Source organism: Natrix helvetica, assembly GCF_964273705.1.
Source record: "Natrix helvetica genome assembly, chromosome: 2".
NCBI lineage: Eukaryota > Metazoa > Chordata > Lepidosauria > Squamata > Natricidae > Natrix > Natrix helvetica.
Window position 1 is genome coordinate 85,154,564 of NC_138552.1, and position 144,179 is coordinate 85,298,742.

The 144,179-nt window shown below is 40.9% G+C and overlaps 2 protein-coding genes and 2 long non-coding RNA genes across 11 annotated transcripts; 2 read left to right on the forward strand and 2 right to left on the reverse strand.

Moving 5' to 3' along the window:
* Positions 1-8,245: 8,245 nt before the first annotated feature.
* Positions 8,246-38,627, reverse strand: LOC309386977 (cyclin-dependent kinase 4 inhibitor B-like). Of its 3 annotated transcripts, none has more exons than XM_081943008.1 (3): positions 37,156-38,627; positions 28,570-28,719; positions 8,246-9,877 (listed from the first exon to the last, which is right to left on the reverse strand). In XM_081943008.1, the coding sequence occupies exons 1-3, from the start codon at positions 37,336-37,338 to the stop codon at positions 9,611-9,613; spliced, it is 600 nt and encodes a 199-aa protein (XP_081799134.1). In that variant the 5' UTR covers positions 37,339-38,627; the 3' UTR covers positions 8,246-9,610. The 3 variants fall into 3 exon arrangements, with proteins under 3 accessions (XP_081799134.1, XP_081799135.1, XP_081799136.1); XM_081943009.1 differs by lacking the exon at positions 37,156-38,627 and adding an exon at positions 31,379-31,598; XM_081943010.1 differs by lacking the exon at positions 37,156-38,627 and adding an exon at positions 31,063-31,232.
* A 2,587-nt stretch (positions 38,628-41,214) lies between these two features.
* LOC309386979 lies at positions 41,215-53,675 on the forward strand. Of its 2 annotated transcripts, XR_014174521.1 has the most exons (8): positions 41,215-41,252; positions 41,834-41,924; positions 42,114-42,197; positions 42,501-42,532; positions 43,474-43,545; positions 44,321-44,427; positions 49,984-50,110; positions 52,629-53,675. It is a non-coding gene; the product is annotated as an uncharacterized lncRNA (long non-coding RNA). The 2 variants fall into 2 exon arrangements; XR_014174522.1 differs by lacking the exon at positions 42,501-42,532.
* A 1,405-nt stretch (positions 53,676-55,080) lies between these two features.
* LOC309386978 (cyclin-dependent kinase 4 inhibitor B-like) lies at positions 55,081-65,348 on the reverse strand. 3 transcript variants are annotated; one of them, XM_081943013.1, is made up of 3 exons: positions 65,209-65,348; positions 62,885-63,636; positions 55,081-55,794 (listed from the first exon to the last, which is right to left on the reverse strand). In XM_081943013.1, exons 2-3 carry the CDS (start codon positions 63,026-63,028, stop codon positions 55,528-55,530), a joined length of 411 nt encoding a protein of 136 aa, XP_081799139.1. In that variant the 5' UTR covers positions 63,029-63,636; positions 65,209-65,348; the 3' UTR covers positions 55,081-55,527. The 3 variants fall into 3 exon arrangements, with proteins under 3 accessions (XP_081799139.1, XP_081799138.1, XP_081799137.1); XM_081943012.1 differs by lacking the exon at positions 65,209-65,348 and adding an exon at positions 63,865-63,924; XM_081943011.1 differs by lacking the exon at positions 65,209-65,348 and having other exon boundaries at positions 62,885-63,759.
* On the forward strand, positions 55,802-101,730 carry LOC309386980. 3 transcript variants are annotated; one of them, XR_014174523.1, is made up of 4 exons: positions 55,802-56,760; positions 73,651-73,769; positions 98,326-98,401; positions 101,577-101,730. It is a non-coding gene; the product is annotated as an uncharacterized lncRNA (long non-coding RNA). The 3 variants fall into 3 exon arrangements; XR_014174524.1 differs by lacking the exons at positions 98,326-98,401; positions 101,577-101,730 and adding an exon at positions 93,176-94,161; XR_014174525.1 differs by lacking the exons at positions 98,326-98,401; positions 101,577-101,730 and adding an exon at positions 79,436-80,245.
* The last annotated feature ends 42,449 nt before the right edge of the window (positions 101,731-144,179 follow it).

Here is a 144,179-nt window from a genome sequence, read left to right on the forward strand (position 1 = left end):
TATGTGAATGAGTAATCTATTTTAAGATGGGGAAGGGGAGGGGGTAAAGTATTTAGTATAATATTTGAATGAGAAATTTTTGGGGGGTTGGGGGAGGGGAGGGGGCATAGCATCTGTATGAGATTTACATTGTATGGTGGGGGTTTAAAAGGGGGAAAATTTGTTTGTATAAAACTTTTTCAATAAAAAAAAAAGAATGTGGTTACAACAAGAAATATTTCTTCCATCTGGGAGCAATTCACTTACAATCCTGGTTTCTTTGCTTTTCTACCCATGCATCACTTTGCTCCAGCCTATCTCTGCTATACTTGGGGGTCTCCCAGTTTTTATAAATTACAGCAATAAAATAGAACACTTCGAAGAAGGGCTCCAATATTTTATTTGAGGCGGCAAAGGGCCCTTTTGCACAATTTTGCTTTAAAACTAATGGGGGGAGGGAGCTTCCCCTTAAGCTTTTACCTGCCCCAGCTTTCTACGTTGCAGAAGATAAGCAGAAATACCCAACTAGATTTGAGTTGATATATGCCATTTTAGAGATATCTGTCAATCATTCTTCATGCCCCCCCCCCCCTATTTTTCCAGCAGCTAATCAGTTTCACTGCTGCTCTGGAGATGTTTGATAGGTGGCAATTCTTCAATCATTTTCTCATGAAAGAATACTATCATCTCCTCCTCCTCCTCTATTTTGCTTCCTCCTCCTATTTTGCTTCCTCCCCCTCCCCCTCCTCTATTTTGCTTCCTCCTCCTCCTCTATTTTGCTTTCTTCCCAAGCCACTGTATAAAACTGTTGCAAAACAGAGAAGCTTTTAAAGTAGAGTTTAAACTGGTATTTTTAAGAATTAAAAGTATTTGAAGTATTTTTCAATCTTGGCAATGGAAAGATGTATGGACTTCAATTCCCAGTCTGGCTGGGGAATTCTGGGAGTTGAAGTCCTCACATCATTAAGCTCCCAAGTTTGAAAAACATAGTTTAAACAATTTCTTGGAGTTGAACTGTCCATGGCAGCACGCATTCCTGTTCCTGTGTACCTCTCAAACCTCTGCATTTGTATGAAGCAAAGTTTCTTCTCCAGACTATAGCAGAGGGTTTGAAATAATTCAAGAAGGCAATTCTACAGGTCTTTTCTATTTCCCTATTGCTCTCCAACAAAACTACAAGATAAAGCCAGGCTCTTACATTTTAGAAAAATACATGAATGCCAAGTTTAGAACATTTTATAATAGTTAGTCTTTGGGACCCAGAAACTATGACTTTTCTTTTTTATGCAGCTTAAACTTGTATAGTAATAGAATATATGGGACCAATGGTAATATTGGTTACAATTAATTAATTCTTCAAAATTTCCTTTTCTGTTATTTATTTGTCAATATTCCTAAACTGCTGGTACTCCAATCACTAAGAGTACAGCAGTATCCACAGGAAGAAGTTTTTAAAAAGCCAGGATTGCAAAAGCAGTTTCACAGTGCAAGCTCCACCCCTTTTGTGTGTCACATTCAAAAGTGCAATACAATCTACATTTCTGCCATTTTGGTTTTTTTGAGCCTCCAGATTTTATTAACACAGTATGTTATTTTTTCCCGTTTCTTTATGGCCCAGCATCTTCAGGGCCCTCTGGAACCCCCACCCCCAATTATAACTTTCTTAAGCCCCTTGACTCTCAACACAACATTTCTTTTGCAAAGTTCCACACTGTAAAGTTTTTCGGTCAATCAAGGGACTCATTTGCTGGTTTAACATTGGGGGCAGAGGTGAAATTCAGCAGGTTCCGACCAGTTCTAGAGAACCAGTAGCAGAAATTTTGAGTAGTTCGGAGAACTGGTAAATACCACCTCTGACTGGCCCTGCCTCCAACTATTCTCTGCCTCCCGAGTCCCAGCTGATCTGAAGAAAATGGGGATTTTGCAGTATCCTTCCCCTGGAGTGGGGAGATAATGGAGATTTTACAGTATCCTTCCCCTGCCACGCCCACTAAGCCACACACCCCAAGCCATACCCACAGAACCAGTAGTAAAAAAAAATTGAATCCCACCACTGATTGGGGGGAGGATTGTTCCCTCTCAAGTCAGGGTCTTTTGCATCAGGAGTGGCTGAATCATCCAATCACACACATTGAAAAGATGAGAAGACTTATCTTCCCTCTGCAGAGACTGAAAGAGTTCTGAAAAGCCAGATTGAACTGTGACCACCAAGAGTTGGAGAGAGGGATAAGCAACCTTAGATTCTCAGACTACACTTGGAAAGATTTAAACAAAATAGCAAATTTAAATCTCTGGAAAGACTTATTTGTCCATATCCCAAACTCTTAACAGAAGAGGCAGAAATAGAAGGGATAAAACAAATGGGGGGGGGGGGACTGCTATCTATTTGTGGTTCTAGCTTTAGTCAATGGCAAAATTGTATCCTCCAATATTATACCTCTAAATAAGAGACTGGCCATATTTCTGGACCTGAAGGGTAGATTGTCAGCGTTTGCAGTAGAAATCACATCCAGAAAGCACACACTGATAACTGATTCAGCAGGATTCATTAACTTTATATGCAGAATAACACATGAAGAAAATTTACAATACCAACAGCAGATTCTTCCAACGTGGTAGAGAGGAGAGATTATAAGCAGGTTCAAACACAGGCAGGCTATGCAGAGAATGAATTTCTTTTAGTTTCAGTTCAGAACTAAGGCACACTAAGACTCCAAATTATTTCAGCTCCCATTGGCTGCCCTTGTTATCTCTGTGTTCATGAATATTCTAACACAGATTGGTAGTCTGCCTGGGTGCTGGGTGACAACGATTAACCTGTTGTGATAGGTGGGGAAATGGGACCAATGACCTTATAAACCATTATTGCCAGCTTCAAATGGCCATGGAAAATGAGATACATTGAGCAATCATGTGCAGATTGCTATTTTTTCTACTGAATAGAATTTGGTGAGGTGGTTAAGACATCAGGCTGGAAACAGCTGGACCGTGAGTTCTATATCTAGAAATTTAATATATTATTATTATTATTATTATTATTATTATTATTATTATTATTATTATTATTATTATTATTATTATTATTATTATTATTATTATTATTATTATATGCTCCCATCTTAGGCACAAAGTCAGTTTGCTGACCTTGGGCCTGTCACTTTCTTTCTGCCCCAGGAAGGAAGCAAATGGCAGTGCACATCTGAAAATCTTTGCCAAGAAAACTGCAGGTAATTTGTGAGAATTAGACACAATTGAAGGGAAAGAAAAAAAGGAGATAGAGAAGAACCAGTCACTGGGAAGAGGGGAAAGTAAAGTATCAGTAAAAGCAGGCAGGTGCACCAACATCTGTACCTAGGCCTACTAAGAAGATTCCCCGGATTGATTTAAGCAACAGAGATTTGAGGACTTCTGCCTCAATGAATGCAGAACAATTTAATTTTTTTAGTAGGCATATCTGAATGCTGCTTATTTCACTGATCTTTGACCTTTTTTGTATACTTTGGGGGGAGGTCTGTATTATCCTTGCTATGCATATTTTTATTGCTATATTTTTTCTATTAATACTTTTCTAAAACCACTTTTTCTAGTACTGATACAATAAGACACTAAAATAGAATATTTCCTGGTATAGTTTCACATCATCTTTGCAAACCACTATGTTTTTGTGTGCCTGGAACTAATTAGCATTCTCGGTAGCCTGGGAAGAGAAAAGGAAGTTGGAGGGAAATGTCGCATTTTACAGAATCTGCTATTTTAATTTCATCTCCAATATTCATCATCAATATTCCAACAAATCTTATCTCCCTTCCCAACATATATTTTTAAACACTGCTTGCACCCTTTCCCTACTTAAGTCAAAATCCAGGCTGCAACTTCAGGAGGGCCGTAACTTTGATTGAGGATTTACTCTCTAGGAAACAGAGAGGTGAAATGTAACCAATTCACTTACCAGGAAGCCTTAGTGGAGGCGGTGCAATTTAATTTTTTAGTAAGCGTTTTTGAGCTGTGCAAGCCCTTTCACAAGACCATGATCCACGAAGGGGTCTAATTTTAACATGGTTTAAGGTTCTCCTATCAGTATGTTTTGGAGATGGAAGTATATTCCATTTGATCTTCTGAAACTTCTGAAACCTTCCTACTTTCCTGTACCGTTTTAATGCTGACCTCCGCCCTCAGCTTAATTACGGTAAACCTCCCCCCTAACCCAAATTCCCCGGTTATTTTCTTTGCAGCGATTATTGTCGGACTCAAAACGATTCTCCTCCTTGACAAGTGAACCAATTCAGGCACGGCGCACTATGCAAGCTGCCCAAACTGTTGGGTCGAGATGCTTATCTAAGTGAATGAATACATTTTGCATTTTTGCCTTGTCGTCGATTACATGAAACTATGAAAAAAGGCGCGGGATAAACCAGCTTTGGTGACTCTGGTTTGAAAGAACTTCCTGCCTGCCACACCTGTGCCGTCGTCGTCCGCCTCCCAATTTTTACTGACCGAAAAAGGTGCACGTATCGCCCATCCCATTCCGGAAATCTTCTCTCTCCTTTTATGGAGAAGACGCACGCCCCGCTCCCCGCCTTTTCTCAAGGGAGTGAATCCTCCAACTATAAATAGAGCGAAAAAGCGCCGGATAGAGAAATGTACGCTAACAAGTACGCCTCCCCACAAGCGATGGACTTACAAACAAGCCGAATCTTAAAGCCTGAAGTTGCTAGTAAATGTACGACGCCTCCTTTTTCCTAATTTTTAGGGAGAGTGTTGCACTTTCCCCTCGCCCCTTGTCTTGCTGTTGAATGGGCTCCTCCCCTCCGTTATCGGGGAAGAAGCGGAGCAATTATGGAAACGAGATCGGTGCTATTGTTTTCTCCCCTTCCCCCCTTTGGTAAATCTTGTTGATTCGGGGAAGCCAAACTAAAAATGCGCTTAAAAATTAAAGCGAGATAAAGAATTGAGGGGAGGAATCCGCACCGAACGATTTCAAGGACTCAGCGGTGCTTAGAAAAAGAGAAAACATGTCAGGAGTGCATCAGATTAAACCGAGATAAATCTTTTCCCCAGAAGCGTGGAGGATTTATGGCACTATTAGTGCAGTATGTATGTATGTATGTATGTATGTATGTATGTATGTATGCATGCATGCATGCATGCATGCATGCATGCATGTACGTATGTGTATACACACACATATGCCATGTCTTAGTTTGAATTACCTTGGTGCGTGAGTGAACCTCAAGTTACTGCAGTTTTTAAGATCCCTTTTAAAAGATGGTGGATTTTTAAAACAGCCCTGGAGAGTGTCACTAATTTAGAAACTTGTTACGGGAAGTGAGAAAACTCGTTTAACTTGGTAAAGTTTCACCTTATTCACAAACTAGCTTTTGTACAAATCAACCCAATACGATTAGTTTAGGATTTACCATAGGGTGGCAACACCTAACAAGGCAAATTACGGTAGGTAAATTGTAGTTAAATGAATGCAGATGAGAACATGGTGTTTCCCCCCCTCCCCTTGGCACTGTCTCTGGTAAGAGACAGTCTAAGCCTAGGTAAGAGACATGTCTTGACAACTAATTTTCTCCCTTGCCTCAGCAAATGCCCTGCTGATTTAAGCACTCTGCTTTTGAGCAGTGGAGAAAGGCATTTAGAATCATAATGTTCATTAAAGAAATTGTTAAAAGAGTAAAAGCAATATAACTCTTGAAAGTGAAAAGTAAGGAAAGTGGAAAAATGTAAGTGAAGAAAAAATGCAAAGAAATAAGATAAAGGGGAAATGAAAGATTATAAAGGAGTAGATTCCCATCTTCTTAACATCAGTTAAAAGTATATTTATTTTTATCCACTCTAAAGGTATATAATTTCTTTCCATAATGTATAAGTTTTAATCATCAGCTCCATAAATCATGAGTTCATTTTTATTTTTTATTTTTTATTTTAGCAATAAGTATATAAGGAGTTGCTATTCACTGTATGTAGTTATTGTCCTTTCTCTAAACTGATTTTTGCTAATTCTGTCATCTTCACCAGCCATTCCTCTGATTTATTTCAGGGACTTTAGAATAGCACTTTGGTGACATGAAGTTCTGACATCTCTATAGCTAATGCCACTAATAACGTTTACACCTTCAGCCCAAAGCTGAGATAGACTTAAAAGCATCCTTTCAGGTACTTGAGTTAAAATGGAATTGTCTGTCCAAAGGCAACCTGAAGATCTTTACAGTTTCTGAGGCTTTATTGACTATTACGTTGGTGTTGTTTTTGCTGACACAAAGATGCTGAGGAAAGGGCTTAAGAGGACTCATCACTTTTAAGAAGAGACCAGCGCAACATCTTGCTGCTACCAGTATATCTGCCTGATATATTGCTAGTAACAAGAATTTACTTTCAAATCTTTTTCACTTCTCAGTGTGTTGTTGTTAGTTGCAAAGTCATGTCTGACACATCGCAACCCCATGGACAATGTTCCTCCAGGCTTTCCTGTCCTTTACCACCTTCTGGAGTCCATTTAAACTCACAGCACCACCTCATTCTCTGTCCTCTCCATCCTCAATCTTTCCCAGCATTAGGCTCTTCTCCAGTGAGTCCTTCCTTCTCATTAGGTGACCAAAGTATTTGAGTTTCATCTTCAGGACTGAACACCTCTCATGCTGCTCATGTATAATTCTCACCATACATAGAGGATGTATTCATCCCCCCCCCCCCATTATATGTAGGTGAGATTGAAACTCAGCTAAATGAAGGTCATGTTGAGAACACATTATATGGTAGTTTTTTTTTACTGTAAAGGAGAAAGAGCACCTGTAGGGAGGTCAAAAAAATCAAGATGGCAACTATGATCATGCAAATGGAGCCCCAGTATTTGTTTTCCTAGATTGCATGCAACACATCTAAACAAGGGATTGTTTAACCCCCACTCCAATCCCCGAGAATGCCTTTGAAAAATTACTTTCAGGGGTTTTTCCCTCTTAAGGGCTGCAGAGAGCCAAATGTAAACAACACACATGCATCCACACAAAACACACATTTTTGCTTTATAGGCAGTTGGTGTCTTGAACAGCTGTTATTGTGGAATCAGACTCAGCAGCCTGATTGTTCTTCATGTGAGGGGTTTGTCCATTGATAGCAATCAGCTGATATCCACATCTGTATGTTGCTGGTTTAATGTGCCAAGGTTCCTTTCAAGAAGGAGACTTTCAAGAAGACATTTCAATGAGATTATATTTTAATCCTGCCTATTTTTATATAAATAAATACTTGGGTCACATCCTATTTGATAGTTGCTTGTAGAGTATAAGGAGGTGAGAGACAGGTACCTTGGTCCATATACCAAATAAATGACCCTTTTGGATCTCCATACCAAAGCAACTTACCTTACCTGCGGCCAGAACCTGAAAATAACATTTAACCCAGCACAGTACTTAAAACAAAATGGTTCTGTTGAGATCTGCATATGTGGGACTGACTGGGGTAGATTGCAGGGGTGACACCAAAATATAATTTTATCATATTTTATCTATATCTTAAATTATTGTATTTTATTCTAATGTCATTTTAAACTGTGTTTTATTCCAATTCTATCTTAAATCATATTTTATTCCAATTCCATTTTAAATTGGATTTTATTCCAATTCCATTTTAAATTGCTTTTATCAAATTTTAGTAATAATTTGTTTCTGGAACTTTGCACTTTGATCTGGCCCAAGGACTAATCAATAAAGATTCAATGTCAATATATAAATAACTCAAGATGGAAAACATACCAAACATTTCCTCCTTTTATTCCCTACAACAACAATCTTGTGAGAGAAAGTGACTGGCTTTCATGCCTAAGACTGGAACCCACAACCTATTCTTACCCAAGTTAAAGAATGGTGCATTATGTTATTTTAGAATATTTAAATTATCTCATCTGTTCTGTATTAATTATCAGTGTACCTGTGCAAGAACTTTTCAAAAGTGTGTATAGTACTTTGTGACATCAGTTTAGCCCCCAGCTTGCTATGCTTTATGTAAAATCCAGCATACCTAGATTAGATAGATGTACTAGTTTGTTACACTCTATGTTGGTTGAAATCTCTTCCCCATCCTTGCTTGATTCAGCTGAAAACTATCCTAACATGAAAGTTACTGTTTCCGTATTCTGCCAGGGCGGCTGGTGGATTCTTAACATTTTCATGGGAATGAATTACAAAGTTTAACACATTTTATACTGTATATCCTGTGGGTGTTCTATGGAATACAAGGAAAATCTTAACATCAATACAAGTAATGCAAATTAAGGCCGGGGCATTTATTTGTTAAGCATGCTTCTATGAAAAGCAGTCAAAAGATCTCAAAGCATAAGAATACATAAGAATACATAAGAAAAAATAGAGTTGAAAACATAAAGGCAATGCCATTGGAATACAACAACAGTAATATATGGTTTGTTAGCACATGCTTTGAGTCCAAATAGTTAAGGTATGCAGTAATATGGGTAGCAATTTTTGTTATTAGATTATCACTTGGGGAAAAACCTAGCATTTCCTAATTTAGTAATATAGAAGTATTACTACTTATCACATGACATTTTCGAATACCTTTTTGTGTGTTAAGTCTCAATGGGTAAATCATCCCACTTCAGCCAAAACAAAACATCATATTAGGGCTTTGCAAGATATATTTTATTGCTACAGTTTTATGAAGATGTGCTGGGATATAATTATTTTTTTGTTATATTAATTGACTGAACTATAAACTTGGCCACCAATTTAGTTTCTGCCTTGTGTTGCACAAACTCATTTTAACTCATTAAGTTAAAGTCTGAGAAAGTCAGACATTGTTTCCAGTGAGGCTTAAGCCTATGTAGGATTGCCCTTCAATGTTATATTTGTAAGAGAATGCGCCAGATTTTGGAATTTCAGCACTGAGATATTGATCAGGTGGGGTTTTTTTTTTGTTAGATTTTAATATCTTTGCACACAAAAATTAATCCTACCCTTAAAGTCCACGCCCTAATAGATTTTAGTGGAGTTTCTTTCAGAGTTACACAGAATAAAAGTGTTACAATCTGTCTGGGAGTTATCTAAAGGGCCAGATAAATAGTTACTGTGCTAGGATACAATCCCCACACTTGTTTTGTGCTCTGAAACTCTCTTTATTCTGCCCAAGAAAATCAAGTTTATAGACTGGGCATGCTTCACTTTTAATCCAAATTTCTTTTAAAATCATGTGCAGTCAACAGAGGAATGTATGGTCAGACGGAAGAAGGAAGAAAACAGTGGAAGTGGAAATGAAAGGCTTGTTGGATAAGAAAGAGGGTTTTTTAAAATCCAAGTCCACTGGCAGCAATCTCGGGATAGAGCCTCTTCTTCAGCTGGGACTATCTTGCGGTTGACTATTTTATAACTAAACTAACCTGCAATTAAGCTTGGTTTAATTATTCCCTCTAGCAAGCGGAACTAATTGAAGTGACCCCACTCGAGTTTTTTTAAGCTGTCTCGCAGAGGCGGCCAACCCCCTCCCTCAAATGTTGCTCCAGCTAAACTAGCGAACGCAAAGGAGCCAGCGCAGTGCAGCGCTGCGGAAAAGCGCATCGGCTGGAATGGTGAGAAGGCCAAAGTCCTCGACCAGCAGCGCCCCGAGCCCTCCGCTTCTAAGCATTGTCCCCCTGTCGCTGGGTGAGGAAATGGACCACGTGGTTCTGCCCATTTTCTGCAGCCTCGCCAAGAGGAAGACGGCCGTAGTAGTTCAGCAGGTCCAGACGAGCTCCGCCGGCGATCAGTACCTGCAAAGTATCCAGAAACCCCTCGCGGGCCGCGTCATGGACCGGCAGGGACCCGGTGGAAAGGTCCGGCACGTTGGGATTTGCTCCTCTCTCCAGCAACAGCTCAGCCACTTGTGGGTTGCTCAGTTTCATGACCTGGAGGGGGAAAGAAAGGAAAGGCATTGTTAGGCGAGCCCTGGGGCAACTCTCCTCTCATGGTTTGGGCTTGTCCTCGGGAGCCGATTTTGGCCTTAAGTAGGCAAAAAAAAAGTATGGATTTAACCGGGACAGCTGCGAATTGACCTCTTTCCTGACTCAGCCCTTCATTTTGAAGTTACGGCATCTCTATTGGGGGAGGGAGGGAAAGAATCCATAGTTTTGGCCGAATGATCTTTGGAATAACAAGAAAATCCAGGAGCTTGACAAGCAGGAGCTTGACAAGAAGATGCTCTCACACACTGACTCACACTCACGTAGCCCTTACCGCAGGGATCACAACACAAAGACATCATCGCACCAATCTTGGCCGACTTCCAAAAGCTAAGTAGGAATGAACTAATTAATACATGGATGGGAGACCACCAGGGAAAAAAGCAAACAAACCCTAGGGCTATGGGCCAAACTAAAGCTGTGGCTGCATGTGACAGTGGGGAAAAAGCCACTAGGCATTACGATTTGCATTACCTATACTGTTACTTGTTCAAGAAGGCAATAAAAATATAAAGACAATTTATACTTCCGCAGTGATCCAAACGAGGAAGTCTTACTTCTCAGCCAACAGATAGAGCATTGGGGCTCTATTACTTTGTTGGCATTTTGGATTACAACTCAATGTTTTTATAGTCATGGATTAAGGGACTGTGGCCCATCCCCCAATAGGCACAGGTTAGCTATTCGAAGCAATAGTTTGTAGTGCTAAACTAAAGTAATCCTGATCGTCCCATCATAAACCTCCAAGGATGTTCAAGAAGGCCTTTGCACCCGTTTGGGACTTGATTGACAGTTTCTCTATTCAAATCCAGGCATTCCCTCTAAATAGCAGTTATGAGGCACACATCATTTTCAAATATTGTATGTACTTTATAAAGGGGGAAATTGCCGTGAAAAAAACACAAAAGAATGCCAGAACAAGTAGTTGACTGGAAAGACCTCCTAGACGTGGGCGCATGACCACACAAGCATACCTACACGTGTTCCTCGCGACGGTAAACTGATATCTATCTACGTATATCTATAAGATATCCACTGGCTTACATTTGAAGGCTTTTACTCCAAAAGTACCAGGAAATTAAATTGGGTTAAACTCCTCGGGTTTCTCCACACCATCCTGACTTTCATGACAAATTCGAAAAAATATATATCCTGAATTTTGGGAAGGACGCTGCTCAAAAGAAAAAATAGAACTTGGGCCAAAGTAGAACTGTCAACAACCGGGGGTGGGGGGATAAATATGGAACGAAGATTAAGATGCAGGTATGCAGCACTGTAAGGAAAATCAGTCATTTTTCACTGTTTTTTTTTTTTTTTCTTTTGAGGACTAAGATTTTTAATTTTTGGAAAACTCTGGTTCCCCACTCATTTTAAATCCCCCAAACGTAACCAAGCTCACGTTTTGTTGAGCTTCCTATCCCATATCCCCATGTAGAAAGTTACTGGAAGTTCAGCAAATAACGAAAAAAACCCTGCAAGGAATCCAGCCACTTTGTTGGAGGTGCAGCGAAGCAGAGTTCGCCACTGTAGGACCCCCGCAACTTCGCAGTTTTAAATCCCAAATCCGCGAGGAAAACGCACGAGGAAAACGCACGCAAAGTGGAAGTACTTGAGAACCATGCTCGCATACAAAAGGAAAGGAAAGGAAAGAAAGAAAAAAAGGAAGAGGAAAAGAAAAAGAAAAAGAAAAAAAAGTTGGGGGCATGGATAGATGGAATTGCTTCAGAGAAATAGTGGCGTTGAAATCTTCTAGGATCGCTTTTCTTCCCTCTGGTCTTCCAAACTTGGAAGCAGGGGCAAAAAGCCCGAGCGTGGAATGAAATAGATCGTTCAAAACCTAACGTCGTTCAGACGATGGTTCCTTACCAGCTTTTAAGTGTAGCTACCTTCCTCCTCATCTATCATCATTTCTCATTGCCAAGAAATCTATCCTCATTTCTCAAGTCCCGTCCAAGTTCCGATCTAGGTGCGCTCAGGGGTTCTAGAGCGAGAGGGTTGCGCAACTGCCCTTGGCAGACATTACTCCCAAACTCCCAGGGGCGGATTAAGGCTCCCTGGTGCCCTAAGCAATGACAAATTTTGGTGACTCACTACCTCCTTTGTACACCTGTATATACTTCATTGGTTTGCTTTTTTTCTTTCTCAACTTTGTGGTGCCCCCTTTGGACCTGGTGCCCTAAGAACGCGCTTAATCTGCTTAATGGTTAATACACCACTGCAAGCCCCGTTAACAGCCTGGTATCCATTTTCTCTCGCCCCACCGACGTTTCCCAAAGCTTTCCCTTCGATGCTCACTCGAGCTCCCCTCCCTTCGGAGATGACACCCTCCGGAGGAAACGGGAAGTGCCCCCTCCCCCCAGCATACCGCCGAGCCCCGTCCACGCTGCGCGCATTTCTACCTGAATCGCGGTCCTGCCATACACGTTTAGCCCGTTCGGGTCGACGCCCTCGTCCAGCAGCTTTCGCAGTTCGGCTACGTTCCCTTCCGCGGCTGCTCGGCTTAGCCGTTCGGACGGAGCATTTCTGCACGTTGGCTCCATCGGGCGATCTACTGCTCACCCCTCCTCTGCGGGCTTGGTATTTTGAACACGGCGGATCTGATTGGCTGAACTCTTACATCCACCCCCCCCCATAGGCACGCCTTTAGAAACAGCAGCAGAGGGACACTAACTGGCTTCCCCCCCCCCCCGGAGGGGTTGTAACGGAGTAAGTTGAAAAGTACCCTCTCTCCCGCTATCCACGCCCACCCCCGGGTTTTATTCTGCACTCAGGAAACCGCAGCAGGGCTGCTCTTTTTCAAATCCATATGCCCTCTTGCACGAAGATCTGTAAAAACTAAGCTCCCCATCACCAGCCGCAGGTGAATTCTGATTCTTATAAGTCCCCCTTCTTCCCAATTCCATAAATATGGAGGTTTTTTTTTTTTTTTTGCTTGCTACCTGTTCAACCAACAAAGAAACAATTTGATTTGTTAAAGCATTTGGACCGGTGGGGGTCCAGGAAGAGAGGAGCACCCAGCCATGGGGCTGATTATTTGAGTAGCTCCTTGAACATCCCCTTTTTAACTTCAAATTTTAACTACTCTTGTTTTAATTACCTTTTAACATATTATTTATACACAGCTTTTATGTTTTGATATTTTACTTAAACGCCACCCAGATTTGCTCTGTGAGGGAGATGGACAAATGTGTAAAGTAGATAAACAAATAGTTACAGTCATATGAAAAAGTAAGTAGATCCTCTTTGGGTTCAGAACATAATAAAAATCATCTGGTCCTTAGCAGTTCTTAAAAGCAGGTTAAATATAATCTCGGATAAACAACAACAGGTGACATATTGCACCATGTATTTTACAAAACAAAATCCAAAATGGAGAAGCTGTGTGTGAAAAAGTACACCTTTACTTCCATAGATATGCTTCCATAGGTATGAAGAGGTGCTGCTAATCAAGTGCCCTTCATCAATTCATCATCATGACCTCCTCTATAAAAGCCAAATTTTAGGAGTTAGCTGGTCTCCAGCATTGAGGTTGTGTTAACAATAGGGTTTCCTGCCTGGGCAGGGAGTTGGATTAGAAGACTCCCAAGGTCCCTTCCAACTCTGTTACTGTGTTGAAATATTGGCAATGATCTTAGAGAAGCAACTGTTGCCGCCCATCAATCTGGGAAGAGTTATAAGGCCATTTCCAAACAATTTAAGTCCATTATTCCACAGTCACTAAGATTATTCAGAAGTGGAAAACATTCAAGACAGTTGCAATCATCCCAGGTGTGGATGTCCCAGAAAATTTACCCCAAGATCAGACTGTGCAATGTTCAGAGAAATTGCAAAAAATCCAAGAGTTACATCTCAGACCCTATAATTGGCATGCTAAATATTCAAATTCATGACAGTACAATTAGAAAAAGGCTGAACAAGTATGGTTTTTGTTTGGAGGGGTTGCCAGGAGAAAGCCTCTTCTCTGGAAAAACAGCAAGGCAGCACGGCTCAGGTTGCATCCGAACAAATCACAAGACTTCTGCAACACTGACCTTTGGACAGATGAGACCAAAGTGGAGATGTTTGGCCATAATGCAGTGCCACGTTTGGTGAAAACCAAGTATAACATTGTCAGCTGCTGTTGTTCATCTGTTACCTCATTTTAAAAACTGCTAAGGACCAGATGATTTTTTTTTACTATGTCCTGATGTGTAAAGCCATAGAACTCAAAGAGGGTGTGCTTTCTTTTTCACATGACCGTAGATGTACTGAGCAACTACATGTGTCTGTTTGCACAACACACTTCCCTGAGAATGAACACACATCCCTGTGTTCACATGACATAGGGGATTAAACTAACTACATTGGCTGGGCTACTGTAAACCTGTGAGCCATCCCTCTGTTAGCGTGGTGCTTGATAGGAATAGGGCTAATCTGATCTTTTCTGAGAGCCAGGGGGATTCCAGGGCTAAAAACTATTGATCCACTTTCATCAAAGTTTCTTGCAAGAGCAATGTGTCTAAACTGAGGCTCAGAAGGAAATTAGTCAAATTCAAGGGTGCTTCTTTTCACAGAAGTCAGGAATTTTTAAAAGTTGGTACTATGACTAACTCCAGAGCCCAAGGGTGGGGGATGTGGGCAAATGACTTCCTCCTATATTTATATTTATCTCCACTGCTGGGGGGGCAGGGAGCTGCTCTAAGGTGAAGATTCCCAGATAATGCAAGTTCCTAACTGCAGAGCAAATCTGATCTATTTCTTTCACCTCCAAAACAGGTCTGGTTATAGTAGTTACAGGCTTCCCAAGACATCTCACTCATGAGATCCCAAAGCCAGCTTCCATCCTTCACATGTCCTCTTCTGAGAAGCTTTTCTCTTCTGCTTCCAGATAGGAAATCTAAGACTTGCTGGGCTGGATCAGACCCAAGGCAAATCCACTAAATCCACCAGTCTGAGTGAGCGAAGAATCAAGTGTCTCTAGAAGGAGCAGCAAATGAGCTCAGTAGCCACTCTTACACTAATATAATTGGCTCAGCAAATAATGTATGTTTCTGTGAAGCAGGAGGACAAACAGTCCTGATCACAATTGCTAATTTAAAAAAAACTGTTTGAGCTCCTGTGTTAGCATTGTAGAAAAAGAGCCATATTAGTCTGTTATGGCTAAAAATCAGGAGTCTGGTAGCATCTTTTCTCACGAGTCAATGCTATTAAAAGCTTTGATGAATGTTCCAAATCTTTTGCTTTTTAATAAAAGTGGTTAGTCTTGATGTATTGTTAGCCGTCAGAAAATCAACTAATGGAAATTAATAGGTGAAATTTTTATGGGAAGAAGAGGGAGAAATAGTTTTTCCTGTGTTTCCACCCTTGTTTCAACAGTATGGTAAGATACTGTTACAATAGAAGAGAAATAAGATACTCTATCTGGTGGTGGAAAATAGTAACAACATGGCTGTTGTGTTTTCTAAATATTCAGCCATTTTGAAATATTAAGAGGAAGTTCATTAAAAGCTGCAAGAGTGATAATCCAAACCAATTGGAGTATGTTGCCTTGAACTCAGTGGCCCTGTTCATGTAATACATCCGAGTGTACTTTGCTTAACCATGATTTATATGCTTTTCACATATGTATATGTCAAAATTCGCTAGGTTTATACATATGAAACTATCAGCCATGGTTCACAAACCATAACAACAGCTTTCAACTTAACCACAAAGTCACAGATTTAGCATGTGGAATGAACCCAACGGTGAGACAGATTTTCAAGTCAATTTTGGTGATTATAACATGACTTTGTCACAACTCCAGCTCTTAAAGTTTTCTTCAGAGCTCTGTCTTAATGATGAAGTACTAAGGCTGACTTAAATTTTTTCTCAGAACACACATACCGTATGATGAAATAGGCTGCAATCCATAGAATTCTATAATCAGAATCATAAATGGGTCAGTCTCTAAGATTCAAGACTCCTGTTTTTGAATGAACTAGTGCAGTTTCTGAGAACATTTTAGTAATACTAGCAACTTTACTAGTAATTAGTGCTCATTTTATTAATTCTGAAATACTTTACTAAGTACTTTTTAATTTTTAATTTTTTTATTATGCAAACGTAAGTACAGATGCAAAACAATATGGGCTTTTGTATGCCTTTGAATTGACCTTTTGATCTAGCTAGTATGCATATGCTAAGCCATAACATGATTCTTTTGTTTGGCTCTAAAGTGGTGTGTTTATTTCATCAGTTGTGTTTATTCAAGAAAGCTGGGTCCTCTGCACCTTGTGTACCTGGTCGGCAGTTTTGGCTCGATGAGATCAAAGCATCCTCACTTTCCAGGCAGGCTCCTAACAACTGATTGAAACAGAATGGAATCAGCCTGAAACGATTAACTGCAGGATATTTGAACATTATGGACTATAATCTACTTCACTGGTTCAGGATAGGTTGGTGAATAAATATTTTCTGACTTCCCAGAATAAGGCTGATAGACAGCTATCCAGCCAGCTTCAATGCTAAAGGACAACTAGAACTTGGATCTCCCTGTTCCTACCCAGCATCTTAATCACACCAGTTTTCATTAATTAAAATAGAGTTACAGAAATGCTGGGACTTTTAATGTCAGAGATCCAGAAATTCTGGTCCTATGAGAAACTGCAACAGTGAGATGGGCAGCATATACATTTAATTTAATAAAAACCATAACTTTCAAATTAAGTTAGGAGTTACACTGATGTGTCATACTGCAACTCTGACATCTCGTATGGGAATGATAGGTTTCGCAGTTCAATATCACTAGAGGTACAAGGGGAATGCCCTTAGGAACTTGGAAAGAAGGGAATGGGTGTGTGTCTTACACACCAATCCAGAGGTGGTATTCAGCAGGTTCTGACCAGTTCTGGAGAGCCGGTAGCAGAAGTTTTGAATAGTTCGGAGAACCAGTAAATACCACCTCTAACTGGCCCCACCTCCATCTATTCTCTGCCTCCCAAGTCCCAGCTGATTGGGAGGAAATGAGGATTTTCTGGTAACCTTCCCCTGGAGTGGTGAGGGAATGGGGATTTTACAGTATCCTTCCCCTGCCACACCCACTAAGCCATGCCCACAGAATCACTAGTAAAAAAAAATTGAATCCCACCAGTGCACCAATCTAATGCTTGTCTCCTTAAAGGAAAAGCCCACTGAATCCATTATGAGCTGTGGTGGCACAGTGGTTAGAATGCAGCATTGTGGGATTTCTGGTTGATGTCACAGTATGTCACGGTATCTCTCAGACGCAGGATGGAGCTCCATCTCGTGCTGAACTCTTCCTGTTTGTGGGCTCCATGAGGGGCTAAGACCACCTTGGAGGGGTGGTGAAGCAAAGAGGGACACCCTGTGAGGTCGAGGAGAGGCACAGCTCTCCTGGAACCCTGGGGTTTATTTTCCCTCTCAACCATGGCAAGAAGAGGCAGCTAAAGATGGCTGCCACAAAACTGTGACAACCAATGACCATCTAAGACTGGTGCTGGAGCGAAGCAGGTGAATAGTGGCTGGTTCGGGGGTGGGGGGGGGAGAGGATTTTTCTTTAAAGTTAACTCCAAGGAACAATTTAGAACTATTTTCTCAGAACTATCTTTAAAAGTGGCTGCCAAGCATTCTGAGAATTTACCAGACTGGAAGTGAGGGACGTGGGAGAGAAAAATAATAAATTTGGAAAGATACAGAAAACTAGACTCTTAAATTGGGAGAAATGGTACTGGTAAGACATTTTAAAATGCTGGAATCGTTTACTTACCAAACTTATTCTGCTTTAATGATCGTGCTATAATCAAAAGAAAAGAACGATTGATTAGTGGCAATATTGAAATTTAAGTTGAGAGTGCCACCTACTGACGAAAGGGAAAATCACCTCAGGGACTCCTGTGGGATCGTCGTTATCATGGCCGTCGGTGGCGGTGGTTTCTTTTTAGACTGAAACCATCCCGTAGAGACGGTGAACAAGAGAGGCAGAAGCCAGTGAGCACAGGGAAAGCGCAAATTCCCTGGTTTGGCTGGAAGAAGCCTCTCAACCTGGCGACTGTGAAAACAGCCATTGGGAGCCGTTGAGAAGCTGGCTTGGCCACAAGGGAAAAGAGGAAGTAATGAGAGTGTGACTCATCTGGGTGAAAGACTTGTTATACTTTAAAATAAATGTTTCCTTTTTAAAACTCCTTGAATTAAGTAAGAGAGGAGAAAACGGCACAAAGAGAGGAGGTGGGAGTGGATGTGTGCTCCCTCCTCTGTAATATAATGGCGAGATAGCAGTCGACACTTTTGCTGCTGGACAGTCCATCTGGACCTAAACAAAGAGACTGTGACAGGGTCTGGATGGGAAGTAACAGACTCAAGCTCAACCCCTCCAAGACGGAGTGGCTGTGGTTACCGGTGCCCCGGTTCAACCAGTGGGTTCCATCACTGGCCATCGGGGGCGAACCACTGGCCCCCGTGGAGCGGGCACGCAATTTGGGCGTCCTCCTGGATGCCCGGCTGTCAATGGATGACCAAGTGACAGCCGTGGCAAAGGGGGCGTTCCACCAGGTTTGCCTGGTGCACCAATTGCGTCCCCTATTGGACCGGGACGCCCTTCACACAGTCACCCATGCGCTAGTGACGTCCCGACTGGACTATTGCAATGCTCTCTACATGGGGCTTCCCTTGAGATGCACCCGAAGGCTGCAGCTGGTCCAGAATGCGGCCGCGCGGGCAATCATGGGAGGTACTAGGTACTCCCATGTAACACCTCTCCTGCGCGGGCTGCACTGACTACCTGTGGCTTTTCGGGTGCGTTTCAAGGTGTTGACTATCATCTTTAAAGCGCTCCATGGCACAGGACCTAGGTATCTGCGGGATCGCATCCTACCCCATACATCCCTGCGGCCGATTCGCTCTCACAGAGAGGGACTCCTCCGGGTGCCGTCCACTAGGCAGTGCCAGCGGGCGACACCCAGGAGTAGGGCCTTCTCTGTGATGGGCCCGACCCTCTGGAATGACCTCCCCACCGACATCAGAATAACCACCGATCTCCGCTCCTTCTGCAAGAAACTTAAGACCCACCTGTTCCACTTAGCTGGCCTGGCCTAACCGTAGCTTTAATCTTTAATCTTTCTAGCCTGTATTTTAAATTTTTAGGGGTAGGTTTTTTAGGTTGCTTTTTAATTTTTATTATTGTACAGCCTAACATTTAATCTGTTTTTAGGGGTATTTAAGATTATTTATTGTGTACATGGTTTTTAGCTGCTGTCTGTACACCGCCCTGAGTCCCTTCGGTGAGAGGGGGCGGTCTATAAATTGAAAAAAAAAAAAGAGTACGTGTTGCTGATCTCAGGGACATCGCAAAGTACCTGATTGATCCAAGATAATATCTTACGTTAAACATTAAAACAATTATAGTCATATGAAGGATGAGGTATGAGGATAGCAATATATGGAGGATGATTTTGTTTGTTTTTATTCAAAAAATTAAAAAAATGTCTGAGTGAATCCAGGAAGAGGGAAGAGGCAGAGGGCCTGGAAGATATTATAGGAACACACTCTTCCAGCCCCTCTGCCTCTTCATGGATTCACTCAGATGTTTTCAAAACTCACAGCCTGTACACAGCACACACACTTCCCCCCCGCCTCTTCCCTCTTCCTGGATTCACTCAGATGTTTTTAAAAGTCACAGCCTGTGCACACACAAGACATTTTTAAAACTCACAGCCTGTGCACACGCACATACTTCCATCTTCTCTGCCTCTTTCCTCTTCCTGAATTCACTCCGACGTTTTTAAAACTCACAACCTGTGTACTCTTCCACTCTTTCAAAAGTGTCTGAGTGAATCCAGGAAGAGGGAAGAGGCAGAGGGGCTAGAAGAGTGTGTGCTGTACACAGGCTGTGAGCTTTAAAAACATCTGAGTGAATCCAGGAAGAGGGAAGAGGCAGAGGGGCTGGAAGAGTGTGTGCTGTACACAGGCTGTGAGCTTTAAAAACGTCTGAGTGAATCCAGGAAGAGGCAGAGGGGCTGGAAGTGTATGTGTAAGAGGGTCAGTAATGTTAAAGACCGGCAAGGACAGCCATATTTCCTCTGTAAGTAGCCGTTTTATTGTTTTGTGTACTTATTTTATTCTTATTAAGTAGTAAGTGCACAAAATAATAAATTTCCTTTTTTATATCTTCTTTTTGTAGGTCATTCTTTGGGGCAAAGAATTCAATGACATCAACTTGGCCATTCCCACCCAGTCAAATGACTGCCAAGCTACTCCCACCCGGTCACATAACTGCCAAGCCACTCCCACTCAGTCACTCGACTGCCAAATTACTCCCACCTGGTCACATTACCACCAAGCCACTCCCACCTGGTCACATGACCACCAAGTCACTCCCACAAAACAGGCCACACCTACAGAATAGGTTCTAAAAATTTTTGAAATTCACCACTGTGTTAAAGGAGCAAAACAAACAACAAATACAAAAGGTGGAAGAAAAGGCAGAGTCAACAGAGAAAAGAGTGGAAGAGTTAGATTACAGACTAACAATAGCAGACAAAATAAAGGAAAAATAATTATTTCTTTAGAAATGGATAGAGCAATTTATTATCTGAGATTTCAAAATACGGAAGAAGAGAAAGGGGAGAACCTAGCTGAAATAATGGCAGAGCGGTTGGTGGAGGCTTTGGAAGAAAACAAAGATAAGATGTTAAAAGGTATTGATGAAATATTTAGAGTGCATACTAGATATGCAATGAGATATAATTTATCCAGGTAGGTCCATGTAAGATTAATCAAGAAAGAAACAAGAACAGAGATTTTGCAGACAGTAAGAAACAATCCAATAAAATATAAGGGCAAAGGGCTACCGTGCATTTCACCAGCCCCGGGCCCAGGGAAGGGGCGGTGGGGTAGCAGCGATTATTCGGGAGGATTTGGAGCCGAGGGAGTGCACTGTGCCACAGACGTCCGGATGAGAATCCCTTGTTGTGAAATGGGGCCCTGGGAGACAGTTGGGCCTGCTGATCGTATACCTGGCTCCTCGCTATACATCAGCGGCCCTGCCTGAACTCCTCGAGCTGATCGCATCGGTGGCGGTTGAGACCCCCAAACTTTTAGTGATGGGGGATTTTAACCTGCCATCGGTGGGAGAGGCATCCGAGGGGGTTCGGGAGTTCATGGCTTCCATGACAGCCATGGACCTGACTCAATTGATTCAGGGCCCGACACACGAGGGAGGACACAGCCTGGACCTTGTTTTTGTCTCTGGCCAGTGGTTGAGTGATCTGGGAGGAGGGGACTTAACCATCACTCCCCTGTCATGGTCAGATCACACACTCCTTCGACTTGACTTCCCTGGTGCTACCTCCCGCTGCGGGGAGGCGGAACTGGAAAGCACTAGATGGTTCCGCCCCAGGCGCCTGATGGAACCAGATATGTAACCCTGACCCGCCCCCGGGTAGAGGACCTGGTGGTCGCGTGGAATAATGCGACTACTGGGGCCTTGAACCGGGTGGCGCCTTTGCAGCCTCTCCGGCGGCAACGATCCACCCTGGCCCCTTGGTTTACCGAGGAGCTAAGGGTGATGAAATGCCGCAAGAGACGCCTAGAGAGTCGTTGGAAATCCTCCCATTCCGAATTTGACCGAACACAGGCACGAGCCCATTTAAGGACGTACCTTGTGGCATTGAGAGTGGCCAAACGTCAATATTGTGCCACTCTCATTGCATCCGCAGAGAACCGCCCTGCCACCCTGTTTTGGGTGTCCCGCTCCCTCTTATTTCAGAGGCCGCGGGAGGCCCCTTTACAGGGCAGGGCAGAGGAATTTGGGAAATATCTGCAGGATAAAATCGCTCAAATCCGGAAGGATTGGGTCCCTGTCCGTGGTCCAATGGAGATGTCCGTGGCGAGTCTTGAGGAATCGATCTGGGAGGAGTTTGACTTGGTTGCCATCGAGGATTTGGACAGAATGCATGGACGACTGCGACCCACCACATGTTTATTGGACCCGTGCCCCTCCTGGCTTGTACTGGCATCCTGGGAGGTTACACGAGACTGGCTCCTGGGCCTAGTGAACGCTTCGTTGAGTGAGGGGTCTCTTCCGGCCGCCTTGAAAGAGGCGGTGGTGAGACCCTTGCTCAAGAAGCCTTCCCTGGACCCTATGGAGCTGGCCAATTATCGTCCGGTCTCCAACCTTCCCTTTTTGGCAAAGGTTGTAGAGAGTGTGGTGGCTTACCAGTTTCCACGACATCTGGAGGAAGATGATTATCTAGACCCGCGCCAGTCCGGCTTCCGCCCCGGGCACAGCACGGAGACGGCCTTGGTCGCGTTGGTGGATGATCTCTGGAGGGCCAGAGATAGGGGTTGTTCCTCTATCCTGGTCCTATTAGACCTCTCGGCGGCTTTTGATACCATCGACCATGGTATCCTGTTGCGCCGGCTGGAGGGGTTGGGGGTCCGGGGCACCGTTCTGCGGTGGTTCGGCTCCTACCTTTCCGGCCGGACGCAACGCGTGTTGGCAGGGGAAGAGAGGTCGACCCTAAGCCCCCTTACTTGTGGGGTACCACAGGGGTCGGTCCTCTCGCCACTCCTGTTCAACACATATATGAAGCCGCTGGGTGAGATCATCCGTGGTTTCGGGGTGGGATATCATCTGTACGCTGATGATACTCAGCTGTACATTTCCACCCCGAACCACCCCAACGAGGCCGTTGAAGTGATGTCCCGGTGTGTGGAAGCCGTACGGGTCTGGATGGATGGCAACCGACTCAAACTCAACCCCTCCAAGACTGAGTGGCTGTGGGTACCGGCTCCCCGGTTCAGCCAATTAATTCCATCTTTGGCCATCGGGGGCGTTCAACTTGCCCCCGTGGAGCGGGTGCGCAATTTGGGCGTCCTCCTGGATGCCCGGCTGTCCATGGATGACCATGTGACAGCCGTGGCAAGGGGGGCGTTCCACCAGGTTCGCCTGGTGCGCCAATTGCGCCACCTACTGGACCGGGACGCCTTATGCACAGTCACTCATGCGCTGGTGACATCTCGCCTGGACTACTGTAACGCTCTCTACATGGGGCTTCCCTTGAAATGCACCCGGAGACTACAGTTGGTCCAGAATGCAGCCGCGCGGGTAATTATGGGGAGTACTAGGTACTCCCATGTGACACCTTTCCTGCGCGAGCTGCACTGGCTTCCTGTGGTCTATCGGGTGCGTTTCAAGGTTTTGATAACGATCTTTAAAGCGCTCCATGGCTCAGGACCTAGTTACTTGCGGGATCGTATTCTGCCCCATACATCCCTGCGACCAATTCGCTCGCACAGAGAGGGACTCCTCCAGGTGCCATCCACCAGACAGTGTCGAGGGGCGGCGCCTAGGAGTAGAGCCTTCTCTGTGGCGGGCCCAGCCCTGTGGAATGACCTCCCCCTGGATATTAGGACTACTTCTGACCTCCGCTCCTTCCGAATAAAGCTCAAGACCCACCTATTCCAAGCAGCCGGCCTGGCTCAATCATGATATAACTATATCGCTCCTGACGGGTTTTTTATTAGTGTAATTTAATTGAATTTTATTGGGGTTTTTAAATATTGTGATTTTAATTGTTTTTATCTATCAGCTTACCTCCTCCTTGTACACGTCTTATATACGTCTTTGTTATATATATGTCTTGTCCAGATATGTATTTTATATGTTTTGTTGTACGCCGCCCCGAGTCCTTCGGGAGAAGGTGCGGCTAAGAAATAAATATTTATTATTATTATTTATTATTATTATTATTAAAGAAATACTGTTGTTGAAGCAGATTCCAAGAAGAGTTAGAGACTTAAGAAAAGAGTATCAATTTTTGACAAAATGCTTGATCAAAAAAGGAGTGAGTTTCAGATGGTTGACACCGGAAGGAATACTAGTAAACTGGCAGGAACAAAGACACAGATTAGACAAAATGGAATTATTCTATGATCAATACTTTGGACTTCAGGAGGAGGAGAGACTGAGAGAAGAAAGAGAGGTTAGAAGACAGGAGGACACCACAGGAGGGAAAGATAAACAAATAAGAGAGACATCAAAGGAACGAGAAGAGCGAGCAATAAGAGAGGGGGCCAGAGCAAAAAAGATTAAAGAACAAAGAGAGACAAGAGTGACTAGATCAGCCAAACCCACTAATAAGTAAATCATGGAAGAAGAACTAAAAATCATATCGATAAATATAAATGGACTAAACTCGGTAATAAAAAGGAAAAGATTTTTTTCTAATTTAGATAAATTTAAAAAAAGGATATAATATGCTTACAAGAAGTACACATTAGAAAACAACATAAATGGAATATGAGAACATTTATATCATTGGTGACTTTAATGCAATAATAGATGTGGATCTTGATTACAAAACCACAAAGAAAAATAAGAAAGTAAGAAAAACTCTTCCAAAGGCGCTTTTTTTTTTTGCAATGGCTGAGAAATTAAGTCTCCAAGATGCTTGGAGCGGAAGATACCTGAAAAAACAGTAGTATACGTTCTATTCAAATAGGCATATGTCATGGCCCAGAATAGATATGATGTGGATGTCAACAGATATAGTAGCTAATATACAAGATAAAAATATTGAAGTAGGTACATGGGCAGACCATAATCCACTTACAATGACTTGGAAGGGAAGGAAAAAAGATCAAGATGGGCATTAAACCAAACAATATTAAATGAAAAGGAATTTCAACAATATATGGAAAAGGAAATGATTTTCTTTTTTAGAGAAAATAAAAAATAAGATACTTCATTACAAAATGTGTGGGATACAGCAATAGCATATATTCAAGGGTTGGCAATGACATAGGTGGGAAAAAGGAACAGAAAGAAAACACAAAACCAGAAGGAACTGGAAGAAGAGTGCAAGAAATTAGAGGAAGAATTTCAGAAAGATATACAAAACAAAGGAATCAAAAATCAAATGGACTTGATTAAACATAAATTGAACTTAATTGAAGAAGAGAATCTGACACTTAAAATAAAGACTTCTAGACAAAACTTTTTTTTTGAGAATGCAAATAAACCTGGAAGATGGTTGGCATATAAAATGAAAAAAAGAGAGAGAAAAAGCTAATCAATCAACTGAGTGATGAGAAAGTAATATTATGCTGTCGGAACAAGGAAAAGAATTGTGCAGAAATATTATGAAAAACTATATAAACAAGAAGTTCCAGAAGAAAAGATAAAACAATATTTAGAAAAAGCTGAATTACCTAAAATACCAGAGAAATTTAAAAAGGCATTTGAAGAAAGGAGAACAATGATGGAAATAACAGAGGGAATTAAAAAACAAGAAAATGGGAAAACACCAGGACCAGATGGACTCTCAACAGAACTATATAAAACACTACAAGATGTGATAAGTAATATATTGTTAGAAGTATTTAATGCTCTTTTGATAGAAGCAAAGATACCAGACTCATGGAGTGAGGCATATATTCCGCTGATACTGAAAGAAAATACAGAGCTACAACAAATTAAAAATTACAGACCGATCTCTTTGTTGAATGTGGATGATAAAATATTTGCATCAATAATGGCAAAAAGACTAAAGAGACTCTTGAATGAATTTATAGATACAGACCAAAATGGTTTCCTACCGAACAAGCGGATCAGAGATAACATGAGAATAGTCTTGAACACTTTGGAATATTACAAATCACATCCTGGAAAACAAATGGCGTTGATGTTCTTAGATGCGCAGAAGGCGTTTGACAATGTGAACTGGCATATTATAATAATGCAATTACAAGCTATGGATTTTGGGGACAGATTTATAAATATGATTAAAACAATTTACAAAAAACAAGTAGCAAAGGTAATAGTAAATGGAGACATGTCAGAGAAGGTTAATATTATGAAAGCTACAAGATAGGGATGTCCGTTAAGGGATGAGAATTAAGAAAGAAGAATACAAATTACAGGCATTTGCAGATGATTTAGTGTTTATTTTGGAAGATCCACTAGAATCTGGACCGAAACTAGTAGAATAAATAGAAGAATGTGGAAAAGTGGCAGGACTTAAAATAAAGAAAGATAAATTGAAACTACTGGTAAAAAATATTACAGAAAAACAGAAAAGAGAGTTGACACAAAAGTTAGACATTCAGACAGTTAAGAAGGTAAATATTTAGGAATTCAATTAACAGTAAGATGCACAATTAAAGAAGATAATTATTTTAAATTGAAAAGGCAAATTGAGTTAGACTTGGAGAAATGGAAAAATCTACAATTATCATTAATGGGTAAAATAGTGACAATTAAGATATTAATATTAACAATTAATATTCCCAAGATTGTTGTTTCAATTTCAAACAATATCGATAAAGTTAGAGAAAAAATATTTTGAAACTCTTAATAAAATAATAGTGAAATTTATATAGCAAGGGAAAAAAGTAAGAATTAATATCAAAATGCTACAAGATGGAAGAATTAGAGGAGGGTTTGGACTCCCAAATTGGGAAACATATTATCAAGCAGCAGCACTGTCATGGATGAAAGACTGGATTACATTGAGGAAAACAAGTTTATTGACACTGGAGGGACATGATCTACAACTAGGTTGGCATGCGTTTTTGTGGTATGGAAAAAACAAGATACATAGTTATTTTCAAAGGCATTACGTAAGAAATGCTCTATTGTTAGTTTGGGAAAGAGTGAGATGAAAACATTATTTAAAGATTCCAATGTGACTTTTGACAATGGAAGCATTGATACATCCAAACTTTATTAAGATGGAAAATATCATTAAAGATATTTTATCAGAAAAAGGAGAATTAAAAAGGAAACAAGAGTTAGAAAACAAGGGATAGATATGGTTTGGTTTACAAAGTTGAAAATACAATTGAGATATGAAAAAGATGCAAAGCCTTATGGTTTTTATTTGGAGTTGACAGAATTGGATGAAATACTCACAGGAACAGAAGAGAGAATGATTAAAAATTATATAATTATTTACTTTGTGTTAAGTTAGAAGAAGAAGTAAAAGAAACAATGATAGCATGGGCAATTTTTTTTGGATATACAATAGAACTTGAGAAGTGGCAGCAATTATGGGAAAGGAATTATAAATTAACAATGGTAACAGCATATAAAGAGAATTTGTATAAAATGTTTTATAGATGAGGTATGCCACTGGAAAGATTGGCAAAAAGATTTAAAGACAAATCAATCAAGTGTTGGAAGTGTCACCAGACACCGGGATCATATTATCACATCATGTGGACATGTGCAGAGGAATAAAAATATTGGGCAAAAATTCGGATGATACAGCACTATATTTTTAAAGCTGGAACTGTTTTTGTTGGGTATTTTACCAGAGAAATATAGTAAAGAAAATATATATTTAATTATTCATGTAATAACTGCAGCTAGAATTGTATTTGCACAAAATTGGAAAATGGAAAAAATTCCCTCAGAGAAAGAGATAATTAAAAAAATATTAGACTACGGAAATGAACAGATTAACGCTGGCAATTAAAGAGAAGGAAGAATCAGAGTATTATAAGATATCTGAATGTTTTTATCACTGGATAGAAAATCAATACAGACAAAAAGAAACAGAAAATTGAATAATTTGGGAAAGAATGCAGAATAACAGGGGAGGAGTTGAATCAAAAGGCAATTGAAATATAAAGGTAAAGGTAAGCTAAAAATAGATTTAAAATGATGTAACTGTTAAATATGATGACACAAAGATTGAACCCAGATGACACACTGTAAGATTAATGATGTAAGAGTGGTTATGGAAAATTTTAAAAAAAAGTTTAAGAAAAGAATATTATATTAGAGCCATGATGGCAAACCTATAGCATGTGTCGCACAGGTGGCACACAGAGCCGTCTCTGCAGGCACGCCAGCTGTCGCCCCAGCCAAGCTCCACCATGCATATGTGTGCATTTCCCGCTGGCCAGTTGGTTTTTCAGGTCTCTGCCATGAATGCGCTGGGGAGGTATGCATGTGTGGGGGCGCTCACATTGAGAGCACCCATCGTACCCCATTTGAGCCTGGAAGGCCTCCTGCACCAACTTGGAAGCCAAAACGGGACCCTGGGGTGCCGCGCAAGTTCCCCCACCCCATGCCCAGTTTTGGGCCTGGAATGCCTCCTGCACCAACCTGGAAACCAATAATGGGTGAGGGGCGGAGCACATCTGTATGGGGAGGGGAGGGGTGCATGCACAGGGGGTGCTCACATTGTATTTTGAGGTTGTGCGCACGCTTTGGGCACTTGACACCAAAAAGGTGAGCCATTACTGTAGTAGAGGATTGAACTTGTAAAGAGGACACAAAGGAGCTTTTGATAACCTCTGGGATTACTTAAATGGAACTGATTGTTAATTTATGAGACATAAAGAAATGGGACTAGTGTACTCCTCGAAGGGTAATTGAAAGACTGAATAAATAGTTCTTGGACTGTTGAATAAAAATCAATTTTTCTCTTTTTAAAAAAACAAAAACAAAATAAGAATGAGTGGAATTGTACAAGAGATGGACTTATTCTTTCAAAATATAAAAGACATTATGGACAAAGGATTTAAGGAGATTATAGGAAAAAAGGAAAATTGTGGCTTGCAAAGCAACCCTTTTCATGTGTGAAACTAGATGTTCTCTTCCATCTTATTACACCCCAGAAGTCCACAAGTAAAAATATAGCACGGCTTACCACTTCATCAAACATGGATAGGTCAATCTGCTGGAAGCTAGGAGGCTCTTCTGAGGTGTTGCAAGGAGCCTGCAGTTGAAATGCCCCTCTGGCTGTGGGTTCCAGTGGGTATTTATCAAGTGGAGACATTTCGATGACCTCTTCAGCATCCTAGAAATAGTGGAATTGTGTTGATGAAGATAATGGTGATAATGATGATAATAATAAAAAGATAAGTTTCTTTGATGAGATTTGCCTAATTGCAACCTCAGAGCATGGAAGCCCCTCAACCAGATCAGGGTGAGATGTAATTTATAGAAACCCATATTGGATCAGTCATTGCCAGGTCAAGAAGAATCACATCAGATGTTGGAGTTCTGGACATCTGGTGACAATTAGGCTATGGAACTGAGGCCTGTTGGCTGAGCAAATGAGGTCAGCAACAGCAGAACTATCAGTAGAAAAGTTACTTTCCCATCCCAAATACACAAAGATTGGGAGGGGTGGGGGAACAATGATTTACAAATCAAGTCTAGTGATAAAGGATACTGCAAAAAAATGTACCAGTTCTAAGAAGAACAATATTCTGAATAAAAAAGATAATAGAGGATAGCATATCAATGGCAATTTATAATATGAAACAAAGTATTCACAGAAGCAGAATTGGAAGAACTACAAAGATCTACCCAGGGTACATAAATCCAAACCTTACCAAAAGTAATTCAGACTGTATACGTGACGTATTGTGATATATCGCAACATTTTTTTGCCTTTGCGGAGCTGGCATGGGCATGACCTGTGTATGACTCATCTGGCACTGTGGGCCACCAGTTTGTCAGGCCTGCTTAAAGGTAAACTACGGGGGAGTCAGCAGTAGAGGAAGCCAGCATTGCTACTGACTCATTTTTATTCTCAAACCAGGCATCTCTTCTCTGCCTACTCAGAAAAAACAAAGCCTTCTAACTAATAAACAAGAGGAATTGAAACAAAGAATAAATGAGCACCTAGCACAACACAAAGACAACAAAATAAGAAACTTGCATGCATAGAAACTTGTTCCAAAGAAATAGCTAGCACAAATATTAAAAGAAGCCTGCATGTAATATCAAATATAAATACCAGCTCATTGCAAGAAAAAAATCAATTAATGTACAGCATGGCTCCAGTTACAGTTCCTGCTTGGTAACCAATGAAGTTATAACAGACCTCCTCAGCGCTACTTATGACCCATTTTGAAGTTCCAATGGCTGCATCATACATCTCCTGTGGTCATATGATTGCATTTTAAGTGATTTACAACTACTTGTATTTTACAGCTGTTTGCAGAGAATCCCTCCATCACATGACTTTGAAACTGGCATTTTTTTGCCAATTTCTGGCATTTACTTTGTTTCTAGCAAAATTGCCATTGGAGAAAACTGACACATTTAATGACTGCCAGAAATAAGGTCATAAAATCAGGCCTGGTCACAAGGTGACCCGCTAAATGACAACTATGACTTATGACCATAATTCTGGGCTCAATTACAGGTAGTGCTCGACTTACAGCCACTTACTTACTGACTGTTCAAAATTACAATGGCACTGAAAAAAGTGACTTATGACCATTTTCACACTTATAACCATTGCAGCATTCCTGTGGCCACATGATCAAATTTGGTGGCTTGGCAACTTTCCTGTATTTATGAAGGTTGTGGGGTCCAGGAGTTGTTCGTATACTACCATCCTATTAGAACCTATCCTTCCATCCACCCCTACCATCCAGTCTCAACTATCTTTTCATCCCCCACCATCAGAACTGATGAAGCTTCTTGGATGAAAAGGGAAACATTTTCTTCTTCGTCAAGAAAAAACAGTCCAATTGCCTTTTGAAAAAACATTTTATTATATGGGCAACACATGAAATAAAAAAACCAAACAAAACATATATCAACAACACATGGCAATCATTAGGAGCTGAAAAGTTTGAGAAATAGACAGAGGAGTAATTTTGGTTGCACAAGATCAAGCCTAAGATGTTCATAAATCCAGAACTGAGAAGACAGCACACAGAGGAAATGCCTAGCTGTGTCAGAAACAAGGGGCTATAATTGCTACATGATATTCACATATAGGAGTACAAACAACAGTGTACTGGATTATCTGCAAGAAATACCATTTGTCCACAAAGAACTGGAGAAGTAGACAAAGTAATACAAAATACAGTATGCAAAAGGGCTCTGAGACATTAGAGTTCAAAAAGACAACCATCTGACACCTCAGACTTAACAATCCTTGATAAGACAGACAAAAAGTCTGGATAGTAGCCATGACAGTACCAGGAGACAATAGAACAGAAGAGAAAGAACTGAAGATAACAAAATTCAAATAGAAATAGAAAGTACTAAAAGAAAAGAAAGGTAGTAGCACTGGTAGTAAGCGTTTTGGGTGCAATCTCAAAACAACTGGAGCACCATTTGAACGCTATCAGCACTGACAAATAACCACAAGTCAATTGCAGAAAAGCAGCTTTACCTGGAACAGGTCACACATCCTGTGATAATCTTTAACAGCCCCAAACAACACCTGCTTATCTCAGGTGGATAAAAATACCAAATCAATCAATCAAATCTACACATCTGGCTGATAGTACAACCAACCCTAATAATTCATTCTAATTTATTCTGGAAAGGAAAGGCCTTTGAGAGATCCTTCATCTACTCCTTTACTCCTATTACTCTTACGAGTAAAGGAGAAGGGTCTCTCAAAGGCCTTTCTTAACAACAATTGTATTCGCTTTAGCCTGCAGGGCAGGAGAGAAGACAAAGGGAATCCCTAAGGTCGGGACAACCTGGGAGGGGCCTTCCCGGCCTAGCAGCATTAGGCGCGTTAGCAGTAGTTGGTCGCCTTCGGTTCGAGCTCCAGGGCTTCGAAAGGACGCTCTCCAGGTTTTTCTGCCCTTGGTCCGGTATCTTTCTTTACCCCCTCGAGATTGCTTGAAGACTGCGCGCGGAGAGCAAGGAGATGGCCGCAGTCTGGCTGCGCTTGCAAAGCCGAAGTGGCCTCATCCTAGGCCGCTTCAACCCGGAGCGAGGCCGACGGGCGGATTCGGCCGATCGGCGCAGCGGCCTCTCCGCCCCACCTGCTCAAATTCTACGACGAAGAAGGCCGAGGACGTCTTTCGCTCCGACTTTAACGGCCTGCTTAACGCCAGCTTCCTATTACTAGAAAGGAAACCTGAAAGAAGCGATGATGGCAGGGGGTTGGGCTTGGCCTTGAAGACCTCCAAGGTCCCTTCCAACTCTGATGTTCTTATTCTATTATGGCACGGGGCGTTCAGACGCCCAAGGATCCTTTTACCGCCATGGTAGGATTTCCGATGCGCCTGGAAAACAGGGAAAGGCCGTCTGAGCGACTAACTGCAAATCCCCACGAAAGCTGCTTGGGGCTTGGGTGGGTATTGGAGGCTGTGTATGTTATGAAGGTACGTAGGATGGGCTGCCCTCGGCTTGCCCGATGACCGAAGAATCAAGGCGACCAGGCGGCAATCGATCCGTGCAAGGAGACAGCAGGTGCTATCCCGAGAGAGGAGGGAAAGCACCACTTGCCCATATTTGAATATAGAGAAAGGAAGTCAAGCCATTGCTTGCATCGGAATGTACCGTGCAGGAATAAATCCCAATTTTCAGGAAAATCCCCTTTTCCTTTTGGCTCCATTTATTCTCCTAAATTTATTCCATGGCTTTCTTCGCTGTCTCCCCCCCACCCCTTTTTATTTTCTAGAAAGAAACAAGAATATTGTTGCTCTTAAAGGCGAAAAAGGCGTCCTATTTTGACCTTTCTGAAAGCAGCAGCCTTGGCTTTTAACGGATAAACTTGCCTAACTTCCCTTTTCTTTCATACAGCATATGTGTGCGCTCTTCTTGAACTTCAACGTCTAAGCTTCATTTTTTTAAAAATGGCATGATGATCGCCACTTCCTTTTCAGAAGTAGCCAAGGACTGGGTGACTAGCTGGCTCATCAGCTTTTGCAAACAAATAAACGTGCAAGAAGCTCCTCAGCAGGGAAAGATGAGCAGCAGCCATATTGGAAAGAAAAACAGAGGAAGAGAGAAAGCAAGCACTGCCATGGAGGGACTTTGAACTCCCGAAGTCAGCCATGTGTTGCCGAGTCAGGGAACATCCCACCGGTGCACGGAAGGGCACAAACCAAAATTCAGGAAATAACCACCCACAGGAAGGATGACAGTGGAGAAATTGACTCCTGGCCCAGGATGGCCCCTTAATGAAAATGCCCTTGCTAAGTCTTAACTCAGCCACTGATTCATATTCTTTCATACTTTGAAGTCCACTTTGGTATAGTAGTTAAGGCACTAGGCTAGAACCTAGGAGTCTATGGGTTCTAATCTGGTTTTAGGAACAAGTCAGCTGTGTGACCTTGGTCCAGTCAGTTTCTCTCAGCCCTAGAAAGAAGTAATGGCAAATAGTCTTGAGGGGATTTTTCCAGGCAGTCACCAAAGAGTAGACTTGAAAGCACCCCCCTTTCCTCCCCACAAAAGTGTCCAGTTGGCTAACTCGACCACTGACTCAGATATTGTTTGTGTAGTCCAGTAAATACTGGTTCTGCCTAACGGTTAACTGAATTATGACAGTTGGTTAATTAGCTGGCTGGACTGCACTGTACGTCTGCCTGGATTTTACCACAGAGTGCCAGAGGGCTCTTTTCAGCCCTATCTGGAAAAGTAAAGAATTGAGTCCAGGTTTCTTTACACATCAAGTTAAGCGTTGTGGTGAAACTACAGCTTTCTCCTTTAAAAAAAACACATTCACACCAGTCTGTTGTCCCTCTCTGCATTAAGGTTGGGCCATGGGCTGACATCTCCCATTGCCAAAGGTATCTGAAATGATATCCAGGAGCAGAAGACAAACAGGGCAGGCATAGATACTGTCAGATTAATGAAGCTTTTTGTCATGCCACAATTGAGGGAGTTCAACAAGATGGATGTGCAACGGAGCATAGAGTCTCTCTGATGAGAGATTGGTTCCTAAATGTGATTGATGGATAGATAGATAAATTGAGAATGCTAGTTATTCTTTGACAAGAAATTATTCTTCACAACAAAATAGTGGTTATTTCCCCCCAAAATACATGGCTCTCCAAAGTGAAGCTTCAGTGCTTCTTCCTTAAGAGTCTCTCCCCTTAAGACCATACCGATGTTTATATCTGAGCTGAAGATGAATGTTTAGAGTTCTGTCGGGGTCTTCCCTCTCCCTTCCTTCCCTTGGCTTAAAGATCTGCCTGCCTCTTCCCCAGGAAGGTTTTAGATGCAAGAGTACCGGCATTCATTCTGATGGCGGAGGAAAAGCATAGATCCATATTCTTATTAAAAGTGCATTGAAAGAGGAGAAATTGAAACATTTTTTGTGCCCCAATGGTTTATTTCAATTGACATCCTAAGCTTGGTTACTGCATTATTTATTTATATCTCACTTTTATTGTTTTATAAATAACTCAAGATGGAGAAAACACATAAAGTACTCCTTCCCCCTCCTATTGTCCCCACAATAATAACCCTCTGAATTAGGTTGAGGTGTGAGAGAGTGACTGATCAAGTCATCCAGCTGGCTTTCTTGAGATTAGAATTTGGGTCTCCTGGCTTCTGGACTGGTGTCTTTATCAATGTACACAATGCCTTGAACTAATCAACTGGGCTGGGTTTGCCTAACAGGTATGTGTGTGTACATGTGTGTTATTGGCACACATACACAAACATGTCCCCACCTCTCCAAACATGCACATACATGCAACCTCCAAATCAAAGTTAACACTAACTAAACTTAGTATATTTTGTAAATACACATGCCAGGCTCTTGCCAGACCTAGTTAAGAGTGATGTATAAATTAGGCGAATAAGACTCTAGAACGTTGAAATGCTGATTGGAATATCAGAGAATCAGTGACATGTTCATATTCTCAGAGGTACTTGAGCATGTTTCCTTTCTGGAACATGTCTTACGAATGGAGACCATAAAGAACTCAAAACTTCATGAGGCTATTAGAGAGTTTGACTCTTGAGTACATGTGTGTGTGTGTGTGTGTGTATGTATATGTATGTACACACACACACAATGAACAGCTTTTTTTGCTTACCAGAGTTTGTTTTATTTAAAGAAAGAAAAAAAATGGTCTAGGTAAAGGATATAAAGCAATAACAAAAGTCTGTGCTCATCTGTAAGATGGTTATCTAAAGTTTGCCCACACTTAGTAAGAAGAAAATATTTTCAATTAAAATTAAATATTATGCCAGAATATTACATATTCTGGGAAATATTATCTCCCAAAATATAAGGATTGTACTTCAAAAAAGTAGAGCTCAGTTCTGATTCTCTGCTCATTCATTTCAGAGTATGCTCCATTCAGATTAAGGAAATTTGCATCTGGAAAAAACATATAGGATTACAATGTTATGTTGCAAAAGTAAGAAAATCTTACATTGCACTTCAAAGCTTAACACCTTTCTCGTTTACTTAATAAGAACCTTTACTCTCAAGTAAGAGTATAGAAACTGCAGCTGTAGGTGAGAATTAGTTAAAAACAAGTCTTATTGCATTCTGGAATTTACTTCTATGTGAGGCTGTCCAGGAAGGGGCTATAATACATTTTTAATTTATGTTGACAAAAACTTACTCGGATATTTGGCTGAAAGACTGGTGTAATATTCTTGGGCCTGCAGTATTTGGCACCTTTAATGGTTAAAAAAACCTCCACTAAACCCTACCAATCTTAGTTCTGAGTAAACCTATACAGAACTGTGCTGTTACATAATAATTTTTTTCAAACCATGCATTTGATATAAATAGCTGCACTAGACTGAAAGTACTCGGAATTGTTTAAACTTGTCTTTTGATTAACGTATCTTCGTTCCTTCATTGGGAAGGTCCTGTTTCCTGTTGTTTCAGTTTAGAGATCAATTTCTTAGAAAAAAAATAAAGAAAAATAGAAAAGAGGTCTCCAGACAGAAATAAAACTTCTTTTATTTAAAAGGGAGATTTAAGTATGTAACAGAATGTCCCAGTGCAAAACAGAAAATATTTTTTAATGTTTAGGTCATGGTTTTAAGCTTGTCTGAGGCCCATAAGGTGCCAGAGAAATTTTCAGGGAATCCTAAGAATGACTTCAACTATTATATTAAGGGCAAAGAATTAAAGTAAATACCTATTGTTGAATGGTGGATTATTGTGCCAAACATTACCAAGATAATGGGATTCTCTCCTAGGATTTCATTAGTTCTTCTACTTATATTTTCCAATCTGCTTTATTTTATTCTATTTATTCTATTTTGTAAATTTCCCAGATAGTCTTTGCAAAAAAATAAATAAAAAAAATCTACCTGCCACTGGATTCCACAAAAGGCTAGATTAAACAGGAAATCTCAAAGGCCAAATGCGATTTTACTCAAATTATTTAAAATAACCATTGCCCAAACATTTTTTTAAAAAATCTATTTTTTAAAAAAATCATATAAATTATACTTTGATATTTAGAGTAATATACAGTATCAGGGGTTTTCTTTTCTTTCTTTTAACTCTACAAAATGAAAATTAAAAAGACAATATAATTTGCTGTTTAGGAAGTAGAAGATGCGGATTTAATAATGTAGGAAAGCTAAAAAGATAAAGTTGGCATAGAAAAAGAAAAAAGCAGGAGACTGATGTTGCAAGTTTTTTCCTGTCCCATTGAAAATGGCGTATAGGAGGGCAGGGGAACTCAGAAGGGATGTCTATTCTTACAAGCATGGACTTTCTAGTGGAAGTTTTGGGCTTCTTTTACATTTGCATAATTGATCCTCTTTATTTTGCATCCTTGCAAAAATATACAAAGTTGCTTTAAGATAGGGAGAAGATCTTAGAACTGTTGTCAGGCTAAATTGGGTGATAACGAGCAACAAAGAGAGTGAAGTCAGCTTGTTTTAATATGAAAAGGCCTACTTATTTTAAGAACAGTAACCAGTAGGAGAGGCCTTTTAAAGCCACAAGGTTGCACAAAGTGTTTGTGAACTTGTTTTTTATTCTTTTGTTATTCCCACACACTATCTCTAAATTAGTAAATTCATGTTTATAATACGGCTGTGGTTTTTATGTAGTAATGTGCAAAATCTAGTGTTAAGGATTTGCCTAAATCCATGCAGTGTTTTTTTTTTTACCAGATCTGTGTAGAGTATGTGTTTGTATGTGTATTTCAGAACTCCTGTCATTTCAATCAAACCCCCTTGGGGAGAAAAAAGCCCACTAGAATAAGGATTTTTTTCTCACGTGAAACCCAGTCAGTTTCAAGTGAGTGACTGTATGCATACCTTTGTATGTGTATGTATACATTATGTGTGTGTGATATGTGCATTATGTTTATGTATGCATACATAAAATGGAGGGCGATAAAATTGCCTCCTAAAATGAAATCTCTTAAAGGGAAAGAGGGAGAATGAATTCCTTTTGAAAAGGGAAAGAAATAGAGCAGGAATTGGGAAAGTCGCATTCACTCGGAAGCGGCATTCCCAGGGAGGCAAGCCAGGCGCAACAGCGTGCCTCCCCGACGGCAGGAGCAGAGGAGAGCTAGCCCCATTTCTTTACCTGTCGAGGGCAGGAGGTCGGACTCCGCCGGTTCTTCACCACCAGCATCAGAGTGTGGGGCAGAGATCTCGTCCTCACCACTTTTCTGATTATTTTCAGCAGGCAACGCTGCAGGAATGGAGACAACCTCTCGCCTCGCACGCTTCGCACGCGACACTTGACCCGGCCGCCCATGTCTGGCATCCACACGCGAGGTCTTGGTGGGTGGGTAGGGGGCGCCTGGCGGGAACGCGTAGCGGAGATCTGCTTTTATGCCTGGCAGATGCTCGTCACGGCATCCGGAGCAAAGGAGGGGAGTCGGGGGAAGACCCGTTCTTGGAGTTGCTCCGGAGTCTCGCAGGGACAGGTTTGACACCGGACCAAGAAGATCCTTGAATCCACGTGTCGCAGAGCAGAGTCGGCTTTGCTTTTTCCTTTCCTCCTCCTCTTCTTCCGTGCTATTAAAAAGATTTTTTTTTTAAAAAAAGAGATGGCTGGAAAATAAAAAAGGGAGGCGTGTATAAATTTGGATAAATGTGACGTACGTCGCGGAGCTCCTTTTCTCCAAATGGAAGAGGAGGAGGGGAAAAGGAGGAGGAGCGACGAATCTCTTTGCCCCGGCGACAGCTCTTTGAAAAAGGCGACGATCAAGCGACGCTTTGCACTTTTTCAAAAGTCGCTTTCTGCCGCCTTCGGCCCACTCGGACCTTCCCCTCCTCCCTTTGCTCTTCTCTCCCCCGCCCCCCCAATCCGCGTACTGTCTTTTTAGCTAAGGGAGGGGGCGGCGGAGGGCGGGGAAGAGCCAGGTCAAGAAACGCCCGTTTGAGCAGCCGCCGCGATCGCCGCTCGCGCACTTTCTTTCAGTGGCCCAATGGCGAGGGAGAGGCGGATCTAGATCCTTCAATAGCAGTCCCGCGCGCCAAACAAAATGTTAAGAACCTCTTGCTTGGCGATCGGCTTTTTGTTTTTTGTTATGATTCGCAAGCGGCCGTTTCTGCATTTCGGGATTCTTTTCCCGAGCCGGTGCTTTTGCCCGAATGTCTCGGGAAAGCAGCAAAACGCAATCCCTTTTAAGGTCTCCGACTTGGATAAATGACGTTCCTTTATGATTCCTTCCGCCACCCAGCAAAAATTCAGTCTTTCAAGAGGAAACTTGGAATGTGATGCGAGAGATGGATGCGTCTCTTGGTTTGACAGTGGCGGGAGTGGCTTACTTGGGATCCTTGGAGACCTTGGGATTGGAGAGCGGCCAAGTCAAAGGAGGTGTGTTTATGTATTTTTTCCTCCCGCTGGATGCCTGCTTTCCTTGCCTCCTTAACGGCGCTTCACACTGACCTGCTGCGGTGTGACGAGGTAAGTCTCCATTTATCACCATCGCACAAAAAGGATCTCCAGGCCTCTCCCGTTATTGCTGGGGGAAAGAATGCGCTGGTTCTTAGTCCGGAACAAACTAAGGAGCGAATCGTACCTTCGATCTTAAATCTCCTTAACTGCGGCGAATTTTGCAAACCTGCAAAATTTGCAAGCGGAGAGAATGAAAGACAAAGTAAGTATACTTTCTGGTTTATTGACATTTCCGTATCCGGGCCGTTCCGGGCATTTGCAGCAGAAGAGCGTGAATCTCAAGCACACGAGATGTCCGATCTCTTCTGAACCTTTTGCTTTCAGTTAGAAGCGAGAGGCTTTCTGGTTTTTGGATTTATTTTACCCGGCTTGAGTGTGCCTTCAGAGGTGTCTCTACTTAGGCAGGGGCAATAAACTATGAGATGATCTTACCGTGTATTAAATTATCTTTTTACTGGAGGGCGGAGACCGTTTATGTATCCGTGACTCAGTAAAACAATAACAAAAGTATTAAATCAATAATTAACCTTACCTAAACCACACATTGACTGATTTCAGCAAAAACACATTATTTCTAGAGTAATAACTGGAGAGTTTCAATGTCTCAATGATAATCCACATGATTACAGCATGGCTTCACTTCCTTTAAAAATAAATATCTGTAAATACCCTTTCTATGAGGAACATAGAGATTACAACTTACTGTCAAAAATATCTTTTTTCTGTTTTCCAGGTCCTTTCTTATTCCCAAACTCTTCTTCCCATTTTATCTTCAGAAATTCTCCCTCTTTTGAACCTACTATCTTGCCTTTATTTGTCTACATATTAAAGTTACATTTTAAGTGGTTTTGAAGTTCTTCCTGCTCCCAAAATTTTGTTTTTGTTCATTGGTTAATTTCATCACATTCCTTTTTCTTTGTATAAAGAAAAATAAAAATATCTTTCCAGGGAAGAGGGGGAATCCTGTACCATGTTTAAGTATTGCTACTACATATGAAGTTAAGCTTTAGAAAATGCCGTAATTGCTGATATACTACTTGTGAGACTTTCTACACAAGTCAATGAAAATAATAAGTTGTTGCATCACCCCAAGACTCCACAATACCCTTTAGGTGAGTTTGCCTTTGAAGACAACTCACAAACTCCAGCTAGTAGCCACATTAGTGTAACATGGTAGCCAAGCTGTTAGCTAGGGCAAATTGGCTACTGAAGAATTATATATGTATATTCTTACATTATTGCAGTGGTTGTCAATTGTTTTTTGGTTCTGTCAAATTGCTGTCCCCCCCCCCCAAAAAAAAAAAAAAGCTTATATGGCACAGCATTAGCTGTGGGAGAAGGAGTGTTTTACCTAGTTTAATTCTGTCTGTATAATCTGGTCATCTGAGAAAGGTTATCTGAAAATCCTGTCCTGTATGGATATTTATATTCTTGAAAATCCTCTCTCTGGAATAGTTAAATATTCCTCTCTTTGGACTTCCAGAACAATGGCTGGCCCCAAGTCTCCTTGCACTTAAAAATATTGTTTTATTTTAACTAACCTTCAGCCCCATAGCATGTGTTCTGATTTTTATTTTAAATTATTGGGGAGGGGGATTTGTGTTTTCTTTACTGTGCACCTCTCAGGATCATTATAAAACCTATAACTAAATCAATAAAGATGCTAGCCTTGCTCTCAAAATATTTAAAAGTGTGTCATTGCAAGAGAGAGAGCCTGTACATGCTCCAAATGTGAATCTTTTATTATATCCATTCAGGACAAGTTTCTGAAGATTTTTGCTGATTAATATTTGTTAAAATATTTGTTACATTAAAGTAGGTCTAAATTTTTTTAAATTAAAATGTGAGGGGGGAGAGGGAGGGTCTGCGAGGAAGAGAAAAACCAAGCATGAGACTTCGCATAGGGTTTTTGAGCTTCATACAAGGAAGTAATGACATTGCATAAAGACATTGTAGTCTTTCATTCAGCCATCTTAGTGCTAATGTGAGTGTAGGCCTCGGCCTGGCTCTCTTTGTACAGCACTGTGTTCTATCTGATTCAGTTTACTCCTACTTTTGTTTTAATTTGTCCTTACCTAATTACTTTGCTTTTACAACAACAACAAAAAAGATACAACAGATCAATAGGTTGTATACCCATTAATGTGTGTGCATTAATTTTGTTATAATGAAAGGCAAAATTCTCTTCTCATTTCTTCTAATTATACCCGACAGCAAATCAGGTTATCGAGAATACAGAAAATATTAATTCTCTTATCATTCCTTATGTAATACTGGGAAGATTACACAAAGCTGAAATAATATTTACCTTGTTTCGCTTGCCTCCAGCATTGGTTTTTTAAAAAAATCTATCTTTGGGAACTGCCTATATGTAAACAGTATAGTAATTGTTGGCGTGGACATGTTTTGAATGTTATTCATAGCAGGTGCTTGACATAACTAACATGTGAGGGCACATTTAAAAAAGAAACTTCTTTTTTAAAAAATCTCCTGTGCGTAAACCTGGAAAAAAATATAGAATGGCTTATGCAGAAACTGGGAAAAGTGGTGGCTTCTTTAAAAATATGTAAAATTCATGCACCTGTAATTTCTGGGTGGGGTGGCTCATCTGAATTATTTCCGGATTATGTCTCAAATATACATTATTACCATTAATTCACAGTAAAAAAATGTGAGAATAAGTCTCAAATGGATCTTGGGTATATTTTTATTATTTGTATTGATCTTCTAGGGTTCAGCTGATTTGTGAAATGTTGGTGCTTGCTATCAGAAAGGTAAGGCTACGTGGAATTTCTTGTATTTATTTGGATGTAAAAGAACCATCTCTAAGGGATATATAATATATGTTGTAATACTAGATAATAATTGTAATAATATATAGTTGTAATGATATATAATTGTAAACTGGCATTTGTAATTATAAATATATAGTTAGCTCTAGCAAATATTTCTACGCTGTTTTCCCGAAAATAAGACCTCCCCGGATAATATGCCTGGATAATTGAGCGCCTGCGCTAAAATAAGCCCTCCCCTGAAAATAAGCCCTCCCAAAAATATTGCAACACAGCAGCAGCCATGAAGTGACCACGCTCGCCACCTCCTGCACCTCAAAAATAGTAAGACCTCCCCTAAAATAAAATAAGGCCAAGCGCTTATTTCGGGGGTCAAAAGAAAATAAAACCCTGTCTTATTTTCAGGGAAACACGGTAGCTAGATTAGAACTTCTAAAATGTAGAGACATTTGTCATGTAAATATGTATCATTTTCAGTTTCTGCATTCAAAATTCATTTTTTGAGATAATAACATTTTAACTCTTTAAGTAGCTTGGGACTGATTTATTGTTCTTTCCTCTAGAAATGTTCCTTTTATTTGCTCAGAACTGATAGAAAAGAAAGCTGAAACGTTTGTATTACTCCTTAGTAATTTCATTGTTCTTATTTTTAAGGTAAGCATTTATTCCTAATATTTATTTAAACCTTTTTCCTGAGATAGGATCAGAAAAAGGTATTTATTTACTTCCCATTTCCCAAGAATTTACTGATAATTAATTTTTATGGCAATAAAATGGAAGTAGAAAATGTAATTGTTCAGAGAGTTATCTGAGAAAATGTAATATACTGTATTGTTTCTTTAGATTTGCTATTTGAAAGTGGAGTGGCTGAAATATTAGGATTTTGTTGATCTAGCACGGCTAGTGGGAGATGGCTGTAAGACGAAGGTAGTAGCCATTTTCAATTTTTTTAATTTATCACTTTGTATACTTAGAGTTGTACACTTAAGGGATTGAAATAGCATCATGATAGAAAAATGTAACATACTTGCAGGTCGTTGCAGATTCAGCACAGTATGTCCAGTTAATTTAATACTATCATTGAAGGGTAAATATATATTAAAAAATTATAATGCTATCAGAGTGTTCTCAGATAAACGACAAAAAGATAAGCAAGGAATAGGTTTTCTCCTAATGGCATTTGAATATACTTTGTTTTTATTTGGTCTTTCCTAATTTATTGTCTTCCAGATGTGTTTGGGAATTTGGTACTTGCTCTCCAGGTAGGAAGATCAGTGGCCATCATAAATAGGAATTTTGAAAAATGTTGTTCCATCACATATGTAGAAACAATATTTTAGTTGTAAAGATTATCTATTGTGTTGAAACCTTTTATATTTATCATATTAAAATTATCTTGTTTTAATCTCCCTTAAATACTAAAATTTAGGTAATTTTGTAGCCAGAGTGACTTCTAGGGATATGCAAAATATTTTGTATTTGAACCATTTAAAAACTGAAACCCCCTGTTTCCTGTGGGAAGATTTTTTAAAATATTATTTTGGAAGTTGTGTTTAAAGAAGTTCTGTTTTAACTAAAACAGAAAAAGATGATTGAAATAGCTGTTTCCCTTTTGAAGTAGGGGTTTTTTGACTTCATATAAATAAGAGATTTATATGAAGTCAAAAAGGATGCATATTTTGTGCATCCTTTTGTTCTCTGTATTTCCTACTAAATTTTTTACCTGGTTTTAACTACATACTACAGCATGGATGTTACTCAGTTATTATTTTGCTAGCCATTCTGGGTTCTTTTAAAGATAAAAAGCAGTGTAAATATTCCAAACAAACAAAGCAAACAAGCATGAAAATATTTTGACATATGAAAATTATTGATATATGTTTCCTTCATTTTATACTTTCCATAACTCTGTGAGGTTGGCTAACCTAGTAGATACTGAACTTTGAATTCAATTGAATTCTTGAAGTTGAAATTAAACTTCAAGAGTATGCAGGAATATGAATTCATTTTAGGCAGGGGGGCATTTTAACTGATATAATGCATCTATTCTCAAAACACACACAATTGGTTAGTTACAACTAAGTCATAAAGTTTGCTTGTTGTTTTAAACTGGCTCAGGATATCTAACGGGTTCTAAAATAACAACAATAATTTGAATGCATTACGCTTACGGGATTACAATAATTCTTTTTCTCTCTTCCAGCCTCCATACTTAACTAATATATTCTCACAAGGTCCATTGGTCCAAGGTTCATTACTATAATCCATTTTGAAGGTAACAACAAAGATCTCCATCATCACAATTCAGGAGAAATAAAACATTTGGTTCTGTCCATTGTGAAATTCTTTCTCTCACTTCAAAATTGCTGCATCACCCTGCTCAACAAAAATTATGCATCCGGTTTTAGCTGGTAATGAATATTACAAACACATCTCTACAGTAAAAGGAAATGGAGTGCTAATGAGTCCTGCACGAAATTGGGAAAAAACAGGCAAATCACATCTTTCCCATATTTAACACTATAATCTGAGGTCATCCGTGTGATTTTATTCTGACTACCACTTTTATTAGAGGCCAGGTCATCTTCAATAGTAGAGATTGTTAATGAAATTTACATCGCATGAAATGTTAATGAAATTTACCTAGCATGAAACGCAACATGCTCTAATAAATTTGCAGCTTTCCCTATTGTGCGCTTTTTAGAAACACAATTACTCTTAACATATCTGCAATATGCAACCCTATAACTGACTTTTATTAATTTCAAAAAGTTAGGTAGGATTAGAGATGGTTAGGAATTGGATAGGAGACCTGTTAATAAATCTCAGAGTCACAGACTAGATTGGGAAGTCTAAAAATGCATCCTAGATAAACTCAATATTTCTATATTGTTTGAATAAATATCATGGATAAATTGGTAGGAGTTTATCCATTTGCCAATCATGTGGTAGGTGTAATTAATCCAAGACACCCAATTAATCAGGAGGCAAATTGGTAAGCTTGTTCCTCACTCTCTTTCTTACCTTATTGAAATGTTTTTATTTTACAGATAGGTGACCCATTCTCAAACATCCAGGTTGTCTTGTCTGGGATATATAAGGAGAAAATAAAGATCAGAAGCTGGTGCTTTGCTGCATGCCAGGATTACTTTTCAGGGTGAGTCTTTTTATTTTAATTTTTAAAAAACCCATGATCAGATGAGAAGGAAGTGGAAGAAGTATTGTAGGTATATACTGTATGATGCCCATGTCTTATTTATTTGTCCTTTTATTGTTGAAAGTGTAATTCATGGAAGTGATTGTTCACCACCTCATGACCTCCTAACTACAAGAGGACATGGGGTGCTGGTAAAGTACTAAAGATTTACTCTGTGCCTCTTCCTTGTCTACTTTTCTCCTGCTCTTTTTGCTTGATTGCTTCTTTTTCCACACATGCATGGATCACACATTCTTTGATTGGCCATTTGACAGGATGCAGCTAGCTAAATGCTAATCTTCGATTATCTCTGTGATGTATTTCCTGTAAATGCTGTACATCTTTCTGTTATGTTTAAAAAGTCCTTTCTTTAATTCTTGTTTAGGTCAGATTCTTATTCCAGAATCATTCATGTGCACCAAAAGAATACATTCCTGAGATAGAAACATTGGTTCTTAAAATTTACAATGTGACTGATCCAGATTATTAATTCAAGGTCTAAATTATGACACAGGAGTTATCTGAGATGTATCTAGTGCTCCAGCACTCAAGATTTGACTAGTCACTTCCATAGCGAAAGTACTATTACAGTGCTTAATGTTTAGATGCTGCTGCTGCTGCTGATAACAAAATAATGTGGGGCTTTTTTTGTTTTTCTCTTGTGGTGAAGGAAAATTATTAGCCTTGCTCTGAGTAAACCATAACAGCAGATATGAGCGTTTACAAACTCAGTGCTTGTTGAAATAGAAAGACTACTCTGATGAAGATGTAGGAGATGGCAGATGGCAGATTCCAGAAGGCAATAAAGACAAACTTACCAAGAAATCTTCTGTTGGAGTACTCTATATGTTGCCTGACCTCACTGCCAAGGCAGTGCCCAGGCAGAAAAGACAATTGGTTCCTGAAATTGGAAATTTGTCCTTAGGTGGGAAGAAAGGGAACCATAAATAACGCAAGTAAGAAGCTGCTTATGTAACGAGCAGACAAGATAGCCTGAATGGAGGAAGATCCATTATCAATGCAAGAAATGAATAAGTGTGATTTAAACCCATATGAAAATCTCTTAGCTGGACATCCCAGGTTATTTGAAGAACCTCCCCTTTCCTATTATTTCACCTGACTCAATAGAGCTAGAAGGCAGGACACGATTCAGATCCCCTCTATTGTCATCTGATGGGAATTATGAAAAAAGGACCTCCTTGATGGTGGGCCCTTTGTTATAAAACATCAACCCCCACACCCTGTTCCTTTTCCTAAGGGCCCTAAAAGTGTGGCTTTGTCAGTAGGCCTGGGCACTACAAATGGAAATAAAACTGATCAAAAGGCTCATCCAATTGTGTGGCTGCTGCCATGTGGAATGGAATAGGGAATTTTGGCAGTTTTATTATATGATGGAGCTTTTAAATTTTTAACTACAAATAGTCCTTGACGTAGGGACATAATTAGCTCAAAATCTCTATTGCTAAGTGAGACATTTGTTAAGTGAATTTTGCCCCATTTTACAACCTTTCTTGCCACAGGTGTTAAGTGAATCACTGCAGTTGTTAATTTAGTAATACAGTTGTTAAGTGAATCTGGCTTCCCCATTGATTTTGCTTGTCAAAAGGTTGCAAAAGGTGATGTGATCACCTTGGGACACAGCAACAGTCATAAGTAAGAAGCATCTGAATTTTGATCATATGACCATGGGAATGCCACAAGGGTCGTAAGTGTGAAAAATGCTCATAATTCACTTTTTTTTAGTGCCGTTTTAACTTTGAACAGTCCCTAAATGAACTGTTGTAAATCGAGGACTACCTGTATTGTAAGCTGCCTGGAGTCACCTATTTTTGAGTTTAGCACAGGGATGAAATTCAGCAGGTTCTGACAGGTTCTGGAGAACTGGTAGCGGAAATTTTGAGTAATTCAGAGAACCGGCAAATACCACCTCTGGCTGGCCCCAGAGTGGGGAGGGAATGGAGATTCCTGCCCCATACATCCCTTCGACCGATCCGCTCTCACAGGGAGGGGCTCCTCCGGGTGCCGTCCACGAGGCAGTGCCAGCGGGCGACGCCCAGGAGTAGGGCCTTCTCTGTGATGGGCCCGACCCTCCCCGGTGACATCAGAACAATCACCGATCTCCGCTCCTTCTGTAAGATGCTCAAGACCCACCTGTTTAGTTTAGCGGGCCTGGCCTAATCCCGATCTAGTCCCCCAATTCTGTACTTTTAAATTTTTGGGGTTGTTTTAAGCTAATTTTTAACTTTTATTACCCTGTACAGCCTCATAGTTTAATTGGTTTTTAAGTGTATCTATTTTATATTAGGTTTTAATGTGGTGTCTGTACACCGCCCTGAGTCCCTTTGGGGAGAGGGGGCGGTCTATAAATTTAATAAAATAAATAATAATAAAAAAATTTTACAGTATCCTTCCCCTGCCATGTCCACCAAGCCACGCCCACAGAACCGGTAATAAAAATTTTTGAATTTCACCACTGGTTTAGTGGCTATATAAATTTGTAGATATTTAGATATGTAATGTAATTATTTAAATAAATAGATAGATGATAGATGATGGATAGATAGATAGATGATAGATATATATATATAGATAGATAGATAAAGATAGAAAGATAGAAAGGAAAGAAAGAAAGAAAGAAAGAAAGAGAAAGAAAGAAAGAAAGAAAGAAAAAGAAAGAAAGAAAGAAAGAAAGAAAGAAAGAAAGAAAGAAAGAAAGAAAAAGAAAAAATTCATGTGAAGATAAAATGGGAAGGGAAGCACATTCAGACTTGGAAGATTCTGTTACATTTTAATAAAAGTAATTTTAAGTAACTCTGTGAGACCTATCTTGCCGGGCTGGCAGCTTATATGACCACAATTGAGCCTAGAAAGAGATTAGGAGAGCAGTCTCTTTGCTTAAGCATTTCATTTTGAACATTAGAGTTATTGATTTGGACTGTTGATTTGACAGTCAAGTGTAGATATCACACCAATATGTTATGCTATGTTTTGTGCACTGCAAATACAGATCGGCTTGCCACTCCTAGAATTTACTTCTTTGGGGGATTTCAGATATGAGTTACCTTAACAATCCTTCACATTTCCAGGCAATTGTGATGTGTACTAGCTTTTATCCATCCTTAGGAATGTTTGGAAATATAATGTTTTGTTACATGTCAAACATTTTGGAGCAGAATAATATGTCATAGCTATCAGGGCAATTCTAATAAATGATTCGAAGAATAATGTATGTTTGCTTTGAACATGTGGTTTAGGTATAAGAATTTATACATAAACATGACAAAGAAGGGACATACATTTCAAAAAAAATATTAAATTGATTATACCAATAAAAGAGACTATTTGTAGCTCAGGGTTGCTCTCTGAGCTTGGTTTTTTTTCCTTCTTGCAGACGTTTCATTACCAAACTAGGTAACCTCATCAGTGCTAGTAAGGAGTAATATAAACTGAGAGCAAACCTCATTCCTTACTAGCACTGATGAGGTTACTTAGTTTGGGTAATGAAATGTCTGCAAGAAAACAATCAAACGCATAGAGTGCCAAGAACCCCTAAATTGATTGGTAATGAGAGAGAGAGAGAGAGGGAGGGAGGGAGGGAGGGAGGGAGGGAGAGAGAGAGAGAGAGAGAGAGAGAGAGAGAGAGAGAGAGAGAGAGAGAGAGAGAGAGGGAGGCAGAGAATATTAAGGAGAGATACAAGGGGATGAGAGATTCTCAATTCTGGATGGACCACTATTGGATAAATGACAAAAATGTATTGGATGAGAAGGATGAAAGAAATGTAATGAGAATGAAAGTAGAGGAAAGCAGGAATAGAAAATCCAAATGTTATTCTGTTGGGGGGGGGGTGTCTCACATCTCATAACAGAATGAATGAAAATGGGCTCTGGGAAAGAGGTTGTGGAAATTAGAACAGAGAAAAGATTTGTGTGACAAGAGTGTGTATGTGGAGTTATGTAAAAACAGTTGCTTATTAGAATGTTAAATGAAAAACTACATGCAAGACATGGATGCTAATAAAGGGAAATAAAGTTATTGCAATATACCTATGGAGAAACAGTTGCAAATAATGTAGAAGTGAGTAAAAGACTACACAAGGAGCCCAAAAAGAGTTAATGGAATGAAAAATAAGAGTGATCAGGTGTTTGGATGAAATTGAAGTGATGAAAGGAGTACTGCATTTCAAAAATTTGTATAGGAATGATAAAAATTGCAGAAGTATTAAAATATATGTGGCTTGTGCAACTGGCTGTGCAACTCATTTAACAGAAGTGAACATTGTTTCTGCATCTGATGAAAAATTCATTTTCCTATGTTACTGGTTCTCAAATTTTGCAACACTATCACGCTCCGCACTAATACAATGAATTTTTGCAACCCCTCCCTGAATAAAACTATGATTTCACTGAGTTGAGTGGTTGAGTCATAAACAAACACACAATTTACATTAATAATTAAATCTCAATCTATATATCATGTAAAAGAAGCTTACAACTTCAGTCTTATGACTTCATAAACCTGTTTCATTGGGAATAAGCAACTGAAATATCCTCAAGCAAATTTAATGCATATTTTAATGGTAAGGAGGAAGTTACTTTTGCAATTTCCTGATATTTGGCCATCATTTTCAAGACACACTCTATTATTTTATGAAAGCAAGTGGGGAGTGGGAGAGAAAAGAAAAAGGTGTTTCTTTGCCACAGTTTAACCGTTCTTCAACTATGCTTAAAATTCTGCAGCTTCCAAAAAATGGCAGGCTGTAAATTAGTTGTAGCACCCTTTCTTCCAGTACAACCACATATTCACTAGATTCTTTGTAGCAATTCGTCTACAGAGGAAGCACCAGGTCACATGGTCAGATCTTTGAAAAAATCCAGGTAAGTAACCTTTCTGAAAGGTAAATGCAGGGTGCTAATTTTCCCACACAACTACTCAAACTTTGTGAGGGATCTGCAACTTTCCATACAACATACTTTGCACTGGCTAACTTACTTGAAAAGCAGTGTGAGAGGCACTTTTGGGCAGCTCTCCATCCATTGTCTTGTGACCACCCCCACTTCATATTGAAAACCATACTATACTAAGGGAAGGGGTGCAAGGGTGAAACCAAAAACTATAAGGGGGGTGGGGTGTAGATTTATCTAAGAGTTTGGCTGCAAGAAGAGAGTAAAAATTTTTTTGTGAAGGGCAGTTTCTGCTGGGCAGAACAACTTTTGCTCTTTGGCAAGTCGTTGAGGAATGTACAAATATGAAAAAGTTTATTGTATTCCAAAACTATATATATACCGGTAATAAAGTGAAGAGGCCTTTAAAGAATCATATCTTTCATTTCTTTGGCCTATTTTTTTTTTACTCTTTTTCTGCACTTGGTCTAAAACTACTTCTAGCCTGAATAGTGTGGTGGGTATGTAAGCATGTTTATGTCAGTGGTTCTTGCCAGGTATTCTTGCCATTTTCTTTGTCAGGTATTAAGAAGACTCTTTTATTTGGTTTTCTTTCAAGTTCTGTTTTTATTTTAGGTTTAAGCCTCTTGATATCTGCTCTCACAAGAAATACAATGTATTCAAGAAGCTGACCCTCCAAAGACAATGGAAAACTCAAGAGACTCCTGTCTGAAATTTATAATAAAAAGTTGAAAAACAAAAGGTACTTTTGTAATTTCAGTGTTTTTTCTAATTATTTGTTATTTCCAATTATTGATTATTATTTATTCAGAAAGTGAAATCCTTGATCCTTATTCTGGAACAATTATAATTATAACGTTATGTTGAATTTCTTTTCCTTTTCTTTCTAAATCTATCAACTTTTGCACTCATAAGCCACTTTTTGTCTTTTTACTAGCATGCAGTATTTCTTATAGGAAAATTCCTGCCTGGGTGTTTTCAACCCTCAATCTACTTCTTACTGACATCTTCTATTCCTCTTTTTATTTAATTGTTGACTTTTAAGGACAATATACCAAATCCTTTGCTCTGGCAGATGTTGATTCTCTTTTTCATCTAAGGATTAGATTAGTTTCTGAGTTGTGAATTTTGATATGCATATATATCTTATTAAATATATCATTTTATATGTATGTATGTATGTATGTATGTATGTATGTATGTATGTATGCATAGCAATTGTCTGATAGGAATATGAAAGTATTCAGACTTTGTCCAGTTAAAACTTATCTTGTGGAATAGCTACCTAAGCAATGCCAAGGAGGCATTTTATGTGGTTTAAAGCCATATATGACTCCAGCTTGCTTACCAGGATACCAGTTTTACAGTGAGTGTACATTTATGCGTATGCATGTTAAAATGAGAAACTACTGTTGCTGTAGTTTTACTTTTAGAAAAGCTGATAAAGCTATTTCAACCATGGCCATGATTGAGATAACTCTATCAGCCTTCTAAAAGAGAAGTACAATGCCTTCAGAAAGTATTCAGACCCCCTTCACTTTTGTCAGTTTTGTTATTCTGCACCCTGATTCTATAGTTGTTGAAATTCATTTTTTCTCATTAATCTACATTCAGTACCCCATAATAACAAAGTGAAAACAGAATTTTAGAAATGTCTGTAAATTTAATTAACAGAAAAAACTGAGATATCACATTGAAATAAGTATTCGGACCCTTTGCAACAATACATGAAATTTAGCTCTGTTGCCTCCCATTTCTTTTGATTGTTGCCCACATATTTCCATACCTTGAATGGAGTCAACCTTACATATTGTTGCAAATACTTATGCCAATATGATATTTCAGTTTTTTTTCTTTTTCATCAATTTATAGACATTTCTAAAATTCTGTTTTCACTTTGACATTATAAGGTTCTAAATGTAGATTAATGAGAAAAAAATGAATTTCAGCAACTGTAGAATGAGGTTGCAGCATAACAAAATTGACAAAAGCTCATTATTGCTTTTCCGTGTGTAAGATTCCTAGCAATCATATTTAGAGGATAGATGGCAGAGCCTGGTTCTTTTGAAGTACTCCAACTATACCCTCAGACTGATAAAGGATCTTGTACTGTTAGATAGTGTGAGGTGGCAATTAGTAGCACCTGTGTCAGAGTTTTCAATAAGCTTATCAAGTTTAGATTGGATGCTGTTTAGGGAAACAAAAACAGCCACAATGTGGTAGAATTTGTAAATAGACAAAGCTCACCCAAAACCTTTGGCTTGGCCTCTGAGGAGTGACTATCTTTCCTAAACCTCATTTGGAGAGCAAGTATAGTCTTCTTTTCTCAAGCTAGCAAGCTTGTTCTTAAGTAAAGGAGTACCTTACAGCTCCATGAGAATCAAGATGTGGTAGGAAAAATACTTTTTTTTTGTTTTTTCCCTACTTTGTTTTTTTATTTCTTCTTTGTTGCACTGTTGAATGCTTCCTGTGCTATTTCTCATCCACGTTTTTCCTTTCTGAGGTAATTTGTAATATGTTTTAAATTCTTGTCTTGACTCAGCTTTTGTTTCCTTTGTTGTGGAATTTTCTGGATGCAGCTTGTGCTGTGTCCCGCGATTGGCATTTCACTGCTCCTTGTTTTCTCCCTTTCTCTCTGCCAAAATCTCAGCAAAGTTGTCTTGTGATTTTAGCTTTAATTCATATTTGTGACTGCTAGAAAGAGAACTGATAGCCACACACTCAGGAACGCCCAATGACTATAGAGCCATCATTAAAATTGTTTCCTATTATCTAGTTCAGGAGTATCCAACATCGGCAACTTTAAGACTTGTGGTCTTTAACCCCCCTGAATTCATAAGCCAGCCATGCCAAAGTTGGGCACACCTGGTCTAATTTAAGGGTCAGCTTTGATCATTTATGGAAAGGACAAGATGCTGTCCTTCCTCCACACCCACAAGTGCTGATTAGGATGCCAGTGCTGCACAGAACAAGCTGTTACTTGGCCCTCACGCTTCACTTGAGGTGAGCCTAGCGATCTACCACCAGGGTAGATCCCCTCAGAGCGGAATATCAAAAGAGTTAGCACTGTAGCAAAGTACAGGGCTGGAACCACACCTGGTCTTTCTGAGCAGCGCTCAAACAGCTAAGCGGGGTCACACCTAGTTAATAGTTGGATGGAAGATCACCAGAGAAATCCGAAGGCTATAGAGTCTAATTTGGAAAATTGAACAACATCCCTGAAGAAAACAGTGTAAACTATTTTCATATTGTCCCTGTAGGTTTCTTGGCAACAAAACACCAGGAGGTGGCTCAAGACATGCCCAGAAGGCTTGGCTGTCATGAGAATCCGGTCAATGTTGGTGTGTATTATATGGGAGTTAAAACTGAGAAACTCTTAGATTCTGCTTGAGCACAAGGGACTGATCATTTCTGATTTCCTGTACACACAGGAATCAGTAGTCCCTCTGTACCTAAATGTTCTTCTGTACAGTTGAGCCTTCTTCTGCTTCCTTACTGTCACACAGAAGCAGAGGCGTTTCTGAAGGTGGAAGAGACTCAAGAATCCAAGATCTGAGTCACACATCAAACCTGGGGTATTCTCAGTGCTATTGCTAGGATTATGATTCTCTGCATCTCCCTTGGATCACTTTATCTGAATCCCTCTCCTCATCTTTGGATGGATTTTCAATCAGTTGAGGAAATGACAGCATACTACTATTTGGCTTTCTAATCCTACTGTTATTTTCATTTTAAAACAATCATAAACAATCTACTGACCAGCTTTTGCCTCAGTTCTCTCTACAGAATAAAAATAGAATAATTCAGAATCAGAATAGAGCTGGAAGGTCTTCTAGTCCAGCCCCTTGCTCAAGCAGGAGATTCTATACCATTTCATACAAGTGACTTTCCAGTCTCTTCTTGAAAACCTCCAGTGATGAAGCATCTACAACGTCTGAAGGTAAGCTGTTCCATTGGTTAATTGTCCTCACTGTTAAGAATTTTCTCCTCAATTCCAGGTTGCTTCTCTCCTTCATTAGTTTCCATCCATTGTTTTTTGTCCTGCCCTCTGATGCTTTAGAAAATAAATTGACCCCATCCTCTTTGTGACAACCTCTCAAATACTGGAATATTGCTATCATGTCCCCCCCCCCAGTCCTTTTTTTCCTCTAGACTAGCCAAACCCAAATCCTGCAATCATGCTTCATATGTTTAAGTCTCCAGGGCTTTAATCATCTTAGTTGATGTTCTTTGCACTTTTTCCAAAGTCTCAACATCTTTTTTGTAATGTGACCAAAATGGATTCATCCAGAAGCATAGCGATTTCCCCCCCCCCCCAAAAGTCTGTTAATTGTAGTTTAAAATGTCACAGAAAATGGCATCATTATTTTCCACTGGCAAGTTATAATCTAGCCTTCTCCATATCTTGTAGGACTACAATTCTCATTTATTTATACATCACATTATAGCAGTGTTTCTCAAACTTGGTGACTTTAAGTCCTGTGGACTTCAACTCCCAGAATCCCCCAGCCAGCATAGCTGGCTGGGGAATTCTGGGAGTTGAAGTCCACAGGACTTAAAGTCGCCAAGTTTGAGAAACACTGCATTATAGTCTCTGGTTTACAAAATCTGTTTAGCAGGTCAGATTAGAAGGCAAAAAGATATTCCAGAACATATTGGGGTATCAATGTAGCCAATGTCTATAACTCCTTAATTCAAACCAGTCTTATTTTGGGTCTGCACAGCATCTGCCAAGAACAGCTGCCAGAAACCCAGGACAAGCAGCAGCTGCTTTCCGGAATGAAGAGCACTCTTATTTGCTCAAAGGCACTTCTGCTGCCTTTGAATACTGAATCTTTTACTTACATATAATATTCCAAGAGAAGGTGAACACACTACATTCCCTTGCATCTTCCTGGCAGGGAAAAAAAAGCATTTTGGCTTAAGGAATATAGTAGTGATATTGGTGATGTAGCAATTGTAATAAAAATGGAAAGTTTGAAGTTGCCTAACCAATGTAGGTTCTTTTATTTTGAGGATCCCAAGTGAGATTGGGAGTTGTTACTTGTTACTCCTATTCCACTTACATATAGTACTCTCTAGCAGAGGCATTCTGGCAGAGAATGGGAGAATACATTTGATACTTATATCCACGTGCTTCCCAAAGCCACAGACTTGATAGTGGGCCAGCTAAAGTCCTTACCATTAAGAAGGGAGTGAGGACATTTGAGGAGTAGATTTTAAAAACTCAGGATGGAAGTCCTATAACTGCATGGCAAAGCCCTGATTCTTTTGCATGTGTGGAAGGGAGCACATGTATGACACATAAAGAAAAGGCCTTTGATCATATGTTTGCAATTGACATGTTGTCTTTTTTGACCCTCCTCTGCAAGCATTCCTGAAAGCAGGGTTGTGGAAAGTGACTTGGACTCAGCTCCATGAAGTGCTTTGCACCACAGAGTTGACTGCATTCTTTTCTACTTGTGATAAGATGGGAGGTCGTGGCTTAAGAAGCCACACTGCTCTCAGCAAAAGGATTTTCCTGGCCATTCATGCCAGACGGCGGAAATCTTGCCAGGCTATTGAACCTGTTGGAAGAAGTCTGTTAAAGAGAAGCCAAATGATGTGACACAGTTAGATGTGTAAGTGTGTATAGATGGGAGCATTGCGTTCCCAAGTAGGTTTGAAAGGGTGCTTCATCTGAAGTTCTTTCCAGTCGTTCCACTGCTCCCCTTTCTTCAAATAGCAATAAATTATTTATTTTGAACAAGCAAGACAAATTAACATAAAACCATTGGAACCATGCGGTACAATGCAAGGGCTGGGAGAGAATTCTATGGTGAGTCGCAGTTCCGTTTGGGTGGGAGGAGGGAAGTGGGGAGAAAATCTGAGCACAGGTACAGTCAAATTTGCAAGCCAGAAGAGAGAACTCATTGGAACTAATTTTTCCAATTGATAAATTCCCTATATGCAGTTATTATTATTTTTTAAATGAAAAAAAAGAAGACTCCAATTTCAGTCGGAAAGAGCACGTTCCTTCTAGTCTTTCCATGAGTCTTGAAGAAAAAAAGGGCATCCAGCATGAATGTCCCAGGTTTATCCAAGCCACCATGGTCTTCATTGGTGTTATTTTCATTACTTTTCAGGAGCATTCCCTGCTCCAGTCTTTCTACAGCTTCTTCATGTATCACCTTGAAACATTTCAACCAGATAATCAGCCACGTGATTTTGCCCATTCTTTCTTGCCAGGTCTAGTGGGCTGTTATCTTGTCTGTCCAGATGATCCAAGCAAGCCCCCCTGTGGTATAGGAGCTTCAAAGTGTCCAAGAATCCCTCCCGGGCTGCATCATGGGCTGGTGTTGCTCCTGTGGAGGGGTCTGGCCGGTTGGGATCTGCTCCTCTCTGCAGCAGCAGCTCTGCCATTTTGGAGTTTCCCATCATCATAACCTGGAGGACAGAAAAAGTAAAAAGTTGAGTTTTGACTGGGCAGCTTTTCATGTTTGTCCTCTATAAACTTCAGCTCCCTTTTTGGCCTTATCTGGTCTGTAATACCCTAGTCTTAACTGGAGCTGCTCTGATTTCAAGATTTTATTTTTTAGTCTCCCTCCATCTTCGTACATGCATATAGTCTCCAAAGTATAATCCTAGTCTTTAAAACAGAACGAATCTGGAGCTATACCTTTGGTCTTAAAACTTGCAATGGGATGGGAAGGATGGAGTAAAAGATTAAAAAGAGAGAACGGTGGTGGTATTTTTTGGTTGAAAGATAGCAAGGGTTTCATGCCTTTGGATGGGGTGTAAGGCTATTCTGAACACTTGCAGATGGCCCCTGAAATTAAATTAATCACAGGAAAATGAGGTCCTGTGTCTATTAACAGTTGAAGCAACAGCATAATGCTATGTTAACCTCCATCCTTCTTTTTGATCTCATTTCCAGCACAGGTCATTATGCACACCATGACTTTTCTCCAGTGAAATAGAAAGTATGATTGTATAGCGTAGAGGTTAACCAACTTCAGTTGTGCTTTTTTCCCCCCCCAGAACTTAGCTATTTGTACAGTCATAGAGTGATTTGTTGGGCTTTTTAATGCCCTGATAATTCCCCTACGGCGTGTTTCAAAATTGCCCATTTGTGGTAGATTCATATTTTCATCTTTCTGAATTTCAGAACGTCCTGTTGCTATTTGTGGCATGTTGGATGAAAAATTGACAGTTTGTCTAGATGAGTTCATGGGGAGGTCTTCAAATTGCCCAACGAATCCACATCACATGTGTTCCAACATCCTGAATGAAATGCATTTCCCCATTGGCTAATGATGTGCTAATGGGACAACTAAATCAGAAGAGAAAACCAATCAGCATATCTATAACATCTGAAGATCTGCAAATCTGGCAATGGGTATTACATCAGAGGTAAGACAGATTAGTGATGTTGACACAAGGATTGGTTAAGGACCTATATGGTTAGTGGGAAACTGACATGAGAAACACTCAATAAGGAACCTGTAAGCACATTTCTTCTCTCCTTACTGCTGAAAAAAACCAGTTATCTAGCTTTGATACTAAAGTCATATCCTGTAAGAGAAAGGGATGTCTCCATTGTGGTTTCTCTGTCCTTTTTTTTTCTCCCTGGCTTTTGTCAGTAGTTTAAAAACTCCCAGAATTTAAACTTTAACTTTTAAACTTTTATTTGATTTCTAGACCGCACCCTCTCCCAGAAGGGACTCGGGGCGCTCATAAAATGCTCATTAAAAAAAATACTTTTCCCATTTTACTCTGGTCCCCTTTCCCTTCCCTTGTCACTATGTTTACTGGGAATCTGTCCTTTTTCTTTTCTTCCAAAATAATTTATCTGTAAAATGAGACATTATCTCATTATCTTTTATTGAAAGTATGATATTGGGACAGCTGAGGTATTTTCAATTAGGCTTTCTTTTGTGGCAGTGGGGATTACTTTTCAGGATCATTTTCCTTTGGGATGAATATATTTATTTTTCAAATATATTTAAAATAATTTAAAATTATTTCAGTTCATCTGAAATTAGACGTCTGCCTTACAGAGTTTAGCATACACAGCATAGCATATACAAGGTACCATATGCCATTATAAAAAGCTACATATTTTGAAAACAAAGAGCTTCCTTTTTCAGTCAGACTTGAATATATCAAATAACAATTGATAAATTATTAAAAGATGAGCTCTCAGTAATATTTTACTCACTGAAGGAAAAAATATAATACCTAGAATCTGAAGGAAAGCATATAACTCCTTTTTTTGATGGATGTGATTGATTCATGGCAGTCTTATTTGTTGGAAAACCTCTTTGAAAAAAAACCTATCTGGGGTGGTGATTAAATATTATGCTGGCAATCTCAGGGTCCAGTACACCCTTAGCCTTGCAGATTTATTCAATTTATTATCGGTTACCACTGAGAAAATCTGGTAGGGTTAGGGTTTTGGTTCTGCTTTAGATAATCACTATCTCTCAGCCTCAGGAAGAGCGGCAGACAATTCCTGAAAATGTTGCCAAGAAGACTGTAGGGTCTTATCAAAGCAGTCATCAGGGGTGAAAACCAGCACTCCTGATGATTGCTTTGACAAGACCCTACAGTCTTCTTGGCAACATTTTCAGGAGTATATACACCAATGCATGTCTTAGAGTTGATCCCCACTACTGTGTGAAGATACTGTCCCCTCTGTTTCAGACGATTGCAGCCTCCCTGGTAGTCAGGTGCAAAGAAGCCTAAAATATTTTACCCATATCTAGCCTGAAGCTTGTTGGCTTAAGGGGAGGGGATATCAATATAGCAAGGATTGCTTAAGTAAGTCTCATTTACAGGTGGGTGCAGATGTAGTCAAAGTCATGGGGAGGTGGGGGGAGTTGTACCATGTTTGTGTTTCTACTTAGCTGCAAGTTGGAAATGCTCATAGTTTAATCTTATCAGATTATTGCAACGGGTGTTGGGAAGTATTGGGAGTTACTTCACCATAGTATTCAGAAACCACAATTGGTCCAAAATGCAGAAACTGTTAATGGGTCTATGACCCAAATCATACTGATCCTAAAACAATTGCACAAACTATCAATCTGCTTGTGGGCACAATTCAGTGTTGGTGATGCACTTTAGAGTCCTAAAGAAAACAGAGAGTGCCAAGTGCAATAGAAGCTATTTCTTCCCTAAGCCTTTCTCTAGATCACAGTTGTGACAGAGGAATATTTGGTGTGACAAAAGAAATACCGTAGCTTTTCCGAGGCCCTGTCTCACCTATGGAATTCCCTGCCACGAAAGGTCAATCTGGCTGATATTTTAATGACTGGATAAAACTTTTCTCTTTGGGAAGACATACCACAGCACAGGTTAATGCAAAATGTTTCTTGAAGATGTTATCATGTACAGGCCTGCTCTTATTTTACAATATTTACAAGGTAAGCATATTGTTAGTTTGGTTGTCATTTCTCATGAGAATCTAATTTCAAGCTTAAATTGAATCTTGTCCTGCTTTAAATTGTGGCTAGCCGCCCTCAGACGCAAATATGGAAAAAGGGCTAATAGGTAGTTCATTTTTAGTGCTGTTCTAATGCCAGGAATCAAGTGACTGAATTCTTCTGTCTGTTACTTCACCTGATATGCTTGTTAACATGTTCCTTCATTTCAGGGAACAATTGTCCCTGATCTTAAAAAATAGGAAAAATAAACTAGAACTAGCATCACAGAGAAGGCCTTTGCAAGAGAACCAGACAGGGGATAGTAAAAAAGTAAGTGGCAGTTTGAGATCTTGGAAAAAGTGTGGAGCAGAAATGAAAAGACAGCATAAAAATTATGAGTCAACAAAAACCAGATTAATTGGGCCACAGGTAGAGAGTGAAATGGGCCTGGGCACAGAGCCATCTTTATCAGGATCAAATATTGACATTTAATGTCATAAAAGACTGATAACGTCTACAGAAAGTCTCAATAATAAAACAGAATAACAGAGTTGGAAGGGACCTTGGAGGTCTTCTAGTCCAACCCCCTGTTTAGGCAGGAAACCCTACACCACCTCAGACAAATGGTTATTCAATTTCTTCTTTAAAACTTCCAGTGTTGGAGAATTCACAACTTCTGGAGGCAAGTTGTTCCACTGATCATTTGTTCTAACCGTCAGGAAATTTCTCCTTAATTCTTGATTAGTTTTCATCCATTGCTCCTTGTTTTACCCTCAGGTGCTTTGGAGAATAGGTTAACTCCCTCTTCTTTGTGGCAAGCCCTGAGATTAACACTGCTATCATGTCTCCCCCACTCCTTCTTTTCATTAAACCAGACCTACCCAGTTCCTGCATCCGTTCTTCATATGTTTTACCCTCAAGTCCTCTAATCATCTTTGTTGCTCTTCTCTGCACTCGTCGTGCGGGGATGTCTCTCTAAATGCAAACGGGGGTCTGGGTAGGCAAGTGTTTTTTTGGTAAGAGATTTGTAAAAGTCCGCTGGGAAACTGAACCAATTCAAGCAGCAACCTTTTAGCCTTGCAGTTCAGCAAAACCGCGTCAAAGGAAGCAATGCGACAGGACCGATCGCAAAAACCGTTGAGTTTCCGAAAAGAGAGCGTTTAATCTTTCTGAAGCAGCAAAGCTACGCGCGAAAACCAGAATGAAAGAAACGTTTGCTCCAGCGAACGGGGCTATACAATCTAGCGTGTTTATTAGAAAGTATTGGCTAAGACTGTCGATTGAATAAGCCGCAATGACTTGAAAAGAAAGCAGGTTTAGTAAAAGAGGTGGTTGCAATGCGAGAGCGATGTTTGACTGCAATGTGAGAACAAGGCGATGTTTGAGTGAAAGAAAGCTCTTTTACACGCAGGTAACAGAGTTCAGGAAGTCCCTTTCAGTTCTCCCTTGCCGTGGTGTAAAGTTTTGTAATTTAGTAAGGAATTGGATGCCTCTAGTTTTAATGAAAAGGAGGACCAGGGGAGACATGATAGCAGTGTTCCAATATCTCAGGGGCTGCCACAAAGAAGAGGGAGTCAAGCTATTCTCCAAAGCACCTGAGGGCAGGACAAAAAGCAATGGATGAGAACTAATCAAGGAGAGAAGCAACCTAGAACTAGGACAGTTAGAACAATTAATCAGTGAAACAACTTGCCTCCAGAAGTTGTGAATGCCCCAACACTGGAAGTTTTTAAGAAGAGATCGGTCAATCATGTGTCTGGAACGGAATAGGGTTTCCTGCCTGGGTAGGGGGTTGGACTAGAAGACCTCCAAGGTACCTTCCATTTCTGTTACTCTGTAGTAGCCCTATGTAGAGATAGTGACCTTGTGGTTGGCTGACCATTGGAATTACAGCCCAGTGAGTTCAGAAAGCAATAGTTAAAAGGCAGGCTGAAAATTACACGCGTGCAACGAGATAATGAGCACCCTGGCTTATCATAAGCACAATGCAATACCATTCCACGTATAATATCCGTCGTTTTAAAGAGGGCCTGACAAAACCACGTTTTGTTTTGCTTTCCGTATCTCTGAAACTGTAATCGTCCCAGTGACTGCTTTTCATCCGGTAACGGTCTATTCGCATCGGCGAGCAAACGTGTAGATAAAAAACAACGAGACACGATCTAATCGAATAAACTCCAATTGCCACGGAATAGGAAAACGGGAATTACATTTCTCGAAGTAAGAACGCTGATCGGACGATCGAGGGGTGCGTGGCGGGGGAACCCCAGTATAACTGACCAGCAGCGCTTCCATACGCAAAACGTTTGCGGTTACTAACAAGGATCACTGTCTCTATCTAACCTGCCTTTGTCTGCAAATTCGTGAACCCATTTCAAAACTTTTGAAGTTGGGGAAAAGCTACTCGGGGAATCAACTTTATCTAAAACTCTTATGGTGCCCCCCCCCCATTTCTTTTGGAAAACCTACGTTTCTCTGGTTACCTCGAATTTTTAAAACCAAACCAGCATAATCTTTTCTCTCCCCCCCCCCCCCCCCCCAGAGGGGTAATGGTGCAGACGGTATCTTTTTGCAGAGCGATATTCTATATTTGCGTTTTGGTCTTTCTAATTTGAAGTTTTGAGGCGCAAGCGGGGAAACGGACACCGGGTAGAATCGTCAAGGCAGAAAACGTAATTAAACTTGGAAGGATAGAAACCTATCGTACACCCGATTTCGCGGAAATAATTTCCGTTCAGGCTTTATAGGTAATTTCCACCTGAGGAGTTCCTACCTTGCTTATTCAGAATTCAGGCACACCTCGGAGATGAGACAATATGTCTGCACTTTTGGTTTCCAGTAGTAAGTAAAGAGACATAATCACCCCATTTAAGGGTCCTTAATTTTTTTCTGGATCGCTTCTTAGGAGACAGACTCAGGATTGCGCCACAGTTTATAGGGAAACTTCCCGAGAGACGGAAAAATTAGAAGGAGGCAAGCAAGAAAGATTAAATCTTATTAAAATTGGCTAAAACGGTATGGATGGATGGATGGATGGATGGAGAGGGGGAGAGAGAGAGAGAGAGAGAGAGAGAGAGAGACGGATACACACACAAATCTATTATATATCTAGAAGTATATATGCCTTTTGCTTTTGTAAAATACATATCACTCCTCTATTTTATTTCCCTTTACATCTTCTTTTGCTTCACACCCAGACATTCCTCATACAAAATATAATCTAATTTGATCAATAATGTAGATATGGAAAAAAATGAGTTATATTAATCATGAACACCTTTCCTGTAAAATAGTTTTAATAATTATTTAGTAAAATGCGTGGGGATAGAAGAGTATTTAATATTTAGTCTTTTTTCCTTCTTGCCCTTCATTCTCTTATTTGAATTCACAAGAGAGGAAAGGTATACATAATGCCGAACAATGTTGATTTAAGTTTGTGGGCATAGTCTCCTCCCCGGTTAGGGCTCGGAGAAAAGTTTCTTCTAAATTTCGAAGCAGAGATTCGGTATGATAAAATGTTACACTGTCTTCCCCCAAGGGGGAGAAAAAAAATAAGACAATAAATAGCACCATATACAATAAAAACGGTCAGCCCTAAACAAAAACTTCGTCTGTTCAGGAGCAGCTTATAATGTACTTTCAGAGCTGCTGACTCAGGACAGCAGCCATTCCTCTAGTTACCGAATTAATTCTAAATTCCAAATGACTCTTTAAGGGGCAGGAACTGCGCGTGTGGGAGAGTGAGTGGCAGGGAGAGATGAGAGGGGAGAAAAAGGAATGGAGAGATCGAGAGACTTCTCCCCGAGGTCCCTCTTTGGGCTGCAGTTCTTTACTCCGAGACCTTTACTCCGAGCCCGAACCCTGAGTAAAATAGCTTTCGAGTTAAGCTCGAGGCGTTATATCCTGATCAAGGGCTGCAATTTTTAAGCAACCAAGGTGGGGAAAAAACCCAGAAGACAAGGCCTCCCCTCCCTCCCCACGATTTCCGGGTAAGAACCTCAAAGCCAAGAAACGTTTGAAGCCCAGCATACTGAACCGTCGGGAAAGTGCAGCCTCCTCTTCCTTTTTACAGTCAAACCTCAGATCTTTCGATCCGAGAAGGTTCCCACCTGGATCGGGGTCCGGCCGAAGACATTGGTGGCATTGGGGTCCACTCCGCTGTCCAGCAGCCTCTCCGCTGTCACCAGGTCTCCGCGGGCGGCAGCGTTGCACAGCTGATTGGCCTGACAGTCGTCTCCATTGGGAGCTTCCATGTTCGACTCCCAGCGGGCGAGCGCCTAGCGCATCTGCCGGCGGCTGGCTCCCTTCCTTTTCTCTTTTGCACACCCGGACACACCAGTCCTGCAAAGATTCACGATCAAACCTTCTGGTTTCCTCTTAGCTCCTCCAACCCCCTCGGAAAATCTCTTTCCCTACGAGCCTACCGTCTTCTTCGGCTGTGTCCACCCCCCCTCCCACCGATCTCCTTTCCCCTCTTCAAGGTAACATAGCGAGTGAGGATCGTTGTTCCCTTGTTTCAGCCTGCTCGGGTTTAATCAGCCAGGCAGGGATTTAATTCTCCGAAGGGCTACTGTAGTAAGACTTCCACTAGCGCCCTCTCTTGGTAGCTTGTAGGGAAAAGAAGCAGCAACTGAGCCGCCGGGGCGCATGCGCTTCGCTGATATGATTCTCCTTCGGCGGAGAAGGCTGGAATCCTTGCCTTGAATGGAGCGTCTGCCCTTGAGCTGCTCTGTCTGTCCCGCGCGCGGAACGAGGGGCAGATGTCTGGATTCGGGGATTCCGCTTCCTCTTCTGATCGGACGGTGGTTTAGAGCAAAGTCCCTTGCGGGACGTAAAGGCAGCCCACGTAGGAGACTCGTCTCTGTTGGTAATAACAAAGTAAAGACGCTTTGGCACATATGCTCAGAAGTGAATCGGGCTAAGCTCACACACCCCCACCCAACTTCTGTGTGGCTATTGTCACACACACCAATGCCACCCATTTTCTGCCCAATGAGAGCGCTGCGCTCCTTTATGGGCAGAAATGGCACAGTCCACAACTCCACCCTGAAACCTATGAGAAACTCGTCACGGGAGGCTTTTGGCTTACCTGCGTATGTTTGCGAGTGCGCCCGCGGATGTAGATATGTGCACGCCCTGGTTCCTTTTGTCTCCCAAACGTTCTGTGCGATTTGATGCCGGACTGTCGAGGGTTAAATTCATTCAGTCCGACTTAAAGCCGAAAAGGAATAGCCAAGAGTCGTTTGTTAGTGGGACAGGTGAACTAGAAGCACAAAGACGGTTTGATGCTATTTCCCATAGGTTCAAATAGCCAGCTCGTCTTTATTAATTTTATTAAAAACAGGCTTTGACGGAGTTCACACAGGCTGCTAGAATAGGCTGTGTGCAGGGGTGAAATTCAGCAGGTTCTGGAGAACTGGTATTGGGAATTTTGAGTAGTTCGGAGAACAAGCAAATACCACCTCTGGCTGACCCCAGAGTGGGGTGGGAATGGAGATTTTGCAGTATCCTTCCCCTGCCATGCCCACCAAGCCACGGCCCACAGAACCAGTAGTAAAAACAAATGAATTTCACCACTGGCTTTTTGTGATATGAGAACCCAACTTTGATTTGATACATTGGGTGAACCTATTCAAAATAGAAGACACTTCTTGGATGAGAAGCAAAAGGTCTTCAAAAGGGAAAAAAACAAGAAAGTCCAGCTGACTCCTGAATAAGCACCTTTGGGATAACCATGACCTGGATGACTGAAAATCTCTACAGACTTTTAGCTATACAATTTGGGGTGAACACCCTTTGAATGGTATGGAAGTAGGAATGAATTTCCAGAGGGGGAAAAATTGCAGACTACAGGAACCAGGAGCACTACTCAGGTGACCCTGAGGGCACAGATAAACCTCCAAGTGCTTCAAGGACCCTCTAAAAGGATGCAAATGACCAGCTGTCTGCAAGGAATATAAATGGTTCCATTCCCCACTATCCTGTCAGAGCTGAAGAAGCTTCTTGGATGAGAAGCAAAATGTCTTCAAAAGGGGGGAAAAAGCAAGAAATTCCAGTTGCCTCTTGAAAAAGCACCTTTAGGACTGTTCAAAATGGGGGAGGGGATTTGTGGCAGGGTGGAAGTAGGCAGAGCATTTAACTTAATTCTGTTTTGTGTGCCTGGGAATAGCCTGACATATTTATGTTTTGTATCTGAAGGAGTCTCTTGTAAACACAGATAGCTCCCTCAGAAATGCATCCCAATTTAACTGGTCGGATCTTCGTGTGCATTCCAGTAAAGCACATGAAGTAACAAAGCAGGTGGTTCAGAGAGCAAATAGGGCAGCCCCACATAGTTCCCCACTCTTCAGTCTACCCACTGGAACACAGAGATAGTTTGTACAAATAGTCATATATCGCCAGAGCCATCCAAAAAAGAAAAAGTTAACCCTACCTTTGCAACAGTTAGCCAGTTCTACAGAGGCATCCTTGGATTCCTTAGAGTTTGATAGTCTACCTTGGGAACAAGGATATTAACAAACTTGCTTTTCCAGTGACTTCATCCACCTTGCAGGCTGCAGTCTGAAGGTTTGTTTCCAAGAGACCAAACTGACTGGTTTGCCTGACTCCAAGCTCATCAAAATTGGACTTCCTGTTATATCTTCTATGAAAAAGGATCTCTGGACAAGTCCAGGCTTGCTGTGTTGTTGAACCTCATAGTCCAAAAGAGTCAAAAATCTGTCTTGAGTTGTCAGATGACTATAAATATACAGCATAACTTTTGATTAGGACTCTTTAGGCCAGTGATGGCGAACCTTTTTTGGCTCGCGTGCCACAAGTGGGGGGAGCGCAGGGGGGTTGAGTGCGGGCGTGCCGCACCCATAATGCATGTGTGACCCCACCAGTGCGCATGCGCGCACAACACGCCCCCCCCATTTTTACATGCTTTTTTCGCCCTCCCCAGGCTCCAGGGGCTTTATAGGAGCCTGGGGAGGGTGAAAAGAGCCTCCCTCGACCCCCCGGAGGCTTCAGGGACCGTCCCTGAAGCCTTCGGAGCACTTAAAACGACCCTCCGAGCAACCCGGAAGTGACTTTAAGCGCTCCGAAGGCATCAGGGAAGCCTCGGACGGTCCCTGAAGCCTTCGGAAGGCGTCAGGGAAGCCTCCGGAAGGCGTCAAGGAAGCCTCCGGATGGTCCCTGAAGCCTTCGGAACGCTCAAACCGGAAGTCCGGGGGGGTGGGGGAGGCTCTTTTCGCCCTCCCCAGGCTTCTATAAAGCCTCTGGAGCCTGGGGAAGGTGAAAAATAGCTTTTAAAAAGGTGAACTCAGCGCCTTGCGTGCCCTGACAAATGGCTCCACGTGCCACTTGTGGCACGCGTGCCATAGGTTCGCCATCACTGCTTTAGGCTATTGTTTTTAGGGAACATTTTTATTTATTTTCATTTTGGCCAAAGGCTATATTTCTTTTAGAGATAATGTCTTGGGATGGGTAAGTGTGCCAATAGTGGGCAGGGATGTAACCAGAGCCCAAATGGAGTGGAATGGAATAACTGCCCCCCCCCCCCCCCCGTCTCTTCCTCTGTTTAGCAAAGTGCAGTGGGAACAATACATTCAAATTGATGCTTTGCTGAATTTCATGAAGCTGGACTATCATCAACACCCCCCCCCCCCCAAATAAAACCCTTTAAAATAAAGGTTAAGGGCCCCTTCACTCCATGTCCCTCTTTTAGATATATCCTACACCAGAAGTATCAAACCGGCAGCCCATGGGCCGGATGCCTCACACGCTCTCCACCCTCACCCCCATTTTAGCAAAGGAAAAAAGTCATGATACAACACAATGACTACGTGATGATGCAAATTTGATACCCCTGTCCTACACAGCATTATCTTTTTGGTACTGTAGGAAGTTAGCACCCACCCCTCTCCTAGAAAAATGAAATATGAAATATTGAAAAGGCAGAATATTATATTTCCCTGGATAAGAAATGGAGAAATGTGGTTTTAGGTAGGAAGCAAACTCACTGTTAATAGCCCCCACCTTTGTCAACGGGCCATTAAAAGGCCTGAACCAGTCTATTCTACATAACAAAAATCTCCCCTTCATCTCCAGGGTTATGGGATTAAGGCATGATAGTATCCATCTCACCACAGGGTACCTGGGATGAAGCAATGCTCAACCAAACTTGGACTCAAAACACAGCCTACAGAGCTGGCCCCATGGGAGTCTGACAACCAGTCAGAATACAAGGTCAGGTTCAAAGTCCAGAGAGGGCATAAAACTAGGGACTTTCAGCATCTCTGTCTCTTTTTCTTCTTCACCCAACATCTGGAAGCATGTGATCCCCCTTTTCTGTTCAGGAGCTCAAGCCATGTGATCCTGTCCACCATTAAACCATCTTCCAAGCCTCCATGTTTCCAATGTCTTTTCCCCGCTTGGAACTGAACCCAGAAGCACATTTCTTCCAACAGTACACAAGGTAGTCTGATAGGGCCTGATTAGCACATGCTCACTTTTTCATCTTTTCTGTAGATAAACAAGACACATGTGTTTTTTTAAAAAAAAATATGATCTGTTCTGGGCCAGATAAATGAGCACAGGATGCCTGCTTGAAGTGGAGGTAGAATTTGACAGCAGGATCCTATTAATCCTTCTGCCTTTGTTGCTAATAAAATACACAGAAAGTGAGTCCCATTGTCCCAACAAGTCTCTTCTTGTGGCTTTGTTCAGATGGAATAGAGTTTCTGGTATTCTCTGGTTAGTTTATGGCAGTGCTGAAATGCAAATTTTTTTATTATGGATTCTGTGGGCGTGGCTTGGTGGGCGTGGCAGGGGAAAGATACTGCAAAATCTCCATTCCCACCCCACTCTGGGGCCAGCCAGAGGTGGCATTTGCCAGTTCTCCGAACTACCCAAAATGTCCGCTACCAGTTCTCCGAACTACTCAAAATGTCCGCTACCAGTTCTCCAAAACCTGTCAGAGCCTGCTCGATTTCACCCCTGGTTTATGGGTCTCTGATGAGCTGGATAGGAGGTATTCAGGTGGTTGTGTTGATCTCCTTGCTGTGGTCCCCTACTTCAGACTTCATGTGTAAACAATGGATCCAGGAGTCTTGCTCTGCTATTTTGAGAGTTGTCAGAAGGACCTGGAAGGGTTCTCTTCACCTGGGCTGCAACAGGGAACTCCTAGTGAATAACTGTATCCACACCCAACCCCGTGCTTTGAAGGGACGTAAAATGTCCTTTAGCGAGAGAGTTTGATCTGAGCACTTCATAGTCAAGTTGGATAGGCAACTTGAGTGGTTTGCAACAACCTACTGAAAAGTAGACAAGTGATAATACTGAATTTCCTGTGTAATGTAGCTGTTTTTGATTGTATTAGCAATGCAGTTTGCTAATGTTAATTCATATTAATATTAAGTTGTTAATAAACAGAATAACAGAGTTGGAAGGGATCTTGGAGGTCTTCTAGTCCACTGTCTACTCAAGCAGGAAACCCTATATCATTTCAGACAAACTATTGTCCAGTCTCTTCTTAAAACCTTCATTGTTGGAGCACTCAAAACTTCTGGAGGCAAGCCATTCCACTGATCAAGTAAATGTCAGGAAATTTCTCCTTAGTTTTAGATTGGTTCTCTCCTTTAGTTTCCTATCTATTGCTTCTTGTTCTTCTTTCAGGTGCTTTGGAGAATAGGTTGACCCCCTCTCCTTTGTGACAATGTTTTAGATATTGGAACACTGATATCATGTCACCCTTAGTCCTTTTTTTAAGGAGTGGTATGATTTGCTAGGAAAGTGCAAGTTTGCAAGTTTCCATTTCTCTTTTTCTCTCATATAAATTACTCAGTCTTTTATAGCCTAGTTGTTGTAACTAAGATAGTGACACAATAATTTTCTCAAGAATTACAACTGAGAATATTGGTTGTAAAGGTATCTTATCTAATATCTAGAAAGAGCTGAGCAAGGCTGGCATGCAAATACCATTACAATATCAAATGGCATTCATTAAATGTATGTCTTGTGTTTTCCTCCAACGTGGCAATTACGCTAGCTATAATAATAAATAATAATAAATAAATGGGGGTATGCAAAATGTTTCATGGCTGAACTAGTATGTGCTCAGAATAGCCGCGTTCAGGTGTCCATGCTCAAACTGAAACACATTTGAGCAAAATGTTTCTGAGTGGGGAAAATAGGAAGAAAGGAAAAGCAACATCAGAAAAGGAGAACTAGGGAAAAGAAAGTCTGTGAAGATAGAGAGGTACAAAATCAAAGAAGCAAGATCACGAACAAAACAACAACAACAAGACTTACACAAACTTCAGTAAGGTATCCCCAAAGTCTTGGTGTTAATGCAAAACTGGAACCTGCCCAAATAATATTCAGCCATCATTCATAGTGAACTCATTAAAGTAGAAACTTTTTGAATGATTTTAAGGTTTATTTCTTGGTGTTTTGCTACTGAATTGCAGTAGAATCCCCTTTATCTCTTGATTATCTATGCTTAATTGTCTATTGTACTTTCCCCAGAATGTCTCGCATTAGGGCAGGTAGACCACTGTCCTTAAATTTAATCTGGCCAGCTCCTCCATTCTTCCCAGTGTTACCTTTCCCCCACCTCTACATAACCATAGTCACTCTTGAATTCAGTCACAGTATATCCAACTGACCCACCAAATCTTTTCTTTGTTTGGGAGTGGCAGAAGAGGTGGTGCATACATTCAAGGGTGCCATGATAGCTTAGGGAAAGGAAGATCCTGTGAAAATTAACAACTAAGCTGACCTAGAATCCATGAGAGCAGAAGATTGAGGGACACCAGTCCTATTTGGCCCATGAGACTCCTCCAGAAGTGTCTTCATGAACAGAGTTTTGCTTTGGCCAGAATGGCTTGCCTGAACTTCTAAGAACTTGTTTGATTTCAGATTTGAAACAAAACATATTTATTTTTTAAATGAAGGTTAAAAAACAGAATCATAATTAAACATAAATAAAGCAATTGTCATTCCTTGCTTATAAGAGGCTAAGTAGAAGGATCTAGCCTGAATTATGTGGCAGATACAGCCACTGTCTGTATTTACATGATATGTTGAACCACATTTCAACCTAGTGTGTTGTGTGAACCTAGCCTATGAACTAAGAAAAATGAGATAGCAAATATAGGGCTCATGGGGATGCAAGTACTAAGAAGATCTTTGTTTATGCCCCTACTAAATGTGTTTCTAAAGGGGCATGATAGCTCCATGGTTAAAGATGCTGAGTTTGTCATATGGAAAGCTGACAGCCTGGTTTGAGACCCAAGTGCCCACAATGAGGTGAACTCCCAGTTCCTGTCCACCTAACAGTGAGTAGACAAATAGGTACCACTTTGGTGGGAAGGTAACTGTGTTCTGTGTGCCTTTGGCAGATAGCCATGCTGGTCATGTGACCACAGAAATGTCTTTGGACAATGCTGGCCTTCTCGGTTAAGAAATGGAGATGAGCACTGCCCCCTAGAGTCAGACACGATTGGACAAGGGAAACTTTTACCTTTAAATGTGCTGCTATTAGTGAGACTGAGCTAAGAATCTTTCCCAAAGACCTTAAAGATCAGGTAGGTTTATTTGGGAGAATGCCATTTTTCAGAGAGTCTGATCGTGTGATGCATGTGACGCCAAACAAGATACAAAAAACAAAACAAAACAGAAAGCCCCTAACAGGAACAACGTAGCAGCATATGCTGTGTTGCAAATTAACATTATTTCCTATGTGGGTGCTTTGCTAGTCCCTGAAAAACTGATCCCAGTATGAGAGTGAGTAACTGGCAGACTGCACATCCATTTCCTTGGATTCAGCATGAGACAGAAGTAAAATTGTGGCAACTACTACATCTTCTATGACGATTCTGTCAAGCAGCAGCTCACTTACCTTTTGAAGGACTAGTGAAGACAGGCAGGCAGAGGGGCATTTCTTCCCTCTACCTGGGTCTCCAGGTATGAGTGGCAACAGGGAAAATATGCCAGTTCACATCTGATTCATGAATAGTGGGGAAAGCTATTTGATAGCTTCTATGATGAGGTGCCCATTGTGGGGTAAAAGGGGCTGTCAGGTTGGTGTTTTTAGTTACGTAACTCCTTGTTTTTCCAGTCAACAATGCTTATGTGGAAATTCACCTGACACCAGTTTCAATCTCTTGACAGTTTCAATCTTTGAACTTTTGAACTTGAGAACAACCAGATTGACATCATTCTGTGCAATTAGGAGGAAACAATATTTAATTCTGTGCCATAAATACCTCAGCAGCTGATCTGGCAGCCATATTGGGTGTTGCCGTGATAGCTCCACGTGAATTTCCAGGTTACTGCAATGCATGTTACCTGGCTCTTATCTTTCAAGGAAGTAAAGGAAGAAGAGATATGTGGCACTCTTGGAAGCACCTAGTCAAGCCGAAACCGAAAGATAATGGGCATCTTGTGACTCCATTAAATATTTTTCTTCATGCTCCACCCTAAGTCTTATTTTGGTTTGCTGCCTTGTTTGCATGGTAGAGTGATGATCAAGTCCACATAATTGGGATTTATTTAGAAGTGTGGTTAGCAAAATTCTGGTTTAGTGCAAAGTTTATATTTTGTACTAAACACAATTTATAATTTATTACTGCTTCTCTATTAGTTCAAGGAGATCTGTAGTTCAAATGGAACCCTCTTTAGACACCAAGTATCAGATAGTGAATAGGAAATGGTGGCCTCCGTGATGAGGGCTCTGTTCATCTGGTTTTTCTCTATGTCCGTGATGGCGAACCTCTGGCATGCGTGCCACAGGTGGCATGCGGAGCCATTTTTGAGGGCATGCGGGGTGTTGCCCTGTCAGCTCCACTGCGCAGGCGCGTGCTGGCCAGCTGATATTCGGCCTTGATTTTTGGCCGTTTTTCACCCTCTGGAGGCTTCCCTTACGCCAGGGGTGTCCAAACTTGGGAACTTTAAGACTTGTGGACTGGGAGTTGAAGTCCACAAGTCTTAAAGTTCCCAAGTTTGAACACCCCTGCCTTACGCAAACCGGAAGTTTGGGAATGGACTTCCGGTTTGTACGTTGGGCTGTTTTTCACCCTCCCCAAGAAGCCTCCTTATGCCGGGCAGCGGGGTGTGTCACGCGCACATTTGCAAGGGGCACAGCATGTAGGCACGCAAGCACACGCGATAGTGCATGCGTGCTTTTGGCACCCGAGGTGAAAAAAGTTTGCCGTTACTGTTTTATGTGCTGCTTTGCTTTCCTGTGCACAATTGGAGTGTAAAACACTTTTGGAGTATAGATAAGTTAAAGTCCAGTTTTCACATGCAGTGAAGCAATTCAGTCCTCTCTATAACTTTCTCCTTGACATGAATTATTTCCTTATTAGGGTGGAAATATAATGTTAGGTACAAAGAACCAGAACAACACTATGAGCTGGTTTGAGAAGTTTCTTTATTGATACTTGCCTATTTACAAGAATCTCACTAGACTAACCACACCCTCCTGGGAATAACTGGATTAAGGCTCCAAGGGTTTTAGTGGTGTGTGTGTGTGAGTGAGAGGGGAGGGGGAGTGAGAGGGAGGGAGGGAGGGAGGGAGGGAGGGAGAGAGAGAGAGAGAGAGAGATAGAGATTATTTTAGCCAAGTTCAGATACGTTTGGCGAAAGCAAAGACGATCCCAAGTGCAGGTTAACTTCTAATGATTTACTTTGACTCCTGTGCAAAGTTTTGGCAGTATTAGAAACATCACTGTTTACATCACCATCTTCTAGGATGTTCTTTTTACTTCCCCTTTTAACCAAAGCTCTGGAATTTTCTAGCAGCTCCCATCCAAATATTAATCTTGATTAAATTGCAAGCTCAGTCAAATCAACTAGATCAATTTTATGTGTCACTAGCTTGATCAGTTTTGTACGTACCACACTTTAATAAGTCCTATTGAGTTTAAAGTTCAATGAAATTTACTCCGGGGTAATGTGCATAGGATTCAAATCTTTATTTGTCCCGGGTTCCCAACATACCTCAGGTTCTTCATATTGTTTCCCCTTATGGCAGCATAGTTTGGTTTAACTCACTGATTTTAAACCTGCGCCAACAAATAATTCCTTCATTTTTAATAGCTACCTTGTGTAACTGATGTCACTGAGGCAAACTATATATCAGATAGATTCCGTATCATCTCTTTCCAGTTGTGTTTCCTACAGCAGTCATTTGTTTGGGTTTCCAGAAAAAAATGTATGGAATACAACAGTGGCCCAAATATTGCATATGCCAAGTGGCATCAGTTGGTGAATAAATTTGAGTTCAGAAGACCTGGAGATACCTGATAGTTGCAAGTCTACCAGCTTGTCTACAGAAGTCAAGAACCATGTGAAAGATTGATGAAAGGCTAAGAGTGATGAAAGGCTAAGACCCAAGTTGTAAAGTCACACCAGGGAAGATCACAGCTTTCAAAGTACTAGGACCATAATGGTGAACCTATGGCATGCGCGCCCAAAGTGGCACGTGAAGCCATGTTGCCCGGCATGTGCTGCCTTGCCTGTTAGTTTTCCAGGTTTCTGGCATGCATGTGTGCATGATGATCAGCTGTCTTTCATGCGCACGGCAGTGCCGAAAACTGGTGTGCGCATGCATGCTGGCCACCTGATAGTCAAATACGCATGCGTGCCAGAACCCGGACATTCGGCTTTTCCAGAGTGCTATCCCTTCAGGTGTGTGGCAGTGCCGAAAACTGGCCTGCACATGTGCGCTAGAACCTGGAAATATGGTTTTTCCAGAATGCAGCCCCGATGAGCATGTGCAATGTTTCCACATGACCTTTTTGGCACTTGGTGCTGAAAGGTTCTCCATCACTGAACTAGGATTCAGAGGAAGGAAACCTTACTCCTTATCCCCGCTCTATTTTTTCAGGAACCAAATACTGGAATGTTGCATTGTGTGCATGTCCCAAGTGATTACAAAAGTGAATTACAAGTTGGATCATGAGCTGAAGGTGGGGAACATTGTCATCAATCTTTTATCGTGATCAGGTAAGTCACCAGTTTCCACAGAGTTTACTGACACCGTAGATATTTTCAGGGAGGAAGAATCTGCTGCAACTATGACTGCAGTTGGGACCTGCAACTCAGTCGTTAAGTGAAGTGGTTATTTTCATGATTTTATTATGTCAGCTTTCCTTTGCTTTACAGACCTGCAAAGAAAGACCATAAATGCAAGGGTTGGTTGCAAGCTTCCTTGTTCATCACTCTTGTAACTGCTAATAGCCTCTAAACGGAACTGTCCCTAAATGAGGACTACATACTGTATATTTGGTAGCATTTGCCCAGGGTTTAATGGATCCGTGAGTTTCCGAAGGATACCTGGAGATCTCCCCAAACTCCTGGCTGAGTGATTAGTTGACTCTGGAATAAATGGGTGGCAGTGACTTTTGGCAGACTACTCCCTGGGACGTCTCTCAGGGAACCACCAATCCAGGGAAGTTCCTGGTTTATGAACAAGCTCTGACAGATAAGATAGGAAAAGGAACACTTGGAGCAATACTAAAATAGAACTGAGACTAAATGTGGCTGAACCTGGATAAGAACTCAGGTTGGACTCCACCATGGTAGTAAGAGTGGTGCACAGGTCTTACTTCTCTGCTCATGTTGTATCTGTAGGTAGCTGCCCAACAATATTGTTTGAAACTACTTGGTCTTCCTTAGGGAAGGCTACACCAGAAGATTAGAAGAAATTCTTGCCTCATCTAGATGATAAAACTGTTTATATTTCTTGGTAGCAGGATGTCAGCTGGGTACATTCAGCTAAGTTGAAATAAGCTTGTCTTATGAAATTATCTCAGATTGATCTGAGTCTGTGGAAACTGAAGAAGTAGATACAGTTCTCTCTGCTGTAAGTTCTGCTATTTGTAGACTACATTTTTGCAGTAGATGTATTCCTTGACTTACGGCCGCAATTGACCAAAATTTATGTTGTTAAGAGAGACATTTGTTAAGTGAGTTTTACCCCCTTTTACAACCTTTCTTGTTGCAGTTGTTAAGTGAATCCCTGCAGCAGATAAGTTAATAACCCGGTTGTTAAGTGAATTTGGCTTCCCCATTGCTTGTCAGAAGGTCACAGTAGGGGATCACGTAACATTGGGATCAGTGGTGGGATTCAATTTTTTTTACTACTGGTTCTGTGGGGTGGCTTGGTGGGTGTGGCTTGGTGGGCATGGCTAGGCGGTCATGTGACTGGATGGGTGTGGCTGGGCGGTCATGTGACTGGGTGGGCAGGGCCAGCGAGTGGTGGCATTTGCTGAACTGTAGAATCGTTTCTACCGGTTCGAGAGAACCGGTCTGAAGCAGGTGAATACCACCTCTGATTGGGATGCAGCAATAGTCATAAATATGAGTCAGTTGCCAAGCATCTGAATTTTGATCACATGATCAGGGGGATGCTACAAAGGTTGTAACTGTGAAAAAATGTTATAAGTCACATTTTTAATGCTTAGGATGGTCACTAAGTCAATAAAAATTGTTCTGCGCATGTGCAGAAGCAAAAAACAAGAACCGGAGAACTGGTTCAGGGGCGTGGCAGGCTTGGGTTGCTGCCAGTTCCAGCGACCCAGGCTGCCAAACCACAGCCACTTCGGCCGATTAGTTATACCACCACTGGTATAACTAAGGCCTTTTCTATCCCGTAACTTGGCCTGAAACCAGATTGCATTTCACTGAAGGCTTGTAACCTGGAGGATCTACTCAGACCTATAGCTGTTGCTTGAACAGACTACTCCTGAATATTTGGACCCCCTTGTACTTCCAAGATTTAAAATAGTAGGAAAATATAAAGTATATTTGGGACCAGCTGATTATACCCATCCCTAAGTGGAGATCTTTATTTTACTCTGTATTGGCTTCTTATAAGCTACTCTGTGCTTACAAAATTGGAGCTTACAGTATTTTATGGCTTTTGTTTTACTTTTAAAGATTTGCTTTCTTACATAAGGTAAGCTAGAAGATACATAAAAGATCCTGTTTTTCTGGTTCTGAACAATAGCATACAAAATTATTGGCAAAGGTTTACTTGTGCAGATAAGAACAATGTAAAGTATGTCTGGGCGGCTCCATACACACACACACACACACACACACACACACACACACACACACACACACCAGCCAATGCGAGGGGAAAGCAAAAGCCAGAATGCCAAGTGTCCGCACAGAGCTTTTATTCCTGAGCTGGAACCTAAGAACACAATGAGTAATCAATCAAAGCCAGCTCTGGGAGCTTATAGATAGAGATAGAAGAAGATAGATTGCCATGCGCTTTGGGGAGGAAACCCTTGGGGTTGGTGCAGAAGGCATTGGTACATTCCAGTGACTCTCTGCCTAATGAATTATCTCAGATTGTTGAAACTTCCGGTGTTGAGCAGCTCAATGTCACAAACCAACAAGAAAATAAGTTGAGTTGGCATGACTCAACTTTCAGGATGTTCCTTGATGCACCAAAACTTTTTCTTTGTAAGTTTAGAGATAAAAGCATGCTTGAGCTTGTTCTTTTGTTCTTCTGTTGGGTAGAAGCCCTCATTTCATTCCTTCCCTAACTGGAAGGAGAACTGAGGGTGGCATCTGGCGTGGTGGTGGATGAATTTTTTAGAATCTTTGTACTGGGAGAAAAAGCAGCCATTAATGAAAACCAGATGTGCTGTGTCTTTATACAGCCAGTGAGAACTGAATTGGAGGAAACAATGATGCAATGATGACTCAGAGGCACGGTGACAGGCAGCTTTTTTGTGGGGTGGGTGCTCTAACTTCATAGGAGGCTTTTAAATGCAACTGATTCAGACGTCTTTGCAGATTAGCAGAACTTTCATGTCTCAAGGTAATATTCCCTTTTGAGAAAAGTCTGCATATTGCAGGAAAAGAGTGTGTTCATGTGTGTTTGTGTGCATATGTGTGTGTGTGTGTGTGCTTTAAAAAAAACTTACAGTACCAAGGACAGCTCCGTTCCTGCAGATTCATGTGGATTAACTGCACCAGTGAAGTTTCAACTAAGTGAATGGTTACATTGCCTCTTGTTTTTTCTTTAGTTTATGGAATGGATGGGGTGATATTTTATAGACAGGTTGTAAAAAATACACTTGAAGGAGAAGAATATTCATGAGTAGCCTGGTTCACATGTTAAACCAAAATGTTCTTGTAGTTGTCAACCTTGTTTATGATGGTGCAGATTTCTTAATCCTGGATGCTCTCCAGACATCTGGACATCAACTCCCACAATTTATAGTCCAGCCTTAATATTGCTGAGGATTCTGGAATTGTTCCATATATCTGAAGGACGCCAAGATTAGGGAAGAATGGCACTGTGTTTTGCAAATCCCTAGCCAATGGGAGATTGAACATGGCTTAGCATTATATCTGACCCCAGACAATGTGAACCAACACATCAGATCCCATTGTGATGCCCTGGACAAGTAGATGCTACATTTGGCCGAGTTGTTTTTGTAGCTCAATATTGTATATGCTAACTATCAATTATTTTCATGACTTTAGGCAGGTTCTTTCTGGAAATAATAGAGCCAAGTGCATGTGAATCAGATGTTCCTTCCCTGAGCTACAGCTCGTTCTATGTGAACACACTTAGATATCTAGCAAACCTTGGTTGACCTAAAAAAGCTAAGTAGGTCAGATAAGGTTACTACTGTAATGAAATATCACCAGGTCACCAAGTTGCTAAGGTCGAAAAACATTGTTTTAGTTCATACCAAAGGTGGATGGAAAAATAAGGAGAAGGTCCTTAACAATATCTAAATAATATTGAGATGAGAGCATTTTTATATGCTAAAAGCCTTCCCCCCACCCCACAGGCATGCATATACTATTTTTCTGGGAAAGGGGAGAGAGAGAGATGTGATAGAACGGGGTATAATAGAATGAGTTCCAGAAACAAGAAATCACATGTACATATTCAAAGCAGGAACAATACCAGGAACCATTTTTCTGCCTTTCAGCTGATTTACAGCAATTGGGCAGAATGTGCTGGACATTTGTCCCTGATTCTTATTAAACACCACTATCAGAACATTATTATGCCCCCCGACCCCTCCGGTTCAATCATGTCTGATTCTCAGACACTACTTGGACAAGTCCCTGTGACAGTACAAAACACTGCGCGACAGTTGGAAACTGCTGCGCGGTGTTTTGTTGCCACCTTTACAGCCGCGCAGCCGCGCACCTTAGAGGGAACAGTGCTAACAACATTGTGATGATTAGTGGTACCTCTCCCCCCATCTTTTGCACTGTACCATACAGAGGGGGTATTCAGCTGGTTCGCACTGATTCACCCGAACCGGTGGCAGAAATTTTGCCCAGTTCAGCGAACAGGTAGTAATGGCCAGCTGGCCATGCCCCCGAAACAGTCCCACTGTCACTGGTTGCTCACCTGGCCCTTTCGGTCGCCGTTTGCTTGCACCGCCTCTTTGCATATCAGCTCTCAAAGAGGCCAGCACCTGGCTGCAGGCCGCAGGCTGCTGAACAGTCCTCCGGTCAGCACTTGGACTTGCAAGGCAATGGGAATGTGCATGTGTGAAGAAGATGGCAGTGACAGCAGTTGCTTTTTCACTGACTGGAGGACTTTTCAGCCGCCTGTGGCCAGCCGCCAGCCTTTTTGAGAGCTGGTATGCAAAGAGGCAGCGGCTGGGAGGTTTCTTTGCCAGCCAGCCCTTCCCAGCAGCAGTAGCTGGCTGGGGCTACCCTAAACTCTGGTCAGCTTGTCTTCTGGACTGAACCAGCCCATGAAAAGTAAGCAACCAAAGAGGTGGTGGTGGTGGTGGGAGGAAGTGGGGAAACGGGGGTGACTAGCAAAGGGAGGGTGGGGGTAGATAGGGAAAAATCCTAAAAATTTCCTCCCTTTTCCTGTGGGTGTCTTTAGATGGGAGGGCAAGTGACTGAGTGGGCATGGGCGTGTGTGATGTAAAGTTGGCCACACCCACTCAGTCACTTGGGCCCCCCACCTAGCCACACCCCACCAAACCGGTAGTGAAAATTTTTGAATCCCACCACTGGCACTATACCTCATGTAAAGCATAGTGACCCTATTGTTTTTAGGAGCAATTGTGGCACATTCTGTGAATCAGAGATTTGAAAGGCTGGAATTAGTAAATCCAATTAGTAAATTGGAAAAACCGAGATTGCACATTAATTCAAGAACAAAGTATTAACGTAGTAAAATGCTTCCTGGGCCAATAACCCTGCCTCTTCCATGGTTCAACAAGCCTTTTGAACCTATCTCCTCACAAGGAAACCCAGAAGACCTTACTGTTCGTTCCTGATAGAATTGCCCTTCTGGGATTCATCCTGCAGAATCTGTTTCCCTTTTCAAACACCTTTCATGTCACCAGCTAAGCCCATTAGTAGGGAACAAGATATGCTGATTGAAAACCATTGATGCTCATGGTTACATGCCATACTTTTCCAGAAACTTGCCGGTATGTTGTGCAAACCTTGCTCCGGTGTTAATTGTAAGTTCTCTGTGCTTCAAATTTGAATATTGGTTTGCTTTCATATAATGAATTATTCACCTAACAATGTTAAATGTGCAAACTGTGCCAATGTGAAATACAATTCCTGATTGGGGACTGGCCTGTGGAAAAGTTTGAAAAAAACCCGAAAACCTCCCTGGGTGGAGTTGCCAACCAGTTCTCTTTATCTTTTAGGCGGTGGCTTCTTGTCATCTGGGAAGTAGGTATTATGTTTTCTGGCAGCAGCACTATTGCAAAAACCCATGACCATTTGCATGAAGTACACAAAGAAGCAGAATATACCTGTAGCAGGATGGCGGACAGATGCATTCTGGGACGTGTTGTTGTCTGAGGGATTCAGTGTCCCTTTTGAGTTGTATAAACAGGACTCAACTTGGATTCTGCAAGACAAAAGTCCTGAAGATCATCGGATTGTCGGGGACATAGAATCAAACTTGTGTATCACCCTTTTGTTTACCTGTGGTCTGATGCAGAGCTGTAACTCAGAAAAACAAATAGTAGGTAGCAGCTGGAAGATGAAGTCCCTGAATATTGACACACATAGGTGAGTGAGATTATTTGTGAGCAATGTGGCAGAAAAATTGCTTGCTGTGCTGGAAATGTCATCAGACACCGGGTTCATATCATATGTGGCGGACTTGCATAGAAGCTAAAAGATATTGGACTAAAATCCACACTTGGTTGGAGAAAATGATACACAAACACATAGACTTTAAACCAGAGATCTTTTTATTGGGAATTATACCGGAAACATATAACAGAGAACTGAAATATTTGATTGTAAATATGCTAATATCAGCTAGAATTGTATTTGCTAAAAACTGGAGAAATGGGAAAATACCAATACAGGAGGAAGTTATTCATAAAATAATGGAATGTGCTGAAATGAGTAAATTGACCTTTGAAATTAGAGAACAAGAAGATAAACAATTTTATAGGACAGCGATGGCGAACCTTTTTTGGCTCGTGTGCCATAAGTGGGGGGAGTGCAGGGGGGTCATGTGTGGGTGTGCCACAACCATAAAGCAATGCGCGACCCCCAATGCACATGTGCGCACTACAGGTGCTCCCCCCCATTTTTACATGCTTTTTTCGCCCTTCCCAGGCTCCAGAGGCTTTATAGGAGCCTGGGGAGGGCGAAAACAGCCTCCCCCGCCCCCCCAGACGCCCTCCGGAGGCGTCAGAAGCCTCCGGACAGTCCCTGAAGCCTTTGGAGCGCTCAAAACGATCCTCCGAGCAAACCAGAAGTCACTTCCGGTTTGCTCAGAGGGCCGTTTTAAACGCTCCAAAGGCTTCAGGGACCGTCCGGAGGCTTCCCTGACGCCTTCAGAGCGCTCAAAACGACCAATGACTGAACGATAAAGTGTTTGATCCTCGAACTCAGGACTTGGTTCACGTGTTAAGTTGTGAAAATCTGTTTGCATGGGTGTCTTTGTTGTGCTAGCATCTTTCATGCTGGCTACATCCACACAACCCATTTAAGCTACCTACAGCTACATAACCATGGAGCTTGGGCTAGAGCAAACATGAGGATTCAATTGAAACGGGCCTGTAGCAATCTTCCAAAATAGCCCATATTTCTTGGGCAGTTGCATCAGGTGGAAAGATACCTTGGATCTCAATTTCCATTGACATGAGTAAAGTCACTTCCGGTTTGCTCGGAGGGTCGTTTTAAGCGCTCCGAAGGCTTCAGGGACTGTCCGAAGGCTTCAGGGACTGTCCGGAGGCTTCCCTGACGCCTCCGGAGGGCGTCCAGGGGGGCGGGGAGGCTCTTTTTGCCCTCCCCAGGCTCCTAAAAAGCCTCTGGAGCCTGGGGAGGGCGAAAAATGGCTTTAAAAAAGGGTGAACTTAGCTGGCCAGCGCACGCATGCGCGCTGGCCAGTAACAGGGCAGCGCCTCGCGTGCCCTGACAAATGGCTCCGCGTGCCACCTGTGGCACGCGTGCCATAGGTTCGCCATCGCTGTTATAGGATATGGGATTTATTTTATTCGTGGTTAAATAAAAAAATATGGAAATGAAAGCTACTAGAACTAGAGAATATAGTAAATGTAAGAACAATTGAATGATATAGAATAGAACATAGAAATATTTTACTACTGGAAATATCTGAGATGATATAATGAATTGCTACGGTGTAAATGATCCCAATACTTAATATATCTTGTGGAAAATGAAGAATAATGAGGATAGTCAAATAAACGAGGTATAATAATAATAATGTATATAAATATTTTTGATTTGATAATATGTGATTATATATGAATTGTAAGTGATAACTATGGAAGGGATGCACAGAAACCTTGTAACCAACCGGCACACTGTTTGTAATTGAAGATGGCTTTATGTTTTTTGTTTTGTTTCTTTATGTTTGTCTAAAAATAAAAACGTATATATATAAAAAAATAAAGAAAAAATGGTTGCTGAATGCCATGATGTATTGACCAAGAGTGATGACCTTTTAACCTTCCTTTTAACCTCACTCAACTATTATTTCTAGCAGCTCCAGCCAACATAACTAAGAATTGTGCACCAGCAATATCTACAGACCAAAATGTTTGATCCACTGCCTGCCTATATAACTCCCTCATATCTTGTGACTATATTCATACCTGCAACCTCAGGAAAGGTGGTTTTGCAAAATGATTCTTTGGATGGAATTGACTTTTTGGTTCTTGAACCTGGCTCTGATTGTCTGAGGCAAAAATATGAATGCTTGACCATCAATTGCAATAGTTGGAGCAATGTTTCTGAATCTTGACAATTTTTAGATGTGTGGAGTTCTTTCATTTCAATTCCCCTGGCTGGGGAGTTCTGGGAATTGAACTTCACACATCTTAAAGATACTAAAGTTGAGAAAGACTGAACTGAACTGGAATCAAAACTCCCCCGACCCCGACCCCACTATGCTTTTCCCATATGCCTGCATGTGGAGGAAGCATGAATGAGTGATAATGGTTACTGAATTTTTCCAGGCACAAGCCTGGAATCACAATGTGAGTTAGCAGAGCAGTATGTAATCTGTTTCTCTTGTTTGCTCAGGAAGAGTAGACTGCCGTTGGCTGTAATTTGGTCCAAAGGGATGTCATTCAGCATCGAAGACTTGAGATTGTTATCAAAATACTTTGCACATGTGATCAATATCCAAGGCTGAGAAAGGGATGGCAGAAAGTCCAAATTCCTTGTAAGAGTTGGAAAAAGGGAGACAGGACTTTAAACCCTGGAACTCCTTGGCTGGCAAGCAGAGAAAGTGATAAACGTTTTCCTTCTCTCTCTCCCCCTCTCCCTCTCTTTCTCTCTTTCATTCTTTGAGGGAGATGGTTGTTAAGAAATAAGAAATGTAAGTACCTTGTTTCTCCGAAAATAAGACATATTTTCTTTTGACCACCGAAATATGGTCTTGGCCTTATTATCGGAGGAGGGGGCTTATTATTTTGGAGCCAGACTCTTTGAGAGCCCGCTCGTAAGAGAGCAGCTGCATAGCAACCCCTCTCTCTGGCTAGTCAGAGCGCCACTCACTGACCAAACGGTATTCCAAAGGCACCAAGCTGAGCGAGCAGGGGGGAGGGGGCACTGGTGCTCGTGTGGCTTGGCACCTTCTGGATACCACTGGGTTGGTGAGTGGCACTCTGCCCAGCCGGAGGAGGGGCGGTGTTATCCACTGGGCTTATTTTCAGGGGAGGGCTTATATTTTTGCCCACCCCAAAAATCTGGCATGGCCTTATTTTCAGGACATCTGGACTTTTGTCAACTGGCTTGCACTTATAAAAGTTGCAGCAACCTGCCGTCTTTGTGGTCACTAGTTACAATCTTCCCTGCCAGCTTCTCAGAAGCAAAGTCAATGGGAAGCCAGCGAGGAAAGTTGCAAGTTGTTCTTGTAAGTGGCTCACACACCTCTCCATCTGGCAGCAGCCATCCCTTATCCTGCTGCACTCACACTACACCAGCCACCACCTTGCTCCTCCCACCCCTTACATGTATTTACAATACAGTAGAACCTCTGGCCATGACCATAATCAGAGAGCAACAGCCAAAGGGCCAGATATGGTCCAGAGTCCATAAAATGCCAAGATCTGCTTTAGAAGATGGAGTTGCTTTGCTTCAAATGTGAAGCCGCTGGGTGAGATCATCCGTGGTTTTGGGGTTGAGTATCACCTCTACGCTGATGCTACTCAGCTGTATATTTCAACCCCAAACCACCCCAACGAGGCTGTTGAAGTGATGTCCCGGTGCTTGGAAGCCGTCGGGGTCTGGATGGGGGACAACAGACTTAAACTCAACCCCTCCAAGACCGAGTGGCTGTGGCTACCGGCACCTCGGTTCAGCCAGCTGATTCCATCGCTGGCCATAGGGGGCGAACAATTGCCCCCTGTGGAACGGGCGTGCAATTTGGGCGTCCTCCTTGATGCCCAGCTGTCAATGGATGACCATGTGGCAGCCGTGGCGAGGGGGGCGTTCCACCAGGTTCGCCTGGTGCGCCAATTGCGCCCCCTACTGGACCGGGATGCCCTACGCACGGTCACTCATGCGCTGGTGACGTCCCGCCTGGATTACTGCAACGCTCTCTACATGGGGCTGCCCTTGGGATGCGCCCGGAGACTGCAGTTGGTTCAGAACGCAGCCGCGCGGGCTGTGATGGGGAGTACGAGGTACTCCCACGTAACACCTCTCCTGCGCGAGCTGCACTGGCTACCTGTGGTTTTTCGGGTGCGTTTCAAGGTGCTGATTACCATCTTTAAAGCGCTCCATGGCACGGGACCTAGTTACTTGCGGGATCGCATCCTCCCACATACATCCCTGCGGCCAATTCGCTCACACAGGGAGGGACTTCTCCTGGTGCCGTCCACTAGGCAATGCCAACGGGCGACACCAAGGAGTAGGGCCTTCTCTGTGATGGGCCCAACCCTCTGGAATGACCTGCCCCCCGACATTAGAACCACTTCTGACCTCCGCTCCTTCCGGCAAAAATTGAAGACTCACCTGTTCCGATTAGCAGGCCTGGCATAATTACAACTGTCCCTCCTGGCAAATGTATTATTATCTGGTGATCTTAGGGGTTTTTTAATCTGTTGTGTCTGTTTTAGGGATTAAAAAAAAAATTATATTTATATTAGCTTTGTACAGTTCTTTTAATTGCATTTTAACCTCCTCCAAACTGTACATATTTAATTTTTTATTGTATTTTGTGATATTCTCTATGGACTGTACACCGCCCCGAGTCCCTTCTGGGAGAGGGGGCGGTCTAGAAGCACCAAATATAAATAAATAAATAAATAAATAAATAAATAAATAAATAAATAAATAAATAAATAAATAAATAATAAATAAATAAATAAATAAATAAATAAATAAATAAATAAATAAATAAATAAACAAACCACCAAGTACAGTCACAGCAATTGTTGTAGGACCTTGTAGACTAGAAGATCCCCAAATTCAGCATTATAGGAATTATTTAAAAAAATCAAATGAAATCCATCATCACAATTTATACCATCTTTGTGGTCTTTCTTTGCTTTGGCTCTTCATCTGGGGGAGAGAGAGAGAGAGACAGAGAGAGAGAGAGACGGAAAAACAGAGAGAGACAAGAGACAGTGAGACACTGGAAGCAGGCAATTTGTCCAGAGCCAAAGAGACATTAGCTAATACAAAGAATATTAAATAAATGTTCTCATGAACATTTGCCATTCTCGACCATTTGTTGACTTTTCCAGATATAAGAACTCCATCTAGATTTCAATAGGAGTTGCCTGATACAATATATTCAAACAGGTTTCTTCTTGGCACAAAGTCTATTACTGTCTCTCATTTGGCACTTAACAATTCACAGAAATAAGAACCTAATTGGGAAAGATATGTTAAAGAATATATATACATTTTGGGAACAATGCGTAAATTAAAATGGATATTAGGGGCTTGTTGCACGGGCCAGAAAAATTGGCCGAGACCTGAATCCAGAGCTTTGGGAGTGATGTGGACTGAAATTTTGATACTTGTCTTGAACTGGAGTGAGATTTATTGTAAATGAACTTATAGTAGAACCTCCGCTTCTCACCATGACCAAATTGATTTGTTTTTTTTGTAAGTGCCAAATTTCCTGTTCTTTGTTCACAAAAAACAGCAACCCACGTGTGGCTGCTGCATTAATTTTGGTTAGGTTCGGGTCACAAACAAATTGGGTTGTGACCAAACTTATGGAACGAATTATGGTCGTGACCAGAGGTTCTACTGTACTATGTTCCACTGTTTAGCATGAGTCATACCAGAAGTGATATTCAGCCAGTTCTGACAGGTTCTGGAGAACTGGCAGCGGAAATTGTGAGAGTGCAGAGAAAATGGGGATTTTGCAGTATCCTTCCTCTGCTACACTTAAAAAGCCACGGCCACTGAACCGTAGTAAAAAAATTTGAATCCCACCACTGAGTCATACAACTGATACATTTTGTCTTTTTTTTAAGTAGAATCAAATGCAATTTGCAGGAAATTAAGTTTTATGTGAGGTTGAAGCTGACAGAATTTCATAGCAGCTCATAAAAGAGAGATTTGAGCTATTATATGTATTTTGTTTTTTAGAAAACAGTTTTAGTAGTAATTACAATGAGGAACACCTATGCTAAATTTCATCTGAGGATTTTTGTGCAAAGGGAAGGAGCATTCATAAGGAATGGCACTAGTTAGTTACTGTCCGAGACAGAAGTATAAGAAATAGTGATTATAGTGCTGTGATCATGATGGTGGTATCCCCATGCTTGGATGAAGTACAGGGAGGGGGGAGGGAGGGAGAGAGAGAGAGAGAAATGGAGACAGATGCAGAGAGAGAGACACACACAGAGAGAGACAGGGACAGACAGAGAAGAGAGACAGAGACACTAGAAATAGGCAATTTGTCCAGAGCCCTTTTGCTCCGGGCAGCTTTCCTGTCTCTATGACTTCATATCCACTGGAATATTTTATACTGATGTGTTTTATACTTCAGTGATTAAGTATCTTGACTATAAATATGGGTGAATGCAAATGATATTTGCTAGAAAACTTAATAAAGCTACGTTAAAGAGCAGATAGAAATGGGTTTCTAGGAAAAAATAAATAGCTGTGATACTGAGAAATACAGTTCCTAGAATGAATGAATCATTTTATTTCTTAGAAACCTACTTTTCCTTTTGTCTATGTGCTAGCTACAGTACTTGAATAGAAAAAACAATCACTTAATTTCTTAAGTTTGAATAGCTAGGTCACACTTCCCTCAACCTTTCTCATTTACGATGTATTTGAACTACAAGTACCAGAATTTCCCAGACAGCATAAACCCAATAGAAGTTGTCCTCTACTTACAATAGTTTGTTTAGTGACTGTTCAAAGTTACAACACTACTGAAAAAGTGACCAATGACCATGTTTCACACTTACGATCATTGCAGCATCCCCATAGTCACATGATCAAAATTAAAACGCTTGGCAACTGAATCATATTTATGACCTTTGCAGTGTCCCTGGGTCATGTGATCACCTTTTGTGACCTTCTGTCAAGCAAAGTCCATGGGAAATCCATAGTCACTTAACAACCATGTCACTAACTTAACAACCTCAGCGATTCACTTAAGAGTTGAGGTAAGAAAGGTAGCAAAATGGGGCAAAACTCACTTAACAGCTGTCTTGCTTAGCAACAGAAATTTTGAGCTGAATTATGGTTGTAAGTCAAGGGCTGCCTATAGCTTTGGAGTAGGTGGATGGAGAACAGCAGTCCTGTTTCCTTTTGAGGAACTGAAAATAAAGGAATCATTCAATTTAAATATGACTTTTATTTAAAAAAAAGGTAATGTAAAATTTTTCTTTAAGCAAATTAAATGCCCACATAGTGGGATGGAAACACAATTAGCATCTCACAAAAGAGTCTCCAATAAAATGCTCTTGGAGAGAATGGGCACAGATTTTCATGGAAGGGATCTGAGCTCAAACAGCTTAAGTCAACACTAAACACACAGCATTAAGAGCTGCAGTGGCACAGTAGGTGGAATGCAGTACTGCAGGCTACTTCTGCTCACTGCCAGCTGACTGAATTTGGCAGTTCGAATCTCACCAGGCTCAAGGTTGACTCAGCCTTCCATCCTTCCAAGGTGGGTAAAATGAGGACCCAGATTGTTGAGGGCAAGATGCTGACTCTGTAAACTGCTGAGAGAGTAAAGCACTGTGAAGCAGTATAATGCTATTGCTATTAAAACTGCTGATACAGGAAATGGAGGCAAATACTTTGAAAGAGTTAGTAGATCCTTTCCAAATGTAGTCCATAAAGGAGACTAGAATGCCTGAAAATAAATAATTTGAGTTCAGATTCTAAACCAAAAGTCATCCTTTATTAATGAGGAGGGATTAGCTTCGTGTACTTGGTCCTGACTACTGTACTCCTTGACTCTCCTAGTTTACAGTAGCAATAAAAGTTTTAGAGGCAGTTCTTTTTTAGGACCTGTTGATTCCCTTAAGCAATGTTTCTCAACCTTTGCAACTTTAAGATGCGTGGACTTCAACTCCCTGAAGATTTTCTTGGCTTTCAGCCATAGCCCTTCTCACCTCTCTAGCACTGAAGAAGTTCAGTTTTGCTCCTACCAGGTTCTTTCTACTTGACCTTTGCTTAGCACTGTGCTTCTCTGTGCATCGTTATAAATAAAGGGAAAAAACAGTGAAGGCAACATTTGAATATAGTGGAAGAGCTAAACCAGCTGGAATGGAACTGTTTTTGAAACAGCCAGAAGCCGTAATTTGGTACAACCCAAATATCTGAAACTTTTCAAATATATGCACATGGGGTTTGCTAGGATTGAATCAAACAGTGTAAGTTTCAGCTCTTACTGGATTACGAAGTTGTTATTACAGTTTATGGGGTTGATATTTCTTCATCAGCTTGCTTTTTGTCCTGGATCCACAACTGGGGGGGGGGGGGACTGCTATTCTGCTCTGAGTTGCTGTAACAGTAGGATAACAAAGCAAACCTTTGACATAGATTTTGATACTTATGACCTATATTAACTAATGGAACTGGAGCACAGAGTAATATGGGTCTGCACTTTTTTTAAAAAATGAACTTCTGGTTTAGCAATTTGATTTGTAAACTCAAGCATAACCATACTTCATAAAATGGAAACGTTTGAATATTCTGTACCCAACATAAACCTAGCAGCTGGAAAACCTGCTGAATAGCCAGTGAGGCACAACTATAGGACTTAGTTTTGATGCACAAATGGGTTCTTCAGCTGTGGTTTTCTTTTCATTGAAAAGGAAGGCCAAACCCCTGATGACAAAACAGTTCTCCTCCTTTGCTCTTGCTGCAGATTACTGCAGTAATCTGCAAAAAAGCAAGAGTACTTTTTGGGGATCACTTGCAGCTGGAAATAATTGATTCAGTTCCAAAACATTAAGCTTAAGAAAGCATGGAATGGATGCAGAAGTACCCTTGGTGGCATTTAATCAATAAATTATCATTTGTTTGTGTGAATTAAAGTTCATTTTGTGTTTTGCAAGGAGATAAAAATTCTCAGGTTTTCCATACACAAAAAAAGAAAAACTAGAGATAGAGAGGAGACGGATTATTCCTTATAATTTCCCCAACATTGATGTAACTATCTGAAAATAAATACATATAGTGTATATTCAGATTTGTTTCCAGACTTGATATTAATACAAGGAAGTTGTAGGGAAAGCAGGTATGGCTGGAAATGAGAATATGTGCTTCTGGTTTTTTGTCTATATATGTAGCCTTTTTTTGAGCCCCTGAACCCCATGACTAATCATAAATGTGTGGACTGATTCATAAAATAGTCTGCTGTTTAAATCTAATTCAAATATTATAGTGTAGGTGCAGTGTTTCCCAACCTTAGCAACTTTACAACATGTGGACTTCAACTTCCAGAATTCCCCATCCAGTATGGCCAGCTGGGGAATTCTGGGACTTGAAGTACACACATCTCAAAGTTGCCAAGGTTGAGAAACACTATCCTTGAGTTAAAATTCATGGACAGGAATTTGAAGACTGTGTGTAAAGGTAACTCAAATAAAACACATTCTTCCAGGAAAGAAGGCAAAGTTTGTTGAACAATTCTGATGAACTTTGTTGATACAAAGGAGAGAGAAACTGAAAAGAGAAAATGATCTTCAAATTATAGACTTGCTTGTTTGAACACAAAGTTCATAATAATAATACATTGTTTTTTTGCATTACGTTTTTAGTTGGGATAAGCATACAACAGCAAATATTCAAGACAGCTAGGAATCACCCTCATAATTTACATATTTCATACTTAAGATTTTGCGCAGGGCAATGACTTCTGAAAATTCAAAGCTCTGCAAAAGAGTGCCTTGAAATCTAAATAAGTTAAAAATAAAATAAAATGTAGTTTAAAATGCTGTTGAAACAATTACAGGAAGCTGATCTTTTAATATTGTTGTTTCTTGGTAAAACAAATTAATTGTAGTGATGCATTTAATACTAGAGAATCTTGCCACTGTACCTGCCTTTTGTACTGTTAGTAAGTTCAGTTTAATTATTATCTAATTATCTCTATTCTGTATAGCATTCTTATACTGAAACATCTCAAAATGATACAGCTTGAAACCCAGTGAAAGTTAAAGAAGAAAAGATTCTTTAGCTGTTTCAGATGTTTAAAACAATTCAGATGTTTTAAGTTATAATGAATATCCACAAAGTGTAAATTCTAAATGCCAGTTCACCTTTATGGTTCGCCAGGTGCCTGGAAAAAAACCAAGGGGTTTAGAGACTGGGATACTTCAGGATACTCAATATTTAGCTTTGACTTCCTACTTAATGGTTACAAGCATGACAAGTTTTCAAGTTGGTAGCTAAAAATGTCCTTGTACTTCTTTTTTACACCAAAGGTGTATATCTCATCATGTATAATATATATAGGGTAAATAACTATTCTACTTTGGCTGTTAGTAAAAACAGGAAAATCAGGGAAGTGGGGAGAGAGAGAAAAAAAAAGAAAGAGAAAAAGGAAGAGCACAAAATTAATGGTTACTTAGGGTAGGACAGGCAACTAATTTTGGATCAAGGCTTGTATGAGCTGTCTCCTAATAGACAGTGGCAGTGCTGTTCCTTGGATTTGAATGGGAACACTTAGGAATGGCCCAAGACAATTTTTGGATAATCATGGACCCAGTTGGGAAGGGGAGACTTGAAGAATCCTATTCTCTGTGGAAGTGATTAGAAAAGACACTGGGCGTGTACATCTTCCTGTCAGCAATTTAATTTTTGTAAGCATGCCTGGGGTTTTAACTTTAACTTTTTGAATTTATTGTTTTATTTTGTTTTTGTTTTTTGCCTAATAGACAGTGGCTTTCTGCTTGCAGGTTTTTTTTGTTTCTTATTTTCCTTCAACTGTTAGAATTTAGAAGCAAAAAACTCCACTGCTGAGATTCAGACACAACATTATTATTGTTGATATTTATTGATGCCACTGATTTTCAGCTGCAAATGTTCAGTTTAGGAAGGGATTTGTGTTTGTGTGTTGTTTATTGTGACCTCAACTTATCACAATAAAGAAGGCGGCTAAGAATGGAATGGAATGGGGCATTCAAGATGTTATAAGTTGTTCCATTGTCAGAACAGAACAGAATAACAGAGATGGAGGTCTTCTGATCCAATCTCCTGTTCAAGCAGGAGACTCTTTACTGTTCCTGACAAGTGGCAGTCCAATCTCTTCTTAAAACCCTCCAGAGATGGAGCACTCACAACTTCTGAAGGCAAGCCTTTCCACTGGTTAATTGTTGTCATGGTCAGGAAATATCTCCTTAGCGCTAGGTTGCTTCTCTCCATGTTTAGTTTCCATCCATGGCTTCTTGTCTTGCCTTCTAGTGCAGGGTTGTCAAACTTGCGATGCATCATGCGCTTGCCATGCCCTGCTTGGTTTAACGAAGGGGGGGAAGTCTCGATATGTCATGTGATGCCGCCGTGATGCTGCAAGTTTGACAGCCCTATTCTAGTGCTTTGGGAAATAGTTTGACCCCCCTCCTTCCTTGTGGCAGACCCTCAGATATTGGAACATTGCTATCACGAGGACCCAGATTGTTAGGGGCAATAATGCTGACTCTGTAAAACGTCTCAAAGAGGGTTGTAAAGCACTGCGAAGCAGTATATAAGTCTAAGTGCTGTTGCTATTGCTACCATATTGCTATTATGTCACCCCTAAACCTTCTTTTCACAAGACTAGACATTTCCAATTGATGCAACTGTTCTTCATATATACTAACCTTCATCCCCCTAATCATTCTTGTTACACTCTTTCCAGAGACTCAATATCTTTTTATGATGAACTTCAGTAGTGTGTGAACTTCAGTAGCATGTGGCAGCATTTCAGAATGCTTCAGAAATGCTACATTTTCAGGGATTCCCCCCAGAGGCCAAGCGAAGGATGAATTCTCACATGCAAAATTAATTTTGCTGAAATGGGACAGGGAAAGCTTCTCTGGGTGGATGGGTTGGAAATGAGGCTTGGGGAGAAATCTTGAGGATACCAGCCAGAACAACAACAATGCTAGCAGGGGAATGACAACATCTGCCTGACCATTTGGTTGTCCCATGGCAAGAAAATGCCATGTTTGCTATGCCTAGCAAACAAATGTACTTTGCTAGGACCCCTGGCATACTGAAATGAAATATTGAAGTGTTTTTTTTTTAATGTCTCCTTTGACACACAACTGTAGCCAAACATGTATAATATATTCTCTTGCTTTGAGTGGCAGGGGGTGCAGTTGTTCACCAGGGTAAAGTGGAATGTAACCTTTTCTCTCAAGAATTGGCAGTGACAGGATACGTCTCCTACTACAGCAGTTTAAATTTGGACACAAGTACGTCTCCAGTATTTGCAAAATTCCAAAAATCTCCTCATGAAGATTTTATTCATACATATACAAACATACACACACACACACACACGTGTGTGTGTGTGTGTGTATGTGTTTACTCTCATGGTGTAGAACTGTAGCCAAACATGTATAATATATTCTCTTGCTTTGAGTGGCAGGGGGTGCAGTTGTTCACCAGGCTAAAGTGGAATGTAACCCTTCTCTCAAGAATTGGCAATGACAGGATACGTCTCCTACTACAGCAGTTTAAGTTTGGACACAAGTACTTCTCCAGTATTTGCAAAATTCTAAAAATCTCCTCATGAAGATTTTATTCATACATATACAAACACGTGTGTGTGTGTGTGTTTACTCTCATGGTGTAGATTGCAATTCCTCACATTCTATAAAAGCAGATTCCATCCATTAGAGTGCTTGGATAAAATTATTTTGCTCTTGAAAGCCTTAATAATCTTCAGACTGCAAAATAGAATCCTGTTTCTCATTCACACACCCTTTTGTACAGAATTCATCTCACATTGTTATATCCATGGGCACAGTCAAGTATACTCCTGAAGAAAGAATACCATAAAAATATTTTCTTTTGAATAAGGCTGGGCTCCAAAACCATGCCCCATATCTAATTTGCCAAAATACATTTAGTTAGTTTGGTGCAGCTGGATTATCTTGGAGGATATCTTGGATTATCTTGAATTTTTTTGGTCAGCCAAAATAAAACAAAAAAAGCACCACTTTAGTTGTATAGTAGTATAGATTTTGATATTCAAACATCACCTGCCCCCAATGTTTTGCAAGATGTGGGGAGTGAGTCATTGACTGGGAAAAAATGTGAAATATTTCTAAGGAAAACAAGGGGGTGAAAAGACAATGGTATCAGTCCTGTTTGAATCTAAAATGCCAAGCATACACATCCCTGGTCACATCTAAGATATCAGAAAACTAGTGCCACCATCCTTATTCTGTTTTGGAGTCCCATCTGCTGAAGAACTGAAAACCCAGGAGTGCAAATATCACACAACCATGTTCTTATTCTTTCTTCATCAGGTTTCAGAGTGCTTGACTCATTCATGGCCAAGTCACAGATGAACACAAGAGCGTATGACATTAACTTTAGGTCGATGTCACCAGCAATCCTGCCTGTGAGACTCAGGAACATGGTGAGGAATCAGAAGAGGGGGCCATCACTAAATTGCTGGACACCTGGAGAAGTTGAGCTTTAATTTCCACTCTGCCTCAATTTCTTTCTTTCTCCACTTCCAACAATATTCCCTACAACCCGAGGACTCTCCTTGATACCTTGCGTGAGATAATGCAGTTTATTCTCCCTCATTGTCAAGATCTTTTATAGAAATTCATTAGTTTTTGCTTAAAAAGATGTAAAAATGTAATCTTGGAGCCAAAAACAGGCCCGGTATTAATAACAAATCCTATCCTGTTGATTTTTTTAAAAAAGTTTTTTTCCCCCGTTGATTTTTCTCTCCAGGTTTTCTATTCAGCACTGCAATTGCATAATCTCTGGTACTCACACAGTTTTTTTTGTTTTTTTTTTGCTGCTTTACATATTTATTTTTGGAAAGTATGTTTGTATTCCTACAGATCTTTGCATCCTTCTATTAGTGACCTGATTCTAGCAACAAAGCTAAACCCTAACCCCATGGGTTCATTAAGGGAGGGAAGGCTAAATAGTAAACCAGAACTTTCTCAGAAAAATAATATACTTAGGGTGAGACAAAAAAATATCCTAAAAGAAGCAGAGTCTAAACCTCCACTGTTTTGCGCGGAAGAATCTGAAAGCATGTTTGATTTCCACCACAAAAATAGACTTCCAGATTGTGACGTCCTGTAATCTTTGTGTAGCAAAAACTGAAGGTAAATAACAGAATGGGTTTACCAGGATGGCAGCTTTGCTCCCAAAGTTGCTCAGAAAGACATTCTGGCTGTGGTCTACTTTAAACCAAAAGCTTTGAATTCAGAAGCTTGTCATAGTGAATAAATTATGTAGTTCCTCATGAATCTGTTTTTTCTTCCTGGCTGACCTGGTTGGATAGTCTTGAACATGATTGCGCTTTAACCCTCAAAGGTGCTTTTTCAAGAGACAACTGGACTTTCTGATTTTTCTTTGAAGATGTTTTGTTTCTCATTCAAGATGAGAAGCAAAATATCTTCAAAGAAAAATCAGAAAGTCCAGTTGCCTCTTGAAAAAAAGCACCTTTGGGACAACCATGACTGAGAATCTCCATAGAGGATTGTGCTTTAAACACTTGTAACCTTTTTCTTTCATGCTTTTATAGCTTTACTTGGTGGAACAATTCTGTGTTGTGTGGGTTGTCTGTTGCTGAGCCTGTTGCAAGAATTCTTAAGACAATGATTTAGCTTGAATTTTTGAAAAAGCCAGCGAGAAAACAAATGGGTAAAAAAATGGGCACTTTTCATTTTTCTAGCCTGACATGATTTCTAGAAAGCTGCTGCCCTCTGCTGAGTCACAGAAAATATGACTGGACAAGGCCCGATCAGACCAGCCTTTTCCTCCAATCAGGAGTGAGCTGAGCAGTCAGCCCAGCTGTAGTGGTTATCATTCCAAATTCATTTGCTCTATGAGGTAGATGGGTGTGTTAAAAACAGAGATGTGATAAATAAATAAAGAAATACAGATATTTTTTTTGGGGGGGGGGTAACTTGTCGAAGTTTACTTCCTGAAGATTTCTTTGTGTGAAAGAAGAATGAGTAATATGGTTCACGTTTCCCTCAAAACATTCTCTCTTTAAAATTGCTAGGAAGTTTAATCTAGAGGACTTTCATCTGATCCATAATTAACAATAGTGACAATGAAACTGGAAAGGAGCAACCCGGACCCCCAAAAAGGCAAAGTAGAAAAATAATGTTGAATTAATATATCTTATGCACATGTGTATAGAACAGGGCTCTCCAAATTGGCAACTTTAAGGCTTGTGGAGTTCGACTCTGAATGGCTGGCTGAGGAATTCTGGGAGCTGAAATCCACAAGTCTCGAAGTTGCCAATTTGGAGACCCCTGTTTTATGCACATGTACATAAAATATATTAATTCAACATTATTTTTCAACTTTGCCCTTTTTTGTTGCTCCTTACTGGCTTTATTGTCACAATCTATTGTTAATTATGGATAAGATAAAAGTTCTCTGGATTAAACTTTCTAGCAATTTTAAAGAGAGAATGTTTTGAGGCAAATGTGAATCATATTTCTTTTTGTTCTTTCACACAAAGAAAACTTTAACCCTGGTATAGACCATCTAACCATTTCCTTCCTTCCTTCCTTCCTTCCTTCCTTCCTTCCTTCCTTCCTTCCTTCCTTCCTTCCTTCTTTCTTTCTTTCTTTCTTTCTTTCTTTCTTTCTTTCTTTCTCTCTCTCTCTCTTTTTCTTTCTTTTCCATCTCCTCCTTTTCATTGCTTTGTTAATTTACCACATCTCCTGCTGCGATCTGCCTGCTGAATGGAAAAAAAGAAAACCACAATGGAACTTGTTATGATCTCGATTCTTTCCCTGAAAACATACTATCTATTTTAAGGCAGTTAATGGCAAGTGGATTTTAGTGTGAAGAAACTGTAAGATTGCAGGAACAATGTCAAAAATGACCACACCCTTGTTTTACTGAAACTCACAGAAGAACAAGGGGCATGCATTTTTCTGTACTCTAAAAATCTCTTTGCCACATTGAGGCAGTAATTGCTGCAAAAGGGGCCCAAACCAAGTACTGAGTACATATGCATGTTTATACTTTTCAGAGATCTGATATCGTTCTATGTATAATCTTTGTTTTATTGATTGCATGTAATATTCTAATTTTCTGAGATGGTGGATTTGGAGTTTTCATGAGCTGTATGCCATAATCATCACAATTATGACAAATCAGGGCTTGAACTTTCTTGCTTTGCATGTAATGAGTATTATCTCATATATTAGTTTCACCTTTTAAGTTGCATTACTGAAATAAATGAAATTTTGCATGATATTCTAATTTTTTGAGTTTCACATGTATGTTTATAGCTCTTTCACACACAGTTGAATATGAGAGTCTTGTGAAAAGAATTTATTTAGGCTTGCATAGTCTCAGCATTATATTTAAAAGTTAGGATACTAGAGCCAACATGAATAACATGTGTGTAAAGGGGTCTGTGGCTTTGAAGTTTCTATTTTATTTATGCAAGATACCAGCTAATCCTAACTAGTAATATTTTCCATTAAGTTCAATATCTTGTAAATTGATTTTCAGCATGAAACAGCTGCACCAAACCACTTCCCCAAATCTTAACAATGCTATCTGCTAATCAATCAAATGGATCTCTTTGAGGAAATTAATGTGCTAATTTACAGAAAGAAAACAGGGAAGTCGCATCCCCACCTGGGATGAATATTCATTTGAGATTGAGATTGTGATCAGCAACTTTCTTGCAGTCAGGAGTTTAATTTCTCTCTTTCTCACACACACACACACACACCCACACCCACACACTTTCTTTCTTTTTCTTTGGTTTTCTAAATGCTGCAGAGGATATGAGCTACTAAGTGTGTGGAGCCACAATCCTGGCCTGGTTCAAGAGATGTATGTGGATTGTTGGCTATGATTTTTATTCTCCTTCTACATAAACCTTAAGAAAGACTGGCTGTGGCCAGTTAGTTATATGTAGATACAAAACTAAGAGGCAGAATGGTAAAGATGGAAAGGAAGTTGATCTTCTTTGGTTTTTCAAATAAGATTTTTATCCCATCTCTCTCTTTCTCTCTCTCGGTCTCTGTCTGTCTCTGTCTCTCTCTCTTTCTCTGTCTCTCTTTCTCTGTCTCTATCTCTCTCTGTCTATCTCCTTCATCCAAGCATGGGGATCCCTCCATCATATTACAGCACTATAATCACTATCTCTTACACTTCAGATAGTAATTAACTAGTTCCATTCCTAGTTTCTAGAGCAGCACTTTCACCACTACACCAAGACCACTATGGTCTTGTTTTATTTTTCCCAAAAAAGGATGTAAGAAGAAAGAAAGGGAAAATCATTTAGAATGTTACCCAGCTGCCTGTATTCTTAAACATAGTACAGTAATAGAAAGTAGAATAAATGCTTATCTACCACTTCCAATATTTGAACTTACTCATTGGGGGAAGACTATTCCCTCTTGTACTGATGAAAGCCCAACTCTTCATGCAAATGCAGTATCCACACAATAGATTTCCCATCTTTTGTGGACTGTATTTCAGTGCATCTTATTGGTACTCATCCACTCAATGATCACCCTAGGCACCAATTCAGATTCAGCCATGAGTTGGTATTCATTCCCCACCAATTTAACCATTTTTCCTCCACAGGAAAAAAAAATCATGCCAGAAAATTGAAGACAAGATGTTACGGGCTTGCATAACAGGGTTTCCTTCAGTTTAGACCTCTAGTATTCCCACATTTCTTCCACTAAGTGACTAGTGGAATTTGGCTATATATATCATAGCACCTATGTCACTGGGCCAAGCAATGCTACTATTGGTGTCAGGGCAGATACATCATCCTCAGAGTGCAATATTCTCAGTCTCCATTGCAGGATATTGGCATGATAAACAGCAGCCAAAAGAGCATAATTTTCACTGTTCTTTAAAATGTCATGTTTTTTTAAATTGTGGAAAAATAGAATTGGGTATAATGCAAATTGTTACACCAGGTTTGTATGCCAAGATAGATAACAAAATCACACATAGTACTATATTCCTTTTCACGGTAGAAAGTACCTATGAGGAAAATAAATAAATAAATAAAGGCAGCAAGACCTTGGAATTTTGATCTCGCCACCATCAGCTGATAAGACTGTCACCTGACAGATATTTTTAACCAAACCAGGAAACAAACGAGGGAAAAAGCTCTGTGATGACATGCAAAAAATCTTCAATTGCTTACTAAAGTGCATATCTTTTAATACTTACTAGAATGTTGAATGCTTTTGTTTATTATTCCTGATATAAATATCAAAGTACTTACCTTTGATCCCTCACCTGAAACTCAACTTTCCTTAGCCCTTGAGATGTATTATACTCCTCTGAGAATTACTAACCAGCAATTCTTGTGGGCGTTTAAAAAATTTTAACCTGCTTGGGCACAAAACAGAAGGGAAAAAACATGTGGTAAATTTTTACCAATCTGACCAATGTTTATTTTTTGGTCCTTGCCCACACGCAGGCAAATTAAACACTTCATAACAAAGCACGAGGCCGAACCCATTTTAAATTTCACAAAATCAGTTGAATCTGTGCATGTAAGTATGTATTATATCTATTACATGATTTAGAAGCTATTCTCCTCTAAGCATCTCTGGATGGGTTACATTTTAAAAAGCAGGAAACACAACAAATATATAGATCATACACCCAGAATACAAACCATGCATAATGAGTAAAACATCCTACAGAGACTCAACAACCATCTTACTGCAGGAATGGGACAGAAATTTGGTTTTCAATAACTGTTTGAATATCATCAGGGTGGAAGCCATGTGGATCTATGAATTATAAAGAAAAATAGTTTGGCATCATGATTTAAGGCAACATGCTAAAAACTGGGAAACTGTAAGTTCTAGTCCCATTTTAGGCACAACGTCAGCTGGGTCGCCATCTTTCAGCCCTAGGAAGGAGTAGTGACAAACCACTTCTGAAAATCTATCCAAGAAAAGTGCAAGGATTAGTCCAGGTAGTTCCAGGAGTCAATGCTGACTGGAAGGAAACTTATATCTATATATTTATATATAATTTTGTCCAACCCACTGCTCAGTGAGAATCCACTAAATCAGTGTTTCTCAACCTTGGGAACTTTAGGAAGTATGGACTTCAACACCCAGAATTCCTAAGCCATCACAAATCCTGAGAATTCTGAGAGTTGAAACCCACATCTTAGAATACCCAAGGTTGAGAAACACTGCACTAGATAATAGATGCAAAGACTAGAAAGCTAATGATGAAAGATGATTAACAAACCAGAAATAAATACAGGTATAAAGTCATATAGAAGAATGCGTATTGTAAGCAATATCACTACCAGAATGTATAAAAGTGTAAATTAAAATATATAGAATGACAAATGTATAGAGAACTATGTTAGAACCATGGAAACAATAGATATAAGTTTGTTCTATAATATCAAGTTCCTATTTTTTTTTCCTTTTTTATTCTTTTTTACATTGAGTATATTGTATAAATAAGAGAAAAATGGACACAATTAGGATATATAACATCATGTATATCTTAAAAGATGCTGATATAATCAGTATGTCGCTTTTGCAAAGTTGAAACTGTGATGAAGAAAAAGGTACAATATCTTTTTTTTTAAAAAAAAGAGAACACTGCACTTTATTAACTCCATAGACCAGGAGTGTCAAACTCGCGTCGTCACAGTGTCATCACGTGAGATATGGCTTCCCCCCCTTTACTAAACCAGGCATGGGTGTGGCCAGTGTGTGACGCATCTGGCCCATGGGCCGGGAGGTTGGCAACCCTGCCATAGACTATATGAATTGAACAAGTTGTAAGAATGCCTCCGGGATTCAGAAGCTTTCTTGTATATTGAGAACTCTAGAGGCAGGAGTTTTGCTGTCAGACTATTATTGGGGTGGTACTTGTTGGTGTTAAAAGTGGGACCAAAGAATAGAGCAGGCTCAAGCAAGAGTCTGCAATCAAGTTGCTATCCATGAACATAATAGTGCCTTTTGAGTTCAGTGAACCAATCAATCCTTTCCTTTGATCATCACGTATAATCTCTTTGTGTGAAAGTAACAGGAAGATTAGACTTCTCAAATGAAAATAAAATCGCTTTCAGTTGTTACCTAGAATGACTAAAAAAAGCTGACACCCAATCAGACTATCTGACTGAGAACCATTTTAGTATCTATTACTCATTGCTTCCTAATTACAGTATCTGTCTGTGGTTCACATGTGTACAAAGACGTTATCGGGATTTAGTGAAATTGCCACCATTCATAATACTGTATTGGCCATTGCCAATGGGAACCTCAAAACCTAAACACCATCCTGCATAAAAGCTGCTCAGATTAATGGATGGCAGCAACACATGGAATATTAATCACCGAATGCTGATTATGTTTGCTACTCCTATGTTCTGCCTGGTAAGTAGGCAGGAAGAAGAGAGAGAAAACCTTTTGTCAGTTTCAAGATGCAGGCAAATGTCTTTTTGAACTGAAAAGCAGGATCTGAGTCAGGAGCAGAGATACATTATCACAAAACAGAAAAGGAGAGTTAATGGTTATGCAATGTTTAATGTTGGATGAGTTAATCAAACATGTTAAAGTTCAAATAAAGCTGATTGTATATCATTATGAAGCTGAATACAGGTGATCCTCAACTTATGACCACAAATTGAGCCCAGAATCTATGTTGCTAAGTGAGTAATTTGTTAAGTGAGTTTTGTCCCATTTTTATGAATTTTCTTGCCACAGTTGTTAAGTGAATCACTTGTTAAGCTAGTAAAACGGTTGTTAAGTGAATCTGGCTTCCCCATTGACATTGTTTGTCAGAAGGCCGCAAAAGGTGATCACATGACTCCAGGACTCTGCAACCATCATAAATATGAACCAGTTGTCAAACATCTGAATGTAAACCACGTGACCATGGGGATGCTGCAATGGTCATAAGTGTGAAAAGTGCTCCTAAGTCGCTTTTTTCAATGCCATTGTAACTTTGAACAGTTGCTAAATGAATGTTGTGAGTCGCGGACTACCTGTATATTGGGCCAATATTTTCTACACTAGAAAATAGCTTTGCTCTGACAATCCTAATTAGGGATAAAAACTGCAAAGTCTCGTGTGCGGAATTTTTTAAGCTTAACAATGTTGATAATAGGAACGTGGGTTTGTTTGCAAGGTGAAAAAGGTATTTTTCAGATCAGACTGGATACCTTTTTCTGACATTCGTGGGGGATGAAGAATCAGGATGTTGTTTGTGACTAATATCCCAACCCGACTTTCTCAGCAGCAGCCTGTGAGTTATTGTAGGTAGCGAAGCTTTTGTTTGTTTTTCCACTAGCTTCGGAAAACGTGATTCACCTCATATGATTATTGCAGGAATCTGCTAAGGAATAGAGCCTTTTTTGCTTTTTTGGCTTGCAAGAGCTCATCACAGCTGCTTGGTAAGCTCTAAACGTTTTGAAACTTAAAAAGGAAGTGGGAAGTGGAACAATTTTTCATCCATTCCAGAGCATGCATTGCGAAAAAGTAAATAGAGAATCCCAGGCAGATACACCCCCCCCCCCCAATTTTTCTTGGCTGGGAAAATCAGTTTCTAACAGACTTTGATTATAATTGTACTAAAGGACAAGTGGCATGTTTTCCTAGTCAGTAGTTATTGTGATCAGTGTCACAATATATACGGTATATGTGTTTGGCAAAATGAGATAATTTGTCAAAACAATTTTGCCTCCAACAGGTAAATTGAGATGGAGACCTGGAATGGATTGAGAAACTGCCTGTCGATAGCAGATAAGCCATCCAAATTGGTCCTAATCTTCTTTAGGAGTGTGTAGGTGTCTTTGTCACCATCTTTGTCACCATCTGAAGCATTTGAAAGTCTTTGTCACCATCTGAAGCATCTGAAAGAAGAAGAAGAAAAAGGGCACCATTCCTAAGGTAGATCTCAAAGTATTTCTCAAGTGAATTTTTCTGTGAGAATTGTATTGCTAAGTGGGTTTTGCCTTATTTTACGATCTTTCTTGCCACAGTGGTTAAGTGAATCGCTACAGTTATTAAGTTAGTCACACGGTTGTTAAATGAATCCGGCTTCCCCATTGACTTTGCTTGTCAAAGGTCGCAAAAGTTGATCACATGACCCTCCCCTCCCCTCCCGAGACACTGCAACATCATAAATATGAGTCAGTTGCCAAACATCTGAATTTTGATCATGTGACCATGGGGATGCTGCAATGGTTGTAAGTGTGAAAGACGGTCATAAGTCATTCCCAGTGGTGTTGTAACTTTGAACAGTCACTAAATGAACTGTTGTAAGTCGAGGTCTACCTGTATTTAAAATGTATAAACAGTGGATGTAATTATGAATCTGATAAGCCCTTTTTCAATTTTTTCATACTAAAATATGGACTGTGTTTGCAAGAAAAGGCTAATCAGGTCATTCCCTTCCCTTCACACCCAGTGACCTCTTTGTCACCCATCTACAACAGTGGTTTCCAGCATGGGGCCCACACCCCACACGGGGGCAGTTTGATTTTTAATGGGGGCAACTTGTTTAAACCAAGTTAATGGTCTTTTAGGCTTTCTCCGCGTGAGTAGAGTTCACTTTTTGAGTAAAGTAAGAATTATATGTCACAGGAAGGGGGAGGGGGATTAGGATTTTAGAGATGCTTAGGTGGAGCATGACCAAAAAAAAGTTGGGAACCACTGATCTACAATCACTTCCTTTCCCACTCTCCATTGGCTTCCCTAGCAAACGGAAATTATATCCAAATATCACCTGTTAGGACATCACAGTACTTCCATGTACTTTATGTACTTCCATCCCAACATCTGATGCAAGCAGTAAGTTATAGAGTTTGTGTCATGTGGTATATTCAGTTCTTTTCTCCCTTAGATGTCAGTTCCTGCAAAATCCCTCCCTTCCAATATTTGCCCCTTCCAAACGATCCTTTCTTTCTAAAAAGTGAACACAGTTAATAGAATAAATTTGTTTAACACATAGGCAAATATTTGCATGATATTTGACTTCCTGTTGAAGTCCTTTTCTCTTTGCTTGCTCCTTATGTTCATGTTTCAGGAGCTAGTACATTGCATTATATGGTATTAAAAAGCTCTTTTATTAAAGCTTTCCAGAGAACAATGACATTATTAAGCAGACAGGATACCATGTTAGAATAAGATCACTATTTGAGTAGTGTGTTTGTTCTGCCGGGTGTTACCCATGCATAGAATTGCTGAGTGTCTTAATTATAAATTTGTGGTGAACATTGCCTAAATTGCTGGAGCCAAATAGCAGACAATGCAAAGAGTATTAAATAAATGTTCTCATGAACATTTGCCATTTGTTGTCTACTCCGTATATAAGAACTGTACCTAGATTTCAGTGGGAGTAGCCTGATACAATATACTCAAACAGGTTTCTTCTTGGTACAAAGTCTATTATTGTCTCTCATTTGGCACTTAACAATTCACAGAAATAAGAACCTAATTGGGAAAGATATGTTAAAAAATATAAATACAGATTGGGAACCATGTGTGAATTAAAATGGATATTAGGGGCTTATTGCACGGTCCAGAAAAATTGGCTGAGACCTATATCGAGTGATCGAAAATGTGGACTGAAATTTTGATACTTGCCTTGAATTGGAGTGAGATTTATTGTAAAAGAACTTACTTTGTTCCATTGTTTAGTATGAGAGTTGTACAACTGGTATGTTTTGTCATTTTCTTAAAAAGTGGAATTAAATGCAATTTGCAGGAAATTAAGTTTTATGTGAGGTTGAAGCTGACAGAATTTCATAGCAGCTCATAAAAGAGATATTTGAGCTATTGTATGTATTTTGTTTTTTAGAAAACAGTTTTAGTAGTAATTACAATGAGGAACACCTATGCTAAATTTCAGCTGGGGATGTTTGTGCAAAGGGAAGGAGCATTCATAAGGAATGGCACTGGTTAGTTACTATCTGACACAGAAGTGTAAGAAATAGTGATTATAGTGCTGCAATCATGATGGAGGTATCAGGTATCCCTATGCTTGATGAGTAGGAGAGTGGAAGAGGGAGAGGGATAGGGAGAAAGAGGGAGGGAGGGAGGGAGGGAGGGAGGGAGGGAGAGAGAGAGAGAGAGACAGAGACAGAGACAGACAGAGACAGAGACAGAGACAGAGACAGACAGACAGACAGACAGACAGACAGACAGACAGACAGACAGACAGACTACACTTGGTAGATTATGAGGCCACACAGACGATATTAGCAAAACAGAATAATGGAAACTTTAATAAGAAAAAAGAATAAATTCTATATAAACAAAGGAAAAGGAAGAAATAATACTGGTTAATTGGGAGAGAAGATAAGTTCCAAAGCAGACTACCCTATAAAGCTTACATCAGTGTGAAAATAATTTTATTTTTGTTATTGTTATTGACTTCAGGAGAGGAAATAGTTCAAGGCTCAGAAAGCAAACTGAAAAGGGAAACAAAGGTGTATTAAATTGAGGGAGGGAAAGGAAATACATTAGAACTAGGACTGATTGATTATGGGACATCAAGTTGGCATTATCTCTGAACAAGTACATAGAAACTATGTAGACACAACTATGTAGACTCAACTAGACACAACGACAGTTTCTCCCTTGAATGCCATCACTCTGCTTAACAACTAATTCCCTCAACACTGTCAAATAATTTACTATATTACTATTATTTTTCTCTTCCTTCCCAGTATCTATCTCTTCCCACTTATGACTATAACCATGTTGCTTGTATCTTTCAATTTATATTGTTTTATTTGTTTACTAGCACAATTTGATAGCTTGTTAGTAACCTTGACTATCACTAAGTGTTGTATCTTTTTATTCTTGATGAATGTATTTTATTCTCCTTATGTACACTGAGAGCATATGCACTAAAGACAAATTCCTTGTGTGTCCAATCACACTTGGCCAATAAAGAATTCTATTCTATTCTATTCTATTCTATTCTATTCTATTCTATTCTATTCTATTCTATTCTATTCTATTCTAGCATCTATTTCTAACCTGGTTTCACTTATGCTGCTGTAATTGACTCCATCCACTTTAGACTCCATCCCGTTCTCTTTCCTTCCACCCATCCTTTCATTAAAGCCTTCTCTAGAGAGCCAGGTCTTCACATAATGTGCCCAAAGCATGGTAATCTAAACTTGATCCTTTATGCCTTGAGTGAGAACTCTGGGTTGGACTCTGTATTTATTTGCTTTGCTATTCATGATTTTCTCTAACACCAAAGTTCAAAAGCATCGTAATTTCTATTTTTCTATTTTTTCCCTCAAAACCTAATGTTGCATATAAGACCTCATAAATAATGGAAAGTTGTGAACAAGAAAAACATCTGAATTTTTCAGTGATTTTATTTTTTAAAAAAGGAAAGAATATGTGAAAATCTGTAAAAAGATATGATCTTGATATAAAACAATTCTCACATTTATAGTTTCTTGAATAAGTTTTGTTTTCATCGAAAGTTACACTGCCCTAATGCTGTCCTGTCTATTAACATTTGGTTCTAACAAATCAATTGGATAATAGAATGCTTGGGAACATTCTGTGACCCCAATGTTTCAGTATGGCATTTCAATCTGCATTAAGAAAGATAATTAGACCTCATGTTGGAAGGTGACTTTAAAATCCGAGTTTAGTTTGGTAAATCTTAAAGACAAAGAAAAATGTCTAAATTATTTGTGTAATTAAACAAAATATGAAATTGCTATTAAAATCTCTATTTGTCTCATCTTTACTTAGTAACAGTTTCACACTACCTGCACAGTGTCAAATATTTTGCAACAAGTATTATCAGAATGGGACCATAATTTACAAATATTTAAAAATAATTGTTGGATGCTCTGTGAATGCATCTAGTCTTTGTTCTAAAAAAATGTAGTACTCCAAGCAAGACTTAACACCCAAAAAACATTTTTACCTTTTATGGTAAATAGGAAATAGTGCATCTGACACAGATATTCAGAAAAGGTCAGGTTTAAGCTAAATAGATACTATCTGAAAGGAGAAATTATTTCTCCTTTAATCTCTAGAAAATAAATGAGCTAAAATGAATTGCATGTTTTTACTTCCTGAACATTCCAGGATAAGCCAACCCCCTCCCCACTGCCAAAAAAACCCCACACCAGAACAGAAGGACACAGACTAAACCATATGATCTGCTGTTATTCTTGTGTCTGTCTCTACTGCTTCCTTTTCTAATGCAGCTGTTCAGATACTGTCAGCATATGAATTATGATAATGTACGTAACATTAGATGATTGCTACTGGTTTAAAAGTGGAAATCTGTGGCATGTGAACATCAATGGATATCTATTATAGCTCCAAGAATTCTTGGTTAAATCATAAGATGTTACTGACATTTACATTATGGTTTGTAATAAGCTCTTTTGTTCTATTGTCTTAAGATTTGAAATATTTGCCTTTGAGTCCTATTGGGTTTGCCTTAGCCATCTCTCCCAAATCAAGTTTATTGCTGAGATTATCTACTGTATCTCTGTCTGTCTCTTGAAGTTTCATCCTTGTAGAAAGAATGTGAACCTGTTGTGGCCCAGCAGGCGCCGTTGCCGCTGCCACCAGACTCCGAGAGTGAGGGTCCCTATGAGTCGGCTTCAGAGGAGGTGGGGGACCCTGGACAGGGTTCCAACGCTGAGCAGGGATCGGAGAGTCTGGTCGGCCACCAGGAGGCGCCTGAGGCATGGAGCAGTGGTGAGAGCCAGAGGAGGGGGGCTCCCAATGCCATGCCTTGGAGCAGTGGGGAGGAGTCACGAGACAGTGAGTCAGAATTGAACAGGGAGTTCCTGGACGCTCATTACCGCCGCGCCCATAGACACAAGGAGCGTGGGCGTAATTATCGGCGGTAAGAGCTCTCAGCTGCTGATCAGGAGGCTCCTCTCCAGGTTATAAAAAGGGTTGACTGTGCAAACGCCCTTTGCAGCAGTCAACAGAGGACTTATGCCAGAAGTTCTAGTCTGGAATTCTAGCAAGCTGGATAGCTGGTTTCGTGTTTTGTTTTTGTGAGTTTTGTCTTGGTGGTTTACTGCCACGGAACCTTCTGTTTGTTTGTGCAATAAACCTTGTTCCCTTGTACTGTTCCGGATTGTGTTCTGTGTGGGCAAAGGAGGAAGGGGGGTCAGAACAGAACCCAAATAAGACTTGTATGTTTGCTTACTATGACAATTCAAATAATTTCAGACAGCCACAATAGAATGCACATTAGGTTTTATTCTACTAATTGTGGCTCAAAGATGCTTCATTACACATTCTTTAAGGATATACTTTATTTTCATGGCCCAGCCATGAAAAGATATGGAGGAATAAGGAATAATAATACCCTCCTGAATAAGTTGGATTGCCTGACTGTAAAACCAATATACTCAAGTGGAGGCTCTTACAGGGTAACAATATGCTATATGAATAAGGAGAAAAACAGAGCCTGGGCCCATCTGTTGTATGTTGGCTACTACCAGGAACATGTATCAGTAATGATTTATTTTTGGCCAACGTCAAAGCCAAGAAAGAGGCTTCATTCTGGCAGTTTAAAGTTTGGTCTCAACACAGAAGAAGAAATGGCATAGGCTCCTACTTATCTCAAGACTTATCTCAAGCTCATAGCCATTGTGCCTAAATTTGTCTTTAAATGATAATATGTTAAGATAATTTTTCCATCTTTCCCAACACAACTGTGACTGCATGCAAAGTTTTGGGTGTTTGATGATCATGACAGAATTTTCTAGTCTTCAACTATTCAACTATTGATGCCTTTCTGCTCCTCCTTCAACTTGATGAATTTCTTCCATGGCTTGGGCAACAGGAGAGTTCAGCCACCAGGTCTCTGCCTCCATCTCCCCATGCCCATGGAGGAGACATTGCAGATTTATGGGATAGTAGAAGCTTCCAGGCATAACTCCTTCATCTGATATATGTAGATGGGCTGACCTAGCAGGCTCCTACTTTTCTGGGCAACCCTTTTCACTTTGGCCCTGTGGATCAGGAAATCTGTGCATTGAGTAGGGATTTTGAAAGATCATGGTTTGACAGATGGTTAAACCCATGGATCTAGCCATCTGTCAAAACTTGCCCTACTCCTCCGGTCCCAAACCATGTTGTTATTATTATTATTTTATTAAATTTTATTTGCCATCCAACTTCAGTGGACTCCGGGCAGCTCCAATATACTCTGACTGGCATTAAATAATAGGGAAAGGCTGAGGGTCACAGAGGTGCGAAAGAACTGAGCCCAAACAAATGAGCAATAGAGTGAATTGCATGAAGTAACAAAAAAAGAAAGAAATTAGAAATGGAAGTTGAAATTTCTTAAGATTAGCTGATCTACTATAATTTCAAAGTCTACTATTGGAAGTTTATCTGAGTAAAAGGATTGTGTATAAATAGCGGATCAGTTGTCAGATCAACTACTAGACTGGATATAGTTGAGTGGCACCAATCTTTCACTGTCCACATAATCAGAAAAAAGAGTGTTTAAGTACATATATAGAGCCAGTTTGGTTAGTGGCTAAGGCACCTGGCTAGAAACTGGGAGATTTGAGTTCTAGTCTGCCTTAGCTAAGAAAACTAGCTGGGTGACCTTGGCGTTACACTCGCTCAGCCAAATTCATCTCATAGGGTTGTTATTGTGGGGAAAATAGGAGGAAAAAAAGTATTCAGTCACTTGAGTTGGTGAATAAAGATGGTATATAAATAATTAAAAAATAAGGTATGTGTTAGAGGTGGAAATACAAAACAAAGCAGAGCTACATTCCATAAGATGGAAATAGTGTTAAGTGTTAAATCACTTATTTTGCATACAGATAGTCTAGGTATATGATAGCATCTGAGTCAAACCGTCTTCAATATGGTGTGGACTGGTTCCTGAAGTCGGTTCTTTCCATACATCTGAAGATCTACCACATTGCTTACACCTGCACTTAAGAAGCATGTCTTAAGAGAGAGCTTTGCATCTCTCAAACTTTTTTGTTTGTTGCATTCTGGAAGTCTGTTAGTGTAATTGTGAAAACCATAGCAATATATTAAGAGCTTCCTGTGGTACTGTTTCTAGGAAGGACTTGGACTTCCTCCAACTAAAAGCTGCTTAAAAGACAATCCTATATGTATATCTTCAGAGTTCATTTGCAGAAAGTATGATTTATTTCCAGTGAAGAGGGATTAGGAATGCAGTTTCATTTCAATTTGAAATCCAGGCCATCAAGAGCAACAAGTACCTACTATATATCAAACTAGTTTCTATTCATTGAAACTGAGCAATGATTTTTTTTAAGGATGTTTGTTTTGGGGAAATGAGAAGGATTGGGTTATTTCCCTCCCCCCTAAACGACCTGACTTTTGGAAGGCAGAAATGTTTAGAACCTAATTAATTATGCTTTAATGGGGTTTATTATTGCATGCTGTGATAATTGGAAGACTGTGCATATGGGAACACAATGTTAAAATGAGGGAGGAACTGGAATTAAATAATATTTTGAAAACAAACATGGATAAGAAGATAAGGTTCACAGAGATGCCACATAGTGACTGTCTACTCAGAAGACAGGTTTCAAACAATGTTTTGGAAATGAAGTCTTTCCATCTTCACTTTTAGCTTACATAATGTGGAAAATCTCTTGGCCTTCTTCATATTCATCAATGTCTTTCAAGATCAAAGTGAGACTTATGGGTAATTATTCTTCAACAATATCTGAAGTGCTGTTATTCACCGCCTCTGCATTCTATGAACATCTGTCAAGCACTCACGTCACTTGTTTTTGAACTAGACATCAGTAACACTCAATCAGAAAAAAATCTACTTTCAGTCTTAGAAAGTTCCAATACCAGAGCTTTTGAATGCGCCCGTTCCCTTTCAAACTTCTGAGTGCATGTGCTCTTCCATTTCTTCTTGATCGTGTCTGCATATTTTTCTTAAAGGAATTTATTTCCAATGAAAGCAAGTTGGAGAGATTATTTTTATAGCTCCAGGATTGATACTGATTATGCTAGTTTAGAAGCAAGTAGGGAAGTGTTTTAATTGAACATGCTTCTTTTCCAACTTCTGCTGTGCTATCTTGTACCTTCCCTTCCCCTTCCTTCCTTCCTTCCTTCCTTCCTTCCTTCCTTCTAAAAAGTACAATGAAAATTTAAAGTCTTGAAGTCTCTAAAAATGGAGCTTCATCTGACCTGTGGCAATGGAATATCCCTTTACTGTAGGTTATTTCAGTTAAATTCATACTTTGGATTATGGATTTACTTCATTATTAAATATTTGAATAATAATTTTCCTAATTTGAAGGATAACGCAACAGATGACTAACAGCAACCAAAAATATATACCTAGTTTCATTGATTGAGTCTACAAATTACTTTGCAAATGTTAGATTTTTGTAATTTAAGGACTCAAAGTAAATCCTTGAAGTCAATAATTGAATTTTTTTTGAATTTATTAGCGCTTATAGACCGCCCCCTCTCCCGAAAGGGACTCGGGGCGGTGTACAGTCCATGTCAAAATACATCATTAAAAAAATTAAAATTACTAAATGGACAGTATGTACATATAAATATAAATAGATAGATAAGAGGAGGATAAAAGATGTGCAGGACTGTATTGCTAATAAATAATTAAAATATACAGACATTAAAACCCCCAATACCCTATAAAATTAAGTTTACACAATAATCCCCCTAAAAACCAGTAAAAATATATATGCCAGGAGATAGGCGTTGAAATTATGCCAGGCCAGCCAGTCGGAACAGGTGAGTCTTCAGTTTCTGCCGGAAGGAGCGGAAGTCAGTGGTGGTTCTAATGTCGGGGGGGAGGTCATTCCAGAGGGTTGGGCCCATCACAGAGAAGGCCCTACTCCTTGGCGTCGCCCGCTGGCATTGCCTAGCGGACGGCACCAGGAGAAGCCCCTCCCTGTGAGAGCGAATTGGCCGCTGGGATGTATGTGGGAGGACGTGATCCCGCAGGTAACTGGGCCCTATGCCATGGAGCGCTTTAAAGATGGTGGTCAAAACCTTGAAACGCACCCGAAAGACCGCAGGCAGCCAGTGCAGCTCGCGCAGGAGCGGTGTTACATGGGAGTACCTGGTACTCCCCATGACTGCCCGCGCGGCTGCGTACTGGACTAGCTGCAGTCTTTGGGCGCGTCCCAAGGGAAGCCCCATGTAGAGAGCATTACAGTAGTCCAGGCGAGACGTCACCAGTGCATGAGTGACCGTGCGTAGGGCATCCCGGTCCAGGAGGGGGCGCAATTGGCGCACCAGGCGAACCTGGTGGAACGCCCCCCTTGCCACGGCTGCCACATGGTCATCCATTGACAGCCGGGCATCTAGGAGGACGCCCAAATTGCGCGCCCGTTCCACAGGGGGCAGCTGTTCGCCCCCTATGGCCAGCGCTGGAATCAGCTGACTGAACCGAGGTGTCGGTAGCCACAGCCACTCAGTCTTGGAGGGGTTGAGTTTGAGTCTGTTGTCCCCCATCCAGACCCCGACGGCTTCCAAACACCGGGACATCACTTCGGCAGCCTCACTGGGGTGGTTTGGGGTTGAAACGTACAGCTGAGTATCATCAGCGTACAGATGATATTCAACCCCAAAACCACGGATGATCTCCCCCAGCGGCTTCACATATGCGTTGAACAGGAGGGGCGAGAGGACCGACCCCTGCGGCACCCCACAAGTGAGTGACCTCAGGGTCAACCTCTCCCCCCTGTCAACACACATTGCGACCGGTCGGAGAGGTAGGAGCCGAACCACCGTAGAACGGTGCCTCCGACTCCCATCCCCTCCAGCCGGCGCAATAGGATACCATGGTCGATGGTATCAAAAGCCGCTGAGAGATCTAATAGGACCAGGATAGAGGAGCAACCTCTATCTCTGGCCCTCCAGAGATCATCAACCAGCGTGACCAAGGCTGTCTCTGTGCTGTGCCCGGGTCGGAAGCCGGACTGGCGTGGGTCTAGATATTCGGATTCGTCAAGGTGTCGTGGAAATTGCTGTGCCACCACATTCTCAACAACCTTCGCTAAAAAGGGAAGGTTGGAGACTGGACGATAATTAGCCAGCTCCGTTGGGTCCAGTGAAGGCCTCTTGAGTAAGGGCCTCACCACCGCCTCTTTCAAGGCAGTTGGTAAGGATCCCTCACCCAATGAAGCGTTCACCAGGCCCAGAAGCCAGCTTCGTGTCACCTCCCAGGATGCCAGTACCAGCCAGGAGGGACACGGGTCCATTAAACATGTGGTGGGTCGCAGCCGTCCACGCAACCTGTCCAAATAATACATTGAAACTTATTTAAATAAACTGTTTTTCCAAACACACTTAATTTGGATAATTAATCTAAATTATTCTGATATATTTTAGATAACAAGTTTAAATCAGCTAAGGATTTTTATTTTATTATACATATTTTATATCAATCCTTTTGTAATTCCCTGCTTGAAATCTGGAAGACTTTTAAAAGTAGTTTTCAGCTCTGACGCATCTCTGAACATGGAATGCCTCTTATCACTTGGAAATAATCTGATGAATGCAGCATAGCTATCCACCCTGTTTACAGATTTTTTAAAAGATGTATTTCTTTGGAATGGAATGTACCATTTCACTAGCCTTTGTACATCACTCATATATTACGTTCCGAATTGCAGAGATTATTGTTTAGTCTTTGTTGTGTGTTTTCTTCTCTCCCCAGGAAGAGAAAAATAACTTTCCTTTTGGCCCATGGAAGTAAAAATAAAACTGGGTTGAATTTGAAGCTACAGTTTATATAATTGCCAAGGTGACTTGTCAAATAAGCTGGTACCCTGACATGTGATGAATTGCTTCTCAATAAGGAACGACTATTAGGTTGATGGTAGTTTATTTTAATGCAGAGTCACTGTACACACAGCATCCTGCAGAGGATACAAAACTACATACAGAGTTACTATTCAGTAAAAATGGAGTTAGTTACAGGCTATATTCTGCAGCCTCTCAAAAACGTATTGCTCCTTCCCTGCTCCAAAGCTGTTCCTATTGAAGTAAATATGTAGTGTTAATATTAGGATCCAAATAAATTCAGACTTTTTTTTAACAAAAGGGTGCAGCTGGTTTTTTAGTGGCATGTCAAGAAGCACACTCCAAAACATAGCTAGACAACCCCCTCCCTGCTAAATATAATTATTTTCCATGTCATTAATAATTTTCTCCTTTGTTAGAAAATATCAGCTTTGGGGCAGACTGTAGGGGCGTATTCAAGTATATTAAAAGCTGCAATATGTACCCGTCTGCCTTAAAGTAAGTGCCCAAAGCCATCCAGGTGGCATTGAGCCAGTCACACTCTCTCAACCCTAGGAAGAAAGCAATGGCAAGCCAACTTCTGAAAAACCTTGCAAAGAAAATTTCAGGGATTGACTTGAGGGCATCCAGAAAGAAAAAGGTATATCTATGTCAGAATAGATTAACATGTTTATATATCAGAGCCACGGTGGCACAGGGCTTAGAATGCTGTATTGCAGGCATATTCTGCTGACTGCCAGGGATTTGATTCTCACTGGCTCTAGGTTGACTCAATCTCCCATTCTTCTGAGGTCGTTAAAATGAGGACCCAGACTGTTGAGGGCAAGATGCTGAGTCTGTAAACCACTTAGAGAGGGCTGTAAAGCACTTTGAAGCAGTATATAAATCTTAGTGCTATTGCTATTGCTTAGAATCAGAAGCATCAGGCATTTTCATATATTCAGTGCACAAATGCAAATAAATTAATTTTCTAAACTTATATTTTAAAAATCCAGATTCCATCCTAAATCTTTAAATCAACTTCCTGTATAAATGCTTCTATAGTGATATTAACCTGGGGTAAGAAATTGGCGTTGCAAAGTGGATCTTCCTTGTCAAGTCATTGCTCACCTACTTTGTCTTCCGCCAGAAGGTCAGAGATTGATCCAAATATGTACAGAGAGAAGAGGGGGAATTGGCCATGTGAAGATGAAAAAAAGAAATGAAATTGTGTTATTAAACAGACTAAAATAGAACACAATATATGCAGTAAATATGAAGGGGAAGGAACAAATTGATTTTTTTTGAAATGTGACAAGACTTCATCTAGCAGCACATTCTGTTTATCCTGTGTTCCATGTACTGCAAATTCCAGCCTGCCCTTCTTGTATCTAGCAACAGCTATGAAAATTAAATAAAAGAGGGATTAAATAGCTATGTGACCTTTTTTTGTTGTTTCATTATACCAAAACACAATAGGGGATGCCATTTACTGTTATCTATCACAGTGCAGCAAATGGGCTAAAGACGTAATACTCAAGCTGAACTGCATTTTTGTGGTTTCACTTCCTGCCGAGAATTTGATCGAATGTATAAAAGCCAAATATAGAGAAGACCTTCTAGAACTAGTCCAGTTGCAAATGAATTTGCACCCCTAGTTTAAACATGATCTGTAGATGAATTATTTCTTTATGGCACTGTTTGAGCATACTATGCTTAGATTGAAATATTTTCAGACAGCCCAGAAATGAATTGATCTCATTAATGTTATAGGGAGCATGTTTACCTTATTAAACTAGCATGGAGATGCTATAATGTAAAATAAGTAACAAATGAAAGTTGTTCAAATAATAACACGGTTAAATGAATCAGGCTTCCCCACTGATTTTGCTTGTCAGAAGGTTGCAAACAGGGATCGCAAACAGAGCTACTGCCACCATCTTAAATATGAACCCATTGTCGTGCATCTGGAGGTAAATCTCGTGACCATGGGGATGCTGCAACAGTCTCAAAAGACTATGGTATCGTGCTTTGGAAAGAGGTCCTAAAACAGCATCTGGTGTGGCTAAAAAGGCCAATTCAGAAGTGGCAATCCCTTCCACACTGAGGGCAGATACAGTCTGTCCCCTGCCCAGCCCCCAGATTTCGCTGGTTCCGGGACTGCCTCTTTGTCTCAGCCTGCCAAACAAGTGTCTCTTCAAATTGGCGAAGGCCATGCTCCGTCTTTAGCCTCCAAGCTGAACAATCAGAGGTCAAGGTTTCCCAGCTGTTAATGTCCATTCCCAAGAGTCATAAGTGTGGAATACAGTCATAAGTCATTTTTTTCAGTGCTGTTGGAACTAAATGAACAGTTGTAAGTTGAGCATACAGATAAATAAAGATAGTCTCTTTAGCCCACTGGTTATTTGAAGCTGTAATTCCTGTCATCTCAATTAGGGTATAGTGATTTGCTTGTTAGGGGAATGGTGTTCTATTAGTCTCCCAAGACATAGGTAGTCCTCGATTTATTACCACAGTTGGGATTGGAAGTTCCATTGCTAATGATGCCGTTGTTAAGTGAGTCATCGAGTGATCATTCCTGATTTTATCATCTTTTTTGCCAGGGTTGTTAAGTGAATCATGTGGTCGTTAACTGAATCCAGCTTCCCTGATTCACTTGTTGGAAGCTGTCTGGGTCAGTTGCAAAAGGCAATCACGTCACTGCAGGGACACTGCAGTTGGTCATAAATGCAAAGACTGGCCAGGTGTTACTTTTTTCATGTGCTACCTTAAGTTTGAATGGTAGTTCAGCAAATGGTCATAAGTCAAGGACTACCTTTCAAAGGTAGCTTAAGATATGAGATTTTACCTTATTCTTTTTTTTTCAATATCACCCTTTTACATTTATTTTGTACATGTAGACCTCAACTTACAACAGTTAATTGTAGTGACCGTTTAAAGTTACAATGGCGTAAAAAAAGTGACTTATGCCCATTTTTCACAGTTACAACACAGTTGCAGCATCCCCATGATCACAATTCAGACACTTGGCAACTGGTTCACATTTATGACAGCCACAATGTCACGCGATCCCCTTTTGCAACCTTCTGATAAGCAAAGTCAATTGAGAAGCCACATTCACTGAACAACTGGGTTATTAACTAATGAACTGCACTGCTTCACCTAACAACTGTGGCAAGAAAGGACATAAAATGGGGCAAAACTCACTTAACAAATCTCTCACTTTATCAAGAGAAATTTTGGGTTCAATTGTGGTAATCAGTCAAGGACTACCTGTGTATTAAGAATTCTGTATTCAGAGTTGGGTCCTCAGAACAATATAGCAAAATTCCAGGATAATGTATATTCTGATGTTTTCGGAGGAGCCTTTCCTAACATAGATGTCACCAGGTTTCAGCTGTACAACTGCATCTAATTCTGCCCTGAACTTGGACTCTACCTTTGGACTGTAGTTAGGGCATGTTGGAGGGGTGTTGTACATTGACACTTCTGCCCAAAAATAAACACAGCATTAAGAAGAAAGCTATAGCTGATTTTTCTTTCTGAGATGCTAATTTTGTATATGGAGACCACTTTTAATTTACTTATTTTGAAGGGATACCTTTCGTCATAACTTCTTTTCAGCTAGCAGCTTAAACATCTAAAAACTCCTTCCTGATGCTGAATGGTTAAATGGATTCTGAAATATAGTAGATAGAAATAAGACCTTTTATTAAGACTCTGGTTTATTTTAAGCCTGATTGAGAAACAATTGTGCCATTGTATTCTTATCTTTCTGGTTAACTTTTCAGAGTCATCTGGTTGATTCATGTGGTAAGAAAATGCTGAACTAGATTGTTTTTTGTAAACTTTCAGATCTTGTGTTTGGAAAATTACAGCCATGTTTGTTTGAATTAAGAGCTTCTTGGAGTTGCAGTTATGAATCAAATGTGTAAGAATTACTCATTTTCTATAGGGTGGGTGCCCATGCTTTTGTCAAACTTTGAAGATAAAATATTCCTCAAAATATATCTCATGAGGCTTGCAACATAATCAATGTTTAGGGAGTTTAGGAGTAGTCCGAGTTCAATCTACCTTTAGATTGAAAAGTGGTTTAGGGGTAGTCCCAGTTAAAAGGGGTTTAAGAGTAGTCCCAATTCAATATACCTTTCAGATGTGTTCAGAAGATGAAACTGGGTAACCCAACCTATATTGCTGAGAGATGTATTTTTCAAGAACAAACTTTTTATACATTTATGTATATGCTTGGAATATTTTTTAATAAAAACCAAAGAGGTCACAGCAAATTATTCTAGAATCCAAACTGGCATTATTTAACATTACTTGCCTCTCCTTGGAATAAAGTGTTCAGAAGCGATTGTTGCAAGCTGTGGTTTAGGTTTTAAACCACTGCTGCTTGAACTTGAAGACACGGTTAGATTTTTTTTTTCATGACAATGATTCCAGTTCAAAAGAAACTTCTCTTGGTCACCCAAAAATCTTTGCTGTTGTTTTTGGAACCTACTTTTCCTTCTTTGAAAATGATGTTTGGAATATCGTTTTACATAACAGACAAAATTTGGCATGTTTTGAGAGGCAGCTGGAATATTATAGGAGGAGACTCAACAGTGATGATTTGTGGAGTGGGAGAATGAAACTGTAATACATGCTGGAGAGGAAGAAGAAAGGAAACTATATGAAACTGCAGCTGGAAACCCCCTAGAAAGAAAAACCTGGTCCACATAGTCACCAAGAATCAAAAGCTGATTTGAAAACATAAAAACATGGCTGGTAAATCTGATTGGTTTGGCTCATGGAAACAGACATTTCATTTTATGAAACATGGAACTTTTGCCGGGAGAATTAGGGAAATATAATTCTAATGGAAGTGTTGGAAGAAATGTCCTTCTGGGTTCGGCTCCAAGTGGGGAAAAAGACACTGGAGACATGGAGGCTGCTTGGAAAGATGGTTTTAATGGTGGACAGGACCACATGGCTTGAGTCCTGAACAGAAAAGGTGATCACATGCTTCAATGTTGGTGGAGAAGAAGAGAAGGGAAGAGAAGAAAGGGGAGAGAAGAGCCTTGCAGGGCTTTTTATAATCTGTTCTGTCCCACCTATCTGTTTCCTGTTCCTGTGTAAGAAGTGTATTCTGATTGGTTGCCGGACTCCCATGGGCCCATGCAAGGGCAACCTTCTAGGGTGAGTTTTGAATTCAGGTTTGATTGAGTTCAGCTGCCATGTGGTCAGTTGAGTAAAGGCTTATATTATCATGCCTTCATCCCATCACTCTGGAGTTGAAGAGGAGAACTCTTTATTATGTAAAGTGGACTAGCTTGGCCTTCTTAATGGCCCATTGACAAAGTGGGGATGGGCTGGAAGCTGTAGGAATTTACTTTGTGTTTAAAATGTGTTTCTCCCTTTTTTCACATCTAGGAAAATATAATATTCTGCCTTTTCAATATTTCCTAGGATATTTCATTTTTCTGGGAGAGGGCTAGGTGATAACTTCCTACAGAGGTTTTGGCTTTTTCTGTATCCTGGCATTCTAAATCCTATATAACCCATGAATCTGGTTGGTTTAGCTTCCTGGATGTTCTTGCATTTTTGCCTTGTTCCAAATAATTTTTTTGGAGTTAAGGGAATCATAAAAATATATTGAAATGGTTAGATATTGTTTCAATTTATTTCTAATACAGTATATTCCACTCTTTATTACATTTTGAAGGTGACAGAACTGTCCTCCTCCAAACATCCTTTTAACAGGAGTGGAGTTTTCCACCAATTCTGAATAAATAGACAAAGTCACCTATTCACTGGCATATGAGAGAAACTAGTGAAGATGACCTTATAGGTACCGTCTTTGGGTTCCCCAATTGTGCACAATACTGCAATGAAGTATAGGATTATTTTCTGATTAGCCACACCTATGATTGTGTTATTAAGCCTATTATTTAGATAGATTGCCCTATGCCTCAGGTAGGCATTTGGGTGAGTCCTGCCAGTAGTTTATTTAATAGCTCATTATGCGGGGCATGATCACTTGGCAAGCTTGTATCCTATTGTCATCTGCAGGGAGCATTTTATTATATTTTCACATGTAATTGGAAATTGGAGTAAATAAGTGATAAATTCTCCCTACTGGATAGGATCAATTGGATGTTTGCAGACAGTGATAAATATCAGTTGGAAAACATGGAAGCATTTCCACCCAGAAAATTAGGTTAAAAAGAGAGCTTTGGTTTAACGAAGTCTGGAGAAAAGGAATATATTCTGAAATTGCTATACAGAGTAGAAATGTTCAAGTTAACAAGCAAGATTTTCAAAAACAACAGCAAAGACAAATGCACATATTTCCTACTGTAGATATTTCACCCCAAATAAATAAAAAGTATCATACTGATTACCTACATTCTCTTAAGAATGAAGCGCCCCTTGTTCTATATTTTATCTCTCAACAGTTCTTCTGCTTCTAATTTACATTATTTAGCTCATTTGTACTTCATTAACTGCTTCCTCTCTTTTTAAAGATATGCTGAACTACTTCTTTCTTCCTGGCTTTTTTTTTTAAACTTTCCGGAATGAGAAGTCATAGCCTCTTAATAATGAAGAAAAGCGGAAGCATCACTCATGTCCAGTTCCTTGTGGTTAGAATTATTATATTTGCACTGAATACATGCATCCTGAATTCTCCTCTTTATCTTCATCTTAGTCAATAGAACTGTTGCAGTTAGGATTTGGGTGACTGTGGCAATGGGTTGATTAAATGTGCACATAATTCATATTGCTGAACTAATTTAAAATGACATATTTAAAATATATGTGTTCACTCCAGCCTTCTGGTTTTTATTTCCCTTTGTGTGTTTCTTAATCACACACATTGGGTTAACACATTTTGTAAAGCCATTTTATGCTTAATTAATCTTGTTTGAGGATAGTGCATGAACCTAGTTTTTTTCAAGACATTCCACAATCATGCACATGGGTTTACAGGTCATGCTAAGCCATGGCTTGTTTAACCAGGGTTTATACCTATGGTCCAAACTTTTTGATGCTGGTGGACATGTTGGAATTCTGAGAATGCCATGGGCTGTTATGTAGGGGTGAAGAATAAAAAAAACCCATCCATTTATCAGATTGCAAACCACTGAAATTGTTTCTCTTCATCCTGTCATGCACCCATGATACATTATACCTGGTCATATCACCCCAGTCCTCTTTCAGGACAAATCAGCACACTTAAAGGAAGACACCTACTATTTTGTTTCCGGAGAATGCCTCTGGAATTATGTGGGGCCTCTTGAGACTGTTTGGAATAACAATTATGCCTGGGACTGGTACTTCGCTTTCCAATATGCTAGCTCCATCCATTCATCCATCCATCCATCCATCATTTCTCTCTCCATGTGCCAGCTGTGAAAGGGAGACTAGCTGGAACCAAAAGAGATACCGCTGAATGTATGTGCCATGAGCACTATATTGAGAATCCAGTATTTGTTAAATAAATTAAAATTGGCTGGGTTCAATACGTTAACCCAAAATGTGCTATTAAGAAATTTGTATCTATATTAAGAATCTTAAAATATGCTTGAATGTTCCAGCTTCATAATTAGTTCCATTCTCACATCATAAAGAAGGGAATTACAAGCGAAATGTGTACTGTTGGGGAATGCTCATCCATCTTGAGTCATGACTTAATTGAAAAATCCTTGATAAAGTTCAAAGGAAACAATTGCCTCATATAGTTTGCAGTTATAGCTTGATATAGCTGTATTTCAATTATGTTCTAGATCAGTGTTTCTCAAACTTGGCGACTTTAAGTCCTGTGGACTTCAACTCCCAGAATTCCCCAGCCAGCATAGCTGGCTGGGGGATTCTGGGAGTTGAAGTCCACAGGACTTAAAGTCGCCAAGTTTGAGAAACACTGTTCTAGATTCTGAGTAAGCAATACATGGCCTTTCAGAAGTTGTCATATCTTTCCATCTAATTCCTTTTCTGAGGAAGACAGAATTATCTGAATTGGGAGAATATGAGAATCAGCCCAAGGCCAATTAAAGATATATAATTTTCCAGCCTTGTGGTATAAACCTATCTGTGAGGGATACAAGAGTTCTGGGTAACTTTTTAGTCCTAGAGATGCCACTGAATCAGATCATGCAGCTGTCCTTTAATGTAAGACTGTAAACAATAGTGGATTCTCTGCATATGAACTGGCTAGCAACCCTGCTCAGGGTAACCATTCCCTGCTGAGGAGGGAAGGTCTCAGTAACATCTTCAAGGCTGTTGTGAGGGTTATTCATGCTATTTGGTTGATATGGTTTGTCAGGGAATTGTGCAGCTGGTGTCCAAATTGAATCAGAGACGTTGACGCGAACCTGAAGTTTTATATATACAATATACAATAGCAGAGTTGGAAGGGACCTTGGAGGTCTTCTAGTCCAACCCTCTGCCTAGGCAGGAAACCCTATATTTCAGACAAATAGCTATCCAACATCTTCTTAAAGACTTCCAGTGTTGGGGCATTCACAACTTCTGGAGGCAATTTCTGTTCCACTGATTAATTGTTCTAACTGTCAGGAAATTTCTCCTCAGTTCTAAGTTGCTTCTCTCCTTGATTAGTTTCCACCCATTGCTTCTTGTTCTGCCCTCAGGTGCTTTGGAGAATAGTTTGACTCCCTCTTCTTTGTGGCAACCTCTGAGATATTGGAACACTGCTATCATGTCTCCCCTAGTCTTTCTTTCTATTAAACTAGATATACCCAGTTCCTGCAACCATTCTTCATATGTTTTAGTCTCCAGTCCCCTAATCATCTTTGTTGCTCTTCTCTTCACTCTTTCTAGAGACTCCACATCTTTTCTACATTGTGGTGACCAAAACTGAATGCAGTATTCCAAGTGTGGCCTTACCAAGGCATTATAAAGTGGTATTAACACTTCACGTGATCTTGATCCCTCTCTTTATGCTGCCTAGAACTGTGTTGGCTTTTTTGGCAGCTGCTGCACACTGCTGGCTCATATTTAAATGGTTTTCCACTAGGACTCCAAGATCCCTCTCACAGTTACTACTATTGAGCAAGGTACCATCTATACTGTACCTGTGCATTTCGTTTTTGTTGCCTAAATGTAGAGCCTTACTCTTTTCACCATTGAATTTCATTTTATTAGATAGTACCCAATGTTCAAGTTTGTCAAGATCCTTCTGTATCTTAAGCCTGTCTTCTGGAGTGTTAGCTATTCCTGCCAGCTTGGTGTTATCTGCAAATTTGATGAGTTCTCCATTTATTCCCTCATCCAAATCATTGATGAAGATGTTGAAGAGTACTGGGCCTAAAACAGAGCCTTGGGGTACTCCACTGCATATTTCCCTCCATGTAAATGCAGTTCCATTGAGGACTACACGTTGAGTGTAGTTGGTAAGCCAGTTACAAATCCATCTGGTGGTGATGCTGCCCAACCCACATTCTTCTACTTTATCTAGTAGTAGGTTATAGTCTACCTTATCAAATGCCTTACTGAAGTCTTTATATAAATAAATATATTTACAGTAAATAATATAGACAAACAGGAGCTTTGCCAGGTAAAAGAACACATCATGAGGCAAATCACACACAGAGAGGGAAAAGGCGGGAACAGCAACCAAGCACAGCTCAGATTTCCTCATGCAGTGGTCCGCTCTCTTCAACCAACTAGCTATAACTGTGTGATCTATCTATCTATCTATCTATCTATCTATCTATCTATCTATCTATCTATCTATCTATCTATCTATCTTGTCATGTACAAGATAACAGGAATAAGAATAAACAGGAATAAGAACACAGGAAATGGGTACAAATAAATGGGGACATTAGCACAGAGACGTTAGACATGCTGATGCACTTATGCATGCCCCTACTTTTTAAAATTATTATTTATTATTTATTTATAATGTTCTTACTCATTGTCCAATCCTTTACTGCTCCAGCTATTAAAATTTAAATATCTTAACACAGTTGTTTAGGATGTGGAAACCAACTAGGCAGCTCCAAATGAAATGCTCAAAGGATAGTCTTTTGCGATTATCTGGCTCCTGAGAAAGTGCTCCTGAGAAAGTGGAACATGTCTTCTAACGTGTGAATTGCCCTCCTGTTTATTAGTTTCAGATTAGTTCCAGATCTTCACTGGTTTGTGAAGATGGCTTGAGAGATTATCTATATCTGGGTCATGGGATGGTAACAGTTCCACCAAAGGAAAGACTGATCCCTCCAGGCTTCAAAACCTTCTCAAGGAGCCATAGCTGGGTCCAACTCTTCTGGACAGCTATCATCTCTAACAATCCCAAGGTTGTTGAGAAGGTAGTCAAACAACAGTTCCAGGGGCTCTTAGTAGAAACCAATGATCTGGACATATTTAAGTCAGGTTTTAAATCAAGACACAGGAGATAGCATTGGTTGCACTTGTCAATGAACTTTGGCAGTTTTTCATAGTCAACCATGGTACACTTCTGGCCGACTTTTAGAGACTGGGAGTGGGAGGTGGTTGGGGTTGGTTCCCTCCTTCCTCTATGGTTGTGTTGTGGCCTGTTGGCCACCGGACCCTCCAACAGCCGAATCAATTGAGGAGGAGATGTGTGTCAAGGTCAGCATCAAGGCAACCTGAGAGATCCAAGGGGGAAGAAGGAATGGAGCTGGCACAGAGAGAGACAGAGGTAGAGGCTAGGTCGTCTGTCAGCCCTCAGATGGAGAGTCAACAGCCCCCAGGTCTGGAGGTGGCTGATGAGGAAGAGGAGGAACAGCTGGGTCCAGTGCTTGACGCATGGATGCACAGAAGGCAGAGGAGAGGTGAGCAGTGGAAACCCGTGAGTCAATTCTTGGGAAGGAAGAGCTACCGCTGCTAGCGAAGCCCCACCCTAGTCCTGGGGATAAAAGGGGGCAAAGGTGAATAGATGTGGTAGGCAACTATTCATCTTCCATCTGGCTGGACTTGTTACTTTCTATTGAGAGAGAAACTTTTCACTGGGGCTGCTGGCTCTCCTAATAAAGGAAACTTTGAGTTAGCTTCAACTACATATGGTTTGTCGTGTTTAGGGAGCTGGGTCAGAACAGGTTGGTTCCAGTTAGATTGGGGGAGAGGGCAGTGGTGGGTTTCAAAAAGTATCACTACCGATTGGGTGAGTGTTGCTCCAAGGCTGCAGGCTCCGAGGCTGCAGGTGCCTGGGGAGGGCGGGGGAACGCTGCCCGATTGCCCCCTTCCAAAGCAACCTCGGAAGTTTTCAAGCTTGTCTGGAGAGGCAGTTTTTTATAAAGAAAATCCCCCAAAAGCTACAAGAGTGAGAGAAGTTGTTAATTGCCTCACATTCACAAGAAGTTTTTCTTTACTGTGCAAGGTAGAGCGAGCGAGCAAAGAGGTGGAGGAACTGCGGAGTGTTGACCCAGTTGGTGGGGATGTGTCACGCTGTCAGGAGGTGGGGGTGAAGCTGGGGGGAGCCCCCGGGACACCTGGGGAAGCGTCCGAGATGCACCCCACCACAGCACACCATCAAGGGGGTGTGTGAATCTGGGAAAGCCTCCGGGATGCACCCCGCCAAAGCACATCATCAAGAGGTGGGGGTAAAGCCGGGAAAGCCTCCTGGAAGGTTTGTGCCTGTTGCGATCCTCACCTGTGGAATGGCAGCCCTGAGCCACTGCAGCAAAATGGGGCTGACACAGGGAGCCTCCCGCGTGTTGCACCCCCCTCCCAGCCTTAGCCCGCGCCTCCATGCCATTTTCACATGCCCAGCTTACCGGGCTGCCCCCGTCCCCGCCATGGCTGCAACGTGGCTATGACGCTTGCCAGGATGGGTGGCCCTGTCGCCATAGGGCTAGCATCTCCTGAAACTGTTGACATTGAAGCAGGGACAGGGGCATCCCGGCAAGCTGGGTGCCTGAAAACAGCACAGAGGCGTGGGCAAAGGCTGGGAGGGGGGTGCAACATGCGGGAGGCTCCGTGCAGTTCCTCGGCTTGTCTAGGCTGCAGCTGAGCCCATTGCCCTGAGCCGATGGACAGAGGCACTGTAGGGCGTGGATAGGAGTGTGCTAACCTTGCTCTCTCCGAGCACTGGACTCTGCCATTGCCATCGCCCATGCTCAGCTGGCTCCCGAGCCCTCCAGATCGCCAACATGAGCATGGCTCTCCAGGAGCTGCAACAGCAGTGGCTTCATCCCAGTGGGGAGGGGGCCACCTGGCCCAGCAAGCTTCGTAGCCATGTGGCTGGTTGCAACGGTGGCGGTTTTGGGACATGCTGGCTGGTTGGGAGGGGTGGTAGGCTAGTGTGAATGCTTACGTACCTGTAGGCAGCAGGAAGCAGTTCTGTGGCTGCATATGGCGAAAGCAAGGCAGGCCGAGCATCCAAGCCGGTTTGGAGGTGTGGCCAGCCTGCCATCTCTATCTGTTCAATGACCCAGGCCCAATTTCCACTACCGGTTTGTCCGAACTGGTGTGAACGGTAGGAACCCACCTCTGGGAGAGGGGGAAAAATCATATCCCCTGCCCATTATTTGTGGATGCCTTGGGGCTTAACACTCACACCTATTCCTGTTCAACATTCAATGAGGTCATTCATAGATCCTACCCTGGTACCCTCAACATGGAGATTATATCCAATTGACTCTGGCCATCCACTATCAATATCCTAACCAAGTGTCTGGATGCTGTCATTTCTAGATGAGAAGTAACAGATTCAGGTTCAATCCTGCCAAAACTAAGCAGCTGCTCCCTTGGGGTTTTCCCCCCAGCTTTGGTCTTGGATGGGATAATAGTTCCCTATTTGATATTAATGTACACCTTAGGGTCACTCCTGAACTCACAGCATCTGCTCAAAAAGCAGATGGCACTTGTGGCCACAAAGATTTTGCATAGGTATACCTTGTGCACCAGTGTTGGTCATTCATGACAATACCCAATGCCTTAATCATTGTTGTGGCCTGCCAGCAACCAGCAGAGCTGGCAGCAGATTTGGACAGTGAGGAGGTTGGGGAGGAACATGGGCCAGTCCTGGAGTCTGGGGAAGGCTCTGATGAGGGCTCTGTTTTGGAGGCAGAGAAAGGGCCAGGGCCATATGCCAGTTATCAGCTGACTTCAGAGTCAGACATCAGTGAGGCAGATGAACAGTTGGAGCCTGGTCCCAGTGTGTGCATGCACAGAATTGCCAGACGAAGGGAACAGCTAAAGAACAGGGGTCGACTTGGGAGTAAGGCCATAGGTGGATGATGAATGGTCCCTCCCAGAGGAAATAAAAGAGGAGCGAAAGGGGAGTGGAGTTTGCAGGAGACAATTAGTTCGCTTAATTGGTTCAGGCCTCTCCGAGACTCCTTGCCAAGTTTTGTAGACATCGGCCTGTCAGCTCTCCAAGCCAGATAAGGTCAGTGACTGTAAATCCTCGAAAAGTCCTTGAAAGACTTTGTTGTGTGTGAATGAGCAGAATTCACAGTAAATTAATAAAAGTGTTTTTTGTTGGGACAAGGAGTTTGCTTCATGCTCTTGGGAAGCCTAGGTCAGAACAATCACCTCATCGCTGGCCTATTGTAACATGCTTTACATGGGGCACCCTTGAAGATCATTTGGAAGCTACAGCTTCTCCAAAATGTAGTAGCATGAGAAGTGATTGGTGCATCTCAAAATGTCCATATGTCATCCATACTTCATGAGCTGGTTGCCCTTTTGCTTCCAGATGCAATTCAAAGTGCTGGCTGCTACCTAAAAAGCCCTTCATGGCATAGACCCTGGATATTTGAGGGACTGCCTGTTTTCAGTGATTTCTGCCCATCCACAAAACCAAGGACAGTTGAGAGGCTCTGAGTCCCTTCTATCAAGCAATGTCTTCTAGTATATCCCCTAAGCATACATTTTCTGCTGTGGCATTTGCCCTCTGGGTATTTGTTCAGCTCCAATCCTACAAGAATTCTGTAACTCGTGGAAACATGATTATGCTCCTAGACATGGGGTTGGGTAAGGTTCGTGACCCCTAAAGGAGTTTTTGGGATGCAATGTGTGTTGGGTCTGGGCATGCATACTCATTTCTTTTCATTTTCTCTTTGTAAGCCTCCCAGAGTCATTTGGAAACTGGGTGGCTTTAATTAATAAAATAAAGTATAATATTCAGTTGGATAAAAAACATTGCATTTTCTTTGTCTAATCCTCTTCCTCTAACCGAGGAAACCCATTAGACCTCACGACATAAAGAGAAATGTTAGTCATTATTTCATAAAATGACTGTTTTAAAAAGCTAAAAAATCTGTGTATATACATATAGTAATGAAAGCTGACATTTAGCTGTCTTAACCACTGCAGGCCTAGAAATATCCAAAACAGAGAGGGAAGTAGACTTGAATAAACTTAGGTCAAGTTTAGGAACAGTAGTGGGAGTGAATTTAAAAGTATTTAAAGGAGTTTGCTATAAGGTAGTACTGTTTCCTGATTGTACAGCAGCTGAACGTGATTTCTTAGTTATTCTAAAATGTAGGCTTATTTTGTTTCTCTAAAACTTTTTTAACTGAATTGGTGAAAAATAAAGCCAATGTACCAATAAATACTGGTTTGAAAATATACACACATTGCTAAAAAAATAAACGTGAAGAAATGCATAGATTTGAAAATCCTTCAGTAGATTTAGATTAATATCCCAGTTTTAGTTTCAAGGTAGTACATACAGTATAATGGTCTTGCCTCCTATTTTCCCCACAACAACAACCTAGTGAGGTGAGTTGGGCCAAGAGAAAGTGACTGACTCAAGGTCACTCAGGTAGCTTTTAGGCCTAAGGGAGCCTAAAATGCCTAAAACCCTTTCTGGACACTTTCTAGTACAGCATCTTCACCACTGCATCAAATGGGCTCAATCTAATGGATGTTAATAAATATATATTGGCTACAATGTAAAGTAGTGAGTATACAGCTTGGATAACAGTGTAAATGTGCTGCCCCCTCAAAATAACGCAACACACAGCCATTAATGTCTAAACTGCTGGCAACAACAATGTGAGGGGGTGTACTACTTCTGTGATATACTGTACATTTCAATATACATTGAAATATCTTTAGCCCACCTTGTTTAATGGACTTTCCCCATTGCTGAAATGAAGTGCTAGCCCAGTGATGGCGAACCTATGGCAAGCATGCCACAAGTGGCACGCGGAGCCATTTGTCAGGGCACGCGAGGCGCTGCCCTGTCAGCTGGCCAGCGCACATGCCCGCGCTGGTCAGCTGAGTTCACCTTTTTAAAAGCTATTTTTCGCCTTCCCCAGGCTCCAGAGGCTTTCTAGGAGCCTGGGGAGGGCGAAAAGAGCCTCCCCCGCCCCTCCGGAGGCTTCAGGGACCGTCTGGAAGCTTCCCTGAAGCCTTCGGAACGCTTAAAACCACCCTCCGAGCAAACCGGAAGTGACTTCCGGGTTGCTCGGAGGGTCGTTTTAAGCGTTCCGAAGGCTTCAGGGACCGTCCGGAGGCTTCTCTGATGCGTTCGGAGCGCTTAAAACCACCCTACAAGCAAACCGGAAGTGACTTCTGGGTTGCTTGGAGGGTTGTTTTAAGCGCTCCGAAGGCTTCAGGGACTGTCTGGAGACTTCCCTGACGCCTTCGGAGCGCTTAAAACGACCCTCCGAGCAACTTCCGGTTTACCCGGAGGGTGGTTTTAAGCGCTCCGAAGGCGTCGGGGAAGCCTCCGGACGGTCCCTGAAGCCTTCGGAACACTTAAAACGACCCTCTGAACAACCCGGAAGTCACTTCCGGTTTGCCTGGAGGGTGGTTTTAAGCGTTCCGAAGGCTTCAGGGAAGCCTCCGGACGGTCCCTGAAGCCTCCGGAGGGGCGGGGGAGGCTCTTTTCGCCCTCCCCAGGCTCCTATAAAGCCTCTGGAGACTGGGGAGTGCGAAAAAAGCATGTAAAAATGGGGGGCACGCGAGCCAAAAAAGGTTCGCCATCGCTGTGCTAGCCCCTTCTTATCCTTGAGCTGGCAGAAAAAGATATCCCCATGACATTTGCTGTTCCTCTGGCTCACCTGTACTCTTCCATGGTCTCAGTTTCAAGCTGCTGAATGGCGGGTAACTACTTGAGGCTTTCATTGGGCTGTTTTGAGGAAACATTGCTCTCTATTGGTATGGTAGTATGTGCAATGGCTCAGCGGTTAAAAGATGCCGACCTTGTCAGCTGGAAAGTTGACAGTCTGGGTTCGAGACCCGAGCACCATGTGACAGGGTGAATGCCCATTCCTCGCCCCAGGTCCTGGCAACTTAGCAGTTCGAAAGCATGCAAATGTGAGTAGATAGATGGGTACCTCTTTGATGGGAAAGTAATTGCATTCCACGTGCCTCTGTGTATAGTCATACTTGCCACATGACCACAGAAAATATCTTTGGATAACGCTGTCTCTCTCGGCTAAGAAACAGAGATAAGCATCGTCCTCTAGAGTTGGACATGAGTGGACAGGGGAAACTTTTACCTTTCCCTTTTTTTATATTTATGACTCAGTGTCTCATAGTCATGGGAATGGGGATGAGATGAAGGCCACGTCAATGGAGGCATAGCTGGAAAAAAAAAGTGACCTGTGCATGCTTCTCCTGTTGAAGTGAAAGAAGGGAAAGCCCCCAAAACTGGTAAAACAGAATGATTCAGATTATAATGTAATTGTAGGATCGGATTTCTTATCAAGGAAAGGAATGTCACATGACTGCAAATGAATCACTAAAGGAAGACCAAGAAAGCAAACAACAGTTTTATACAACTATAACCCTTAATACATTGAAAATTGCACAGCAGTTACAGTAATAAAAAGTAAACAATATCCAACCATGACGAAAAAAGAGAATCAAAATATTTATGATTCATTTTCTTGCAGAAACTGCTCAAATGAGTCCACAGAGTGTGGACTGTTTTCACATTCTCTAGATTATTTTTTAAATTAGGCTTGATAAGAGGGAGGGAGGGAGGAAAGAAGGAAGGAAGGAAGGAAGGAAGGAAGGAAGGAAGGAAGGAAGGAAGGAAGGAAGGAAGTAAGTGTGTTGTGTATCTCTCTACACCTAGAAACAGACTGAGTCTTTATTACAGACATGAAGGGCTTAGAAGAGTTTTCTTTCAAAGTCTTAAGTTTCATCTTATATTTGCAGTGACTAATTTATTCAATCCACAGTTTCCATCTAAAAATTCAGACTAGTAAAGAGAAATCCTCTGGTCAAAATAACTGCCTTCATTTTTATATTCCACCCTCTCCCATCTTTAACAAAGAAATACTGTCAACAGTGGATTCTGGACCCTATCTAACCTACAGCAAAACCAAGCAAAGCTGATATTGTCCAATGGCAGCAAATACCTTTTCAGAACATTTCCCTATTGCTAAATTGTCTCTTCAAACAGTCACTAACTGGTCGTAAGTTGAAAGCTACCTGTATATCTGCTGCACTGATCCCACTCACTATTCACCTCTAATCATTCTCCCTGACATAATGGATCGCCAAGCCTAACTGATTTTACAGACTTTGTGGCATTTCGTAGTGCTGTCCAGTTAGGGAGGAAAATTCTATGTTGACACTAATGGTTTAAGGATCCTTCCCAGCCCATGAAGTCAGTATCATGGGAACATGGCAGAAAACAGGGCATTCACGTCTTAAAACACAACGATGCAGGGGTCGTCTGCTTTCTGTCATCCTCCCATATGTGAAGGGGGGCTTCTGTATTTCCGAATCAGAACTAGGAAAGCAGCAGGGTCTCAAAGTTGGTGTAGGCTTGAGGTTAAGGTGTGTGACTTAGGGCAGGGGAGAATGGAAAATCACTGGGTGACTTTGGGTTAGACACTTTCTCTTAATCTGACCACATTGTGGCTAATGGTGGAGGAGGCGGGATTACCTCCTTGAGCAGCCCAAGGAGTGGCAAGATATAAGGAAGAAATACGGAATAACAGAGTTGGAAGAGGCTTTGGAGCAGAGTATTCAGCCGGTTCTGACCAGTTCTGGAGTACTGGTAGCAGAAATTTTGAGTAGTTTGGAGAACTGGCAAATACCACCTCTGGCTGGCCCCACCCCCATCTATTTACTGCCTCCTGAGTCCCAGCTGATTAGCTGGGTCTTCTTTTGTTGCCCTGCAAAGGAGAACGGAGCTGGAATGCAGGTTAGGGAGGGAATGGAATGGGAATTTTGCAGTATCTGTCCCCTGCCACGCCCACTAAGCCACACCATGCTCACCAAGCCACGCCCACAGAACCGGTAGTACAAAAAATTGAATCCATTGCTTTGGAAGTCTTCTAATCCAATCCTCTACTCAAGCAGGAGACCTGGACAAATTTATAAAGTGGCAAAAAATGTTTTTTCACTGCGTGGTCTCTTTCTCTCCTGATTTTTGCAGTGGGAAGAATACAACGTACGACCACAATTGAGTCCAAAATTTATGTTGCTAACTGAGAAATTTGTTAAGTGAGTTTTGCCCCATTTTACCACTTTTCTTGCCACAGTTCTTAAATGAACCACCGCAGTTGCTAAATTAGTAACACAATTGTTGAAGTGAATCTGGCTTCCCTATTTAACTTTATTTGTCAGAAGATGATCACATGACCCTGGGACATAGCAACCGTCATAAATATGAGCCAGTTGAAAAGCATCTGAATGTAAATCAGATGACCATGGGGATGCTGCAATGATCGTAAGTGCACAAAATGTTCCTAAGTCACTTTTCTTCAGTGCTGTTGTAACTTTGAATGGTCACTAAATGAACTGTTGTATGTTGAGGACTGCTTGTATTATGATGGAGGGAGAGCTGAGCTAACCTACTAATCCCATCTCCTCTAATGTGTCTAATACTCATGCTTTCAAAGCCTTCTCTGTCTTGGTTTTGTAATTCATTTTGCAAAACAGAGGGATTATCAAGTGCGGTGGCAGCAGCAAAAAATATTTTGCTTTTGTGTTTGGATAGTGTCACTGTATATATTGTTATAAGAATGTTTTAATAAAGAATCATTACTTAGCCCTCTTGCAAAAAGCACGTGGACTTTACAGGACATCCGGACTCCTGTTTAAGTTTATTGCTCTAACGGGGGTAGAAAAGCTATGAATCATTTTGGAATCGATCCAGACTGTTAATATAATAATATGTGTACAAGATAAAAACATTTTATTGATTCTAAACTACAAATCACCGGGCAACACCCATGATTGTCAGCTTTGGAGGGGGGGGGGGATGTGAACTCATTGAGATTGTCTGGCTGCAGTTTTTCTAACCTCAAAACTTTCAAAAGTGTCCTAAATGGCAAACGTTTTGTTCGGAGCCCCTGTGTGATAGATATTGTATATGAACTTTCTTAAAAGCCGTTTATACTGTGAAACCGATAGACCCAACCAAAGTTGTTGCTGTTATTCAAAGAGGCATAGCACTCCCTTTTCCATTTCCATTTTTCTTTGACATCAATAATTGAATAAATGTAGCTTGGATAAGAAAGAGAAGTGGTCTTTTTCTTATTTGGCGGTTATTGCTAGATAACTGTAATGATTTCTTCATGGTAAAAAAAGTCCATTTTTTTTCTGCACAGGTAGCTGCCCATAACTTGCATGATTTTTTAAAAAATGGCAAACTGGGTAAACTAGATGCATAATACAATATTTTTCTATCCCCCCCCCCCCAACTCCCCTTTTTATTCTCTGTATTACTTCCTAAACTGGCAAAGCATTCCATAATGACATTTTGGCAACAGAACTGATTGATTGAAAACATCAACTACAGTTGCAACTGTGGAGAATGATTCTTTCCCACATCACGTACCTGTTCTTTTTTTTTTGGAATACAGAACATGACCTTTCTGTGCACGGGATTGTTGTTACTTGATCAATTGTAATATTAATCATTTCCATATTCACCATCTATTTTGCTCCTGCTCAATTATGTCAACAGAAAAGCTTAACTAAATACGGTAGTAGTGGAGTTGTCAAAATATGGAGAAATCAGATTTTTTTTTAAAAAAAATCAATATTAATCACAGGCTTGTTTTTAACAAAGAAAATACAGTTGGGCAAATTTCTCTTTCCGGAAGAATTATGTCCAAGATGTGTTTATATCTGCTTGGTATCAGAATTGGCAGGAAGTTTTTCAGTAAAACTCCTGTGTCCTTCCGTCCTTGGAACATTAAAAATCTCTTTCTGGAATGAGTCACTGGGCTCTGTGGTTAGTCTCTTCTGAATAGAGAAAACATTTTGTGTGATTCCCATGTAGTTAAGCAGCTCGGTCATATTCTACTTTATTCCTAACTTCCTGTGGAGGTTATTTTTCTTTTTTTTGGGGGGGGGGGGGCGGGAAGGTATGTTTTGTCAAGTGACTTTTTTTTACAGGAAGCATAGTTTTATTTTTAAGTGTTACCAATTATGCTTGTTCTCTATATGATATTTTTGAGAAAAGCAATGAATTTTGAAAATGAATGTTCTTGATGAAAAGCACAGCTTACATTATAAGAACATGAGCAGGATTCTGGTAGATAGACCCGTGGCCCACCTCTCAGCGGCCAACCAGCCACCTAAGGAAGCCCAGGAGATGGCATTCAGGGGCAGGCACTATGCTATCAAGGCTCATAGCATTGGCCCTCCTGATTTGAGATGAGCCAGCTTTTGGTAGCAAATTCCAAACAAATTTCCATTTCTCTTTATAGAATCATATATCTGTTTAACAAAGCGGGTAAGAACTTTCTTCACTTAGTAGGAAACTTTTGAGACTTTTTGTGATTGTCCACAAAAAATACCTGCATGGAAAGGATAGAAGATGATGATGGGTGTGATGGAAAATACAACTCCCAAGCCAGACAGTAGGTCAGAGAAACAGTTTCTTCTCCTCAGCCTTTTGATCCTCTCCTCATCAATTGCTTTCTGTTATCAAGATTACTCATATGTTATTCTGAGCAAGTGGACAGACTTTCTACACAGACTGGTTGAAAGCACCCCTCACTAGGAGATGACCAGGCTGAGGGGTCAAATGCATCATCAGTCATGATTCCTGTGTGCTCTAAGATCTAAGCTCCAGATCTAAGATCTAAATCCAGCTCATCTTGAATTCCTTCTACTCTTATCTCCTGATAATTTCCCTTGGTTGCTAGTAGATCAGATTCTGTAAAGAGCTTAGGTTTACAATGCACCTTTATATCCATTCAAACTGTCTGAATCTCCTGATTTTCTTGGCACCATCACTGTGACTTTCTAAGAATGGGCAATCAAATATAAGTCTGGAGAATTTTGTCAAACTTTCCAGTGTGCAAGCTTCTCATTTCTTAATCAAACAATTCTTTACCAAAAAGTCAAATCTGGTGTGGTTGGAAGGTATTACAGAAGGAGTCTTTGGGCACACTAGTTACCAGAGGCACAAGGTTTAGAGCAGTGGTTCCCAAACTTTTTCAGTCCACCGCCCCCTTGGTGCTACAAACTGATCCTCAGTGCCTCCCACCCAGTGGTGGAATTCATTTTTTTTTATGACCGGTTCTGTGGGCGTGGCTTGGTGGGCGTGGCTGGGGGAGTCATGTGACTGGGCGGTTTGCATGATGGAAGGAAGATAGTAACAGTAAAATTCAAAACTGTAACAATTAATTGCACATTTATTCAAAATCCAATTTAAAAACCTTTTAGTTAATTTATCAAGAACCTTAGTAACTAGTAACATAGTAAACTTAGTAAAATTTAGTAACTACTTCACTGTTCAGTAAATTCTTAATGTGATGGATGGGCTTGATAAAGTGATACCAGTTTCCCAATGTCTGGTTTTAAGTCACTTATCAGGAGTCTTAAATCACCACGTTAAGTAATCTGGAGTAGTTTTCTTTGCTTGGAGAGACGTTGGATGACCACACTGAAACCACGTTCCACCAAATATGATGTTGGAAATGCAACAAGGAGCTTCTTAACCACTGTCCATAGTGCAGGATAGTGATCAGAAATTTCTTTCTGTAACCAAAACTCGTGGTACGATTTCTTGAACTTTGGCTTCAGCTCAATGTCACCAACATTTGCTTGAATTATTTGATGAGATTATTGCATGGTATCTAGGGATTCCCAATATAGAAAGTGAGAATGGGAACCTTTTAACAGATCTATATGTTCTTGGGTTATAATTTTCACTAAAGAACCATGGGGATGGAAGGGGAAATATAGACAATGGAGTCCAATCCCCTTCCTCAACAGTTTGGAAGCAAAGAATAACTCTAGCAAAATGTAGCCTTTTACCTTTTTGGGGAATTATTTTCTTTTTAAAATTATTATTATTTTTATTTTTCCCAATACAACTCATGCAAAGGGTCATCCACAACTACATTACATTTCCCACAGTCATATTTGTGATTCCTTATCACTTCTTTAAGCTAAACATTTTTAGTACAAATCAACGCATACATACATACATACATACATACATACATACATACATACATATATAAACTAATGCAGTTTCCTATCTCTTCCATTGACGTAATTAAAACCTTATGTATTGAATACAATTATATCAAGTATAGGTTAAACATGAATTGAAAAACATCTAATTCAAATGTATAAGCTGTGAATTATTATATAATCACAGGCAAACATTGCACTTATGCTTAAGTCCTCTACCCACGCACATTATAAGACAGATAAAACTATCTTAGCTGGCTGTTGTAAATATTACTCTGCTAATTCAACAAGAAATGCTACTGCATGAATCCTTAATGCAGAACACAGCTAAAAGTGATTTTAGCAATTTTCTTCCCAAGTTAATTCAAAATGTATATCCAAATGTTCCTCTATTTTTCCCCAAGCACTAGGGAGGATTATATTCAAAACCAGACACTTTTGCTGTGTGTGTGTGTGTGTGTTTGCTTCTGGTCTCCAGAAATAATTTCACCTGTTTTTCAAATTTTGGTCCCATTCGCATCTCCCTTAGGATTCAGCAATCTTGCAAGGATCACTGGCTTGCTTATAGCGCAGGACTGCATGGCCGCCTGCAAGCACGGGCGCGGGGGTGGGGACAGCGGCGGGAGCTTACCTCCTAGGTACTGGCCGCACCGTGCAAACTACTGCCTGTCGCTCCTGGGAGGGGAGGTCTGGCCACCAGCAAAGGGATTCTGCCGAGGTGCCCCGTGCAGACAAAATAGTGAGCGAGCGAAGGAGGATCAGGCAGGGCACCGAGGCCCCTTCGCCTCACTTCGCTTCTACTTTGTCTTGATGAGGTTGCTGCAGCTGCCGGGCATGGACGGACGGAGGTAGCTAGAATGGCCTGGGCAGGCGAGCGAGTGAGCGATGGAGGATCAGGCAGCTCGCTCACCCACCCGCCTGCCTGGGCTGCCCCGCCGCTCTGGCTACCTCTGTCCGTCTGCGCCCGGCAGCTGCGGCGACCTAATCAAGACAAAGTGGCAGCGAAGGGAGGCAAAGGGGCCTCCCTTTGATTGCTCGCTCCCCCTGTCCGCCCACACTATGCTAGCCCTGCCCACCGATCACTGATTGGCTGGCTCACCAATCGCCCCGCCCACCTCTAAGATCCCTATCTATAGAAAGCCAAGAAGAAAAAAAGGTAACTGGGTTTAGATAGGGCTTTTAGAGGCGGGCAGGGCAATTGGTGAGCCAGCCAATCAGTGAGCAGTGGGCAGGGCTAGAATAGTGCGGACAGGCGGGGTGAGCGAGCAATTGAGCAGCTTCTGGATGTGCGGGGGTGAGTGAGCGAACTGGTTCTAAATGGTTCGCTAGAGGGGGACACCTCCAGCACTCCTCTGCCGCCCCCCTTGCCTCTTAGCGCCCTCTGCCACCCCTCTTGCCTCTTAGCGTCCCCCTAAGCCATCCTACCGCCCCCCCAGAGGGTGGTACCACTTTGGGAACCACTGGTTTAGAGCAATAAATATGCAGACAACTACTAAATGCCAGTCAATAGAGCTAGAAAACCCCATAAGTAAATATCTATGGAGATTCTGCAGAGATAATGTTACAGTCATAAATAGCAATAGCACTTAGACTTATATACTGCTTCACAGTGCTTTACAGCTGTCTCTTAATGGTTTACAAGTCAGCATATTGTCCCCAACAATCTGGGTGCTCATTTTACCCACCTCGAAGGAAGAAATGCTGAGTCAACCTTGAGCTGGTGAGATTTGAACTCATAGCTGTGGGCAGACTTTGCCTGCAATACTGTAGTCTAACCACTGTACCACCATGGCTCTTAAAGAGCAAAGACCTGCAAATCAGGGGTGGGTTCCGGCAGGCACTACTGTTGGTTTGCTTGTGTGTGCTTCGTGCATGTGTGCATGCGCAGTGCAATAAAAATTGTTCTGTCCATGTGCAGAAGCAAAAAAACAAGAGGGTGACGCCTATGGTGACGCCTGAAGAACCAGTTCAGGGGTGTGGCAGGCCTGGGTCGATGCCAGTTCCAGCGACCCAGGCCGCCAAACCACTACCGGTTTGGCCGAACCAGTCCGAACCAGTAGGAACCCACCACTGCCGCAAATAGAAGTAGGACAACTGTGGTAAAGAAAGCAGAAATAGTAAAAATAGTAATAGGCAGTGTGCAACTCCAAAACAAGTAGAGCAGCACTTGAATACCATTGGCAAAATTACTATTAGCCGATTGTAAAAGGCAGCTTGCATTCTGCGAGGATACTTTTAATATTGTCAAATAACAACAACCGCCTACCCCAGGCCCATGGGAAGGATTTCATGCGTAGCTAAAATGCCAAATCCAGGCAAACATCTGGCAGACTCTGCGATGAACCAAAGTAATCATAAAGGCAAATCACTTTGGATGCTGCAAAGGGATATGCAAATGTGAAGCAACATCAGCTGTTCTAAAACTCTGGTTTCTGTGAAAACAGGAATTCCTCAAGGAGTGTTAGGCAGTACAAGGTCCTCTTTGTCAACCAGCCACAGCAGACACTGACTCATCTCTAAAGTCTGGAACACCTGGAAAGACAAAAACTCAGGTATTGTGTAGACCAGAAGGTGCTTTTCCAACCTGGGAAAATACACTGAGAGCGGGATCAAACATGACTATAAAGTTGTTTTCTTGCCTTCTCTATTTTTATGGTCCTTTTGGTTATTCAGTTGCTCAGGGCCTACTAGCTCAGGACTTTACTAATCAATTGAATACAGGTAGTCCTTGACTTACAATAGTTCATTTATAGTGACCGTTCAAAGTTACAACAGCACTAAGAAAAGTGGCATGATGATTTTTCACACTTACGGCCGTTGCAGGATCCCCATGGTCATGTGATCAAAAGTCAGATGCTTGGGAACTAGTTCATATTTATGACTGTGCCCCAAGGTCATGTGATCACTTTTTTGCAACCTTCTCACAAGCAAAATCAATGGGGAAGCCAGATTCATTTAATAAAACCGTGTTACCAACTTAACTTCTGCAGTGATACATTTAATAACTATGGCAAGAAAGTGGGGTAAAGCTCACTTAACAACTGTCTTGCTTAGCAACATAACTTTTGGGTTCAATTGTGGTTGAAAGTCAAGGACTACCTGTACTAGTTAATGCTAGTTCTGAAAACTTACTGATAAGAGCTACTTAGTGCAGGGGTGTCCAAACTTGGGAACTTTAAAACTTTAAGTTTGGACACCCCTGACTTAGTGTATGCACCTATTAGTAAGCCTCAAGGAATTCTATCGGAATTTCATGCACAGGAGGAAACTTAAAAGAAGCATTGAGAGATTTATGTGTGAGTTTGGCTGTGTTTTGCATTTCTTACAATTGTAATTGTACAAGCACTGAAAGGGACTGTGGTGTTTCTTTAGGATAAAGATAGCATCAACACTGCTTTCAAGAGCATGTGTGTTATAGCAGTTAAAGTGTTGACTAGAAGCCCAGTGACATGGAGACATTTTGAGTCAGTCACTCTTGCAGCCAATTTTTGCTTCTTATTGTGTAGGAAAAAAAAGGTGGATCCTTATTTCATGTCCTAAAGATCCTAAGAAAGGTGGGATATAAATCCTACTTAGGGAAGAACTGATTGAAGAGGGGAACTTTCAAAAGAAAAAGAAAAAAAGAAAGAAAGAGGAAGGAGAAAAGAAAGGAAGGGAGAAGGTTTTTAAAATTAACCCATTCTGTTTAAACCAGGGGTGTCCAAACTTGGGAACTTTAAGACTTGTGGACTTCAACTCCCAGAATTCCCCAGCCAGCATCGCTGGCTGGGGAATTCTGAGAGTTGAAGTCCACAAGTCTTAAAAGTTCCCAAGTTTGGACATCCCTGATTTAAATATTTATTAAAGTTGTATACTGACAATTTCAATGAACTGACTCAGCAGTTTATAGCAAAAACATATAACATCCATGTTAAAGAGAAATAAAGCATATATGCTGGCCACGACCACGTCCGGTTTAGTGAAGGGGGAAAAAAAAGTCCTGATACTTCACGTGACGCCGCCACGACGACGTAAATTTGACACCCCTGATCTGTAAGAACAGGCCTCAAACAATTACATCAGTAAAACTTCCACCTGCAGATGATTTCACTGTTTCAGAAAGTCTGGTTTGTTTGATAGTGCTTTTATAGATATAGACCTTGGAGAAACTAGGCTGTGGCAGTTATAAAAAGATGTTTTAAGTCCAGGAAATGAAGGTACCTTTTTTAAAAAACCTCATACTCAGTCTGCCTAAACTCATGGGAATACAAGAGGGAGGGAGAGAGGCAGTGGTGGGATTCAAATTTTTTCACTACCAGTTCTGTGAGCGTGGCTCGCTGGGCATGGCTTGGTGAGCGTGGCAGGGGAAGGATATTGTAAAATCTCCATTCCCTTCTCACTCCAGGGGAAGGTTACTGCAAAATCCCCATTCCCCCCCCCCCCGATCAGCTGTGACTCAGGAGGCAGAGGATAGATGGAGGCGAGGCCAGTCAGAGGTGGTATTTACCAGTTCTCCGAACTCAAAGTTTCCGCTACTGGTTCTCCAGAACTTGTCAAAACCTGCTGAATAGCAGCTCTGGAGAGAGGAAGGGGAAAACAGGTTTTCAAGGTTTAGTTTAGTCTACAACTAAACCTCAGCAACTGTAAGATGTGTGAACTTCAATTCCCAGAATTGAGCAACCTGTTCATCCCAAGATGAACTCTGGTTTCTGTGAAAAGAGACATTCCCTAAGGGGTGTTTTGTTGGCAGGGCAAACCGCCACAGCAAGCGCTGATTCATCTTTAAAGTCCGGTGCATTTGTAAAAAGAAGAATTCAAGTGTCACATGTGCGACAATGTGAGCAACTGAGTAATTCCTGGATTTGAAGTCCACAGCTTAGAGTTGGCTGAAGTTGGGAAACACTGCCCTATAACACTATATCAATACAGGTACAGTACAGGTAGTCCTCGATTTACAATACAGGTAGTCCTCGATTTACAATACAGGTAGTCCTCGATTTACAACAGTTAGTAGTGACTGTTCAAAGTTATAACAGCTTTGAAAAAAGTGACGTATGACCGATTTTCACACTTACAACCGTTGCAGCGTCCCTGAGGTCATGTGATCAAAATTTGGATGCTTGGCAATTGATTCGTATTTATGACAGTTGCAGTGTCCTGGGCTCGTGTGATCACTTTTTGCCATCTCCTGTCAAGCAAAGTCAACGGGGAAGCCAGATTCACTTAACAACTATGTCACTAACTTATCAATTTCAGTGATTCATGTAACAACTGGGGCAAACAAGGTTGTTAAGTAGGGCAAAATCCACTTAACAACTGTCTTATTTAACCACATAAATTTGGGGCTCAATTGTGGTCATACATTGAGGACTACCTGTATTGTACTAATATTAGTACTGCTTTACAAAGCCTTAGTAGGACCACACATGGAATACTGCATCCAATGTTGGTCACTACAATATGAAAAAGATGTTGAAACTCTAGAAAGAGTGAAGAGAAGAGCAACAAAGATGATTAGGGGAGTGGAGCCAAAGACACATGAAGAATGGTTGCCGAAATTGGGTATGTCTAGTCTAGTGAAAAGAAGGACTAGGGGAGACATGATAGCAGCATTCCAGTTTTTAAGGGGCTACCAGAAAAATGAGGAGGGTCAACCTATTTTCCAAAGAACCAGAGGGCAAGTCAAGAAACAATGGATGGAAATTAATCAAGGAGAGAACCAACCTAGAAATAAGGATACATTTCCTAACAGTGAGAACAATTAACCAGTGGAATGGCTTGCCTTCAGAAATTGTAGGTGCCCCATCATGGAGGACTTTTAAGAAGAGACTCGACAGCCACTTTCTAAAATGGTTAAGGTCTCCTGCTCAAGCAGCGCATTGGACTAGAAGACCCCTAAGGTCTCTTCTAACTCTGTTAGTCTATGTTCTATGTTGTAATAAAGTAGAATTCCAGCATTCAAGTGGAGTCTATTTCCTGATTGGTCTGTCTTAAAGAGTTGACAGATAGCATTCGATGTGATGGAGCTCCTTCAGGAAGCAAACAGGAAAACTGACTGGAGTTTGAAGAGAAGGGACCCTCTGAATCCTGTAGGGAAGGAGGAGAAATCCTAGAAGATGGCACAACAAGGAAGGACTGGGACTAAGACTGAGAGAGAGGTGCAGGATGTAGGAGGCATCCAGTAATGAACTCATAAATACAGAAAAGAATAGATGAAGTACACATGATTCAAGAATTCTGGTATTTCTGTAGAAATGCACAGTGCATGGGGAATGATCGGAGGAGCTATAGATCTTACAGTAGGAAAATGATTATGGTCAGATGGTCAGACAAAGAGACCTGAACTCATTGGTAGCTTCACATTTCAATGAACAAGGACATGCATTCAATCATGCAGTTACTAAGATTGTTGGTGGTGCAGGTACAAAGACAGCCAGGGAAATGATTGAAGCCTGGAAAAAGGGTACCTTGTCAGTCAACAGGAGTGCTGATTTACCACCAGCTTATCCTGCACTTAAGTCTAGGGCACTGCTTGACAACTATGTCAAGAAAAGTGGTAAAATGGGGCAAAATTCACTTAACAAACATTTCACTTAGCAACCTAAATTCTGGGCTTCATTGTAGTCGTAAGTCAAGGACTAGCTGTATCTGAAAGCATGAAGGAGAAGAGGCAGAATTCTTCTGGGTTGTCCAAAAGAAGGGTGAGAACCAATGAACTTAAATTATAAGAAAACAGATTTTAATTGGCTCTTAAGGACAATTTCCTAACAGCAAGATTTGTTCTATAATGGAACATCTGCTCTAGGAGGTGATAGATCTCCATCCTCCCCCCCCCCCCCCCCCCGGACATGCTGAAGCAGTGGCTTGATGGTCATGGTCAGGCATGCTGTTATAAAGGATTCCTGCACCTGGTTAGAATAAATCATGTTTTTCAGACATGTCAATTTTAGGACCTATATCAGTGGTGGGCAACCTTTTTTTTCAACTGAGCCAAATCTCGCCAAAACCACGATTGAAATTTACTTTGAGAGCCACATTTTTAAAACCGAAAATACAGAGGATGGTACACTGTTTTTAGTTTCAATAAGTTTTTATTGAGAATATTCTGCATGCAAGTATCCACATAGGTCGGGAGGATACAAATAACACAACTAATAAAACAAAAACTTTAGAACGATATTATTTATCGATAACGTTAAATTCCGTAAAATTTGCCTTACAATGTAGAGAAAATTACATCCTGACATTGACTGACAAAGTCACAACCACTAATGTGAACATTGGCCTTGCATTTCCTTGGATAGTTTGAGTAAGTCAGGTTTGTATGTTGTTGTTTTTAATTTCATCTCTCTCTCCCACTTTCTTTTTTTCTTTTTCTTTCTCTCTCTCTCTCTGGCACTTTGTCTCTCTCTCCCTCCCTCCCCCATCTCTGTCACTCTGTGTGTGTGTGTGTGTGTGTCTGTCTGTCTCTCACTCACTCTGTGTGTGTGTGTGTCTGTCTCTGTCTCTCCCTCTGTCTCTTTCCCCTCCCTTCCTCTCTCTCTGTCACTCTGTGTATGTGGGTGTGTCTGTCTCTCACTCATTCACTTAATCACTCACTCTGTGTGTGTCTCTCTGTCTGTCTATCTTTCTCTTCCTCCCTCCCCCTCTCTGTCTCTCTCTGTGTGTGTGTCTGTCTGTCAGTCTCTTTCTGATTCCCTCCCTCACTCCCTCTCTCTGTTCCTCTCTCTGTCTGTCTTTCTCACTCACACACACACACACACACACACACACACACTGTGGTCACCTTGTTGAGTGTTCCAATCACATTTGAAACACTCAACAACTGGCCTGCATTTATGGTATTTTGCAGCATTCTGCAGTCATAGGACCAAAATTGGTTGTCACTCGCCCGGGCTTTTGCAGAAGCTTCCCTCCGAAGCCCGAGAGGAGGGAGTGGAGCGGGCACCCGGCACACAGAAGAGCCGCATTAAAGGGTGTAAAGAGCCGCATGTGGCTCCCGAGCCGCGGGTTGCCCACCACTGACCTATATAACCTTCAACTCTCAAAATTCCCTAGCCAGCATGATAGCGGTGGAATTCTGGGACTTGAAGTCCAGACAACTGCCAAGTTTGAAAAACACCAAATGTTTGTTAGGGTTCTTTTCCCAACTTTTATATTCTTTGATTTCATTATAATGCATGCATTTTTTTTAGTGGGTGTAGCTTTTGGGAGCTGAGAACTGTACTTCATAAAGCAGTGGTGGGATGAAGGAAAAAAAACACCATTTATTTAATTTCATTTACATGGAAGTTTAATTTAAATCCAGTCTGATTAACATGACTATTCTGTAGTCAGGTGTTTTATGATTTCTCTCTTCCATAGATTAAAAACTGCAATTTAATAATTTTTAGAGATCTCTGGAGGAAACAATCAAGACTTCTGGAGACTATATGTTGCTTTGTATCTCTAGATTAATTCATCCAACACTAAGAATCTACATAATGATTGCTATTTTTTAACAACTTTTAAAATCGATGTCTTTGAACATAACCAATGCATTTGCTTGTCTGAATCAATACTGCTATAAATTGAAATATTGCCCTTTTAAAATACTTTCTAATTTCTACATACTTATAACATTATATTCACTTTTTTCCTTATGTTTTTCAATAGTGACACCTAGTGGCAATGTGGAATCTCTTGCAAGGAGTGTCACACAATATGAGATCACCTCTTCCATTTATTATTTGCAAAGAGTGGAAGTGACCTTCCATGAGGCATTTACCACGTGACCGGACAATGAAGAGGTTTCAGCATTAATAATGAAACTTCACTTTATCGGAAAGAGGAATATTGGAAGTTCTATATGAGTGAAACCTATGGAATGTTTATAAGCTGTTATTATTATTGGTCTGGTAGTCAGCCAAATCTATAGACTGGAGTTTTCATTTTTATCCACCCTTCAAGTTCTTCGGAAGAACCTAGCATATGGGCAGATATTGTTTGAAGCCATTATTATTATGGTTCTTTGCATAGTCATCCAAGTGTTTAGATTGGATTTGGCATTTTCATCCAGCTATCCCTTCTCAAGGATCTGGGATGTTTGATGGTATTAGAGGTATTAATGCAGAATGATTTAGCTCATTTAATTTTTTTCCCTGCTAGGCTGACTCTTGCAGAATTTCTCCTAACATAGGAAAAGATTCTAAAACTGGTATTCAGAGGTGTTATTCAACTGGTTTGGACTGGTTCGGGCGAACCGGTAGCGGAAATTTTGAGTAGT

Bases quoted from the DNA above. Each gene is read 5' to 3' on its own strand.
- LOC309386978 (XM_081943013.1), bottom strand. From the start codon at position 63,028: ATGGAAGCTCCCAATGGAGACGACTGTCAGGCCAATCAGCTGTGCAAC. The intron at 55,795-62,884 runs GTGGGAACCTTC...TCTGTCCTCCAG, and splicing joins TCGGCCGGACCCCGATCCAG to GTTATGATGATGGGAAACTC.
- LOC309386977 (XM_081943008.1), bottom strand. From the start codon at position 37,338: ATGCCAGACATGGGCGGCCGGGTCAAGTGTCGCGTGCGAAGCGTGCGA. The intron at 28,720-37,155 runs GTAAAGAAATGG...CACTATTTCTAG, and splicing joins CGACCTCCTGCCCTCGACAG to GATGCTGAAGAGGTCATCGA. The intron at 9,878-28,569 runs GTAAGCCGTGCT...TTCCCCCTCCAG, and splicing joins TATCCATGTTTGATGAAGTG to GTCATGAAACTGAGCAACCC.